Genomic DNA, 144,179 nt, shown 5'->3' on the forward strand with positions numbered 1-144,179 from the left:
TACAAGATTTCTCAAGACTGACTCCCATCTTATGGAACTCTCTGCCTCGCTCCACAAGAATCTCCCCTAGTTTTAAAAGCTTCAAGTGCTCCCTGAAGACTCTGCTATTCAGGGATGCATACAACCTACACTAATCTTCCTATCTCCACTGCTATCCCCTAAAACCCCATAGCATGTAAGCCTATGAGCCCAGCTGTTTGTAGTTCACCTTCTTAAGTGCTGACTACAACAGTGCAACTCTCGGCAGGACCCTCTCTCCCCATTTGATCCTTGTAATCGTTTTTTATATACCAACCAAGTTCAAATGGCGCTGCGGAACCTGTTGGCACTCTACAAATACCTGATAATAAATAATAATAATTTTAAATTAAGACATAAACAGTATGAAGGGAACAACAAATAAAGCAGGCTACTAGCTAGGAAACTTCATCGTAATCAAACTAGGTCACATATCCTGCATTTAAAAAATGCAGAACATGAAACAGTATTTACAACAGAAAAAATAGCAGAAAAATTTTGCAAATATTATGAGAAACTATATAACTTAGATGAAACCCCAGCTAAGAACATAACTACATTTTTAGATGAAATTACACTCCCTACACTTAATGACAGTGATAGAGAAAGTTTAAATGAGACATTTAGTCTAGAAGAAGTCCAAAATATTATCAAACATCTGCCCATCAGAATATTATAAAAAATATAGTGACATTATTGCCCCATTCCTCACGAATGTATTTAACTCCATCACTGAAGCTAAGCCATTTTTACCAGAATCTTTAAAAGCACACATAGTAGTATGACTAAAGCCAGGCAACTGAACAGACAGGTTGGAAAATTATAGACTCATATCATTATTAAACAGTGATGTAAATATCTATGCCAAACCTTTGACCATTAGACTTAACCTTTTCTTACTAAAAAATATCAATAAAGTCATCATACAAAAGGATTTATAGTTAGTAGAGAGGCAATAAATAATACAACAAGAGCAATCCACTTAATTGATTATGTTCATACACATAATATACCAGCAGTTCTAATCCCCACAAAGTGTTTGACCTCGTCCATTGAAGATTCCTGCGTGGTGTCCTGGAAAGTTTTGGAATGGGGAAGGAGTTTGTTGCTAAGATATTTTCATTGTATCAGTTTCCCACTGCACAGATAAGAATTAACAGATCTCTCTCCCACTCATTCTACATTTCTAATGGTATGAGGCAGGCATGCCCCTTATCCCCTTTGTTATTTGCTTGTGCAATTGAAACTTTAACAAGTAGAATATGTATTGAACCACTAATTTCGGGTATCCATATAGCAAATTCGGAATACAAAATAATGTTATATGCAGACGATATGTTTTTTACACTGACAAAACCAAGTAGTTCCATACCACCTATAATCAATATATTCGAGAAATTTCATTCTGCAGCTAACTTTCTAATAAATCAAAATGTCATAAATTCTTAATATCACTGTACCTCAAGATGACCTACAACTCCTTAGACAAATAAATCCATTTAAATGGCAGAACAAGACACTAAAATACTTAGGGATAAACTTAACCCCAAAAACACAGGACTTGTTTATTACCCCCTCCAATGGCAAATAACAACAGATCTCTCATCCAGGAGATCTTTAAACACCCCATGGATAGGTAAAATGAATATTTTTAAAATGAACATCCTGCCCTGACTTTTTAATGCATATCCCCTTGCCATCTAACTATATACAATCCTTATTTGGGATAAATAACATGCTAGAATTAATAAAGCCATTATGTGCTTGCCAATTCCCTCAGGGGGTTTAGGTGTCCCAGACCTCTTAAAATATAGGCAACTTATTTTTATGCAAAGAATAATGGATTGGTTTGTTAACCTCAAAAATAAATCATGGGTTAAAATAGAGCATTATATTGCTGGGGTTATGCACTTGGGCTCCTGGTGTTGGATTCTCAACTGAGGGACACGAGGAGAAGCCACCAACAACTTATTTATATGTGAAATATTCCAAGTATGGGACAGAGTTTTGCTGAGACATCTCCATATATCCTCCAGATACTCACCTCTCACACCTTTTATCAACAATGGGGAATTTTCCCCAGGCACGGCTCAATTAAAACAACAAATAAAATATACACATAGAACACTAATGATCTATCCCATTGGGTGTGAAGAACACCTGTACACTATCGCTAATCTAATAGATAAAGGCTATGTTATTTGTTCTAACTGGATTCTGTATCACCAATGTATATTGTACATATTGACGCACTCTGATAGAATAAATATTCTCAGACCTCTTAAAAACTTTGAGAAAATGTGTATAGCATCAAAACCCATAAAAAACACTGTCTCTCGTTGAACAACACACTGCTCCAACAGCTGACCCCAGAATATTTACCATACTATGCTTGACAGGTGGATAGGTGAGTTGAAAGTTGATATATCATATATAGATGCCCAAAAAATATTTTATAATATTGCAAAATCTTGCATTTCGGCTAGAATAGTAGAACTCAATTTTAAAATATTGCAACGGTGGTATTTAACCAGTTATCCAGTAAGACTTCACAAACTTTATAAAACTCAAAATGACAATTGCTGGAGATGTGAGAACACCCAAGGCACAATGTCACATATATGGTGGTCCTGTCCAAAGATTGTACCCATATGGGAACTGGTAGTCAGGGAGTCATCAAAAGTATTAGAAATCCCACTATCCTTAGATCCCTGCTGGTGGTTAATCCACAATACACCCAACAGATTTACAAGACCACAAACATTTTTTTAAATATATTAATAGCTTAAAGTCGTTGTTAGCTCTGAGGTGGAAGTCATCTGAGATTCCAAATGAGGCACAAAAAATGGCATTTTGAAGGGCATTGCCCTAAATTAAACCGCTCTTAAAACCTTAAAAAACACTAAGTCCCCCCTCTAACAGTAAAAACCCCCAACACCCAAAATAAAAAAAACTAACACTAAAAAATCCATTGACCCTATAGGGGCATTTGTATGGGCATTGCCCTTGAAATGGCATTCATCTCTTTTACTGCCCTTAAAAGGACATTCAGCTCTTTTAAGAGTGCCCAATAAATCCCTCTCATAAGTCAATTGAATAACACTTCTCAAGCAGGAGAGAATAGAACAAGAGGCCTTCTGACTTCTCTGTTTACCAGAAAAGACAACAAAAAGAACAGATTGATGAAAATCTTTTGTAGCCTGTAACTTCAAAGCACGCACAACATCCAGATTGTGTAACAAACACTTCTTTTTAGAGGAATGAGTAGGACAAAATAAAGGAACAGCAATTTCTAGGTTATTATTGCGTTCCAAAACCACCTTAGGTAAAAATCATAATTTAGTACGGAGAACCACCTTATCCGCATGAAGAATTAGAAAAGGAGAATCACACCATAGAGCCGAAAGCTCAGAAATTCTACGGGCAGAAGGAATTGCCAGCAGAAACAAAACCTTCCAGGACAATAACTTAATATCAACAGAATGCATAGGATCAAATGGAGCCTGCTGCAGAACTTTGAGAACCAGATTAATACTCCAAGGAGGAGAAATTGAGCTAATCACAGGCCTGATTCTAACCAAAGCCTGGACAAAAGATTTGACATCTGGCCAAATTGCCAGATGCTTCTGCAGAAGTATCGACAGAATCGAAATCTGACCGTTTAGGATACTGACTGATAAACACTTCTCCAGGCCCTCCTGAAGAAAGGACAGAATACGGGCAATTCTCACCTGACTCCAAGAAAAAACCCTACATCCACACCAATGAAGGTATTTACACCATACCTTATAATAAATCTTGCGAGTAACAGGCTTACGAGCCTGAATCATTGTCTTAATAACATTCACAGAAAAACCTCATCTGGACAAGACTAAGTGTTCAATCTCCAAGCAGTCAGCTTCAGAGAGACTAAGTTCAGATGGAGAAAAGGACCCTGAAGTCGAAGATCCTTCCTCAGATGAAATTTCCACGGGGGAAATGATGACATCTTCACTAGGTCTGCAAACCAAGTTCTGTGAGGCCACGCTAGAGCTATTAGAATCATCAAAGCCTTCTCCTGTTTGATACTGGCTATCACACGAGGAAGGAGGGCAACCAGAGGAAGCAAATAAATTAGAACGATATCCCATGGCACTGCCAGGGTGTCTACCAGAGCTGCTTGAGGAGATCTTGATCTTGCTCCGTATCCTGGAAGCTTGGCTTATTGTCTAGGTAAGGAGCCACCGCAATCCATAGAGATCTGGTCACAGACAAAAGAACCCATAGAACCTTCATAAAGATTTGAGGAGCAGTGACGAGGCTGAAAGGCAGGGCTACAAATTGCAAATGATGATCCAAAAAAGTGAACCTCAGGAACTTGAAATGTTCACTGTGGATAGGAACATGAAGATATGCGTCCTTTAGGTCTATAGTGGTCATAAACTGACCCTCCTGATCTAGAGGGAGAATAGAACAAATAGTCTCCATTTTGAAGGACGGTACCTTGAGAAATTTGTTGAGAGACTTTAAGGGGCCGATTTATCATTGCTTCAATCTCGACGCATTCACTGGAGTCAATACACTTGCCAGACATCGCTGCCATGAATCTACATACAACGGCCTTATTTATTTAACTTCTGTAAAAAACACGAACTTGTATTACATGCGTTAAACATGGTGAAAATAGATTTAGCCCAAAAAAGGAAGTTAGCTATATTATGTAATGCATTCATTTAATTTGTATCCCTATATCTACCAGTACACCAAATTTGGAGCAATATTTCACACCAAATTTGGAGCAATAATATTGTCCCCTAGCTTTATAATGAGAGACAAAGATGTAACATAATCCATAAGTAGTAATGTATTTATTTTACTTTTATCCCTATATCTACTTGTGCACCAAATTTGGAGCAATGCTTTGCACCAAATTTGGAGCAATAATATAACATCTCCCTAATTTACTATTATTATCTAATATGCTTTATTGTCTTGCAGCATCGAACATAACCTTTCTGTGTTTTCAGACTCCCATTGATTTCTATGGCATTTGCGGCCTCAAGGGTGGAGGTTTGAACAATAGGTACGCTGCGTCGGAATAGACGCGAGCGTACCTGTCGAATGTTTGATAAATTGGCAAGAGGGTCAAATAGAGTTAAATGTGACAGTGGATAATCAGTATTCCACTCGAATAACACAAGCATCGATCTGTGTCGGATTGATATCGTGGGAGCATATATAAGGTCACACATTTCAACATTTGATGATCTTTATTAACTATGGCGGATCAACTTTGCATGAGATTTCAGTATATTATCAGTTGAAGCATTGATAAATCGGCCCCAATGTCTAGAATGGGTCAAAAAGTTCCCTCCTTTTTGGGAACTATAAAAAGATTTGAATAAAATCCCTGACCCTGTTCTGCTAGAGGAACTGGGATAATCACTCCCAGAGAGGACAAATCCCTTACGCAGTTTAAGAAGGCCTCTCTCTTTACCTGGTTTACAGATAATCTTGATAATCGGAATCTGTCCCTGGGGGGAAAGGACTTGAATCCTATCCTATAACCCTGAGAAACTACATCCACTGCCCACGGATCTGGAACATTGTGAATCCAAGCCTGCTGAAAAAAGGAAAGCCTGCCCCCTATCTGATCCAGAACTGGATCGGGGTTGGCCCCTTCATGCTGACATAGCCTCAGAGGAAAGCTTTCTGGATTGCTTACCCTTGTTCCAGGGCTGGCTAACTCTCCAAGAAGTCTTGGCTTGCTAAATTCCGATTGGCTGATAGAATTCTATCAGCCAATCGGAATTAAGGTAGAACAAATCCTATTGGCTGAGGAATCAGCTAATAGGATTGAGCTTGCATTCTATTGGCTGATCCAATCAGCCAATAGAATGCCAGCTCAATCCTATTGGCTGATTGGATCAGCCAATAGGATTTTTTTCTACCTTAATTCCGATTGGCTGATAGAATTCTATCAGCCAATCGGAATTGAAGGGACGCCATCTTGAATGACGTCATTTAAAGGAACCTTCATTCTACAGTTGTACGTTGTTTGAAGAGGATGCTCCGCATCGGATGGCTTGAAGATGGACCCGCTCCGCGCCGAATGGATGAAGATAGAAGATGCCATCTGGATGAAGACTTCTGCCCATCTGGAGGACCACTTCTGCCCAGCTTCGTTGAGGACTTCGGCACGGTTGGGTGAAGACTTCTCAAGGTAGGGTGATCTTCAAGGGGTTAGTGTTAGGTTTTATTAAGGGGGGATTGGGTGGGTTTTAGAGTAGGGTTGGGTGTGTGGGTGGTGGGTTTAATGTTGGGGGGGTATTGTATTTTTTTACAGGTAAAAGAGCTGTAAAAAAAAACTTTTAAGGGCTATTTGTAATTTAGTATATAGTAGGGATTTGTATTATTTTGGGGGGCTTTTTAATTTTTTTAGGGGGATTAGATTAGGTGTAATTAGTTTAAAAAAATTGTAATTATTTTATTATTTTCTGTAATTTAGTGTTTTTTTTTTTTCGTACTTTAGTTTATTTTATTTAATTAATTATAGTTAATTTAGGGAATTCATTTAATTATAGTGTAGTGTTAGGTGTAATTGTAACTTAGGTTAGGATTTATTTTACAGGTAATTTTGTATTTATTTTAGCTAGGTAGTTATTAAATATTAAATTAATAGCTAGGTAATTATTAAATATTAAATTAATATCTATTTAATAACTATTGTACCTAGTTAAAATAAATACAAAGTTGCCTGTAAAATAAAAATAAACCCTAAGCTAGCTACAATGTAACTATTAGTTATATTGTAGCTTGCTTAGGGTTTATTTTATAGGTAAGTATTTAGTTTTAAATAGGAATTATTTAGTTAATGATAGTAATATATATTTAGATTTATTTAAATTATATTTAAGTTAGGGAGGGTTAGGGTTAATAATATTATTATAGTGGCGGCGATGTTGGGGGCGGCAGATTAGGGGTTTATAATTGTAGGTAGGTGGTGGCGACATTGGGGGTGGCAGATTAGGGGTTAATAAATATAATGTTGGTGTTGGCGATGTTGGGGGCAGCAGATTAGGGGTTCATAAGTATAATGTAGATGGCAGCGGTGTCCTGAGCGGCAGATTAGTGGTTAATAATATAATGTAGGTGTCGGTGATGTTGGGGGAGGCAGACTAGGGGTTAATAAATGTAAGATTAGGGGTGTTTAGACTCGGGGTTCATGTTAGGGTGTTAGGTGTAGACATAAATGTATTTCCCCATAGAAATCAATGGGGCTGCGTTAGGAGCTGAACGCTGTTTTTTTGCAGGTGTTGGGTTTTTTTCAGCCGGTTCTGCCCCATTGATTCGTATGGGGAAATCGTGCATGAGCACGTTTAGCCAGCTCACCGCTACCGTAAGCAACACTGGTATTGAGGTGAGATGTGGAGCTATATTTTGCTCTCCGCTCACTTTTCTGCGGCTAACGCCGGGTTTGATAAAACCTGTAATACCAGCATTGTTTGTAGGTGAGCGGTGACTGAAAACTGCTCATTAGTACCGCACAGCTTTACCGACAAAACTCGTAATCTACCCGATTGTTTTTTATTGGAATCCTCTGATTCAGCTAAGACCAAAGATGTATATATTTTGTATTATTGTTGATCAAATTAAGGTCTTTATCGACAGCTATGTCTAAAATTATGCAACGAGGTAGCTCTCATTTGGTATAGCAAAACTGTCCAATTTCTCAATATGACCCACAAAACTATTTATAGGTATTGAACTAGGTCACTGGCTTTCAAACCTGTCCTCAAGCAGGCCAGATTTTTAAGAGAACTTTGTGTGAGAGCAGGTAAAATAACAATGTTTAATAATGTATCCTATGCTCCAGTTAACATATTTTCAAACTACTACTGCAGTCATATGATTTTTGGTAATAAGAAGGCTACTAATTGCAGTTGCAACCACATTTCTGTAATTCCAGATGACTGAGTTAATCAGTTAGCTGTTATAGGTAATATTTGATTAGTGTAGGGATTGCCCTCCCACCTTCTTGATCCCCCACACAGCTCTCCCCCATCTCACTGGTTACCACCATCTTCCACAATCTTAGGTACTGGCAGCCAGTCTACAAATATGCAGTTTAGGGTTTTTTTTTGTATTTTATTTTCTGTAGTTTAGGCATCCCTTCTCACCCTCCCAACTCCCTGATACCTCCCAAATAGCTCTCTTCCCTCACCCTTACCACTGCACCACAATCTTTGTTACTGACAGTCTGCCATGATGTTATTGGGGGGCCTCATCCTCCAAGTAATTAAGCATTTCTTTTTCTGTAGTGTAAGGACCCACCTCCCCCTCCAACAGTTCACCCTTACTGTAGTGTAGGGACCGATCTTCCACCTCTCCCCTCCCAAGATAATTTCTGTAGTGTAGGGACTCACCTCTCCCTTGCCCATCCTGCGATTGAATGCCCTCCAGCCTCCTTCTGTCCCTCCCACACCACTGCAACAATTCAGACAGTGAGACTTAATTTGTCTTTGATAAAGTCTGCACATGTTAGCAGATTAAACGTGCCGGGTCACGGCGAAACATGTCAGGAATGATAGGGAAATGGTGAGGAGTCCTAGGAGCTCCTGTGTTTTTAGGCAAGCCTTAAGCTGCATATAAATTACTGTAGTCAATACTGTTAATAATATAGTTACAGGTGGTCTGTTTCCACCATCACAACAATTTACCTTTAAGCCTCCAGTAATAAGAAGAGAGCAAGTACTGTTGACAATTGTAACTAAAACGTTTAGCATTTGCAAAACATACTGTATTTTTAGTTGTAAACTGACAAGCTACCCTTTAAAAACGAAACTGTTATGCTCAGAGCGAGCGTAAGAGAAGGGAAACTAATCTACTCACTGTTTGCACTTCTTTTGTTAATAGGCAATGACCTTTCTAACCATAATTTTGTAGAATCGTGTCAGGCAACAATTATTTAATGTGTACCAGTAAACAATCTGCCGACATTGCAGATTTGAAAAGAGAGAAACAGTAGTTGCATTTAGAAGCTACAAATAACGTTACACTTTTAGAGTGAGAGGAGTGACGTTAACACTGACAAGCCGATTGCTTAGCCAGTCTATTACATGGACCAATCACCCTCTACACTCTCTACTTAGTGTGCGAGGAGCAGTGTTAACACGTACAAACAATTATTTAGCTACTATCTGAACACTGAATAAGTAGCGTCTCTCTCCAGAATTAAAAACAAGATAATTCAGCTACTGTTAAAATCGGTAGGAGAATCATACAAACAATATTGGAAGTGCCTAGTACAGATTGTGGGTCATAAAAGATAGAAATAACAAAACACCGCTAAACTTTAAACAAACTTTGAATCATAAAGTGTATGCAAATAATTTCAATATTGAATAGTGTGTCTATTAACAAATCTATCTGATAACCAGAATTTTAGGGTGTACAAGTTACATAGAATTACATCTAATAACATTATCAGATAAGGGGACAGATAACTATCAATCTATATTCTATCTATCTTTTACCTCAGGCCACGTACTACATTGTTACCTTTTAACTTAAAGTGTGGAATTGGAAAGTATATAACAAATCTACCATCGTAATAATTAATATAAATTACGTATGGAATAGACAACCTAAATAAAATTTTCCAGACAACCTAAATAAAATTTTCCAAACAGTCACTAGATGAGCTACCACTTCTAACAATACTGGAAAGTTACAAAGAGGTTGGGAACAAGTGAAGCAGAACCACACAATACTCAATTTATATGTATCTACTACCTTATGCAGCCTAAGTGTGTTTTTAATTTCAAATCCTATTTTAATAAATATTATTAAAAGTTATATTTTAATTTAAATTCACTAGCATATGTCTATATCTTGTAACCCAGTTATTTACATATAGTATTCAACATTCACAAGCCTAGAGTGCTATAATATGTATTCTTTTGTGAGCAAGTCTCTTCTTGCTACAAGTGGTAAAGAAAGTGTTAGGCTTTTTGTCCCCATTGGAGATCCATAGCGTTTCCCATCTGTTCATAATTGAAATTTGTGATATCTGAACTAAGAGACTGTTCTGTGGATCCAATAGAGGGATGCCAATCTTACACAGAGCCAGAGGATCTGTAGGAGAGATGAACAATCATACTGTCTTTGGGATATTTTTTTGGTTTTACCTTGGATCACATCTGCATTGTGTATTCATGTGTTTTAGCTTTGTATTGGATCATGTCTGAAGACTCGCCAGAAACACGGGCCTTCAAGCTCCTTTAGAAGCTTGATAAATCGGCCCCTATGGGGCCGATTTATCAATGCTTCAACTGATAATACACTGGAATCTCACGTCAAATTAGAAGCAAAGTTTATCTGCCGTAGTTAACAAAGAGTCAAGATCGTCAAATGTTGAAATGTGTGATGTAATATACGCTCCTGCGATATCAGTCTGACGCAGATCGATGCTTGTGTTATTCAAGCAGAATACTGATCATCCGTCATCACATTCAACTCTATTTGATCCTCTTGACAATTTATCAAACATTCAACAGGTCTATTCCTACACAGTGTACCTATCGTTCAAACCGCCACCCTTGAGTCCGTGAATGCCATAGAAATCAATGGGAGTCTGAAAACACAGAAAGGTTATGTTTGATGCTGCAAGACAATGAAGCATATTAGATAATAAAAGTGAATTAGGGAGATGTTACCCTACTTATGGATTATGTTACATCTTTGTCTCTCATTACAAAGCTAGGGGACAATATTATTGCTCCAAATTTGGTGCACTAGTAGATATAGGGATAAAAATGAAATAAATACATAACATAATATAGCCAACTTCCTTTTGTTGGATAAATCTATTTGCACCATGTTTAAGGCATGTCATGCAAGTCCCACTCTCCACTTTGCACCAAATTTGATACAGCACTTTTTGCACCAAATTTGATGCAATACTCAAACTCCTAAACAACCCACAAACTGGTAAAGTTTTCCACAACTTCTTATTGGTAAATGCATAATCACGTGATTAATTAAATCAGCAAATCTGATTGAAATATATATTTTCTACTATCACTAACTAATGATAATGGCTCTATACTTGAGTCATTGATCACTCATCAGAACTTGTAAGTGCCATTTGTTACATTGTGTATTATACTTTGAAAGTATGTGTATGTGAAATTAGTATTAAAGATAAACATTGATGATGACATTAGGCCACACAGTGTAATATTTCTGACAATGATTTTAATAATTGAATGATGTTTGATTCAATATAATCTTAAACTGATAGCTCAAAGGGATAGTCTACCTAACATTAAACTGTCATGAATCAGATACAGCAGAAATAAAAATTATCTTTTGACTGTCATGCTATTGTGAGTGTTTTTCTTCCTTCTCTTGAATTTCATTTTCATTAAGAAATGTCATCTTAAATGCCAGTCCATTTTTTAACACCTGTGTAGTGGTGGTGTTTCAAACTAGACTGCAATCAGGAAGGGTTACACAGATGCAGAGAGAAAACTGGCCCAGCTCTTAAAATATCAATTTATTGCAAATAAATACATATGATATCCTGATTACATGTTATATTCACAATTATTCTTGCTCAGAATAATTATATATTTACACTATATACATATAGGGGGGTAGTTATTAAGCCGTCAACCTCAAATACGCTGGAATTCCGCAGCGTATTTGTGGTGAGGCTAATTCGCCTTAGTTATCAAGCCCTAGATACTGGCAAAAGTAGAATTTTGTGACGTAAGCTTTGATCCGCCGGACTCAGTCCAACACAGATCGATTCTTATGTCACTCCAGATGTTCCGCACACAATCTGACTACTTTTGCTAGTTATCAAAAAACTAGCAGGTACGCTCGGCACTTTTCCGGCCCCGCGTATTTGGTTTTCAAACCGCCGCCCTGGAGGCGGCGGATCCCATAGGAATCAATGGGAGTCTGACCATAGCGAAAGTTCATGTTCGCTGCTGCCAGACATCCCATTGATTGCTATGGGAGATGTCTGCACCTAACACCCTAACATATACCCCGAGTCTAAACACCCCTAATCTGCCCCCCTGCACCGCTGCAACTTAATAAAGTTATTACCCCCTAAACCGCCGCTCCCGGACCCCGCCGCAACTATAATATATGTATTAACCCTTAAACCGCCACTCACAAAGCCCACCGCCACTCTTAACCCCTAAATCGCTGCTCCCGGAGCCCACCGCAAGCTATAATAAATATGTTAACCCCTAAACTGCCACTCCCGGTACCCGCCGCAACTATAATATATGTATTAACCCCTAAACCGCCACTCCCAGACCCCGCCGCCACCTACATGATACCTATTAACCCCTATCCTGCCCCCCTATACCGTCGCCACCTATAATAAAGTTATTAACCCCTATCCTGCCGATCCCGGACCTCGCCGCAACTAAATAAATAGTTTAACCCCTAAACCTATCCTAATCCTATTTAAAACTAAATACTTACCTTTAAAATAAACCCTAATATAGCTACAATATAAATAATAATTATATTGTAGCTATCTTAGGATTTATATTTATTTTACAGGTAACTTTCAATTTATTTTAACTAGGTACAATAGCTATTAAATAGTTATTAACTATTTAATAGCTACCTAGCTAAAATAAAGAGAAATTAACCTGTAAAATAAATCGTAATCTAAGTTACAATTACACCTAACACTACACTATACTTTAATAAATTATTTCTATTTAAAACTAAATACTTACCTGTAAAATAAACCCTAAGATAGCTACAATATAATTAATAATTACATTGTAGCTATTTTAGGATTTATATTTATTTTACAGGTAACTTTGTATTTATTTTAGCTAGTTAGAATAGTTATTTAATAGTTATTAACTATTCAATCCGATTGGCTGATCGGAACAGCCAATAGAATGCGAGCTCAATCTGATTGGCTGATTGGATCAGCCAATCGGATTGAACTTGATTCTGATTGGCTGATTCCAAGGTAGGAAGATCTTCAGGGGCTTAGTGTTAGGTTTATTTAAGGGGGGGTTTGGGTTAGATTAGGGGTATGTGGGTGGTGGGTTGTAATGTTGGGGGGGGGGTATTGTATGTTTTTTTTTTACAGGCAAAAGAGCTGAATTCTTTGGGGCATGCCCCGCAAAGGGCCCTGTTCAGGGCTGGTAAGGTAAAAGAGCTTTGAACTTTAGTAATTTAGAATAGGGTAGGGCATTTTATTATTTTGGGGGTCTTTGTTATTTTATTAGGGGGCTTAGAGTAGGTGTAATTAGTTTAACATTGTTGTAATATTTTTTTAATGTTTGTAAATATTTTTTTATTTTTTGTAACTTAGTTCTTTTTTATTTTTTGTACTTTAGTTAGTTTATTTCATTGTATTTATTTGTAGGAATTGTATTTAATTTATTTATTGATAGTGTAGTGTTAGGTTTAATTGTAGATAATTATAGGTATTTTATTTAATTAATTTATTGATAGTGTAGTGTTAGGTTTAATTGTAACTTAGGTTAGGATTTAATTTACAGGTAACTTTGTAATTATTTTAACTATTTAGCTATTAAATAGTTATTAACTATTTAATAGCTATTTTACCTAGTTAAAATAAATACAAAGTTACCTGTAAAATAAATATAAATCCTAAAATAGCTATAATATAAATATAATTTATATTGTAGCTATATTAGGATTTATTTTACAGGTATTTAGTTTTAAATAGGAATAATTTATTTAAGAAGAGTTAATTAATTTTGTTAGATTAAAATTATATTTAATTTAGGGGGGTGTTAGTGTTAGGGTTAGACTTAGCTTTAGGGGTTAATACTATTTATTATAGGGTTATTGAGGCGGGAGTGAGGCGGATTAGGGGTTAATAAGTGTAGGCAGGTGGAGGCGACGTTGAGGTGGGCAGATTAGGAGTTAATAAATATAATATAGGGGTCGGCGGTGTTAGGGGCAGCAGATTAGGGGTACATAAGTATAACGTAGGTGGCGGTCGGCAGATTAGGGGTTAATTATTGTAGGTAGCTGGCGGCGATGTTGTGGGGGGCAGATTAGGGGTTAATAAATATAATATAGGGGTCGGCGGTGTTAGGGGCAGCAGATTAGGGGTACATAAGTATAACGTAGGTGGCGGTCGGCAGATTAGGGGTTAAAAAAATTTAATCGAGTGGCGGCGATATGGGGGGACCTCGGTTTAGGGGTACATAGGTAGTTTATGGGTGTTAGTGTACTTTAGAGCACAGTAGTTAAGAGCTTTATAAACCGGCGTTAGCCCAGAAAGCTCTTAACTACTGACTTTTTTCTGCGGCTGGAGTTTTGTCGTTAGACATGACTCTAAATACCGGAGTTAGAAAGATCCCATTGAAAAGATAGGATACGCAATTGACGTAAGGGGATCTGCGGTATGGAAAAGTCGCGGCTGGAAAGTAAGCGTTAGACCCTTTCCTGACTGACTCCAAATACCGGCGGTAGCCTAAAACCAGCGTTAGGAGCCTCTAACGCTGGTTTTCACGGCTACCGCCAAACTCTAAATCTAGGCCTAAGATAGCTACAATATAATTATTATTTATATTGTAGCTATATTAGGGTTTATTTTAAAGGTAAGTATTTAGTTTTAAATAGGATTAACTTAGTTAATAAGAGAAATATTATTTAGATTTATTTAATTAATATTTAAGTTAGGGGGGTGTTAGGGTTAGGTTTAGGAGTTAATAATTTTATTACAGTGGCGGCGGTGTAGTGGGTGGCAGGATAGGGGTTAATAAATGTATTATAGGTGGCGACGGTGTAGGGGGGGCAGATTAGGGGTTAATAAGTTTAATATAGGTTGCGGCGGGGTCCGGGGCGGTGGTTTAGGGGTTGAACTATTTATTTAGTTGCGGCGAGGTCCGGGATCAGCAGGTTAGGGGTTAATAACTTTATTATAGAGGGCGGCGGTATAGGGGGGGCAGGATAGGGGTTACTAGGTATAATGTAGGTGGCAGCAGTGTCCTGGAACGGCGGTTTAGGGGTTAATACATTTATAAGAGTTGTGGCGGGGTCTAGGAGCGGCGGTTTAGGGGTTAATAACTTTCTTGAGTTGCGGGGGGCTCCGGGGGCACCGGTATAGGGGGTAGAATAGTGTAGTTTAGTGTGGATGTTTAGTGACAGGCTAGCAATAAAGCTGTAAAAAAGCCGAAGAGCAGCGAGATCGGATGAGTGATAACTATCACAATCCGCTGCTCATCGCCCCGTACTTGGTGCACGGCTTTTTGACAACTTTTTTGATAATTTAGGCGAAATTTTGCAGGTCCGCTGCGGCGATGGTAGGCGAGCTTAGGCGGGCGTATTGAACCGGTGAAGGCAGGTAAAGTAGACGGATTGATAACTACCCCTCATAGGCCTAGATTTGGAGTTTGGCGTTAGCCGTGAAAACCAGCGTTAGAGGCCCCTAACGCTGGTTTCTTACGGACTCTGGTATTTAGAGTTCAGTTACCGACACTCAAAAAACACCTAACGCTCAAATTTCTACCGACACCTCAGAACCAGTAGTAAACATATACCGACAAAAAAAACATCCACGAATCACAAAACAAATATTACACAAAGTACACTTACACTCATACAAACACTACACTATATTTATTTTTAATATTTAATAATTTTTCATCAAAATACAAAGGATTAAAGTTGCGAGATCTCGGGTGTTAGAAAAAAAACAACACAAATCCATTTTCCCATGGACTTACATTGACACACGGGAAAAGACCCTCATATACCTACATCTAACTAATAACATTATCACAAACATACACTCATCGATGCATACAAACAATATACACCACATGACATACCCAAAATATTTATTTATCAGAAAAAGAACACAATTTAGTTACTTTTTCACACAAGCTCATGACGTCACTCACTTTACGAGGAAAACCAGTCTTAGAAAAAAAAAATGACCAATTTTTAGAGCCTCCATTGACTTCTATTGGGAAGACGTGCTCGTGCACGCAAAACCCTCATTTCCCTAACGCACGCAAATAGCGTAGACAGAAAAACTCCAAATACCAGCGCTAGAAAAGACATGATTTCATGCGTTAGACCCAGCTATGATAAATAGATCAAGAAATGACTATTTCCCTATGGTGGATTTATGGATTTTACTGTTTGAATATTCACAACACCATTAAATTGTTTCAGACTTTTATATTACATCAACTACAAATCAACATCACTAGTAACAACATTTTATTTTTAAAAATATTACATTTAAACGGACACAAAAATAATGTCAACTTTTCAGGATTCACAAACACTACACAATGGGAAACAATTCTCATTTACCTTTATTATTGCATTTCAGTTATTCAACTCATATGCTTGCAGCAACAGCATATCTACATAGGCTTAACACATGATCAGTCATGGATGCACATACATTACTTTTAACATTCACTCATACATGTGCATTCAAATGATTGGGGAAAAACACATTACATTCTCTATAGGAATCACAAAACAGAACATATGGATTTTACTGTACTTTTAACATCATGATTCCATCACAATAAACCATTAGGAATTACGTACAACAAGAACATCAGTACACCAGATTACAGATGTCACTTTATGGGAAGGAACAACAATGCCAGACCGCTATATAGAAGTCAGCATATGTGGGACACAATCACAATATATACGTACATGTACATAACACGCATCACCCATCACGCAACCACAAAGCACACATTTAGATTTTATTCAGCACACAATAACAATGTAGTCAAATACAACAACACAATGAGGATTTCAGAACTACATAGGCAGGTTAATAATATCATGACGTCATTAGAAGATTCAACCATACACATCACAGATTCACGACTGTACCGCCCCTTTCGGAACTTTAACACTCAATACTACAATACAACATATACGTAAAGAACAGTTTGGAACAGCATTATTAGGGCGATTTCAATGGGACAATTAATAAATATTGTCAGAATGCAAATCACTTATATATATAATACTACAGATGACAGCCGGAAGTTATTCAGCATTAGTGCCATTTGAAAGGGACGCATACAATATTGACAGCTCGGCAATCACTTATATATACAATACTACAGATGACAGCCGGAAGTTATTCAGCATTAGTGCCATTTGAAAGGGACGCATACAATATTGACAGCTCCGCAATCACTTATATATACAATACTACAGATGGCAGACGGGAAGTTATTCAGTATTAGTGCGATTTTAAAGGGACGTGTACAATATTGACAGCTTGGCAATCACTTATATATACAATACTACAGATGACAGCCGGAAGTTAGTCAGTATTAGTGCGATTTTAATGGGACGCATACAATATTGACAGCTCGGCAATCACTTATATATACAGTACTACAGATGAAAGCCGGAAGTTATTCAGTATTAGTGCCATTTGAATGGGACGCATACAATATTGACATCTCGGCAATCACTTATATATACAATACTACAGATGGCAGACGGGAAGTTCTGAATTCTTATTGCGATTTTAAAGGGACGCATACAATATTGACTGCTCGGCAATCACTTATATATACAATACTACTGATGACAGACGGGAAGTTCGGAATGATTATTGCGATTTTAAAGGGACGCATACAATATTGACAGCTCGGCAATCACTTATATATACAATACTACAGATGGCAGATGTTACTTTATCGTTTACAAACAATGTTGCAGCAACATTGATTGATCCCATTCGATGCACATTATACACAACTATGCACTTTCATTCATGTTAGCCTGGACGTGTGCTTGTTACTATAAGATCGCGTTTAAGAAATATTGATTAGGCATATGAACAAACATTACAAACATGCACTGTATGTGTGATATTTTACACTTTCACATTGAGATTCATTGTTACAAAATAACATTTCAGCAAACAACAAATAAACGCCCACTGTGAAAGCATTCGCGCTGTTTTGAAAGATGGATGACGATGACATGGTAGACGCTGCTGGTGCTGCTATTGGCGAACTAGCTGTTGGTCGAATCAGGCAGCCTCTACAGCTCAGACTGAGACGAAGGGGTCGTCTGGTTCGAGGTCCTCGTGTCTACAGGGTGAGACCCACCTTGGAAAACATGAGCGACTTTGAGGTTTATGATAAGTATCGGCTCAATCGCGAACAGCTCATTGGCCTTTACGATCTTCTTAAACCTCATTTGGAGCCACGTATAAGAATAAGGACTGCTGTTCCCGCCATGAGTAAGATGCTAAGCTGTCTATACGTCCTGGCCTCCGGGAGTTTTCAATCCGGAGAACTGTACATGCATGGCCTGGCTCAAGGTACATTCTCTGTGGTGTTTGATAACTTTCTGGACGCCATGGTACGTATCAGTAAGCAATACATAGGATTCCCACAGAATGATGGTGATTGGAGGCGCCTGAAGCGGGAATTCTTTGATATTGCTCAATTGCCCAATGTCTTGGGAGCCATAGATTGTACCCACATTGCGCTGCGTGCTCCAATTGATGACTCGCCCTTCAGAAATCGCAAACATTTTCATAGCCTCAACGTGCAGTATGTTTGTGACGCACAGATGAGGATTATGCATGTGTGTGCAAATTTTGGAGGGGCTTGTCATGATGCCCGCATCCTCTCTCTGTCGTCCGTGGAGACCGTTTGAGGAAAGACAAATGCCCCCTGGTTATCTTGTTGGTGAGTATTTGTGCACAACATGGTTAATTAGTTTGACAATTGCCACTGTATTTTTAAAATGTTAGCGTAATGTTCAGCTATAGGATGCAATTTAACCATATATTTTCCCCCCGCTAATGTCTACTTTTAGTTCAATGCAGATATGTAGCATGTCTTACCTTAAATGCTCAGATAGAGAATGTAATGTAACCATGTAGTTAGCATTTTACACAAGGCTTGATTTAGGAGAAATACGCATATGTAGCATGTCTTAGCTGAAATGGGAAGATATTAGCTAATGCAATTTAACCATGTCATTGTCTCTTTCCGCTAATGTCTTTTAGTTCAATGCAGATATGTAGCATGTCTTACCTTAAATGCTCAGATAGAGAATGCAATGTAACCATGTAGTTTGCATTTTACACAAGGTTTGGTTTATGAGAAATATGCATATGTAGCATGTCTTAGCTGAAATGGGAAGATATTAGCGAATGCAATTTAACCATGTCATTGTCTCTTTCCGCTAATGTCTTTTAGTTCAATGCAGATATATAGCATGTCTTACCTTAAATGCTCAGATAGAGAATGCAATGTAACCATGTAGTTTGCATTTTACACAAGGTTTGGTTTATGAGAAATATGCATATGTAGCATGTCTTAGCTGAAATGGGAAGATATTAGCGAATGCAATTTAACCATGTCATTGTCTCTTTCCGCTAATGTCTTTTAGTTCAATGCAGATATGTAGCATGTCTTACCTTAAATGCTCAGATAGAGAATGCAATGTAACCATGTAGTTTGCATTTTACACAAGGTTTGGTTTAGGAGAAATATGCATATGTAGCATGTCTTAGCTGAAATGGGAAGATATTAGCGAATGCAATTTAACCATGTCATTGTCTCTTTCCGCTAATGTCTTTTAGTTCAATGCAGATATGTAGCATGTCTTACCTTAAATGCTCAGAGAATGCAACGTAACCATGTAGTTTGCATTTTACACAAGGCTTGATTTAGGAGAAATACGCATATGTAGCATGTCTTAGGTGAAATGGGAAGATATTATCTAATGCAATTTAACCATGTAATTGTCTCTTTCCGCTAATGTCTTTTAGTTCAATGCAGATATGTAGCATGTCTTACCTTAAATGCTCAGATAGAGAATGTAATGTAACCATGTAGTTAGCATTTTACACAAGGCTTGATTTAGGAGAAATACGCATATGTAGCATGTCTTAGCTGAAATGGGAAGATATTAGCTAATGCAATTTAACCATGTCATTGTCTCTTTCCGCTAATGTCTTTTAGTTCAATGCAGATATGTAGCATGTCTTAACTTAAATGCTCAGATAGAGAATGCAATGTAACCATGTAGTTTGCATTTTACACAAGGTTTGAATATATAGAAATACGCATATGTAGCATGTCTTAGATGAAATGGGAAGATAGAGAATAATATTGAACTAGATTTTTTAAATTTAAAATAAACATTTGTTACTGGATTATCGTGTACAAACCTTTTTATTGTACTACAAATACTATTTTGAGGATTCTGTTAGAATTATGTTCTGTTCATAATTTATAGGTGATTCTGGGTACATGAGCCGGCCTTGGCTCATTACCCCCTTGCGTAGCCCGACTGATGTGTCTGAGAAGCGCTACAATAGGGCTCATAAGAGAACCAGGGCGGTGGTTGAACGGATGTTCGGGCTCCTGAAGATGAGGTTCAGGTGCCTGGACAGGTCGGGAGGAGCCCTCCAGTACAACCCAAAGAAGGTGGCTAAGATCGTTGTAGCCTGTAGCGTCCTGCATAATATTGCACAGCGGGCTGGGATGCTGCAGGCCGTCCGGCCGGACAGAAACCTCCTCAGAGATGAGGAGGATGATCCTGTTCTAGAGGGGCCATTCTGGGACGAGGGGCTCAATGTCAGAGCAGACATCATCAACCCCAACTTTAGACGGTAAAGAATAGAAGTTAGACTGGAGTATTATCAATAGATGTGAACTCTAGGGAAATGACAAGTAGAGAATTGTGCAAACATGTTAGGATTGTTCATCAAATGCTAAAAATGTGTTTCATTTATTAATATAGGTGATGCTCTGGGCATTGGGTCCTGTAGCGAGTCTTTGCCACCTGGTTTTTAAAGAGGACATCAGCTGGTAAGTATAAATGTCTGGACTGTTGCTGTCATGAATTGTACACAAATACATCATATGGCATACATTTTATAAACTAGTATTTAGTTTACACATTACTTAAAATGTAAATACTCAGAAAGGGATCCTCTAGCATGACTATGGTTCAATGTCACACATTAGAGGTTTGTTCTGCTCAATATGACTCATCTTCACACTTGATAGAACATAACACAAGATGCTACACAGTAAGCTAGTGACAGAAATTTCTTATGAAATGGGGGGTGGGAGAGGGCTACAGAAATGATTCACACACTTGTAGTAATTTTGATTAAACCTTTTATGCCATTAGGGAGCTGACTTAATCTAAAGACTGAAAGGGAAGAATTAGAAGCCTGACAGTGAAGATTGCCCAGACTGACAGTGGAAAAAGCCAAGATTGAAATTGAAGTATACCAATGGGATCATGTCTGGCATTATCTTTCAAATCTGCTGACCTTGAAAACCATACAAAGACATGTTCACATGGTAAGTGCCAACTATTTGATAGAATAAGGCTGTTGAGGCATCCTATTGGAGACACTTAGATGATTTTCAAATTTTTAGATAGGATTTCACAGTCCTCTATTTTTGAAATGATGAATAAGACACCTATTGAAGATCAACTGTTTACCCCTGAATTGACTTTCAAAGACCATGCATTATCCAGGTTGTTGTACCAATGCATGCTAGTTAAGAATCACAGGAAGAATGTTGAATATTAGTAGCCTACATACATTAGTCATATTTAGATCTTAATTAGATATTTAGGGATCACAATCAGACACCTAGATGATTTTCTAATTTTTAGATGGGATTTCCCAGTCCTCTATTTTTGAAATGATGAATAAGACACCTATTGAAGATCAACTGTTTACCCCTGAATTGACTTTCAAAGACCATGCATTATCCAGGTTGGTGTACCAATGCATGCTAGTTAAGAATCACAGGAAGAATGTTGAATATTAGTAGCTTACATACATTAGTCATATTTAGTTCTTAATTAGATATTTAGGGATCACAATCAGACACTTAGATGATTTTCTAATTTTTAGATGGGATTTCACAGTCCTCTATTTTTGAAATGATGAATAAGACACCTATTGAAGATCAACTGTTTACCCCTGAATTGACTTTCAAAGACCATGCATTATCCAGGTTGGTGTACCAATGCATGCTAGTTAAGAATCACAGGAAGAATGTTGATTATTGGTAGCTTACATACATTAGTCATACTTATTTCATCATTAGATATTTAGGGATCACAATCAGAAAAAGGAATACATATTATAGTTGATATAGAGGTATTTGAATGGACATGAAATATGACATTTATGTTCAACATATATATTATTGAAATGTGATATACATTATTATGTATAATTAGAAAATCAGATATTTTAATTTATTTTTTATTACACAATATAATGTTTTTTGTTTTTTTTAATTTAATTAATAAATATCTTTAAAAAATGTTGAACAAAGTTAGAGCATAGACACAAGATGATTGTAAATGTATTTTATGAATCTTTGACTATGTGTGTATTAACTTTGTTAAAATTTTGTTTTTTAATTTCAGATTGGCATCTGATGACTTCCAGGAATATTTTTTTGTTTTTGGTTCAGAAACTATTAATTTTTTAAATGGTAATAATAAACATTTTATTATTAAATACACTCTTTGGAACAGATTATAATAAATATCCATATAATCTGTTAATAAAAAACAATTTGACTCCCATGACTGGTAGTTGTCTATTTGACAAGCACATGCATAAGATCAAATAATGCATTAATTGTAGAAAATCCACTGATTCCGAGAATATTACATTAAACTATCTTTTTTAACATTCATTGGGGAGTGAGATCCATCGATGCTTTTCTTTTGAAATTCTTAGATGTTAAAATAATTTTGGATATGTAGTAAATTTCTCATAAATTATTTGTTTTCACTTTTAAGAAGGGGAAGTGGTTCAATTACATTAAAGTGACAGTGTTGTTGAATGTAAAATTAATTTTATAAGATCTTGTATCTTCCTTAGGTATCTCAAAACATTATTTGCTAAATTATTTTAATTTTTACATTTAGAAATGGTAGGTCATTTAACTTGATATTTTTCACAAGCTAGTTATTGGATGCCAGGTTAATCGATTTGATTTTCTAGTGGAGTCATTTAACTATAGTTATTAATATTATATAGTTTTTAAAATCTTACCTCTTGGGTTAGACATCACATATCTATATATAATTTTCATTCCCCTTTAGTTTATTTTGACAATGTTAAATCAACATTACAAATGTTTTTGTCCTTAAAGGGACATTCACAAAGTATATTGTGTATTGATTTTTAAATAATTCATAAAAGAATTTAAACATATTTAGAAAGTACTATATAATTACATTCAGTCTTTAAATATACTTTGAAAAAAAACATCAATGCACATATCTTAGTCAATTACATAAGGTATCTATGTGCAACCAACAATCAGCATCAAAATAGCCTATGTAGATATGTATTTAATCCAAAAATATATATAATTACAATCTAATGATTGAATACCAAAACATATTAAGTTGTTCAAATATTATAATCTTATCCAAAATGCATACATAACATATAGCTTAATGTCCCTCTAAGCTGAAGACTCCGAAATACCTCCTTTACAATATATATTTCAGTCAGTGTGTAAAACAATCCAGAAGTTAATCTAAATTTGATTTACTCATATGTTATACTAATTTATCAAAAGGAAGGTGCCTAGGTTTCTGATATTTCAAGCATTATTGTGAAATGTTTATTTAAAGGGACATGAACTCAAAATATACTTAAAGGGAGACAGTTAAAAAATTAATGATTTATACATTCTGAATGAGTATTCTATTTTAAGCAACTTTAAAAATTGTCTCATATTATGAATGCTCCTTGTGATGTTGCTATCATTACTTTAAAAATAAGGCATTAAATAGATAATTTATTTGCTTCAGTACTCTGGACAGAACTTGGTTTTTTGTGGTGGATTAATTTATCCAACAATCATCAAGGACAACCCAGGTTTTTTGCAACAATTGTCCGTAATCTCAAATATCATTATTGATTTGCAAAGAAAGATAACAAGATAATTGTTAACATTTGAGAATCGGATTAAATTATAAAGTTGATTAACATTTCATGCTCAATCTGAATCACCAACGCTAAATTTGTTTGGACAGTCCCTTTAAGAGATTTAAATAGTGTATTTACTTCTCTTCCTATCTTGACATACTTTGCTTGAAAAGCATATCGAGATAGGCTCAGTAGATAAAGATTGGTGGATGCACAGAGATGCCTTATGTGATTGTCTCAACCATGTGCATTTAAATTTCTTCTGTTTGTTTGTAATGTCTATTTAAAAATAAAGACGCCATTGCACAATAACATATATGAGCACTTCAGACAAATACAAGCTCGAGGTTTATTTACTAATAACAAACAAACCTGTAGTTTAACATTTATAAACAGATTATCCAAGTTACTGACATTATAACCTGAATTTGAACATTCAGAAATATTGCGTGGGAAACGCATCTTGAAACACCAGATTAGCATCTTTAAACATTAGAGTCTAATGTCACGCAATAGCACACAATCAATGTGCATTATGAAATACATTAAATATAGCAATATCAATACTTCACAATAAGTCAATAAATGGATTTTATGAACAATAAAGACATACAATATTAAATGTGTATTTGTATTAAAGAAACAGACCATTATTAAACCGAGAAATGTCTACAATATTTAATAATGTGACAGTATTAGATTTTAAAGAGAATTTAATCATTAATATTTAACGGATCACGGATATTAAATCTGCGTCACACATATCCGCATGACAGGCCCATGAGTTACTAATAAGTCTACATGAAAAATGAAGTAACAGCACCACCATGAGGTATGTGTAAGGAAGTTAATAAGATATGAAACATTAAGGAATGGCCAATCAGAGTTCATCACACAAACACAACTTGAGTCAGGATGGTCTCACAGACATTCTAAAAATATTTCAAACTTTTATCCAATCAGATGTACAGATAACTTGTCCCATGGTGCATCTCATGTTCACTTCACCATATAAAAGTCCATTACACGTTGCCATCTTTGTCAGTTCTCTAATGCCTGCAGGCACTATATCTGATTTTTTATAAAAAAAAGATCTACAACCCAGCAGGCATGTCAGCTCCCAGGTTCACCAAGGAGGAGAGCGCTGCACTGGTCCACGCCGTCAAGGACTTTTATCCCCAGCTGTTTGGGAACAAGAGGAGGTTGACAGATGCGCATGTTAAGAAGGCCCTCTGGGAGTCTATCACCAATGCGGTTAGATTGGTGTGTGACGTCCAGAGGACCCAGGATCAGATCATGAGGAGATTCGGAGATATGAGGTTGCGGTTAACAAAAAAAGTCAACCTCATAAGGGACTGGGTACAAGCCCGTAAAAGAGGTGGCAAAAGAGAGGCCCCGCGGAAACTGTACCTACTCCCTTATGAGGTGACTTTATGCGAGCTCCTCAATCTCCGGGTCCCCAATAGATTTAGATCCTCGCCATCCTCGGCCTCCTCTTCTTCCCTCCCAGCTGCGGGATCTGAAAGTCCTGACGCGGGGGCCAGGGCAGCTGCTTCTCCGTCCGGTGGCCTGGGAGGAGATGGAGAATCTGAACCAGGTAATTATCCAACTTCATATAATATCTTAATATTTGATTTTTTAACAAAAAATGTGTATATAGTCAGATACTAAACCTATACAGATCTCACAACATACACTACATATGATGTTTAGATATCTGATTTTAGATTAGTGACACATGAAATAGGAATGATGTGTCTTGCGCTCTACAGAATATGCGTCACAGAGCGAAAATGGAATTTCGCATACACGTTAACATGGGTTTGCTGTAAGTGGCATTGCTTTATACAGGTTGGTCAAATGACGGATGCGTAATTCCGCATGGAATCATTGCGCAATGATCGCGAAAATGGAATTTCGCATACACGTTAACATGGGTTTGCTGTAAGTGGCATTGCTTTACACATGTTGGTCAAATGACGGATGCGTAATTCCGCTTTGAATCATTGCGCAATGATCGCGAAAATGGAATTGCGCATACACGTTAACATGGGTTTGCTGTAAGTGGCATTGCTTTATACATGTTGGTCAAATGACGGATGCGTAATTCCGCTTTGAATCATTGCGCAATGATCGCAAAAATGGAATTTCGCATACACGTTAACATGGGTTTGCTGTTAGTGGCATTGCTTTACACATGTTGGTCAAATGACGGATGCGTAATTCCGCATGGAATCATTGCACAATGATCGTGAAAATAGAATTGCGCATACACGTTAACATGGGTTTGCTGTAAGTGGCATTGCTTTATACATGTTGGTCAAAATGAAATGTGAATTATTATATATGTGAAGAATACAGTATTCTTATTTTCAATATTATACATAATAAAAAAAGAAGAATCCAAATAAATTATAACATATGCCCATCAATTGATGAGAATGAAATAACACCAAAAAATAATTAAAGCTACAGTAAACAGCACAACTGATTGAAAATAAGAGTACAGGATATATTTATCATGAATTGAATTGAGGAAACAATTAACTCATGGGACTACCAAAGGATTAATAGTTTTAAATTGATTTGCTAATAATGTAAAGATTTTAAACATGGCATGATTTGTATTAATGATATCCAATCCTCATTTAATATATTACAGATATGGATGTTGCTGCTGGATCCTTAAGGCAGGGCTTGTCACAGTATGGTATGTCTCATTTTAATTGACATTTGTCTTAGAAACATGGACAGAACATTACATACTAAATCCACATTGTTCAATATTTATATGTAATGTCCCTTTAATAGATGAAAATTAAATAATTCTTCGGATATCCTTAAATAACATATTAGATTTGAATTGCATGCTCAATCCCATTCATTACATCAACATATGGAGTAGAGAATTCATTAACACCAACATTGTCAAATCAATATAATTTTATATTAAAGGGATACTGAGCTAAAATTATTAATGTTGTCATTCAGATAGAGTATGCAATATTTATAAACATTTAAATATAATACTATAATCATATGTGAAATATTCTATTGCTAAATGTATTTTAAAATCAAGAATGTACGTTTATCTGCATCTCAATTTTGGTTGACCAACCTGGGTTTTTATTGATGATTGGTGGATACCTTCAACAAACAATATTTATTGAATCCAATATTGCTTATCTGCCTTTAAGATTAAAATGTAGCAACATTCAAATTATAATAGGAGTCAATGTTAAATCATTTTGAACAGTTTGAACAGTGAAATCAATGATTTAAATAAATCATGTCAGTGTCCCTTTAATAAACAATAGATTCATTTATCTTTACATTCTTTGGATTAAACAATATTGATATATAATTCACATATTCACTGTTGGAGTTACTTTATAGATATCAGCATACTCTAACAGCACCATGATTACATATTTGTACTAATCAATTTGGTTTTGTATTGTGATAAATATGTGTTGTGTCTTAAACAAGATTACTGTACATTGCACAAATGGCTCGATGTGCCACATGTCTTTGTTTATATTTGTCAACAGCTGTTCTTCAAAATGTGGTTTGTGTGTATTCTTTTAAGAACATTGATCAATGGGTATATTTAGATATGCAATAGCATCGTATGAGATGAGTTTGATGTCTAATATAGTCAGAAATTAAACATATGTTCAATACATAATTTTTAACAGAATCCCCTTGATTCAATCAAGCATTTTTTGGTTTAATGACTGCTCTATTCTTCACATTTTCAAGTTGATTAATCTTAAAATTCGATACAGATGTGATTTAGTGATATCCCAAATGTGTTTACTAATATATATCTATATCATTCATAGAGAGAGTTGGTGTGGGGAGCCCACAGGAATCCAGCAGTGACACAGAGCCGCCTTTGCGGTCTCCTGGTAAGTCCATTGACTCATTTATATGTCATTGAAGGTGTATTGGTAATCAATATTATGAGCATGATTCTGATGAAGCAGAACATTTGAAACAAACATATAATTTTCTCTTCTGATTATATATTAATTTTCTTTGAATATTGAAAGATTAATAATTAAAACTGTATTAGTCTACACATTTGTTATTCAGAAGATGTATAGCATATGTTTGTTTCCATGTTCATTTTTGACAACAGTCATCAAGTGATACACACATGAGAAATCTTAAATGTTCTATGTACTATGCTTTTGTGATTTTTAAATTAATACAAACAATACATCGAAAATCTGAATCATTGAGAATAACAAATCTAATGTAATTTGTATGCTCCATCAAAATGATGTAAATCATAACTTTGGGTGTGTATATCTTTAATGCAACATTGATGTGTGTCTTTGAACAACAGTAACATATGTTATAATATCTGAGCTTAACGTGTACACAACATGTTATGTTTTACAGAGATTGATTTAACATGTGTGACGGAGGAGGAAGAGGCTGCCTTGGAGTCTGATGGTATGTGAAATATATCTATCATGTTTCCAACATGTTGCTTTATTGGAAATCATTTTATTGAAGACATTCAAAGTCTACAGCTTTTGCACTTTAAAAAGGAATATTATTTGTCTGTTCAAATACACTACTGCCCCCTTTCTATATCAGGCAGCATGAAAATATTAATTTTTTTAAAAATTTATAATTCATGCCATCATTATGTCACATGCATATTCCAGGCCAAAACACAATAATAATGTTATAATTGTACAGACAGTAATTGATATTCATCTGAGTGCCTATATGCATACCATATCCTCATTTCATAATTGTTTACAAATTCAAACACACTTCGAAGTATATTGAAAACATAATCAATTTGAAATGCGTTGATTTGATTTCATGATGTATGAGATGTTAATATATTTGTTTTTTTTCAGATGGATCCGCCACTTCTGGTCATCTGGTTTCCGCCCCTGCCCAGTCCCCTGACCAGTCACAGACCCCTGCCCATGCCCAGACCCCTGCCCATGCCCAGACCACTGCCCAGGCCCAGAACCCTGCCCATGCCCAGACCACTGCCCAGGCCCAGACCCCTGCCCAGGCCCAGACCACTGCCCAGGCCCAGACTCCTGCCCATGCCCAGACCCCTGCCGGCCCTTCCCATTTGTCATTTCCTGTCCCTCCCAAAAAACGCCCCTACACCCCCTTCGCCGCTCTCCCTGTATTATGGCCCGTACAGCTGTCCAGACCCCAACTCACCACTCCCCAGCTGTACGGCCTACCCCGGAGCAGCAGCTCATCCCTCCCCAAGCCAATCCCATCCCTCCCCAACACAATCCCATCCCTCCCCCCTGTCTCAACCTTCATTGTCCTGGGTGTCGGATTGTCCTTCCCAGGCACAGCTGTAAGTATCATTCAAAATCAACATTATAAGATACTTAAAGGTACACTGAAGGTAAATATTTTCTATTGTGATTCAAATAGAGCATGCAATGTTAATCAAATTTATAATTTACTACTCTTATGAATTATTCTTCATTCTCTTGCTATCTTTATTGAAACAAAGAAATGCCTAGAATTAATTTTAAATAGAAAATAATTGTGGACATCATTTCTTTATTGTTGGATGAATGTATCCATCAACCAGCAGGGACAAACAAAGTTGATAAACAAATATGGCCTGCCCTAAAAACCGACATTCTTGCATTCAAAATCTAGCTAGAGAATTCTAACATTTAAAGAATATGTGTAATTTTTTCATATTTGTAATGTCATGCTCTATCTGAATCAGTCAATTAAATATTTAGGTTCAGTGTCCCTTTAATTTGATATCACTACATATACCAATCGCCACTACTTGGATCCAACAATTTATGTACAAATGTTGATACATTATCTCTTGTCTAACCCAGTGGGAATGTAATTTCTTCAGGTTGCTATGTTTACACAGCTTGTCCTCAACGCCAAAATGTTTAAGGATAGGTGTGCCTACCACAGTATAATTAAAATATTTAAATTGCTAATGTAAGTACAATGTAAATCCTTTAACAAGATTTTATACACTCAAGCTGTATAAGTGGATCGTCTAAAACCAATTAAAGGGGACAACATGTTTGAGTAAACTGTCCCTTTAATGATTTTGGTCTGTCTGTATAACATATTTCATGTGTAAAGAATCAATTTAAACTAATTGATGTAAAGAATGATTTGTCTTTATGATGACAATGTATCTTTGCTTATTGTTTCGTCTGTTGTGTAATTATCCTTAATATTTAATTTATTCTTTATTTTAGGCTGTGACTCAGCATGGCTCATGCTAGAAGGTATAGCACGAGTAGAGCAGGCCGTGTTGAGGAACGCAGCTGTCCTGAGAGGGATGAACGACACCATGCAGGCCCAGCTCTGGGTTCAGGACTTAAATCTGCGTGAAATCATGCGATTAACTTCAAGGCCTGAATCTGGAGCTGGACATGCACAGGATGATGAAGAGGATGACCAGTAAGTGGAGGATCTGGAGATGCTCCAAGGTCGCAGATAAGAATCCACTGTCCACATGTTGATGTTTTTTTTATTGTTGTCATTTGGCCTTTTTCAAAGTTTATTGTTGTGCCTGTTGCACTCTTTTACCTTGTCATATGTCTCCAATGGGGCTATGCTGGCACTTGGTAACTCTCTTCATGGACTGTGATGCACTCTGTTACCTTGTCATATGTCTCCAATGGGGCTATGGTGGCCCTTGGCAACTCTCTTCATGGACTGTGATGCACTCTGTTACCTTGTCATATGTCTCCAATGGGGCTATGCTGGCCCTTGGTAACTCTCTTCATGGACTGTGATGCACTCTGTTACCTTGTCATATGTCTCCAATGGGGCTATGGTGGCCCTTGGCAACTCTCTTCATGGACTGTGATGCACTCTGTTACCTTGTCATATGTCTCCAATGGGGCTATGGTGGCCCTTGGAAACTCTCTTCATGGACTGTGATGCACTCTGTTACCTTGTCATATGTCTCCAATGGGGCTATGGTGGCCCTTGGCAACTCTCTTCATGGACTGTGATGCACTCTGTTACCTTGTCATATGTCTCCAATGGGGCTATGGTGGCCCTTGGCAACTCTCTTCATGGACTGTGATGCACTCTGTTACCTTGTCATATGTCTCCAATGGGGCTATGGTGGCCCTTGGCAACTCTCTTCATGGACTGTGATGCACTCTGTTACCTTGTCATATGTCTCCAATGGGGCTATGGTGGCCCTTGGCAACTCTCTTCATGGACTGTGATGCACTCTGTTACCTTGTCATATGTCTCCAATGGGGCTATGGTGGTCCTTGGCAACTCTCTTCATGGACTGTGATGCACTCTGTTACCTTGTCATATGTCTCCAATGGGGCTATGGTGGCCCTTGGCAACTCTCTTCATGGACTGTGATGCACTCTGTTACCTTGTCATATGTCTCCAATGGGGCTATGCTGGCCCTTGGTAACTCTCTTCATGGACTGTGATGCACTCTGTTACCTTGTCATATGTCTCCAATGGGGCTATGGTGGCCCTTGGCAACTCTCTTCATGGACTGTGATGCACTCTGTTACCTTGTCATATGGCTCAAATATTCCTTATTTTTACAAGATTATTTCTAAACGTTGTTGATGTTTTCTTACATACTAATAAAAGACATGTCATTGCACGATTCCTTGTCCTCATTCTTCATGTTATTTTTTGAAAGCTCTAGTTTATCTTGTTGATCCTTAAAGGGACCTATCAATAATAATTATTTTTCAAAAATCATATATGTAAGACAATTGTAAATGACTTTAAGATTAACATCTCCAATGTAATCTTATTATTTGTCTTTATATAATTTTCTCTTAGCTTTATCATTGCATGATTATGATTAGCATAGTAATTGTTTTATATATGTATATATAGATTGTTATTTGTGTATATATGTATATTTCAATTTTCACATCCATGTGTGTATTTAGAATCTCTGCATGAATTGATGCACCTTTAACAAATGATCTGAGGATTGATACAATGATATAATCCCTGTAAAGTGTTCATTTTATTGAAATAGTATTGTCTATGTGTATCCTCTTTTTAAAAAGAAAATAATGTCCCTTTAAGTGATCGTGAGCACAATTGTTAATGAATGTATTTCCATTTCTAAAGCGTTTTTGTCCTTTTTACATGAACAAGGACATATAATCTTATTAATAAACAATCTTATTGTAATGTTGACAGCACATGTATTTCATTTTCAATTCTATCTTATTGTAAAAGTGTAACCAAATAAATCTCTGTGTGTAATGCAAATATTTTAGATGATGAATATTTTTTAACAAATATGTTAACAAAATACTTCTCCTCCCATATATGGCTATAGGTAGGCTGACCATATTTAAACTTGAATAAATGACATGTTTAATCAATCCATGTATAATTATTGTTATTCCAAAACAATCAAAACATATCTTAAAACATCAATGGCATATGTATTTCTCATGTGTATCTTTTAAATGTTAAAGATATACACCATAGCTATAGTTCAAGGGACAGTCAAGTCCGAAAAGATGATTCATGATTTTGTGACATTCCTAGATAGCAATCTAGACACATACTAGTTCCTAAAATATAAATACGTTTCTTAGTGATATGCCAAGCTGTCAACTGAGTCCTTGTATTGGCTGCGGTTTTTCAGCGATCTCGGATGCGCCATGTTGCTTAAGACGTCACCTGCCAGGCTGTCCAATGATTCCTTGTATTGACTGACGTTCTTACTTGATCAAGAATGTGCCTTTTATTGGATGGCGTTTTGACGCGATCAAGGATGCGCCTTTTTTTTTGGGGCGTTCTTACGTGATCAAGAATGTGCCTTTTATTGGATGGCATTCTTACGTGATCAAGGAAGCGCCATGTTAAGACGTCACATGCAAAGGTAAAAAAACGTCTGATTGGATTACGTAGTCCCGCAATATTTGTTTGTGCACGTTAAACACGTTTGTGACTGCAGCCAATTTTAAAAACCTTGCGAATATGTATTATTTGCATCATGTTACATTGTTGACCCGTAGCTGATAAAGACCACCACATTCTCTTTTGCTGGATGTCTGGTTGAATAAACGAACGAAAGCAAAATGTTTTCATGCATATGATATTTCGAGGCAAGTGCAAATCTCTATAGTCCATGTTGTTTAATATGTTTGTCAACAATATGTTCCTTTTTCAGAAAAATGACTGTTGTGTTTAATGTTAAAGATATCTAATTAATAAATATGCGCTATTGTGTTAGAATAAAGTAATCAATATGCATTTAGCTTTATCATATGCTAAATATATGATGCCGACTTCTTCTAAATGTAATTTCGTTGTATATTTTATTAAAGGTTCATTAGACACTCACATTATAAATGAAATCTTTTAATTTGGTCTCTAGTTAGATAGTCCATTGTTTAACAAATACACGTTTCATTTTGCTTCTGTTCAAATAAAATGTAATTAATTAATAGACTCCTCGCCAAGCCTCTAAGTTTCATGTGAGTACCATATCCAGATTTCTCCTGTTTTGTGTATGATGGTGTATTGTCTTGTTTTACGGTGTAATGGGGGTTCATCTATATTTTCAATAGAGCTAACCCGATTTTCTTTGAAAGTGTTTGAAGCTTTGTAATATTGATATCAGTATATGTTAATCTTGTTGTTTGTAGTAGTGTCTATTGCATACAGTTCTGTTAAAAATATAGTATACTGTCCCTTTAATGCAAATGTTGATTTTTGTATCATGTATGAGTTCCACATTGGTTAATCTTCAAATATATTATTGTTAGCATATTTTCACCCCCCACTCCTAAAAGGACTTTAAACCATATTCATTGTTAAAACAAATGTCTTTCTAAAAAAAAATTAACACAATAATGTCTCTTTAAGAAAATAGACTTTATTTAACACGTCAATATAAATCTGATTTCAATATTTATTGTTTGAACAAGTACATGTAGATATACCAACAAGCTTCAAATATATGTTAGCATATGTAATTTTGTTAAAGGGACAGTTTAGAAAACAAATAATGTTTTGCATTATTCTAAAAGTCAATTTTGTAATATCAATGATATCAAATGTTTCTCACCAATTAATCATTTGTCTGTGTTTATTTAAATTTGCTAGCTAAACCTATGAGGTTCGTGTGCTCATTTCTTCGAGCTTGAAGAGTGCATGTAATCATTATGCAATTTTACAACTAGAGGGCATTTGGATAGCATTTGTATATGTAAAACCTTGTGCTCATACAGCATATTATTTACCATGTATTGATCATTGATATCTAAAATGTTGTTATGTCAGAACAACAAATAAGTGTTAATTTTTCATAGTCATAGATACAAGGGTAAGCACATAAGTCACACGTATTTCTCCATGTTTTGTTGTTTCCAACTTGATAATGCGTAATACAGTGTTTTCTTTGTAATCAATAATTTTCTGACTGTCCCTTTAAGCTGTGTTATTGGCATTCAAACAGTAATATGCCATCATGGATAATTGTAATGGTAATTTTGTTTGCGATTCGGGAAACAGTTTGGACATCACATCACAGAAACAAATCAATATCATGAACAAGGATAGGTATGTGATGATGTGGTTTTCACACACTTATAACCCACACTCTGCAAACAATCTGCCTCCATGGACCCGGTCCCATAGAAGTAGATTATATACAGAGTGTGGTCCACAAGTGTATGAAAACCACATCATCACATACCTATCCATTACACATTAAATAAAAAAAACATTAAAGATGAAAATAAATACTTCCTTCCTCTTCCTTCCCCTCTTCCCACGGGGCTGAGGCTCTGGGAGGGGCAACTGCTGACTCCGAAGAGTTCTCCTTGGAAATGTTGTGGGAACAGTGGAAGGAAGAGTACTGGGACGACCAAGGTGAGGAGGAGAAGATGGCTGAGAAGGAGAAGATGGCTGAGGAGGAGAAGATGGCTGAAGAGGAGAAGATGGCTGAAGAGGAGGAGATGGCTGAAGAGGAGGAGATGGCTGAAGAGGAGTAGATGGGCCTGCAGGAGGAGATGGGCCAGCAGCAGGAGGCCCAGCAGCAAGAGGCCCAGCAGCAGGAGGCCCAGCAGCAGAAGGCGGACCAGGAGGCAGACCAGCATGCGCCTCCCGGAAAAAATTGAACATCTCTTGGTGCAGATTAATGATTCTGTTTTGGCCTTGTTCGATTCTATTAAGTATGTTTATTATTTGGTTTTGGCCTTCAATTATTTGATTTTGTCCATCAATAATTCGAGTTCGGCCTTCGATATTTTGTATCCGGGAGTTACGCATCTGGTCTATGTAGTCCAGTAGAACCCGCACCTCCACTATTTCCTCTTGTTGTGCTTGGCGGGGTACCCGTGCACGGCGGGGTGCCCATGCACGGCGGTGTGCGGGTCCTTGAGGGTCCTCTGGTTCCGCGGGCTCCTCCTCTGCTTCCGGGGCCTCTTCATCAGCTTCCGTGCGCTCTTCGTCACGGGGGGCCTCTTCCCTCCGAAGTGGAAATTCCTCCCCACCACTCTCATCCCGGGGAGATGGATGAGGCTGTGTTTCTTGTGCTGCCTCCTCCCCAGACTCTGTATATTAGAAAAAAGAAAAAAAAAAGTATATATTAGCATATTTGCAAATCAAGCTTTAAATGACTTATCTTACGATACAATTACAAATGCAGAATCATTAATCCACTTTGAAATCTAACAATCAATACGATTTCCGCATTTTCTAAACCGTGTTTGTGATATCTCTGGTCAATCTGAATGTTTTTGCGTTTGTTTTCAGTCTGTTTAAATGCACACCTAACCTATAGCCTAGATACTGATGTAACCGCAAAGTAATTGTGAATGCGTGTAAACGTTATAGCATTAATCTGATCCTTAAAGGGACATGAAACCCAATGTTTTATCTTTCATGATTTAGAAGCATACATTTATAATCAACTTTCTAATGTACTTTTCTTATCTAATTAGCTTCATTCTCTGGATATTCTTTGCTGAAAAGCATATCTAAATATGCTTATAAGATGCTGATTGTTAGCTGAATATAGCTGCCTCCTGTGATTGTTTCACCGTGTGCATGGCTATTTCTTCATTAAAATATATCTCAAGAATGATTCAAATTAGGTAATATAAGTACATTTGAATGTTTTGTCAAATTGTATTCGCTACCTCAATCATGAAAGTAAAGGTTTGCGTATAGTGTCCCTTGAAATACATTCGTATGTGAATTTATTGTTCAATGAGCTTACCGTCAGATGAGAGTGGCAGGTTCCAGGTATCAATTCCTCCGATACCGACTATATCCACCTCGGAGATGCTGGGCCGCAACATTTCCTCCCATCGGCAGTACTCTATTTCCAGGGCAGGTCCGCCACCGGTTCCTGCGGCATGTCGGGCCTCCAGGCTTAACTTTTTCTTGAGATCCATCTTACAGTCCCGGTAGCGATGTTTTATCGAATCCAGATCTCTGTTCCGGCCACCCACTGCATTGACTGCATTTCTTATCTCATTCCAGAGCCTCCTCTTGTCAGTCGGGGTAGTCTTCTGGTGCTGCAGCCTCCTATACCTGGCCATATAGGCCTCTACAAGGGCCTCCTTCTCCTCCATCGAAAACCTCGCCTCCCTAGTCGCCTTGGCCTTCCCCTGTGACGATGCCCTCTGTTTCCCGGACTGTGAAGCCCTACTCTGTCCGCCACTGGGCCCAGCCACTTGTTCATCTTGAACCAAGTGGCTGGGTCCACCCACCGCTTCCACCCCCGCTTCCTGCCCCCCTTCCTGCCCCCCTTCCTGCCCTGTTCCTCTCCCCCTCCCTCTCCTCCCCCCTCTACCTCTCCCCTGCCTGGTCTCCATCTGTTCCCTAAACTAAACCCCAAATAATCAAACAAAAAGTGAGTGTGATGAAATGAAAGGGGGTCAAAATAAAGAACTAAAAAGACAAAAAAAGTGCTGAAAGTGTGAGAGGGATGTAAAAAAACAAAGAGGGTAAGGAGTATTTAAATAAACCAAAAGAAGAAGAAGACTAAAAGGAGGATATGTAAACTAAATGTAACTAGGGGATGGGTATGGGATGGGTATGGGGTATGGGATAAGAGTAAATGGGATGAAAGGGAATGGGACTACAGGGAATGGGGTATGGAGTGTAGTATGAGGGGGTAGGGGGTATGGAGTGTATGTAGTGTTATTGATAAGTGTATGTATGTATTGAATGTGTTTGTGTGTAAATGTGTTACGTGTACAGAAAAATCACTCGCTCGCTAACTCACACTACTACTAATTCTCACTAACACACTACTACTAATTCTCACTAACAAACACTCCCACTAACTCTCACTAACTACCACTAACTCACGCTCCCACTAACAACTCTCACTAACAACTCCCACTCCCACTAACTCACTCACGCTCCCACTAACAGACTCTCTCCCACTCCCACTAACTCCCACTAACTCACTCACGATAACAACTGACTCTCTCACGCTAATACTAACTCACTCACAATAATGCACCAACTCTCTAATCTTAAACCTCCAATCTCCAAAGACCCACCAGCAACACAGTCAAAGAAGCCCTGCTTGTGTGGTGCTTATATACCCTGTGTAAATGTTTAATGATGTACCAATTTCTGTTGTAAATTGTGTTCAGGTGTGCTTTATTAGCAATTAATATTAGTGCAATGTGTATTAGTTGTGTGAATTTGCGCATGCTCATTTTGAGTTAGTATTTGTGGAATGTGTAGAATGCGATGATGTCATAGTGGTCGTTTTCTCTAACATTGTCCAATAGTATTCTTTTTAAATGTGAATTTGCGATGGTGTGTTATTAGTGAAGTGTTGTATATGTATGTTTGTCCTAATATATAGTGATATTGAATGCGGTTATTTTTCTAGTGTATGTATATATTTTTTATTCCTTGTTGTTATTTTGCGAATTTCCGCATCTTAAAGTATATGCGTATTCCCCGTATTAAATTTTATTAAAAATCCCCCCGTTTGTGAATGTGTAATGCTTGTGTGCTTTGTTGATTGATTGTTGTGACATTTGCGGAGTGTTATTGTTGTGCATGATGTGGTATGCGTCATATGACCGAGCTGTGCGTATTATCGCGAGATCGAGTGTTAGGTGAAAAAAGCTATTTTTTTGCTTTTCCATTGATCTCTATGGGAGACTGTCTAACGTGGGCAGAATTCCGCGTGTGACATACACGCGTTAGGAGCATCGTTAGATGGTCTTTTTTGTACTCTAAATACCGGAGTCAAACAATGCCGTGCGTTAGATATAAAACACGCGTGGCGTTAGCAACCCATCTACCGCCGAACTCCAAATCTAGCCGATAGTGTTATAAATAAACAGAAATATGAAAGATAACATTATTTAGAAAAAAAAAAAGAATTTAGGGACATGTAAATATGTTTGCAAAAGATATCTGACATAACACACATCTATTTACAAGTATGTGCAAAGATATATGTACAAATTCTAGCATTAATAATCATTTTAAAAAAAAAAGTAAAAACATGAGATAGGCATATCATGATTTCTAGAAATACAAATACACAATAATTTATGTGAAAATATATATCAGATTTTTTGTATAACAAATAAAAAAAGTAACTTTCTTTGAGATATTATTGTTTGTTCAGATATAAATGTAGCTATTTCTTGGACATTAACAGATGCAAATTAAAAGATTAGCTTTAGAAAAATGTGCTTGTTCATGGACAGTAATGAAATGGTATAAACAGTTTTATGCTCATTGCGCTGTACTTGATGCGCATGTTTTTGACAGGCTTTTTAATAAATAAAGCCGTTGTATGTAGATTCGTGGCAGCGATGTCTGGCTATATCTGGCAAGCGCATTGACTCCAGCGAATGCGTTGAGATTGACGCAATGATATATCGGCCCCTATGTGCCATGTTTCTACAACTGCCTTTCACTTTGTTTGTCCCTTGATACTGCCATTTTCTTTGGCAGACTTGTTCTCTGACCTTTTTTTTTGTAACTCTGACTGAAGGTTATCAGCCTAGATCTTAGATTTACAGTAGCTTGACCTGGATGCAATCTTCGGTGTGTGATACAACCCCTAATGCTTCACCAGCAGTTTCAAGATAAACAGTATCGCACAGAAATAGAATGACTGGTAAATTTTCTAAGTAGCATACTTGCTAGGGGTCACAAAGAAGACATTGCATTTAACCTTCACAGATATTCTGTGATCCCTGATCCAGGGAATTGACAGCAGTAAAACATTATTTCTGTTTTTTTGTAGTAGCTGTCATAACTAGGAATACAGTGTTTAGCAAAAAGCCTGAAGTCATTGCCTGAGCTGGCAGAGAATATAAAAGCCTATTTAAAAAAAAAAAAATCTTTGATAAAGGTATTCATTTATTCTATATACAAAAAGAGAGAAGCACTCAACCTGGGAACAGATAATAGCATAATAGCTTATTCTATGGCTAGTTACCACACTAGGAGCAGCCTCTTTTTGCTCAACATGTGCCTTTCACAAGAACTTTCCTTTAGTATTTCAGTCTGTTCTTGACTAAACAGTGCAGTTAAGTCCCGGAATACCAGGCAATCCCTCTCTGAATGAGTGAAATGCTCAAAACCCTAGACATAAGTTTCAGTCAAGTGTGGGCATCGTCAGTGAGGTGCAGCCATATCCATGTATATTGGTATAAACAATGGCCCTTCCAATTCCCTATATCATTCCTTAAAGGGATATTAACGTTATATATGTATACAGGCAGAAATCCTGAAATTCAGAATTCAAAAATCCAGAATTATTCAGAAGTCCAGACTTTTTCATTTTTGTAAACAAATGTATTAAAAACAAATTTTCAAACAAAATCATCATATATATAGAGAGATATTTATTTAAGAATAAATAGAACATATTATTCTATGTGAAGAACATTGGAATGTGAAATATTCATATTTTATGTCGGGTTTAGCGCACTTGAATAAATGCAATCAGGTTAGCGCGTGATTATGGCTTTGTTTTGCACTTTGCACACTCAATTGAAGTCTATTGGAGAAAACATTAACGCAGTCATGAAAGTTGAAGTTTAACGTCTACTACTACTAACTATGAACAAAAACCCTTTATCTAGCAAAAGTAACGCGCAAACAGGAGCGTATAATAGCGCTCTGCTAGTATTCTAGGCCTTTTGTACTTATTAATAAATAGAACATATTCTGCTATGTGAAGAACATTGGAATGTAAAATATTAATATTTTCATGTCGGGTAAGGGTGCAAGTAGGGTGTTAAAGCTTACTTCTAGTGGAGTTAACTCATGAGCGGGACCATTAAATACTCTCCACTTGTAATCTGCCCCTATATTTTTAAAGGGACATAATACCTGTTTTTTTTTTCTTTTTTGATTCAGATAGAGGATACAATTTTAAACAACTTTCCAATGTACTCATTTTATCTAATTTGCTTCATTCTCTTGGTATCATTTGTTGAAAAGCATACATAGATAGGCTTAGGAGCCTTGGAGCTAGCTGCTAAATTATGGCTGCACATAAATGCATCTTGTGATTGACATATTGATGGGTTAAACTAGCTCCCAGTAGTGCATTGCTACTCTTTCAATAAAGGATAACAAGAAAATGAAGCAAAATTTATAATAGAAGTAAATTGGAAAGTTGTTTACAAATCTATGCTCTGTCTGAAACGTGAAATAAAAATGTGGGCTTTCTAATCTTCTAACTAAATAGATAAAAGTTCAAGTTTTATACATAGCACTCCAGCCCCTCTTGATGTATTTACACAAAGTTGGGATCTACAAATGCTAAGGTTTCCACAAGTAATTTTACAAGTGCCACCAGCTTATCATTAGGTAAGTAAACTGTAATAATTTAGGTACTGTATGTTAAAAAGAGAAATTGTAGATAATAATTCAACATTGACCCAAATGCACAGACCTCTAATGTGGTGAAGAGTGAAGGCTTTTGAATATAAAATCAAGTGTATAGCTCATCATTCTTTCAAAATGGCAATGTTTCAATTTTCCTTTATGGTTTTAATATTACAAGCATAGTCTAGCATGTTATGAGGCAATAAATAGAATAAATTCACTAGGGCTAATAAAAGTAATCTTTCTAATTTGATGTGCAGTGGTCTATTTGCCACATTCCTCAGAGGTTTCACATTAGTTATACACTAACAACTAACAGCATAGTGTAAATAAAATAAAGAAACAAGGAGTTAAAATTAAATTGCATTGTAGCTTAGTATAAGCACAGATAATTGAGTGGGAGTCTGATAAATATCTCTTGAAATCTTGAATCAACTGATAGATCAGGAGTCTATTTTTTAAATGCTTAGGCCTAGATTACAAGTGGAGCATACAAATTGTAGCTTTTTGGTGCGCTAACATCGCTAGAGTGCAATCTATTGGTCTTCCAATGTTACTTTCATTTTACAAGATGAAAGTAAAATGTGAGTGTTCAAAAGCCTAAGGGGCCGATTTATCACGGCCCGAATGGGGCCGTAAACCCCTGTTTCCGCACGATCCTTCAGGCTCGCCAGAAACAGGAGTTAAAAAGCAGTGGTCTTAAGACCGCTGCTCCTTAACTCATACACCACCTCTGAGGCGGTAGACATAAATCCGCCCGATCGTATACGATCAGGTTGATTGACACCCCCTGCTAGGGGCCGATTGGCCATGAATCAGCAAGGGCAGGCATTGCACAAGCAGTTCACCAAAACTGCTTGTGCAATGTTAAATGCTGACAGCGTATGCTGTCGGCATTCAGCAATGTTGGGCGAACATGGTCCGCTACAGCGGATTATGTCCGTCCGACAAATGATAAATCGGCCCCTTAGGCTTAACATCTGGAGGTTTGATTGGATGGCCTTGCTAAATCCTTCAACTAGATATCCATTTATCTTGCTCTCTATCTATTTATCTATCTTTCTTTCTTTCTATCTATCTACCTATCTATGTAATGTTATCGATGTAAGGGCAACCTCACTATCCATTGAAAGTAGAGGGTACACTAAAAAAAATAAATCTATTTAATTGTAATACCTCTATTCTTAGAGTAGGGTTGTGATATAGATAGCACCCCCTGAGCTATTGAAAGCGCTCCACTTGTAATCTTGGTCTTAATATATACATTGTTCTAGGTTTGCTTGTGAAAAAATGACCAAGGGGTATATTTATTAAAGTGCGGAGGGACATGATATGATGTAGCGTATCATGTCTGCCGCACATCGATAAATACCGACAGCATATGCTGTCGGATTTTAATATTGCATCAGCAGTTCTTGTGAACTGCTGGTGCAATGCCGTCCCCTGCAGATTGGCCACTAGCAGGAGGTGTCAATCAACCCGATCGTATGCGATCGTGTTGATTTCTGTCTGCCGCCTTAGAGCAGGTGGACAGGTAGCTCCATACAGAGCTTGATAAATTGACCCCCAAGGGTTCATTTAGTGGTCTGGGCTTCTTTACATATATGCAAAGTTTTAGCCATCCTTAAAAAATATTCACCATTTAAAATTCAGTGCAAAGATCAGTAGGTGACAAAAACTGGTCATTTTATGTCATCATATAAAATATATTCATTTATACAAAAAGTGCATTGTAATAATCCAGATATGATGACAGAAATATATATATATATAAAAATCTCATATAAGGTAGAAAATAAGATAAGAAAAGAAAAAGACAGAAATATTACAGGATTCCTTAGCCAGCGCTATCCATCTAAAACTATATCCAGCACTATCCATCTTCCACATATTTAGAGGTATCCAATCACAGCAAAAACAAAGATATGGAATACATGATGTTACACACAAAATACAAATTTATTAACTGCAAATGTCTAAAAAAAGACAAACAAATATATCCCACCTTAAACTAACTAAAAACATATACCAATGGCCATGGTAGAGGAAGATATGCAATAATAAAGACGTCTTATAGTGTTAATTAAGAGAGAAATTAATATATACACTGATACGCTGTGAAGAAGCTGCATTGGAACTTCCTAGCAGCGAAACACGTGTTGCATGTTTGGATATGACTCGGAATGGACCACACGAGTACAACCAAAGTTTGTTGCCATAATTGACCCTGGAGGAAGCTACGTTTAGCTCAGACGGCACTAACATGTTTAATGTAGCTCTGTTTTTAAAATGCAATTTGATTGGTGCTGTGTACCAAACATTTTAATTAGGTACATTTCTTTCAGGCAGAACATTTTCTTATGGAACATTATCTTATGGAATTTCAGGCAGAACATAAATCTCATGGATAAGGGGGCGGAGCTAGCTATAGAAGCGACAGGACATTTCATTCTAGCAATTTATACTGAAGGCATAATGGATTTGATGCATAGCTGGGAAGAGAATATACAGAAGCTAATCAGCAGCCATTTTAAGGAGCTGGTGAAGACAACAATCCTGGCAGTGGCATCTGTATGCAATAGTGAGTTCATCGATGATGCCCAGCAACACTTACAGAAACAGAGTGCTCTGCAGGAACCGCTCACGAATGCAAAGTGCTCCGACAGCAGGAGGCTTATATCCCCAAAAGAAGCCAGAAGGGCATATGAATGGCCTCATTATGTTAACACCACAAGAATCTATTACGGACTAGAGACCAACGCACGTTATTTCTGTGACCCACCTAACAGAGCCATGCAGAGCTCCAATGTTATTGCTCCGGTTTGTCGACACTGACCTGAACAAAGAGCCTTTAAAACTATCTGAATAAGTTGCGGAACTGAAACCTAGGTCATTTCAGTATCATGTAGCACCGATCTTTGGGACTGACAAAGCTGGCTTACCAGCGATTAAATTTGATTCAGGGGCCAGGCCGGAGCTTCCATCAGTTAGAGTGCTGCCTCTGGGCCCCGGCAGTTCTGGAGTAGGTATCTGTGGCACTAGGGGAAAGCTTAAAACACACTAATAATATGGCCCTTTAAATAAAACTAATTTATATATGGGAAATGTAAAAGGCTTGAGAAAGGCTGTTGAAAGCCGAAACGCGTTGCTCCTAAAATTGATCACTCTAGCGATCCATAGTTAGAGCGTGGATCACAGCTGTCTAACCAAACTGAATTACCAAAACCGCCGGTTTTGGTAACTCAGAGGAGACGAGTATCACTAAGCGTGAGACGCTCCCCATCAGCCATTGAGGAATAAGCATAGACACCTTCCGGTGTAAGTAAATTTGGACACCTTTGTGTATTGAAACTTTTCTGCTGGTGACAAGTTGTTTTCTTCTTGTCTTTACTTTAGGAAGCCATTCCCGTCTAAATACAATTTGGAGACTTTGGTGTTGTTATAGGCAGGTAGCATGAGCAAATTGTTTTAAGGAGCGCTATTGTATGTTACACATTTGCTACACATTTCCTGAAGCTCCAAACACCTACCGGCACCGTATATCTGTCGATACACATTTGATGGTTGTATTCATGTTTGCATTTATGTTTTTATATGTTTGAATTTATGTTTTTATATTTATGAATTGATGTATGTATTCATTTTATATTGCAGCAATTTTTAACCTTTTATTATTGTGCTGATGATTCTGTATATGCAGTTTTTTACAGAGTCATTTATTTTAATTGTGTATTATTTCATCTGAATATATTAAAAACGTACCTATACTATATTAGCCATAGTATTGTCCCTTCTGAACATATTATTCAGTTGGCGTTCTATATTTTACATTTTATATACATTTTCACATTTTCAATATATAAATTAGTTTTATTTAAACAGACATATTATTAGTGGGTTTTAAGCTTTCCCCTAGCGCCACAGATACCTGATGGTTCAGGTTCCTTTTTAGGAATCAAAGCTGTCTAATACTATCTAGACATTTTTACTATTGGGTTTGGAGAAAGCCCATTTATTTCCTGTCGGTTTTACCTACTATATGTGCTAGAGCAGTCCAATTTTTTGTCTTGTTTCTATTTACCCTATTTTAGCCTGTTTATTCTCTCTTTAGTTCACCTTAGGTTGTTGTTGATATGTCCAGTTGTATGGTAATCATTCTGAGTTAATATGTTTCATTGTAATGTAAGTTTGCTTCTTATATCCTATACATCCTTATCAAAGGATTTTCAATGCTAATCCTGTATAGCTGGTGTACATAGCTCTTAGTTAACCCATTCCCCCAAGCTCTCCTCCATGGCACATTTAAAAGATTACTTCTTAGTAGTAGAGCTAGCATTGCATTATACCCCTATATCTATAATGCCTGCTGTTTGCTATAATATAATTAGTCTGGCAATGCAGACCTATGTATATAAGTTTATATATATAAGCACAATATATATCCTGTAACTATAGATATCCCATCCTGTAGTTTCTGAAGTGTGATAGTATGTTTAGTACAGCTATTTTTTACTGTTTGTTAAGCTTAGCATACATTTTATTAACCTATACTACTATAGCAAACCATTCTCTCTGATTATTTTATCCCCATGCTTTGCTGTCCGCGGCCGAGACAGCATGGCCTCCCTTACTAAATTGCTAAGATATGATCTGGACCAATACATAATTTATTATATCACCACTATGGGGCATATTTATCAAGCTCCGTATTGATGCCTTGTGTTTCTGGCAATCTAAAGATCGCTGCTCCATAACCTGTCCTCCTGCTCTGAGGCATGTCCCCTCGCACAATGATAATTCGGCCCCTATGTATTTTATTTCTGAGGACAGAAGCCAAGAGTTAAGCGATCCTACTTTACTTTAGTCATTAGTTTATATTACCTACCCATTATTTCACAAACAGTTCCCCTTGAATGCATATCCCGGATCCTAGGCTCCTACGGTAGAAAATTTTGTGTAGAGGCAACTATCTCAACATTGCCTATACTTCCCCCTGAGATTAGAGCTAGATTCTAAAGCTAGGAACTTATAACAGCTTGGGAATATGTTTTAAGTTCCCCAAAGGTTTTCCTTGTACTTTTTTTTTAATTTTAGTAGAAAACTACAATGCCATAATCTATGAATCTTTTTTAATATAACCTTTTCATACCACCCTGCATTCTGGAACTCAACAAACAATCAGAGGTTAGTTTTAGGTATATTATATACTCTCTATCTTTCATACATAAGTGTTTTGTTTGAAAGCTACTCAACATAGTGAGTACAATAGCGTGATCAACTGAACACTGCACTAGAGGGCTTGTTATTTTTATTTTATTGACCCCTAATAGATAGATTGTTCAGTACCTTATTTATTGGGCTGTATAGCTTATGGAACTCAAGGTCAGCCTTGTGATCTCCTATAATTAAGTCATATTTGTTTTATGCTGTACAATATATCCTTATTTCAGCCCTATACAGCTTTTATACACTTATAGAACATAACTCATCTGGCTGCTTCCCCCCACTTATTGTGTTCGGGTATTTTCTGATCTTACCCGGAGACATGTAGAGCGGTCTATCTCGCAATTACAGTATTTAATACATCCACCTATCTATTCCACCTCCCACCTGCTCAAGAATCACTGGTTTCCTTTGTTAATATTTCCATAGGTCTAATGGACATTGATAACTGGAAAGATACCACTGAAGCTGCGATAACAACAAAACATTTTATTCTTACTTGGTTACTATATATTCTTGTTTAATGTTTGTTACGATAACATATAGTTGTAAATTGTACTACAAGCTATGCTAGTCTTTTTTTTACTAGTCTACACTTTAATATGAAAGATCCAAAAGTGACCGTTAGTCTCACTAGCTCTCCTCCTTTAAAGGGACACTGAACCCAAATTTTTTCTTTTGTGATTCAGATAGAGCATGCAATTTTAAGCAACTTTCTAATTTACTCCAATTATCAATTTTTCTTCGTTCACATGCTATCTTTATTTATAAAAAGAAGGCATCTAAGCTTCTTTTTTGGTTTAGACCTCTGGACAGCACTTTTTTATTGGTGAATGAATTTATCCACCAATCAGCAAGAATAACCCAGGTTATTCACCAAAAATCGGCTGGCATCTAAACTTACATTCTTGCAATTTAAATAAAGATACCAAGAGAATGAAGAAAATTTGATAATAGGAGTAAATTAGAAAGTTGCTTAAAATTGCATGCTCTATATGAATCACAAAAGAAAAAAATTGGGTTCAGTGTCCCTTTAAATCAAATTTACCTCTTCTTCTGGGTGCATGAGAGGCCCAATGTAATATTGAAATAATTTATAATGTATGTAAAATGAGGTTCCAATACTACATAGTTCTAAATCTCCTAGATCCTGACGTATTTACACTTTCAGATTTCACATGCCATATTTTTTGAAAACTGGAATCCATCGGCTAGATTTGGAGTTTTGTCAGTAACGACCCGAAAAACTAACGCCGGCTTTTTTCTGGCCGCACCATAAAAATAACTCTGGTATTGAGAGTCCACATAAAGGCTGCGTTAGGCTCCAAAAAAGGAGCGTAGAGCATTTTTAACGCAGCTTCAACTCTTGATACCAGAGTTGCTTACGGACGCGGCCAGCCTCAAAAACGTGCTCGTGCACGATTCCCCCATAGGAAACAATGGGGCTGTTTGAGCTGAAAAAAAACCTAACACCTGCAAAAAAGCCGCGTTCAGCTCTTAACGCAGCCCCATTGTTTGCTATGCGGTAACCCTTCCTACGTCTGCACTTAACACTCTAACATGTACCCCGAGTCTAAACACCCCTAACCTTACACTTATTAACCCCTATTCTGCCGCCCCCGCTATCGCTGACCCCTGCATATTATTATTAACCCCTAACCTGCCGCTCCGTAAACCGCCGCTACTTACATTATACCTATGTACCCCTAATCTGCTGCCCTAACATCGCCGACCCCTATATTATATTTATTAACCCCTAATCTGCCCCCCACAACGTCGCCTCCACCTGCCTACACTTATTAACCCCTAATCTGCCGACCGGACCTGAGCACTACTATAATAAAGTTATTAACCCCTAATCCGCCTCACTAACCCTATCATAAATAGTATTAACCCCTAATCTGCCCTCCCTAACATCGCCGACACCTAACTTCAAACATTAACCCCTAATCTGCCGACTGGAGCTCACTGCTATTCTAATAAATGTATTAACCCCTAAAGCTAAGTCTAACCCTAACACTAACACCCCCCTAAGTTAAATATAATTTAAATCTAACGAAATTAATTAACTCTTATTAAATAAATTATTCCTATTTAAAGCTAAATACTTACCTGTAAAATAAACCCTAATATAGCTACAATATAAATTATAATTATATTATAGCTATTTTAGGATTTATATTTATTTTACAGGTAACTTTGTATTTATTTTAACCAGGTACAATAGCTATTAAATAGTTAAGAACTATTTAATAGCTAAAATAGTTAAAATAATTACAAATTTACCTGTAAAAGAAATCCTAACCTAAGTTACAAATAAACCTAACACTAGACTATCAATAAATTAATTAAATAAACTACCTACAATTACCTACAATTAACCTAACACTACACTATCAATAAATTAATTAAATACAATTGCTACAAATAAATACAATTAAATAAACTAGCTAAAGTACAAAAAATAAAAAAGAACTAAGTTACAAAAAATAAAAAAATATTTACAAACATAAGAAAAATATTACAACAATTTTAAACTAATTACACCTACTCTAAGCCCCCTAATAAAATAACAAAGCCCCCAAAATAAAAAAATGCCCTACCCTATTCTAAATTACTAAAGTTCAAAGCTCTTTTACCTTACCAGCCCTGAACAGGGCCCTTTGCGGGGCATGCCCCAAGAAATACAGCTCTTTTGCCTGTAAAAAAAAACATACAATACCCAAGCCCCCCAACATTACAACCCACCACCCACATACCCCTAATCTAACCCAAACCCCCCTTAAATAAACCTAACACTAAGCCCCTGAAGATCATCCTACCTTGTCTTCACCATACCAGGTTCACCGATCGGTCCAGAAGAGCTCCTCCGATGTCCTGATCCAAGCCCAAGCGGGGGGCTGAAGAGGTCCATGATCCGGCTGAAGTCTTCATCCAAGCGGGGCAGAAGAGGTCTTCCATCCGATTGAAGTCTTCATCCAAGCGGCATCCATCCGGAGCGAAGCGGCAGCATCCTGAAGACCTCCACCGCGGAACATCCATCCTGGCCGACGACTGAACGACAAATGACGGTTCCTTTAAATGACGTCATCCAAGATGGCGTCCCTCGAATTCCGATTGGCTGATAGGATTCTATCAGCCAATCGGAATTAAGGTAGGAATATTCTGATTGGCTGATGGAATCAGCCAATCAGAATCAAGTTCAATCCAATTGGCTGATCCGATCAGCCAATCAGATTGAGCTTGCATTCTATTGGCTGTTCCGATCAGGCTTGGGCTTGGATCAGGACATCGGAGGAGCTCTTCTGGACCGATCGGTGAACCTGGTATGGTGAAGACAAGGTAGGATGATCTTCAGGGGCTTAGTGTTAGGTTTATTTAAGGGGGGTTTGGGTTAGATTAGGGGTATGTGTGTGGTGGGTTGTAATGTTGGGGGGCTTGGGTGTTGTATGTTTTTTTTTACAGGCAAAAGAGCTGTATTTCTTGGGGCATGCCCCGCAAAGGGCCCTGTTCAGGGCTGGTAAGGTAAAAGAGCTTTGAACTTTAGTAATTTAGAATAGGGTAGGGCATTTTTTTATTTTGGGGGGCTTTGTTATTTTATTAGGGGGCTTAGAGTAGGTGTAATTAGTTTAAAATTGTTGTAATATTTTTCTTATGTTTGTAAATATTTTTTTATTTTTTGTAACTTAGTTCTTTTTTATTTTTTGTACTTTAGCTAGTTTATTTAATTGTATTTATTTGTAGCAATTGTATTTAATTAATTTATTGATAGTGTAGTGTTAGGTTAATTGTAGGTAATTGTAGGTAGTTTATTTAATTAATTTATTGATAGTCTAGTGTTAGGTTTATTTGTAACTTAGGTTAGGATTTCTTTTACAGGTAAATTTGTAATTATTTTAACTATTTTAGCTATTAAATAGTTCTTAACTATTTAATAGCTATTGTACCTGGTTAAAATAAATACAAAGTTACCTGTAAAATAAATATAAATCCTAAAATAGCTATAATATAATTATAATTTATATTGTAGCTATATTAGGGTTTATTTTACAGGTAAGTATTTAGCTTTAAATAGGAATAATTTATTTAATAAGAGTTAATTAATTTCGTTAGATTTAAATTATATTTAACTTAGGGGGGTGTTAGTATTAGGGTTAGACTTAGCTTTAGGGGTTAATACATTTATTAGAATAGCGGCGAGATTCGGTCGGCAGATTAGGGGTTAATAATTGAAGTTAGGTGTCGGCGATGTTAGGGAGGGCAGATTAGGGGTTAATACTATTTATGATAGGGTTAGTGAGGCGGATTAGGGGTTAATAACTTTATTATAGTAGCGCTCAGGTCCGGTCGGCAGATTAGGGGTTAATAAGTGTAGGCAGGTGGAGGCGACGTTGAGGGGGGCAGATTAGGGGTTAATAAATATAATATAGGGGTCGGCGGTGTTAGGGGCAGCAGATTAGGGGTACATAAGTATAACGTAGGTGGCGGTCGGCAGATTAGGGGTTAAAAAATTTTTTTCGAGTGGCGGCGATGTGGGGGGACCTCGGTTTAGGGGTACATAGGTAGTTTATGGGTGTTGGTGTACTTTAGAGTACAGTAGTTAAGAGCTTTAGAAACCGGCGTTAGCCCAGAAAGCTCTTAACTACTGACTTTTTTCCTGCGGCTGGAGTTTTGTCGTTAGATGTCTAACGCTCACTTCAGAAACGACTCTAAATACCGGAGTTAGAAAAATCCCATTGAAAAGATAGGATACGCAATTTACGTAAGGGGATCTGCGGTATGGAAATGTCGCGGCTGAAAAGTGAGCGTTAGACCCTATCTTGAGTGACTCCAAATACAGGCGGTAGCCTAAAACCAGCGTTAGGAGCCTCTAACGCTGGTTTTCACGGCTACCGCCAAACTCTAAATCTAGGCCCATGTAACTTAACATAAACCAATGTAACTGTATTTGTTATGTCCTGTTACCCATCATTTTTTGTTATGGTGTCACTTACCATTGTATTTGCTGACAACTTTAATACAAAAATAAATAAAAATGATGTAGATGAATAATAATAATAAAAAAAAATCTTATAGCTAATGGCATGAAATGCTAAAGATGTTAAGGAAGATTAGCATGCAAAACTCAATCTATCACAATCATTTTTCTGTTTCAGTGTTAGGGGTGGTAGTGGACCTTATAATTAGGGTGTGCTAACAGAGGCCGCAATCCGATATACGGCGCAGGTTTCGGCGCCGCCCGTAGTTTCAGCTCACAACTCGAGCTATCTTATATATGGCGCCGTCAGATGCTAAAGTGCCGTAAGTCTGACAAACCAGCGATGTCCAGAAATCTGCGTAAGTACAAATATCTGGAGTCGCCAGTGACTTACGGCACTTTAGAAACTGCCGCTGCATAAAAAACCTGACTAAGTTATTAAATCACCCGTACTGTCTAACACGCCTCCCAAACATAGCCCGACACATATACCCCTCTATCCACAATCCCCCCTCTCACTCCTAACAATAAATATATTAACCCCTAAACCGCCGCTCCCGGACCCCGCCGCCAGCTACATTATCTATATTACCCCCTAATATGAGCCCCCTACACCGCCGCTACCTACATTAAATGTTTTACCCCCTAATGTGAGCTCCCTACCCTGCCGCCACCTACATTAAATATGTTACCCCCTAATATTATCCCCCTACACCGCCGCCACCTATTTAAACTATATTAACCCCTAATATGATCCCCCTACACTACCGCCACCTATTTAAACTATGTTACCCCCCTAATATGATCCCCCTACACCGCTGCCACCTATTTAAACTATGTTACCCCTAATATGATCCCCCTACACCGCCGCCACCTATTTGAACTATATTAACCCCTAATATGATCCCCCTACACCGCCGCCACCTATATTAAAATTATTAACCCCTAATCTAATCCCCCTTACATCGCCGCCACCTATATTAAAATTATTAACCCCTAATCTAATCCCCCTATACCGCCGCAACCTATAATAAATTAATTAACCCCTAATCTAATCCCCCTATACTGCCGCCACCTATATTAAATTAATTAACCCCTAATCTAATCCACCTATACCGCCGCCACCTATATTATATTAATTAACCATAAAATACTAAAATTTCCCTACCACTTAACCTAAATCTAACCCTACAAATAGCCCTGAAAAGGGCTTTTTGCGTGGCATTGCCCAAAAGTAACCAGCTCTATTGCCAGCCCTTAAAAGGGCTTTTGTGGGGCATTGCCCCAAAGTAATCAGCTCTTTTGCCTGTAATCTAAATCCCCCTATACCGCCGCCACCTATAATAAATGTATTACCCCCTAATCTAATCCCCCTACACCGCCGCCACCTATATTAAATATATCAACCCCTAATCTGAACCCCCTACACCGCCGCCACCTATATTAACTATATTAACCTTAATTATATTAGGGTTAATATAGTTAATATAGTTATTATATTATACATATTAACTATATTAACCCTATCTAACTCTAACACCCCTAACTTAATTATTATTAAAATAAATCTAAATAATATTAATAATATTAACTAAATTATTCCTATTTAAAACTAAATACTTACCTATAAAATAAACCCTAAGAGAGCTACAATATAATTAATAATTACATTGTAGCTATTTTAGGGTTTATATTTATTTTACAGGTAACTTGGTATTTATTTTAAATAGGTACAATAGCTATTAAATAGCTATTTAATAGCTACCTAGTTAAAATAATTACCAATTTACCTGTAAAAAAAATCCTAACCAAAGTTACAAATACACCTACACTATCAATAAATTAAATTAAATAAACTACAAATATCTAAACTAAAATACAATTAAATACACTAAACTAAATTACAAAAAAAACAAAACACTAAATTACAAAAAATTAAAAAAGATTACAAGAATTTTAAGCTAATTACACCTATTCTAAGCCCCCTAATAAAATAACAAACCCCCCAAAATAAAAAAATCCCTACCCTAATCTAAATTACAAAAGTAAACAGCTCTATTACCAGCCCTTATAAGGGCCTTTTGTGGGGCATTGCCCCAAAGTAATGAGCTCTTTTGCCTGTAAAAAAAACAACAACCCCCCCATTACAACCCACATAACCCTACTCTAACCCACCCAACCCCCCCTTAAAAAACCTAAGTCTAACCCCCAAGTGCTCCTTACTTGTCCTGAAGACCGGCGGAGAAGGTCCTGTTCCAGGCGGAGAAGTCTTCTTTCAGGTGGCGACCTCTTCTTCTTCCAGGATCCAGCCAGCGCAGAGCGGAGGAGTTGAAGACCGATGACTGCAGAGCTGAAGATCGTCCATCTGGAACTGAAGACCGGCGATGCTGGAACTGAAGATCGGTGACACTGAAACTGAAGACCTCTGGAACTGAAGCCCGGAGCCAGAGCGTGGAGGATCCTCTTCATACGATCGCCGCCGTACACTGAATAGGAATTCAAGATACGCGACTAAAAATGGTGTCCCTTGAATTCCTATTGGCTGATTTGAGCCTTCAAATTCAAATCAGCCAATCGGATGCAAGCTATTTTAATCCTATTGGCTGATTTGAATAGCCAATTGAATAAGAGCTACTGTAATTCTATTGGCTGTTCTAATCAGCCAATAGAATTACAGTAGCTCTTATTCTATTGGCTATTCAAATCAGCCAATAGAATTAAAGTAGCTCGCATCCGATTGGCTGATTTTAATTTAGAGTAGGGGTATGTGGGTGGTGGGTTGTAATGGGGGGGTTGTTGTTTTTTTTACAGGCAAAATAACTGATTACTTTGGGGCAATGCCCCACAAAAGGCCCTTTTAAGGGCTGGTAATAGAGCTGTTTACTTTTGTAATTTAGATTAGGGTAGGGAAATTTTTTTATTTTGGGGGGCCTTGTTATTTTATTAGGGGGCTTAGAATAGGTGTAATTAGCTTAAAATTCTTGTAATCTTTTTTTATTTTTTGTAATTTAGTGTTTGTTTTTTTGTCATTTAGTTTAGTGTATTTAATTGTATTTTAGTTTAGATATTTGTAGTTTATTTAATTTATTGATAGTGTAGGTGTATTTGTAACTTAGGTTAGGATTTATTTTACAGGTAAATTGGTAATTATTTTAACTAGGTAGCTATTAAATAGTTATTAACTATTTAATAGCTATTGTACCAAGTTAAAATAAATACCGAGTTACCTGTAAAATAAATATAAACCCTAAAATAGCTACAATGTAATTATAAATTATATTGTAGCTATCTTAGGGTTTATTTTATAGGTAAGTATTTAGTTTTAAATAGGAATAATTTAGTTAATATTATTAATATTATTTAGATTTATTTAATAATAATTAAGTTAGGGGTGTTAGAGTTAGGTAGGGTTAATATAGTTAATATATATAATATAATAACCATATTAACTATATTAACCCTAATATAATTAGGGTTAATATAGTTAATATAGGTGGCGGCGGTATAGGGGGATTAGATTAGGGGTTAATAATTTTAATATAGGTGGCGGCGGTGTAGGGGGATTAGATTAGGGGGTAATAATTTTAATATAGGTGGCGGCGGTGTAGGGGGATTAAATTAGGGGGTAATACATTTATTATAGGTGGCGGCGGTGTAGGGGGATTTAGATTACAGGCAAAAGAGCTGATTACTTTGTGACAATGCCCCACAAAAGCCCTTTTAAGGGCTGGTAAAAGAGCTGGTTACTTTGGGGCAATGCCCCGCAAAAAGCCCTTTTAAGGGCTGGCAATAGAGCTGGTTACTTTGGGGCAATGCCACGCAAAAAGCCCTTTTTAGGGCTATTTGTAGAGTTAGACTTAGGTTTAGTGGTAGGGAAATTTTTGTATTTTAGGGGTTAATTAATTTAATATAGGTGGTGGCGGTGTAGGGGGCTTACATTAGGGGTTAATATAGTTTAAATAGGTGGCAGCGGTGTAGGGGGATCATATTAGGGGTTAATAATTTTAATACAGGTGGCGGCGGTGTAGGGGGCTCACATTAGGGGTTAATATAGTTTAATATAGGTGGCGGCGGTGTAGGGGGATTAGATTAGGGGGTAATATAGTTAAAATAGGTTGTGGCGTTGTAGGGGGCGTTGTAGGGGGCTCACATTAGGGGGTAATAATTTTAATATAGATGGCGGCGGTGTAGGGGGATTACATTAGGGGTTAATAATTTTAATGTAGGTGGCGACGGTGTAGGGGGCTCACATTAGGGGGTTAGACATTTAATGTAGGTGGCGGCGGGGTCCGGGAGTGGCGGTTTAGGGGTTAAACACTTTATTAGGGATTGCGGCGGGGGATCGCGGTTGACAGGTAGACATTGCGCATGCGTTAGGTGTTAGGTTTTATTTTGCAGCTAGTTTAGGGAGTTACGCCTGCAATTTGTGGCAAGGTGAAAATGGAGTAAGATTTCTCCATTTTCGCCACGTAAGTCCTTACGCTGTATATTGGATACCAAACTGTGCTGGTTTGGTATACCTGTCTATGGGCCAAAAAACTACGGCCGAAGGCAGAAATATACGAGTGTAACTTCTATGTTATGCCGTATATGTGATACCAAACCAGCGCAAAATTTGGCGTCGCCAGCTTTTGCGGGCGACGCTGCATATCGGATCGGGGTCAAAGGTGACCTAAAAGTTAAATATCAAGTAGACATGTGTGATTTAATTCGTTCCGAATCCAAATTCGGACGAATTTGTTAAATTCGCAGATTCGGATCGATTTGAATTTCCGAATTACGGTAGTACCGAATCTACCAAATAAATCCGAATTAGTTCGGATTTATTCAGTAAATTCGGATGGCCATGGATTACACTAGTATTGTACAGTATATTAGGTTATATCACTCTGCTATGGGTTACACCTAATATACAGTACATATACTAGTCTAATACACAGCACATCCCACCTAACACATACCGAACCGAATCGAACCTAATCCAGCCGAATTTATTTGAATCCGAATGACTCCGAAACGAATCCGAAACAGATTCATTCAAATTTTTCCGAATTCGAATCGATCCGAACCAAAATTCGAAAAAATATGAATCGATCCGAATCAAACCAAAGCGAATTTTTCAACCATGCACAAGTCTAATATCAAGGATGGCCAGTGGCAATTGTGGTCCTTTACTACACAGTCCTGCTTTATTTAAATATCTTTTTTTTTAATTATTATTATTGTTGTTTTAACACCTGTCTATATTATTGTTGTTTTTAATGCCTTTGCTATTTTTCTGTTCTGATTTTACCACCAAGCAGCCACCTATCATATGTTCACTCTAGAGAACTAGCTTTGTCCCCTGTTGTTCTGATGATACAGGCTACTGTTTTTTTCAGGTCACATGGTTTAATGTGAAGAGCTAAATAGTTCTCAGACAGCCAGATTACGAGTTTTGAGTTATGGTTGGCTCGCTAATAACTTGTACGTTATTTTCACCGCTCATCTTTCATAGCGCTGCTATTACAGGTTTCCAAAAAAATGTATTGTGTGGGCGATATGGTTGCGTTGGTACCTCACCCAAATACAAGTGGTGTTTTGACGTGCTTGTGCACGATTTCCCCATAGGCATCATAGGCACCCATTGATTTTTATGGGGGGAAAAAATGTATGTTTAAACCTAACACCCTAACTTAAACCCTGAGTCTAAACACCCCTAATCTGCCACCCCCGACATCGCCGACACCTACATTACACTTATTAACCCCTAATCTGCTGCCCCAATGTCGCCGTCACCTACCTACACTTATTAACCCCTAATCTGCCGCCCCATTGTCGCTGCCACCACTATGCTAAAGTTATTAACACCTAAACTAACTAACACTAAATAAACATATTAACCCCTAAACCTAACCCTAAGTCTAACCATAACCCTACCGTAACCCCAACCCTAACACCCCCTAACTTTAACATAATTAAAATAATTCTAAATAAAACTTACTATTAATAACTTAATAATTCCTATTTAAAAATAGATACTTACTTACCTGTAAAATAAACCCTAAGCTAGCTACAATATAACTATTAGTTATATTGTACTTAGCTTAGGTGTTATTTTTATTTCACAGGTAAGTTTGCAATTAATTTTAACTAGGTAGACTAGTTAGTAAATAGTTATGAACTATTTAATAACTACCTAGTTAAAATAAATACAAATTTACCTGTAAAATAAAACCTAACTTGAGTTACACTAACACCTAACATTACAATAAATTAAATAGATTAAATTAAAACAAAATTACAAATTAACACTAAATTACCCAAAATAAAAAAAAGAAATAATCAAAAATAAAAACGAATTACTCCTAATCTAATAGCCCTATCAAAATATAAAAGCCCCCCAAAATAAAAAAACCCTAGCCTACACTAAACTGCCAATGGCCCTTAAAAGGGCCTTTTGCGGGGCATTGCCCAAAAGTAATCAGCTCTTTTACCTGTAAAAAAAAATACAAACTACCCCCCAACAGTAAAACCCACCACCCACACAACCAAACCCCCCAAATAAAACCCTATCTAAATAAACCTAAGCTCCCCATTGCCCTGAAAAGGGCATTTGGGTGGGAATTGCCCTTAAAAGGGCATTTAGCTCTTTTACATTGCCCAAAACCCTAGGCTAAAAATAAAACCTACCCAATAAACCTTTAAAAAAAACACTAACTCCCGATGTTCCATTTACAGTTTTTGAAGACCGGACATCCATCCTCATCCAGGCGGCAGAAGTCCTCATTGAGCCGGCAGAGGGTTTTCATCCAAGCGGGCAGAAGTCCTCCTCGAAGCCGGCAGAAGTCTTCATCCAAGCGGGCAGAAGTCTTCATCCAGACGGCATCTTCTATCTTCATCCATCCGGCGTGGAGCAGTTCCATCTTCAAGACGTCTGACGCGGAACGTCCTCTTCTTACGATGGTTGCTGAAGAATGAAGTTTCGCTTTAAATGATGTAATTCAATATGGCGTCCGTTACATTCTGATTGGCTGATAGAATTCTATCAGCCAATAGGAATAAAGGGGGGAAAATCCTATTGTCTGTTGCAATCAGCCAATAAGATTGAGCTTTCATCTTATTGGCTGATCCAATCAGCCAATAGGATTGAGCTTGCATTCTATTGGCTATTCCAATCAGCCAATAAAATGTGAGCTCCATCCTATTGGCTGATTGCAAGAGCCAATAGGATTTCCCCCCCCCCCCTTAATTCCTATTGGCTGATAGAATTCTATCAGCCAATCGGAATGTAAGGGACGCCATCTTGGATGATGTCATTTAAAGGGAATCTTCATTCTTCAGCAACCATCGTAAGAAGAGGATGCTCCGCGCTGGATGTCTTGAAGATGGACCTGCTCCGCGCCGGATGGATGAAGATAGTAGATGCCACCTGGATGAAGACTTCTGCCCACTTGGATGAAGACTTCTGCCGTCTTCGAGGAGGACTTCTGCCCACTTGGATGAAGACTTCTGCCGGCTTCGATAAGGACTTCTGCCGTCTAGATGAGGATGGATGTCCAGTCTTCAAAAACTGTAAGTGGATTGTTGGGGGTTAGTGTTAGGTTTTTTAAGGGTTTATTTGGTGGGTTTTATTTTTAGCCTAGGGTTTTGGGCAATGTAAAAGAGCTAAATGCCCTTTTAAGGGCAATGCCCACCCAAATGCCCTTTTTAGGGCAATGGGGAGCTTAGGTTTATTTAGATAGGGTTTTATTTGGGGGTTTGGTTGTGTGGGTGGTGGGTTTTACTGTTGGGGGGTGTTTGTATTTTTTTTTACAGGTAAAAGAGCTGATTTCTTTGGGGCAATGCCCCGCAAAAGGCCCTTTTAAGGGCCATGGGCAATTTAGTGTAGGCTAGGGGTTTTTTTATTTTGGGGGGGCTTTTTTATTTTGATATGGCTATTAGATTAGGAGTAATTTATTTTTATTTTTGATAATTTCTTTTTTGATTTTGTGTAATTTAGTGTTTATTTTTTTGTAATTTAGACAATTGTATTTTGTTAATTTAATTTATTTAATTTATTGTAATGTTAGGTGTTAGTGTAACTCAGGTTATGTTTTATTTTATAGGTAAATTTGTATTTATTTTAACTAGGTAGTTATTAAATAGTTAATAACTATTTACTAACTAGTCTACCTAGTTAAAATAAATACAAACTTACCTGTGAAATAAAAATAACACCTAAGCTAACTACAATGTAACTATTAGTTATATTGTAGCTGGCTTGGGGTTTATTTTACAGGTAATTATGAATTTAGTTTTAAATAGGAATTATTTAGGTAATAACAGTAGGTTTTATTTTATATTTAAGTTAGGGGGTATTAGGGTTAGGGTTATGTTAGGGTTAGGTTTAGGGGTTAATAGGTTTATTGAAGCGGCAGAGTGGGCGGACGGCACATTAGGGGTTAATTATATTTAAATTGTGTTTTTTATTTGGGAGGGCGGCGGTTTAGGGGTTAATATTTTTATTTTTTTTTCAAGATAATTTTTATTTTATTGAGGTTTGTAAAGAATACATCAAAAGGAGAAAAAGGAAATGAAAAATATTACAGTTCACAATGACATCAGGTCAAACAAACAGACACTAAAGTCTATACTGGATACAGATCTAAATATTAAATGACAAGTTAACAAATCATCAAGTAAAAAGTACAATTAGGCTTACTGCGGAAAATCTATTCATAGGATACTGATAGACACAATAACTCAACTAACTAAAATTCAACCTGCTGAATAGACATATTGAGTAAGATATCAACACATTCATATCAACTGTAAATGAAAGAGCCATATTCGGCATGTATATCAGCAAATATATATATTTTAGGAACCTCTTTATTTTATTTTTTGTGCGGTAAGCATATTATAGAATCCTCTTATAGGGCTGAAGGCCACTCTTGGGCCCAGAAACTCTTATGCTGAATAAGAGAGGACTATTAGATTCTGAAATGGCCCCTTTTGGGCCTTTATTTATAGGAATGAACTTCTAATTAACATGGAGTTTATATGAAATCCTTAGCTAAGGCTACTTTATGTATACCTGGAGGGACAGTTCTGGGATCTTAAACCTTCTTTAATGTAGGTGAGGCCATAAATGACCCCTTTCGTCTTTATACATATATACAAATAAGTACTCCTCCACTCCCCTCTAGTGGAGAAGTCCTGCAACTGTATGTCATATTTATGCTAACTCTATTATGTGTTAAGCTGCAGCAGTGAATAACATATGACGACCTGCATTTTCAGTGGATCCCAATATATCTATAGAATAGACTGGACATGTAAATGTGTACGATAAATACAGAGAGAAAAACAGAACCCCTCATCAGACTAGAAGGTATTCACTAGCATTAATAAACTAATGTCAGAGTCCCATAATGAGATCAGAGTGCAACAAGTCTTAGGGAACAATGACAGTTACATAACATGAACTTGCTGCATGTGAACATCCTAACCCACTCCAGATCTCCTCTGAGGCTCAGCTAGTGTCATATAATTGTCCTTCTGGGGTGGGTGGCAGCTATAAACAGAGCAAATTGACATACTTATCACCCTCTGATGCATCTCAACATGTAGCTGCAGCCTGTCTGGGAGTAGAGGTACTGGCAGGATTAAACGTGGAATCCAGGACCTGTTAGCCGCAACAGCGGGTACAGGAGTGATCAGTTCTTGTAATGCAGCATAGTGCGGCTGAAAAGCGCTGCGTGGCGTGTATCTGCCTCCCCACTCGCTGCAAAGGTGTCCAGCGTCGCAACGAGATCTCCTCTCCGAGTCAGTCACTTGACAGTTTAATAGATCAGGTAGGGAATCCAGATGAGTCTCCACTGGATCCATGATAGATCTCTTTTTACCACCTGGAGCAGGAGCCTCCGATGTGCATCCGGACCCCAATAGACCCACCACAGGGGTCTCATCTCCATATATATATACGCTCCTGCTGTCCGGTGCTCAGGTACTGCAAGCATGTAGGGTAAATGTGACTCCTGGTCCACTGGTATCGGTAGGGCCTCAGCAACATACTCTGTATCAGATTTTGTCCCATAGGCATGCTGGATTGTGTTGAGTATCTCCTCCTCCATGCGAGTTAGATGTGTTGTTAGTAGCTCTTCAAGCGCATGTAGTATTTGCTTCTCCATGGTTGCTAAGTGAAAGTTATACAGCATATACAGCTGTTAATCCTAGATTCATAGGAATATGAGGAGGGCGAAATGAAGGCCTAGGTCACTAAAGGACCTCCGCTACGCACTTCATCAATTAAGGTGTTCCGGGCTGAAATATCTTTCTTAAAAGTAGTGTGATCAACTCAGTAAATCTAGGACTTCCCTCTAATGCCGAGAAGTGCCCAAGATCACCAATCTTCTGAGTAATAAATAGCAGATTTATTTACTCTATTGCTCAGCCATGAAAAATAGCAGCCATCACTGCTGCCAGTTAGACACGCCCCCCCCCCCAGGGGTTAATAATTTTATTATATTAGCTCTGCGGAATCTGTTGGCGCTCTACAAATAACCGATAATAATAAAAATAATAATTATAGTGGCAACGATGTCGGGGAGCGGCAGAATAGGGATTAATACACTTTTTAAGTGGCAGCAATGTCCGGAGCAGCAGATAAGGGGTTAATAATTTTATTTTATTATTTGCGATGCGGGAGGGCTTCGGTTTAGGGGTTAATAGGTAGTTTATTGGACAGCCAAAGAACTGAGTAAAGCACTATACATACTTATGCAAAACTCTGACTAGCAAACCCAGAGATGTTGTAGTAATTTTTGAGGGAATGAGGTGCTGCAGCGATGATTAAAGGTGTTGTGGCAACCCTAGCAACCCACATAACCTAAATGCAAGTGCTGTTCTAGTACTTATATTAACTCATGAATTTCAACAGGTGCGATGGAATTTTGCTGTGTTATACAATTGAATGCTTATAATAATAATAACAACAAGGCCTAAATGTTGTTGGCCGATAACCAGATCTTTAGTTTGCTGAAATAACTTTCTCAATTGCCTTCCCTAGACATCAACAGCTACTCTGCAACAGGCAACAATCAAGTTGAATATAGATAGATGAATTTTATGTATTTATGAATGGTTTTAATACTATACTTTTTATTGTAGGAAATATTCCATCTAGATGATTAGTTTACAAATGCAGTTTACACACTAAGCGGAATTTGAATTGGACCAGAACCAATATTAATTATTGTAAGGTTTAATGTGACAGTCTAGTCAAAATTAAACTTTCATGATTTAGTCAGGGCATGCAATTTTAATTGAAATACATTTTTATTGTAATTCAGACACAAGTTACAGATTGTTTTGCTCATAAGTATATAATGCACCCTTCCTTCCCCAATGTCTCTGACAGCTCAAGTCGAGCTATCTCTTCTCTTTTTCCGGGGTGAAACACACAGTTCAAAGAATTCTTTACTTGAACACAAGTTTCTATTTTAAGATAGTCCAGAAGTTCTGCATTTCTCTGCGTCTGAATATATAACAGAAGATCATGTAGCATGATGATAGGTGGGAGAGAAAATCTCGGAACCTTCATCTCCTCCTTTCCTTTACTATTTTATATTTCTTAAAACAATAGTGAATAATCTAACCATATTATTCATAAAAACAAACAGATAACTAAATTCAACTTGCCTGTTGTCAGGATAGGTAAAGTCCAGAGTTAGACCCAAATGCTAGAATGAGGTTAATAACACCCTAGCACAGTGAGTATATACCAGGACCTGACCCTGCGACAGCTGTAGTATAATATACTCACAGTAATAGACTGGAAGATGACACAGCAGGGTCAGGAGAAGAAACTTTGTGTAGAAAGGGTTAACCAATAGAGTAATCAGGCAGGCAATGTCCAGCAACGTGTAATCAGGCAGGTAAGGGTTAACCAATAGAATAGTCAGGCAAGCAATATCCAGTAACGTGTAATCAGGCAGATAGGAGTTAACCAATAGAGTAGTCAGGTAAGCAATGTCCAGCAACGTATTATCAGGCAAGTACGGGTTAACCAATAGAGTAGTCAGGTAAGCAATGTCCAGCAACGTGTAATCAGGCAGGTAAGAGTTAACCAATAGAGTAGTTAGGTAAGCAGTGTCCAGCAATGTGTTATCAGGCAGGTAGGGGTTAACCAATAGAGTAGTCAGGTAAGCAGTGTCCAGCAACGTGTTATCAGGCAGGTAGTGGTTAACCAATAGAGTAGTCAGGTAAGCAGTGTCCAGCAACGTGTTATCAGGCAGGTAGGGGTTAACCAATAGAGTAGTCAGGTAAGCAGTGTCCTGCAACGTGTTATCAGGCAGGTAGGGGTTAACCAATAGAGTAGTCAGGTAAGCAGTGTCCAGCAACGTGTTATCAGGCAGGTAGGGGTTAACCAATAGAGTAGTCAGGTAAGCAGTGTCCAGCAACGATATCAGGCAGGTAGGGGTTTCGAATAAGCAGGCACAAATTCAGGAATCACAAGAATAAATTTGTACTCACATAGCCCACGAGTAACAACAAACAGGCACCGATGAGAGGAGACGCCGGAATAAGAAGGCCTCCTGACGTCATCGGAAGAGCCGACAGGAACAGGGTTGCTAAGCAACCAATGAAAGCTCTACCGCGCTGAGACAGAGGAAGCGATCAGCAGCTGAGCGATCGCGACAGTGCCCCCTCCTCAAGGACCCCTCCGGGGAACACGAACAGGCTTTGAAGGATTCTGGGCGTGGAACTGTTTGATCAAAGCAGAGGCACGGACATGAGAAGCAGGTTCCCAAGAACGTTCAGTGATGGGATATCCCTTCCAATGGACCAAATAGTACAGACGGTTACCCCTTAATCTGGAATCAAGAATTTGACTGATCTCAAATTCCGAAGTGCCATCCACAAGGAACGGAGAGGGAACTCTACATTTGGTGGAAAACCGTTTAGAGACTGCTGGTTTAAGAAGAGACACGTGAAAGACAGGGTGAATCTTCAAGTTGTCTGGTAAAGCCACCCTGTAGGCAGTAGAACATACCTTGGAAACAATCCTGAATGGTCCAATGTATTTGGGACCCAATTTAGCACAGGGTTGTTTGAGTCGGATGAATCTGGTGGAAATCCAAACCTTGTCTCCAGTCCGAAAAGAGGCCGCCTTCCGGCGTCTGCGATCAGCAAATCGTTTATACTTTTGAGTAGAGAGAAGAAGGATTTCCCGAATCTTCTTCCAGTGTTTACAGAGACTTCTCACTGTACGATCTGCTCCAGGAACTCCAGAACCTCCCGAAGACATAGGAAAAGTTCTAGGTTCGAATCCATAGGCTGCCTTGAAAGGAGAAGTCTGTAAAGAAGAGTTGAAGTGGGAATTGTAAGCAAGTTCTGCTAAAGGAAGAAGCTGCGACCAATTGGAGTGCTGATGATTAACATAGTGCCTGAGATAGGACTCAAGAGACTGATTTACCCGCTCAGTTTGACCGTTGGACTGAGGATGATGCGCAGTAGAAAGAGATATGGTAACTCCAAACTGTTTGCACAGAGATTTCCAAAATCTTGAGACAAATTGAACTCCACGATCAGAAACGATGTCCAAGGGAAATCCATGTAATCTGGTGATATGGAGTATAAACAATTCAGCAAGTTTCTGGGCCGATGGTAATCCAGTTAAAGGAACAAAATGAGCTGCTTTGGAAATCCTGTCTACCACAACCCATATGGTCTTGTTTCCGGCTGAATTAGGAAGATCTGTAATAAAGTCCATGGAAACATGAGACCAGGGATAGTACGGAACAGGCAGAGGTTGTAAGAGCCCAAGAGGTAATGATGAAGATTGTTTGTTTGAGGTACAGGAAGTACAAGCTGCAACATAATCCTTGACATCTTTGCCCATGGAAGGCCACCAGACATGTTGTTTGAGTCTCCACAAAGTATTACGTACTCCTGGATGTCCAGACAGAACATTATCATGAGCCCAACGAAGAAGTTTTAGGCGGAATTCAGTAGGTACAAATAAAATCCCAGGAGATATGTTATAAGATGAAGGAACAGAAGCTTGAGCGGACTGTAACGCTTGTAAAGGAAACGTAGATAACTGAGCCAGAACTTTAGCAGGGCGAAGAATGGGTTCAGAATCCAGAAATGTAGAATCAGAAGCCAGAAATTGTCTAGATAAAGCGTCTGCTTTCGTATTCTTAGAGCCAGGAATATAAGAGAGGACAAAATTAAATCTGGAGAAGAACAGAGCCCATCGGGCTTGACGTGAGTTGAGGCGTTTGGCAGTATGAAGATACAGAAGATTTTTATGATCTGTGAGTATAAGAAACGGTTGAACAGTGCCTTCAAGCAGATGTCTCCATTCTTCCAAAGCCATTTTAATAGCTAACAGTTCTTTGTTTCCAACGTCATAATTCAGTTCGGAAGTATTGAACTTCTTGGAGAAAAATCCCACAGGAAGAATCTTGCTAGAAACAGGATTTCGCTGAGATAGTACTGCCCCAGCAGCAATCAGAGAAGCATCCACTTCAAGAATGAATTGAAGAGTCGGAACAGGATGGCAAAGAATGGGAGCTGAAGTAAATGCAGACTTTAGAGATTCAAATGCCTGTACAGCTTGATCAGACCAATGCTTGCAATCCTGACCCTTTTTAGTAAGAGCGGTAAGGGGTGCCGAGATGTTAGCAAAGTCCTTTATGAACTTACGATAGTAATTGGCAAACCCCAGGAACCTTTGAAGAGATTTTAAGGAAGTAGGTCTAGGCCAGTCTAGGATAGCCGACAGTTTGTCAGAATCCATCTTGAATCCAGACGGAGAAATAATGTAACCCAAGAAAGGAATAGATTCTTGATGAAAAGAACACTTTTCAAGCTTGGCAAAAAGAAAATTCTCACGTAATCTCTGGAGTACTAATGTAACATGATGAATGTGATCCTGTACAGTCCGGGAATAAATCAGAATATCATCAAGATAGATAATAATGAATTGATTAAGATAGTCTCTGAATATTTCATTAACGAAATGTTGGAAAACTGCAGGGGCATTGCATAACCCAAAAGGCATAACTAAATATTCGTAGTGTCCAAACCTAGTCTTGAAGGCAGTTTTCCACTCGTCCCCTTTACGAATTCTGACCAAATTATATGCCCCACGAAGATCCAATTTGGTAAAGATGGAAGCACCCTGGAGACGATCAAATAATTCGGGAATGAGAGGGAGTGGATAACAATTCTTGATTGTAATTTGATTCAGAGCTCGATAATCAATGCAAGGACGAAGACCTCCATCTTTCTTTTCCACAAAGAAGAAACCTGCCCCTACTGGAGAAGAAGAAGGGCGGATAAAACCTCGGGCCAAATTATCCTTGATATATTCCTCAAGTGAAACATTTTCTTGACGAGAAAGTGGGTAAGTTTTACCCTTAGGTAGAGGTGCTCCTGGTAATAAGTCAATGGGACAATCAAAGGTCCGGTGAGGAGGTAATACTTCAGCATCTTTTTTGGAAAAGACATCACAAAAAGAATGATATTGTTCAGGCAAAGAATCAGGAACGTCCAAGACTGCCACAACAGTACTGGAAGTTTTGGGAGCATTCCGTAGACACTGTGTGAAACAAGAAGATCCCCAAGCAACAAGCTCTCCTTTAGACCAGGAAAAAACTGGATCATGTAGTTGAAGCCAAGGAAGTCCCAAAATGAGGGGAAACTGTGGGGAAGAGATGATGTCAAAACAAATGGTTTCGGAATGAAGTACTCCTACAGACATGAGAAGAGGAATGGTAGAATATCGAATGAAACCAGAACCTAAAGGTTGACCACTGACAGTAGTGACTTTAATTATTTGGCTCTTGGAAAGCAAAGGAATACGAAGAGCATTGACAAACTCTGAATCCATAAACATTCCTGCAGCTCCAGAGTCGATGAGTGCTTGAGCCTGAAATTTGATGTTGCCTAAGCGGACAGTAACCGGAACAAACAGCTTGGGATTGAGGGAAGAAAAAGAACTTTGGCTTAACTCAGCCCCTCTTCCTGGAGTTAAGCACTGGCTTTTACTGAATGAGTTGGACAATCTTTTAACATATGCCCCTTAATACCGCAGTAAAGACATAGTCCCAGATTACGCCTTCTGAGACGTTCAGCTTCGGATCATTTAATAGCACCAACAACCATGGGTTCACTTGACTCAGAGATAGAAGTATTTGGAGTAGGAAGTTTTGGAGTATGAGGCATAGGACGAAAGGAAGATCTGATAAAGGATCTTCTATTATGGTCACGTTCATGGAGACGCTCAGAGTAACGAGCATCAAGCTTGATACATAGGTTGATAAGATCTTCTAGAGAATCGGGAAGATCCCTATAAACCAATTCGTCTTTCAAACGATCACAAAGACCTTTACGAAATGCTGCACGCAGTGCCCCATGATTCCACATAGTTTCAGCAGCTAAAGTCCGGAATTCTATAGCGTATTGTGCTACAGAAAGAGATCCTTGTCTTAAATCTAAAAGTCCTGCTTCAGCCGCCGCTGATCTACCAGGTTTATCAAACACAGAAGAAAATATAGATACAAAAGTGTCAAAATCCTGGAGCAAAGGATCATCCTTTTCCAACAGTGGAGAAACCCAAGCCAGGGCTTTACCCTTCATAAGAGAAATTAAAAAGGTGATCTTGGAGGAAGAGGAAACAAACATCTGAGGATTATTTCTGAAGTGAAGGCGGCACTCATTAAGAAATCCTCGACAGTCTTCAGGATTGCCGTCATATTTATCCGGTAGTGGAATTCTAGGAATAAAGTGTTCTGCAAGTTGTGGCGGATTAAACGCAGGGTTAGAGCTGGCCGCAGGAACAACAGGTGTTGCCAAGGCTTGAGAAGGAGGAGAAAGGTTATGCAAAAGAGCAGTTATTTGATCCAATTTAGAATCCAGGGATTGCAGGTGTGCAGAGTGGGTTCCAAGAAGCTGTCCCTGTAAAGCCACTGCTCTGGATAACTCACCAGGGTCCATTATATGGCCTGTTTGTAATGTCAGGATAGGTAAAGTCCAGAGTTAGACCCAAATGCTAGAATGAGGTTAATAACACCCTAGCACAGTGAGTATATACCAGGACCTGACCCTGCGACAGCTGTAGTATAATATACTCACAGTAATAGACTGGAAGATGACACAGCAGGGTCAGGAGAAGAAACTTTGTGTAGAAAGGGTTAACCAATAGAGTAATCAGGCAGGCAATGTCCAGCAACGTGTAATCAGGCAGGTAAGGGTTAACCAATAGAATAGTCAGGCAAGCAATATCCAGTAACGTGTAATCAGGCAGATAGGAGTTAACCAATAGAGTAGTCAGGTAAGCAATGTCCAGCAACGTATTATCAGGCAAGTACGGGTTAACCAATAGAGTAGTCAGGTAAGCAATGTCCAGCAACGTGTAATCAGGCAGGTAAGGGTTAACCAATAGAGTAGTTAGGTAAGCAGTGTCCAGCAACGTGTTATCAGGCAGGTAGGGGTTAACCAATAGAGTAGTCAGGTAAGCAGTGTCCAGCAACGTGTTATCAGGCAGGTAGGGGTTAACCAATAGAGTAGTCAGGTAAGCAGTGTCCAGCAACATGTTATCAGGCAGGTAGGGGTTAACCAATAGAGTAGTCAGGTAAGCAGTGTCCAGCAACGTGTTATCAGGCAGGTAGGGGTTAACCAATAGAGTAGTCAGGTAAGCAGTGTCCAGCAACGTGTTATCAGGCAGGTAGGGGTTAACCAATAGAGTAGTCAGGTAAGCAGTGTCCAGCAACGATATCAGGCAGGTAGGGGTTTCGAATAAGCAGGCACAAATTCAGGAATCACAAGAATAAATTTGTACTCAGTAAATCCAGGACTTCCCTCTAATGCCGAGAAGTGCCCAAGATCACCAATCTTCTGAGTAATAAATAGCAGATTTATTTACTCTATTGCTCAGCCATGAAAAATAGCAGCCATCACTGCTGCCAGTTAGACATGCCCCCCCCCCCAGGGGTTAATAATTTTATTATATTAGCTCTGCGGAATCTGTTGGTGCTCTACAAATAACCGATAATAATAAAAATAATAATTATAGTGGCAACGATGTCGGGGAGCGGCAGAATAGGGGTTAATACACTTTTTAAGTGGCAGCAATGTCCGGAGCAAAAAAGTGCTAGTGTATAATTAGTGCGCCAACGGTCTGAAAATCTACTGTCTGTATGACAGTGAGACACAATCACAGTGTTAAAAATCTAAATATATAACTATACGATACAAATCGTTATAGAAAAATACCCCAATCAAATTATATTGGGATACAAATGAGTTATTAAGAAACAAATAAATTCTTCTTAGATAGTATTAGTGATAACGTAATATAGTGGTGTCTTTGCAGCAAACACCCCAAAATATTAAGGTGATAAAACTGCAAGGCACTGTAAATAATAAACACAGCAATGTGGTAGAATTATAAAATAATATAGTGAAAAAGTCCCAATGACCAGAGTTCAAAGTGTTACATATATGATGGGCGTAATGTCCAAATCACAGTAGGCAGGCTCTTCTCCAAAAGATCCCTGTTGGTGACCCAGGGGTGGATACTATATAGAAAAAAAGATAAAAGAAGGCGCCAACATAGTGCGGTTACCAATGGGATGGAACACGCTTAGTAAATAATACCAGATACTCACAGGATGAAAGACACTTGAGAAGTGTCACAGGTGCCTCCTGGACTCTCAGAGTTGTCCAGCTGACTCCCACTCCACTGTGGTGGTAAGGTTCCGCTTGTCTCTATCGATTAGGATGGCTCCGCTGGTGGTTGTGGCTCCCAGCCAGTATTCCAATAGGACTCTCTTGCGGTTTCCCCAAATCCAGCTATCCAGTTAAAATCCGTGCTCTCCGGTGAGAGATGAAACAGCAAGGATAAAAGTGGTTTGTGACGGTGGTAACAAACTACAATATTGCCATTAAAGATATCAGAAAAAGAAAGTTCGTGGCTGCAGTAATAAAATAAAAAAAAGACTTTATTTACACAACGTTTCTCGGTCTGTACGTGACCGTTTCCTCAGGTGCATAAGTGTATAATAAAACACATAAAAACCACGACCTTATATCAGTAGTACAGCGTCTCCAAATGCATACTGCGCATGTACGTGGGTGTGTCCCCATACTGGGAGTTCCATTGGCGTTAACTAACCAATGAGGTGCTTGTAATCACACACCTCCATAATTACGAGTGTAATGGGGAATTACTCAGTGTAATTTTAACAAATAGCCCACACAGTCCAAAAGCCGCAACGGGCTATGACAATCAATAAATCTAATGAATAGATACAGTACAAGAAAAAATATTCTATAAAAAAATATATACATGTATATAAAAATATATATAAAAACATATCAATAAAATGTGTAAGTATACAAACTACCAGATCGGGCACACCCACTCGCTATGTATACAAACATACTATTACTAACGTTCATGAAGTCATTAACTCTTCATAAAATTAGTTCACATACAGATGGTTAATTCCATATATATAGGAGAGATCTTACATGTAAAATGCAAACTATGAATATTGTATCCTATATGTAAAAAATATATATAAAATACGCCTCTCCCCAAAGTTACGATTGATTCCATAATTTGGTAAAAAATGACAGTATTAGATAAATCCATATTAGTCAACGTAATCAGAGAGAAAATTTCTTAACCATAGACAGAGTGATTAAAAAAACTTAGCTAGGGTGAATGAAAAGGATTTAGAACCAAATCCAACCTGACAGTCTAATTGTAGGGACTTGTAATAACTGTGTTAGCTTATTAGTAGACATTAATCATGATGTTTCTATAGGGTACCTAGACTAAAACTAATTATACTTATTTGGAGGTGCATAACGTGACATTCATAAAAATAGTAACGATATATTGTATATCAAAATACATTAAATTTTATAACCACATATACATGTTGAAGCTAGCAGGGGTCAGGAACCGAGCCCTACAAATCTAAATAAAAATACTAATTAAAATGACCTCGGATTAAGATACTGTGTGTTAGGGTTTGCTATATGTGGACTGTAGTGTGATCACTTGATGATGTTCATTGTTCCTCATAATAGAGTGCTTATAATTATAGTAAAATTGTTTAACTAAAATATACCTTATGTATTAGATGAAAAAGGTCAAATTAAAGCTAGATAGTAATCTCACATCGATGATGGTGGATATAAACAATAAGGTTATAATGTGTCTAGCAGTATAATAATCTCAGTGTGGGGCCTATATAACAGGGGTGGGTATTAAAGTCCTATATTGAACTAAATACAGAGTGACTCATAGTGGATCAGTTAGTTGAAGGCCGCCATATCAATATTAGCGTTTAGGCCGCCAGGGGACAGGGTGCGCATCTTCCAGATCCAAAAAGTCTCCCTTTGTCTTAAATACAAATATCTGTTTCTACCCCATTTGGGGTACACTTGTTCTAGAGGGAATATGCTAAACACATTTGATGTATTAGTATGGCATGTATTAGCATGCCTAGGGACACTATGATTGGCAATGTTTTTAATGATATTCCTTAGATGCTCACCCCCCTATTGGAGGTTCTATTAAAGGGAGTGAGAAAGTCAGATTTATAACACAATTCAATAACAACCATAATAAAATTAAAACTATATTAGGCAAACACTGGCACATTTTGACAGGGGACCCTTTGCTGAGGGATAGTATAGGAAATACACCTGTCTGTACTTTTAGACGAGCTCCCACGTTAAAGAATTTACTAGCCCCGAGTAAAATAGTAATGAAGAAAAGATCACTGACGAGTAAATTAAGTAGTACAAGAGGTAATAAGTTCCTAGACAAACCAGGTTTTTTTAAGTGCAATAGAGCTAATTGTGGATTATGTCAATACACAAATAGCAAGAGAACTGAATTTGCATCTTATATTAGTAAGGAAAAATTTCATATTAAAACACACTTCACATGTGATTCGGCCTTTGTAGTTTATTTGTTAGAATGCAGCTGTGGGGTCCAGTACGTGGGAAGGACCTCGAGACCCCTCAAAAAAAGATGGGGTGAGCATCTAAGGAATATCAGTAAAAACATTGCCAATCATAGTGTCCCTAGGCATGCTAATACATGCCATACTAATACATCAAATGTGTTTAGCATATTCCCTCTAGAACAAGTGTACCCCAAATGGGGTAGAAACAGATATTTGTATTTAAGACAAAGGGAGACTTTTTGGATCTGGAAGATGCGCACCCTGTCCCCTGGCGGCCTAAACGCTAATATTGATATGGCGGCCTTCAACTAACTGATCCACTATGAGTCACTCTGTATTTAGTTCAATATAGGACTTTAATACCCACCCCTGTTATATAGGCCCCACACTGAGATTATTATACTGCTAGACACATTATAACCTTATTGTTTATATCCACCATCATCAATGTGAGATTACTATCTAGCTTTAATTTGACCTTTTTCATCTAATACATAAGGTATATGTTAGTTAAACAATTTTACTATAATTATAAGCACTCTATTATGAGGAACAATGAACATCATCAAGTGATCACACTACAGTCCACATATAGCAAACCCTAACACACAGTATCTTAATCCGAGGTCATTTTAATTAGTATTTTTATTTAGATTTGTAGGGCTCGGTTCCTGACCCCTGCTAGCTTCAACATGTATATGTGGTTATAAAATTTAATGTATTTTGATATACAATATATCGTTACTATTTTTATGAATGTCACGTTATGCACCTCCAAATAAGTATAATTAGTTTTAGTCTAGGTACCCTATAGAAACATCATGATTAATGTCTACTAATAAGCTAACACAGTTATTACAAGTCCCTACAATTAGACTGTCAGGTTGGATTTGGTTCTAAATCCTTTTCATTCACCCTAGCTAAGTTTTTTTAATCACTCTGTCTATGGTTAAGAAATGTTCTCTCTGATTACGTTGACTAATATGGATTTATCTAATACTGTCATTTTTTACCAAATTATGGAATCAATCGTAACTTTGGGGAGAGACGTATTTTATATATATTTTTTACATATAGGATACAATATTCATAGTTTGCATTTTACATGTAAGATCTCTCCTATATATATGGAATTAACCATCTGTATGTGAACTAATTTTATGAAGAGTTAATGACTTCATGAACGTTAGTAATAGTATGTTTGTATACATAGCGAGTGGGTGTGCCCGATCTGGTAGTTTGTATACTTACACATTTTATTGATATGTTTTTATATATATTTTTATATACATGTATATATTTTTTTATAGAATATTTTTTCTTGTACTGTATCTATTCATTAGATTTATTGATTGTCATAGCCCGTTGCGGCTTTTGGACTGTGTGGGCTATTTGTTAAAACCACACTGAGTAATTCCCCATTACACTCGTAATTATGGAGGTGTGTGATTACAAGCACCTCATTGGTTAGTTAACGCCAATGGAACTCCCAGTATGGGGACACACCCACGTACATGCGCAGTATGCATTTGGAGACGCTGTACTACTGATATAAGTTCGTGGTTTTTATGTGTTTTATTATACACTTATGCACCTGAGGAAACGGTCATGTACAGACCGAGAAACGTTGTGTAAATAAAGTCTTTTTTTTATTTTATTACTGCAGCCACGAACTTTCTTTTTCTGATATCTTTAATGGCAATATTGTAGTTTGTTACCACCGTCACAAACCACTTTTATCCTTGCTGTTTCATCTCTCACCGGAGAGCACGGATTTTAACTGGATAGCTGGATTTGGGGAAACCGCAAGAGAGTCCTATTGGAATACTGGCTGGGAGCCACAACCACCAGCGGAGCCATCCTAATCGATAGAGACAAGCGGAACCTTACCACCACAGTGGAGTGGGAGTCAGCTGGACAACTCTGAGAGTCCAGGAGGCACCTGTGACACTTCTCAAGTGTCTTTCATCCTGTGAGTATCTGGTATTATTTACTAAGCGTGTTCCATCCCATTGGTAACCGCACTATGCTGGCGCCTTCTTTTATCTTTTTTTCTATATAATGTCCGGAGCAGCAGATAAGGGGTTAATAATTTTATTTTATTATTTGCGATGCGGGAGGGCCTCAGTTTAGGGGTTAATAGGTAGTTTATTGGACAGCCAAAGAACTGAGTAAAGCACTATACATACTTATGCAAAACTCTGACTAGCAAACCCAGAGATGTTGTAGTAATTTTTGAGGGAATGAGGTGCTACAGAGATGATTAAAGGTGTTGTGGCAACCCTAGCAACCCACATAACCTAAATGCAAGTGCTGTTCTAGTACTTATATTAACTCATGAATTTCAACAGGCGCGATGGAATTTTGCTGTGTTATACAATTGAATGCTTATAATAATAATAACAACAAGGCCTAAATGTTGTTGGTCGATAACCAGATCTTTAGTTTGCTGAAATAACTTTCTCAATTGCCTTCCCTAGACATCAACAGCTACTCTGAAACAAGCAACAAAGTTGAATATAGATAGATGAATTTTATGTATTTATGAATGGTTTTAATACTATACTTTTTATTGTAGGAAATATTCCATCTAGATGATTAGTTTACAAATGCAGTTTACACACTAAGCGGAATTTGAATTGGACCAGAACCAATATTAATTATTGTAAGGTTTAATGTGACAGTCTAGTCAAAATTAAACTTTCATGATTTAGTCAGGGCATGCAATTTTAATTGAAATACATTTTTATTGTAATTCAGACACAAGTTACAGATTGTTTTGCTCATAAGTATATAATGCACCCTTCCTTCCCCAATGTCTCTGACAGCTCAAGTCGAGCTATCTCTTCTCTTTTTCCGGGGTGAAACACACAGTTCAAAGAATTCTTTACTTGAACACAAGTTTCTATTTTAAGATAGTCCAGAAGTTCTGCATTTCTCTGTGTCTGAATATATAACAGAAGATCATGTAGCATGATGATATGTGGGAGAGAAAATCTCGGAACCTTCATCTCCTCCTTTCCTTTACTATTTTATATTTCTTAAAACAATAGTGAATAATCTAACCATATTATTCATAACAAAAACAAACAGATAACTAAATTCAACTTGCCTGTTGTCAGGATAGGTAAAGTCCAGAGTTAGACCCAAATGCTAGAATGAGGTTAATAACACCCTAGCACAGTGAGTATATACCAGGCTTGACCCTGCGACAGCTGTAGTATAATATACTCACAGTAATAGACTGGAACACATAGCCCACGAGTAACAACAAACAGGCACCGATGAGAGGAGACGCCGGAAAAAGAAGGCCTCCTGACGTCATCGGAAGAGCCAACAGGAACAGGGTTGCTAAGCAACCAATGAAAGCGCTACCGCGCTGAGACAGAGAAAGCGATCAGCAGCTGAGCGATCGCGACACCTGTCTCATTATTACCTTGTTGCCAGATCCGAGAGAGGAGCCCCAGTCTCTTTCTTCATTGATCAGTACCGTTATATTTTTGTCTTGTCTGTGTGATGTAGTAGGAGAAGCTTCTACCTTAACATCAGATCTTTCCTACATCTATGAAATAGTCTTCCATTTTTTAATTCGTTAGTAACCTTTCATAATCCAGTAGTGCCAGATCTTTAGGAACTGGTCCTGATTGCCTTGAATAGAGGCAGCTGTTTCCGACATATTATACACTGATTGAATCTTCTCCTTCACCTCCCCCCATGAGGGCACTCCCGTCTTCCAATACCTTGCAACACAAATTCTAGTAGCTGTACATAATGTGCGAATAAATGTATTTGTAGCGGCATTAAATACTGGTATATGGTCATTTAAAAGTGCTTGGGACGCCGTTAAGGCGATGTTTTCATTCAACACCGTACTCAACAAATCGGATAGTTTAGACCAGATGTGTTGGACCTGAGGGCAGTCCCACCACATATGGATATATGTCCCCATTTCCGCACAACCTCTATAACAGTTTTTACTGCCGTGTGGGGTGTAATGAGATATAATTATAGGGGTGAGATATCACCTAAAGGTTGTCTTTATACAATTTTCTTTGAAGTCTGCGCAAACTAGACCTTTACTAGATGTAGCAAAAATCTCTTCCCACTCCTCCTTTGAATATTCCTTATTAATATCTAATTCCCATTTACCAATTAAAGGTGTTTTGGAGGTATTTTTAGCCTTTTGTAATGTTAGGTAGATATGAGAGATCAGTTTTTTTCTTCTTAGATTTGTGCAGCTGAAGCACTCTAGCACTGTTGGGTTTTGTCTTTTGTATTATGCAATGTATTTTACAATGGCAGAGGTTACTTGAAGATATAGAAACCATTGTAGTTTATCAGGCCTTATTGTCTCTTGTATATGGTCAAATGTAGCTATCTTCCCGTTTTGTAAGAAATCCGTGACTCTATATAGACCCTTATTCTCCCATTTCTCGATCTGGGCCCAAAAATCTGTACTCAAGACGGTTTTGATCGGTCTCACCGTCGAATTTGGTGGAATCAGCTGCAAAGACTTGGTCAGTGCAGTCCAATTTTGCATAATTTCTATAGTGACCAACGAAGCAGGAGAGTCCCTAATGGATTGACCTCTCCGTTCCTATAGTATATCGTCTGGTTGTCTATAGGCAGCAATCGCCGTCTCTATTCCCACCCACACTATATCTTTGGGGTTTTTGCTCATTAGTGTTGTCTGTGCTAACCTGGACGCTTGGTAATAGTCTATCAAGTTTGGGACACCTACCCCGCCCAATTTCCTATGTTGCTGTAAAATATGGGAGGCTATCTTGGCTATTTTGTTACCCCTTGGAAAGCGCACCAGATCTGTTTGTAACTTACTCAGTTCTAACATGGGGATCTTGATTGGCAAGGCTCGAAAAAGGTATAGTAGCTTTGGGAGTATATTAATTTTTATAGCCGACAGACGGCCATACCAGGAGAAGCCCCCTGTCTTCCATTTCCCCAGGTCTTTTCTGATGGCCTTAAATAAGGGGACATAATTCAATCTGTATAGCTCCTTAATGTTGTTCAGCAATTTTATTCCTAAATATTTAATCGCCTCCTTTGCCCACGAAAATTCAAAATTGGTTTCTATTACCTTTTTAGTGTGGTGTGGGAGAGCAATGGCTAGAGCTTCGCATTTTTCTAAATTTACTTTGTACCCTGAGATATTAGAGTAGTCTTGCAAAATCTGGTATAAGTTAGGGAGGGACACTAGTGGCTTGGTCAATGTGAGGAGAACGTTGTCTGCGAACAGGGACAATTTAAACTCGGTATGTGTGATCTGGACACCGTGAATATCTGGGGAGAGGCGTATTTTTGCCGCCAATGACTCTATACAAAGCGTGAATAAAAGTGGGGACAAGGGACATCCCTGTCTAGTTCCATTTAGTATATCTATGGGTCTCGATTGGTATCCTGCTGCTCTAATCGTAATCGTAGCCATAGGGTGAGAGTAAATACTTCTAATGGCCTGAACAAATCGCCCATGGAAGCCCATTTTAACCAACACGTCTAACAGAAAGTCCCAGTCTATTCTATTGAACGCCTTCTCCGCGTCCAAAGATAGGACCAGAGAAGGTGTTCCTGTTTAAGTAAGATAATCGACCAAAGAGATTGTGCGTCTAGTATTGTCTGGGGCTTCTCGCCCCACGATAAACCCAACCTGATCTGGGTGAACCAGAGACGGCAAATGTTTTTGAAGTCTGTTAGCCAGAATCTTGGTAAAGATTTTAATGTCCTGATTAATCAGGGAGTTGGGCCTATAGCTTTGGAATAATTTTGGGTTTCTCCCTGTTTTGGGAATCACCACTATTTTAGCTTGTAGAATTTCTCGAGGGATTTCCTTTCCTTGTAGAATATTATTGCAAAATTTTACCAAATGTGGGACTAAGTGTGATTTTAAAAGCTGATAATATTCCCCAGGAAACCCATCTGGGCCGCTGCCTTCTCTAATTTGAGTTCTTTAATGGCGTTTAGCACCTCTCCGGTCGAGATCTCATAATTTATTTCTTCACTGGCCTTCCCATCTAAGGGTTTATTTTTTATTTTATTTCCAAGGCATTCCACAATTGCTGTTAAAGAAAACACGTTACAGAGCTCTCCATGCAAAAAATATAGTATAAATACAGGGAATGTAGGCACAACCAGTTAGTAAAACAACAGAGTAACCAATATACATAATGCCATATAAAGAGCTAATATAAACATGCCCCTGAAAGTCTAAGCCTCCCCTCTGAGTCAAAGGGCCACTCTTGGGCCCCTGGTTAAGTAAACATTTGCTGCAATGGGAGGCTGCCAGAGAAAAGACCACTTATATCTAATTATAACCTCAAGTTTTAGATTTTATGTTTTTAATGTAATAATTGGAAGTTTAAAATATTGATAATGCCATAACTGTAGATCTAAAATGCTAAGACATAAAGATAATAGGCTCAAACATCTGCCATTAAAATGAAGGGTAATTAAAGTCAAAAACAAAACTAGGAGGTCCCTCTAACCATAAAAGAGAAGAGGAAAGGTAGTCTAATGGTAACTCAGAGTACTGTAATTGCTCAGAAGACACATAGAGGCCATTTTAAGTATATAGTAGTGCATGGGATAGGAATTATGTAGTAAATCTGGGGTTGAAATATGTTGTGCCTATTATACTATATTCTATCCTTCAGACAATGCTATAAATGCAACATAGTTCAGTAAGTTGCATATTGGCTATGTGGCTAGGATAAAGAGGATTATAGTAATGCGCAAGTAATAATAAGAAGTTAGGAGTTTATTAAACAAAGTAGTGCACCAGAGAATACCATAGGCCATACGGATAATATTAGTTTAACTATATTTACTTAAAAAATTAACTAAAATCCGACTATGTGATAACCAATCAAACCAAGTGTTATACTAGCAGGTAGGTTAAACTAATCATGCTATTGATTCAAGCCTTGTGTGTGAAAGCCTCTGCTAAGTTATTTTGCTCTGTTGGTACGAGTAACATTCACTAGTGGTTCAACAAGCAAAATGAGTCAGTTTCTGTAATCTACCCCCACCTTCACCAACGCAGGAGCAGGACCAGCCTGCATTGAAAGTGCGACAGTATAAATAGAGGAGCATTATCACAGTTCAAATGCAAAGTGACCACAATACGTAATAAACTACAACAATGTTGTGTAAGGCAAAATTGACTGCTCTTAACATTAGGCTGCAGGTTTCAAGCTTGTCGGCATAAATGTATCGCTAAAGAAGAAAAACATAATAAACAGTTTATAGTGTAAGGTAAATGTCCACTCATTTGTACACAGCAGCTGATGTCTAGAAAGCTGGACATTACGTCCGAAAAGGGAAGTGGCCAAGTGCGCAGTCCGCTGATAGTGGCAAAAGTACATAACCTGTTTAATGGTATAACCCAACAGCCAGCCTCCAAATATCCACGGCCACAGTAAACATTAGAAACGATAACACAATACTTGCCTCTAAGCAACCTCATAGACTCGAGTGCAGACTAATTTTGTCGTTGCGTCCAAGGGTGGAGAACCACCCGGATCCCACTTAGGGAACTGTAAGGCTGGATGAATGGTCTTAAAGAACCCTGGCACTGCTATAAGGAAGCTCACGGCCTCTAGGCGCCTATCTCTGTGGTTAGATTTTACCTCTGGGAGGGCTTGCATAGTATGAGTTGTAGTCTCCAGGTTCCCAGATGAGACTTGCTGGCTTGTTTCAGGTGCATAATCAGTGGTTTGGGAGAAAGCCGTGTTGTCCACCACCTCAGATTTTGTGCTCTTCCTTGGTCTCTCATCTCTGTGAGGCACAGTCTCTGCATCTCGGCATATCAGGTTTTCCTCAGCAGTGCTATTGTCGGGTAATGAACGTCGGGGCCCCAATACGTCACCACCCAGAAGTCCCCCCCCATCCCCCCCATCTAAGGGTTTTAATGCAGCGCTATCTAGAAAGTTTGTCATTAACTTCTTTGTTTGAGGGTTATGGTTTATTTTTTCCCCGTCATAAAGGTGGGCGTAGTATAGGGCAAAGCTATCAGCTATCTCTTGGGGATTTGAGGTGATCGTCCCATCTAATCTTTGTAAAGAAGGTATAGCAAAAGATCTGGTGTGCTCCCTCAGTTTGTGGGCCAAATATTTGTCAGGTTTATTAGAGTAAAGAAAATATTGGGTTTTTAGTCTATGGGCTGCTCTTATGGAAGCTCTATTCATAACCGTAGCTAGCTCTAGTCTTTTACTTTGTTATTATGAGAAGATGTCTGGGGACAAGGTCTGCTGGTGTTGTTTGGTGAGAGCATCAATCTGTCGCTGCAATGAGTCCGTCAAGGACCTGGTCGCTTTAGTTAAAGCAGCTTTCACTTTAATGAGTAGACCTCTAATGTATGGCTTATGTGCCACCCAGATAGTAGTAGGGTTAATGGTTGTTCCCGTATTTAAGTCCCAATACTCCGAAAGAGCCTTCAAAATATAATCTTTTGTGTTTGGGTTTTTGAGTACATATGGATCATAATTCCAGGTGCGTGTGGTACTAGTTTGTAAAGTCCCCTGAATGTCAGTCTGGATTATAGAGTGGTCTGACCACGCACAAGCATGTATACTGGAAGAGGTTAAATCCGGAATCAATATTTGACTTAAATATATATAATCCAGTTTCGAATATGTTCTATGTGCATGAGAATAATAGGTATAATCATTTGTTTTGCCATATAATATCCCATGAGTCGAGGGTGTTATGTGATGCTAAAATCTCTTTTATCTGTTTTACCACAGAGTTGTGTCTTAATTGTTTTTGTGTTAAAGTTACCCCACCCTTACTGTGTGCATACATTAGTACGTTAAAGTCTCCACCACTGGGTCATTAAGTGAGATATATTTTTAAACAAAGCTGTTTGTTTGTCATTAGGGGCATAAACATTGCAGAGAGTGATATGTTTGTCTTGCTGTCTCTCCCGTATTATTAAAAATCTGCCTTCCGTGTCTTCAATTGTCTCCTCAACCACAAAGTTCAGAGAGTGGGGGGGGCGGAGCCAACTACCTAAATGGCTGGTCGCATGTTATGAGAGCTCTGACTCTAAATTCTAAATTTTGGAGTTAAACCATGATCTACGATATGATAATCCAACATGATTGAATACATCTGCATACCTCCTTCATGAAGCACCTTACTACTTCAACCTAGGCGCCTAAAAACCTAATTTAGCCCCGAATTGAGATTTGCAGTGTGGCCCTGGAGGCACAGTCTAATGGCGTAGCTGCTGAAAACTTGATAACGCTGGGGGTAAGGCTGCTTATCCGAGCTTTATAACTACTACTCTTTACATCTAGCTTGTCGAACCGGCCTGCCAGTACAACCTTAGAGGACTTAGCATCAGTCGTTTTGTTGGCTTTTCTGTAGGACAGAGTACGCAAGGTGCATTTATTCATACAAAATGGCGGAAACGGAGGATTGGGAGCTAATAGCTTTGGGCTATATTGAGGCCACCCACCGGCTCCTAGAGACTCAGCTACCCAAGGTTTTTTCTACAATAGCCTCTATGCATGTTACCTCTACTCTGGCTCACGGACAAGAAATCTGCGGAAAGAGAGACACCATTCAGAGCACAACTACCGATACCTTCAAATCTAAGGCGGAGGCTCCGCTCTACATTACTGAGGCGCTCAGGGAACTTCGAGCTCACAGCTGGAAGAATGCGACACAGCGCACTCTCTGCCTCCCGCTTGCCTTTGAGAGCCTCTGCTCATCCGGGTCTCCCTTATGTCCTGGTGCGGTATCAGAGCTTGCCAGGCGGTATGGCGATGGGATGCAGACGCCTTGCACTTCGGGGGAGACTGACTGCGAGCCCCTGGACATTTGCAGCATTGAATCGATCCGGCTCCATACCGCATACTTTGACCTGCCCGTAGAGGATCCTGCAGCGGAGGGCGCCAGACCTGTACTTGCGACTGGTAAACAACAGCCAGAGGCAAGCTTGCTAACTCTGGACTATGATTGCCCTCAGAGTACCAGACTTATCATTTTGCAGAGAGAGTTTGAGAGGAAAAAGAGCCGCTGTGGAGTTGGCTAAAATGAGGTTGCAAATTTTCTGTATGGGCCGGTATAACCTTCTAGATTCTTGATATGGCTCATAACTTGCATTATGAAGTGTTCTTCGTGTAACAGTTTTGGAGGCACTTACAATAGAACTAAAAGTTTGCTCCAGGTATTGCCCTCTATTCATATTGACTAATTTCGGTGGACACTATATATTGAATGCCCGTCATGGTAGCAAACTAATGTGCATTTTTGTGACACAGGACAGTTTCACTCCTTTTACCATATTTCCACTCTGTCCTTCAGAATTAGTGCCATAGGCTTACCCCTGTAAATATATATGTTGTGTCCCTGAGCATTTTCAGTTACAGACATAGTGTCCAACACACCCTGATTAGTCTTATATTAACTCCCTGTACTGATGTTTTTTTTTGTTTTCTTTACCATGTTTTCTTACAGTACAATCAATGACAAAGGTATGTTTATAACGCCCATTCTCAATTTACTGCTATCTTGTTATATTCAAACCTCACACCGTGTTTCTGTACTTTTTGGATTAAGCAAGCATTGCTCCTTCCCTTATGGATTATACATATTTACAGCTCAATTAGAAATCTGATGCTTCCATTGCATGCAACACAGGGAGGTTGTAATTTTTATTTATACCACCATGGCGCCAGTAAAGCTTTACACTAGAATGTTCTAACCTACGCTGCTACATAGTCTAACTGTTCTTAGCTCAACTCCCTACTATCTTAGCTGGTTACTTTAGGGCTGATGTGGTATAGTGTACGCAGGAGATGCTTACTGTTCTCCCCCTAATCTGCCTGCAAGGCTTAGCATATGCTATCGTATCCTGTATGTTTCTCTGAGCTCCTTATGATGAAGTATCTAGGGCCCCCTCGGTCACTTAATAATTTGAAGTCCTACAGTTTGTCATGATGTATTTCCATAGATTAAATGCCTGATAATATTTTTAGTGATGGACACCTGTATATACGCACAACTGTTTGCAATGTTCTATTCTCTTTACCTTGGTGGTACAGGCGTAGCCAGTGGCCGGGGCTGCGCCCCCATAGTTAATGTCTAGAAATATAGGTGTTACATTGTGTTTAATAGCTATATCCCTTTATTGTCATGGTGTTCCCTTAATATCATCGTTTATTTTATTCACAGTGTGGCATTTGCTCCCACAATACTCCAAGATATAGGACCTCCCATTACCTTATTAGCAGCCTTTTATAGATAGGTATGTTTTAAGTTATAATGGTTCTAGCGCTAACTGGATTGTTTTATGGGATGATAAAAAGGATTTTATACTGTGTTATATCATATCTATAAGCTTCTTATTGTTTGCTCTCCTTATGTGATCATTAGATTTCCAATATCTCTCCAATCGATGTATGAGCCTGTTAAGCTCTGATGATCTCCAGATTACTTATCCTAGAGTATATATCTAGGAGTGCTTTAACCATACTATAAATTAAAGCCTTTACTATGCTTTAATCCCAGTTACCTCAGGTAGCACCACCTTCTAGCGCAGGCTGGACCTGCATTTATATCTAGTTGCACAATGCTATATACAGCATCTTGATTAAGCTCCATAAATTAAGTTAGCTCTTTGAATATAGTACTTGAGGCCCTCCGGACCAGGCATACCATTAGCCCAATATTTATTTAGAGCATAAGGTGTTTACCACGCTTCAAATAACCACCTCCCCCCCCCCCCGCCACTATCTTATAATGTACCTCCTAGGAAAGGAGGTCTCTCTATGCGGTCTTTCTAACCAGTACCGCAACCTACCTCAACTATTTTCTATATCTCTATGTGTAGCTTCACTCTACCTTAAAATTGAATCTATTTCTCCTACCTAGTCAAGCGAAACTGTTAAGCTTCACTTACAAATTGAGTTACAAGTTTTAAGTTTAGTATTCTTAATTTCATCACACTACTTATATATTACAAACACTTGTTTTGCTGTGTTATAAAAAATAAAATAAAATAAGGAAGACACATGAAGACCATTCGCTATTTACATTTCTTTCATGTAATTAGCAAGAGTCCATGAGCTAGTGACGTATGGGATATACATTCCTACCAGGAGGGGCAAAGTTTCCCAAACCTTAAAATGCCTATAAATACACCCCTCACCACACCCACAATTCAGTTTTACAAACTTTGCCTCCTATGGAGGTGGTGAAGTAAGTTTGTGCTAGATTCTACGTTGATATGCGCTCCACAGCAAGTTGGAGCCCGGTTTTCCTCTCAGTGTGCAGTGAATGTCAGAGGGATGTGAGGAGAGTATTGCCTATTTGAATGCAGTGATCTCCTTCTACGGGGTCTATTTCATAGGTTCTCTGTTATCGGTCGTAGAGATTCATCTCTTACCTCCCTTTTCAGATCGACGATATACTCTTATTTATATACCATTACCTCTGCTGATTCTCGTTTCAGTACTGGTTTGGCTTTCTACAAACATGTAGATGAGTGTCCTGGGGTAAGTAAATCTTATTTTCTGTGACACTCTAAGCTATGGTTGGGCACTTTGTTTATAAAGTTCTAAATATATGTATTCAAACATTTATTTGCCTTGACTCAGAATGTTCAACATTCCTTATTTTCCAGACAGTCAGTTTCATATTTGGGATAATGCATTTGAATTAATCATTTTTTCTTACCTTCAAAAATTTGACTCTTTTTTCCCTGTGGGCTGTTAGGCTCGCGGGGGCTGAAAATGCTTCATTTTATTGCGTCATTTTTGGCGCGGACTTTTTTGGCGCAAAAAATCTTTTCCGTTTCCGGCGTCATACGTGTCGCCGGAAGTTGCGTCATTTTTTGACGTTATTTTGCGCCAAAAATGTCGGCGTTCCGGATGTGGCGTCATTTTTGGCGCCAAAAGCATTTAGGCGCCAAATAATGTGGGCGTCTTATTTGGCGCTAAAAAAATATGGGCGTCGCTTTTGTCTCCACATTATTTAAGTCTCATTTTTCATTGCTTCTGGTTGCTAGAAACTTGTTCTTTGGCATTCTTTCCCATTCCTGAAACTGTCATTTAAGGAATTTGATCAATTTTGCTTTATATGTTGTTTTTTCTATTACATATTGCAAGATGTTCCACGTTGCAACTGAGTCAGAAGATACTTCAGGAAAATCACTGCCCGGTGCTGGTGCTACCAAGCTAAGTGTATCTGCTATAATTTTTGGTATCTGTTTCTCCAGCTGTTGTTTGTATTGCATGTCATGACAAACTTATTAATGCAGATAAAATTTCCTTTAGTACTGTTACATTACCTGTTGCTGTTCCGTCAACATCTAATTTTCAGAGTGTTCCTGATAAACATAAGAGATTTTATTTTTTAATCCATTAAGAAGGCTATGTCTGTTATTTCTCCTTCTAGTTTACATAAAAGTCTTTTAAAACTTCTCTTTTTTCAGATGAATTTTTAAATGAACATCATCATTCTGATACTGATAATGGTTCTTCTGGTTCAGAGGTTTCTGTCTCAGAGGTTGATGCTGATAAATCTTTGTATTTGTTCAAGATGGAATTTATTCGTTCTTTATTTAAAGAAGTATTAAATGCATTAGAAATAGAGGATTCTGGTCCTCTTGATACTAAATCTAAACGTTTAAATAAGGTTTTTAAATCTCCTGTAGTTATTCCAGAAGTGTTTAATCTCCATGATGCTATTTCTGAAGTAATTTCCAGGGAATGGAATAATTTGGGTAATTCTTTTACTCCTTCTAAACGTTTAAGCAATTATATCCTGTGCCATCTGACAGATTAGAGTTTTTTGGGACAAAATCCCTAAGGTTATGGGGCTGTCTCTACTCCTGCTAAATGTACTACTATTCCTACGGCAGATAGTACTTCATTTTAGGATCCTTTAGATAGGAAAATTGAATCCTTTCTAAGAAAAGCTTACTTATGTTCAGGTAATCTTCTTAGACCTGCTATATTTTTTGCGGATGTTGCTGCAGCTTCAACTTTTTGGTTAGAAGCTTTAGCGCAACAAGTAACAGATCATAATTTTTATAGCATTATTATTATTCTATAACATGCTAATAATTTTATTGGTGATACCATCTTTTGATATCATTAGAGTTGATGTCAGGTATATGTCTCTAGCTATTTTAGCTAGAAAAGCTTTATGGATTAAACTTGGAATGCTGATATGTCTTCTAAGTCAACTTTGCTTTCCCTTTCTTCCAGGGTAATAAATTATTATCTCAACTGTTTCTGGAAGGAAGGGAACTTTTTTACCAAAGGATAAAAAATCTAAAGGTAAATTTAGGTCTAATAATCATTTTCGTTCCTTTCCTCACAACAAGGAACAAAAGCCTGATCCTTCATCCTCAGGAGCGGTATCAGTTTGGAAACTATTTCCAGTTTGGAATATATCCAAGCCTTATAGAAACCTATAGCCAGCTCCTAAGTACCCATGAAGGTGCGACCCTTATTCCAGCTCAGCTGGTATGGGGCAGATTACGTTTTCTTCAAAGAAATTTGGATCAATTCCGTTCTCAATCTCTGGTTTCATAACATTGTTTCAGAAAGGTACAGAATTGGCTTCAGGTTAAGGCCTCCTGCTAAGAGATTTTTTTCTTTCCCGTGTCCCAGTTAACACAGTAAAGGCTCAGCATTTCTGAAATGTGTTTCAGATCTAGAGTTGGCTGGAGTAATTATGCCAGTTCCAGTTCTGGAACAGGGGCTGGGGTTTTATTTTATCTCTTCATTGTACCAAAGAAGGTCAATTCCTTCAGACCAGTTCCGGATCTATCAATATTGAATCGTTATGTAAGGATACCAACATTCAAGATGGTTACTGTAGGACTATCCTGCCTTTTGTTTAGCAAGGGCATTATATGTCTACAATAGATTTACAGGATGTGTATCTGCATATTCCGATTCATCCAGATCACTTTTAGTGTCTGAGATTCTCTTTTTAGACAAGCATTACCAGTTTTGTGGCTCTTCCGTTTGGCCTAGCCTCAGTTCCAAGAATTATTTTCAAAGGTTCTCGGTGCCCTTCTTTCTGTAATCAGAGAACAGGGTTTTGGTATTTCCTTATTTGGACGATATCTTGGTACTTGCTCAGTCTTCTCATTTTTGAAGAATCTCATACGAATCGACTTGTGTTGTTTCTTCAAGTTCATGGTTGGAGGATCAATTTACCAATCAGTTCATTGATTCCTCAGACAAGGGTAACCTTTTTAGGTTTCTAGATAGATTCAGTGTCTATGACTCTGTCCTTGTCAGACAAGAGAAGTTTAACATTGATATCAGCTTGTCAAAACCTTCAGTCACAATCATTCCCTTTGGTAGCCTTATGCATGGAAATTTTAGGTCTTAGGACTGCCGCATCAGATGCGATCTCCTTTGCTCGTTTTCACATGCGACCTCTTCAGCTCTGTATGCTGAACCAATGGTGCAGGGATTACTCAAAGATATCTCAATTAATATCTTTAAATCGATTATACGACACTCTCTGACATGGTGGACAGATCACCATCGTTTAGTTCAGGGGGCTTCTTTGTTCTTCCGACCTGGACTATAATCTCAACAGATGCAAGTCTTACAGGTTGGGGAGCTGTGTGGGGGTATCTGACGGCACAAGGGGTTTGGGAATCTCAGGAGGTGAGATTTCCGATCAATATTTTGGAACTCCGTGCAATTTTCAGAGCTCTTCAGTCTTGGCCTCTTCTGAAGAGAGAGTTGTTCATTTGTTTTCAGATAGACAATGTCACAACTGTGGCATACATCAATCATCAAGGAGGGACTCACAGTCCTCTGGCTATGAAAGAAGTATCTCGAATTTTGGTTTGGGCGGATTCCAGCTCCTGTCTAATCTCTGCGGTTCATATCCCAGGTATGGACAATTGGAAAGCGGATTATCTCAGTCGCCAAACGTTGCACCTGGGCGAATGGTCTTCACCCAGAGGTATTTCCTCAGATTGTTCAAATGTGGGAACTCCCAGAAATAGATCTGATGGCTTCTCATCTAAACAAGAAACTTCCCTGGTATCTGTCCGGATCCCGGAATCCTCGGGCGGAGGCAGTGGATGCATTATCTCTTCTTACAAGTGTCATCCTGCCTATATCTTTCCGCCTCTAGTTCTTCTTCCAATATTCTAAAGGAATGCTCGTTTGTCCTGCTGGTAGCTCCAGCATGGCCTCACAGGTTTTGGTATGCGGATCTTGTCCGGATGGCCTCTTGCCAGCTGTGGACTCTTCCGTTAAGACCAGTCTTTCTGTCTCAAGGTTCTTTTTTCCATCAGGATCTCAAAACCTTAATTTTAAGGTATGGAGTTTGAACGCTTGATTCTTGGTCAAAGAGGTTTCTCTGACTCTGTGATTGATACTATGTGACAGGCTCGTAAATCTGTATCTAGAGAGATATATGATAGAGTCTGGAAGACTTATATTTCTTCAGGATGGTTTAGATAAAGGTTTGTCCGCAAGTTCCTTGAAAGACAAATCTCTGCTCTTTCTGTTCTTTTTCACAGAAGGATTGCTAATCTTCCTGATATTCATTGTTTTGTACAACCTTTGGTTCGTATAAAACCTGTCATTAAGTCAATTTCTCCTCCTTGGAGTTTGAATTTGGTTCTGGGGGCTCTTCAAGCTCCTCCTTTTGAACCCATGCATTCTTTGGTCGTTATATTACTTTCTTGGAAAGTTTTGTTTCTTTTGGCCATCTCTTCTGCCAGAAGAGTTTCTGAATTATCTACTCTTTTTTGTGAGTCTCCTTTTCTGATTTTGCATCAGGATAAGGCGGTGCTGCGAACTTCTTTTGAATTTTTTACCTAAGGTTGTGAATTCTAACAACATTAGTAGAGAAATTGTGGTTCCTTCATTATGTCCTGATCCTATGAATTCTAAGGAGAAATCATTGCATTCTTTGGATGCTGTTAGAGCTTTGTAATATTATGTTGAAGCTACTAAGTCTTTCCGAAAGACTTCTAGTCTATTTGTCATCTTTTCCGGTTCTAGAAAAGACCAGAAAGCTTCTGCCATTTCTTTGGCATCTTGGTTGAAATCTTTATTTCATCATGCCTATGTTGAGTCGGGTAACACTCCGCCTCAAAGGATTACAGCTCATTCTACTAGGTCAGTTTCTACTTCCTGGGCGTTTAGGAATGAAGCTTCGGTTGATCAGATTTGCAAAGCAGCAACTTGGTCCTCTTTGCATACTTTTACTAAATTCTACCATTTTAATGTGTTTTCTTCTTCTGAAGCAGTTTTTTGGTAGAAACATACTTCAGGCAGTGGTTTCAGTTTGAATCTTCTGCTTATGTTTTTTCATTAAAATTTTATTCTGGGTGTGGATTATTTTCAGCAGGAATTGGCTGTCTTTATTTTATCCCTCCCTCTCTAGTGACTCTTGTGTGGAAAGATCCACATCTTGGGTAATCATTATCCCATACGTCACTAGCTCATGGACTCTTGCTAATTACATGAAAGAAAACATAATTTATGTAAGAACTTACCTGATAAATTCATTTCTTTCATATTAGCAAGAGTCCATGAGGCCCGCCCTTTTTTGTGGTGGTTTTGAATTTTTTGTATAAAGCACAATTATTCCAATTCCTTATTTTATATGCTTTCGCACTTTTTTCTTATCACCCCACTTCTTGGCTATTCGTTAAACTGAATTGTGGGTGTGGTGAGGGGTGTATTTATAGGCATTTTAAGGTTTGGGAAACTTTGCCCCTCCTGGTAGGAATGTATATCCCATACGTCACTAGCTCATGGACTCTTGCTAATATGAAAGAAATGAATTTATCAGGTAAGTTCTTACATAAATTATGTTATTGTGAATTATATGCCATAACTATTGTTTACACTTGACTTACTCTGAGAATTTTGAATACATTTCATTGGCAAGTTTGTGTATTATAAACATTCCTACAGATCTAGCTTATGTATAATTTTACATCCCTGTATATTCTCATGTTTATATGGCTTCGTGATAACATGCATGTAACCTTATTGCTTTTTCTTTGTCTTCAATAAAAAGAATATTTAAAAAAAAAAAAAAAAAAGTTCAGAGAGTGATGCAATAAAATCGAAACCCCTCTCTTTTTTTTTTTATCTGTGGTGGAGTGGAAGTGTTGAGTAAATTGCTTTGTCCAATACCTTGGAATTACCTCTCTAGTAAAATGTGTCTCCTGCAAGAAAATAATATTGGCCTTCAACCTAGTGTATTGACATAAGGCCGTCCTTCGTTTATGGTCAGTGTTAAGGCCTCTAACATTATGTGATATCAGTCTGAGGTTGTTAGTCATTACTTACAAGACTTTGTGTGGGGTCTCTCCCTCTCGGAACAACCATCCGTCTAAGCATTGTGGTTACCTTACGAAGTTGCTTTACATATTTTCCAGCATAAACAGTGGAGCGGGAACAAACATAGTAGTACAATGAAATAAAAACAACAACAAAGAAAAACTTTCATTAAACAAAAACATTTTTAACAACCTGTTAAAGCTAATAATTCTAAAAGCACCTTATGGTGTAACTGCTATTAAATTAACTATAAGTATTCTTGCAACTGGCATTTTATGGATTAGCATCCCTTCACTTCTTGTAAGGGAGTTTTACACTTTGCACCGGCCCAAATGGCCCAGTAAACTACTCTCATTAGGGGTCAATCCTTAAATGTCTCTTGATATTGTTATAGATATATCTTCATCAGTATTCCCCTCTGTGAGGCTAAAACCTCCTTTTCTTTAACCAAAAGTAGTAGAGTAGGAGAAGGTCAGCTTTTGTCTAACTACTTACTAGACCTTTAGACCATAAAGGTGTGGAGTAACATCATGATCCTTTTCCTTCATAGCACCATCATAACTGGAACCCGCTGTAAAATAAAAGAGTTAACATGAAGGGGTTATCACATTTTAGCCTTTTTTCTTTGCCACTTTGGTCAACCGTTGTTTCTGATGTGAAGTTGTTCCTGTACTTTGTTGTAGTCTGTCTTCTGATGATGACAACTGCGGTATGTCTGGGGGGTCCAGTTGAAGCTTACAACATGCCTCCGGGATTTCCGTTACCTCCCGTAAGCTTATTGTTCTTCCATCATGTAAAATATGCAGCCCAAACGGGAAGCCCCAATGATATTTTATTTGATGTTTCCTTAGAAGCATAGTTAAGGGCTTCAGGTGACTTCTTCTTTGGAGTGTTCTGACGCATAAGTCCTGGTAGAACTGTATGACTGTTCCTTGAAACTTAAACGTTGGGTGTTTACTTGCTGCTAGAAGTATGGCTTCCTTGTCTGGGAATCGAGACATCTTGATGATGACGTCTCTTGGAGGTGCATCATCTTTAGGCTTGACACGTAATGCTCTATGTGCCCTCTCCAATTGATATTTCCCATCCTCTACCTCTCCAGTTATAGCCTGAAACAACTGATGTAAATAGATAGGTAGTTCAGTAGGGGAGACAGATTCAGGTACTCCCTTCAGACGCAAGTTGCATTTGCGGCTCCTATTCTCTAGGTCCTCCAATTTGTCTTGTCTTCCAAGGTAGCCACTCTTGTACCCAGCTCCAGGATGCAATGTTTTATGTCTGTCAAACTGTTGGTCACAGTGTTCTGCAGCATATCAAATTTTTCCCACATTTTTTTCTAAGTTCATGTTAATGTCCTGTTTGGAGACTAGAGCTTTGAGATCGGCTTTAGTAAATGGTATAGAGTCACCCTCAATTATCTGGGAGTCAGTTTCTGAGTCGACCTCTTCCTCTATTGCAGTATTCTGGGATTCTTGCATTTTATCCCCTCTCACAGGTTTAAAAAACAGAGTAGAAGCTGGAGGTTTGGGCACTTGAGGGGGTTTGTTCTGTTTTCTGGCTGACATAAATGAGACTTGTTGATGAGTATAATGCCCCTTGCTTTGGAGAGGTTTAACTCTTGCCCAGGTTACTCTTATTATTAATGTGTTTCAGCTATAGGGAAGGTTATGGGAATGGCTCCAGAACCAACACAAGAATGGATTAGGTTCTGTAATTTGTGGTCGTGGGACCCCTGTGTGCGCCTCAACTGAATGCAGCCACTATGGTGCTTAAATTTTTTTAAATCTTGCTGGGAGATAGATTGCAAACAAAATCCCACTTGTTAACCCCTACAGTGCTGTATTGCTACCGTGCAGCTGGGCCTTCAGTAGGTTCGGTCAGCTATGTCATTAAACTGCTTAACGGAGCATTAGTGGTGCATATCTTTTCCTCCTCCTTTCGCTTAGGAGCTTTTTATCCCGTATTATGCTTGCATCGGTTATTACGTTAAGAGTGCCAACTTAGTTTTATCAGTGTTCATCTCTTTAAAGCCCTCATGCTATCCTTAGTGCTCGGCATATAGTCTCACACTTATTGGTCAAGGTGCTGTTATTATTTCAATGGTCAGCTCGGTTTTGCCTTAGGTGTTTCCCTGTGCAATACCATTTACTTATCTTACTGCTAGTAGGCTCATTCTCCCAGCTCCGTAGGCCGCACTCGTGTCCACGCTGCTCTATCCTGGCTCCTCTGGGTAGTAAACTGTTCCATGTGTCAGATGTGAGCACAGCGCTCTCAAGGTTGCCAGATTGCGCCCTGAGTCTCAATCTATTCATTTTTTACTGTGCCCACTTGGATGCCTGTCTCGCCTTTTGTCTGCGTCGCATAGCCAAGATGGCGGGTGGCTCTGTGTAGCCGAATCTGTGTCTATGGCTAAAGTTCAACTTACAGCTTCGATCTTGTCAAATATGCGTTTTTTGGGGGGTCACCCCTTCCCCATGGTCCTCGATCAGGGTAGTGTATGGCTCTTACTGCGTTATTTGCCAGATTGTTTAGCAGTGTTGCACGGAGCTCATGAATCACTCCTCCATCTTCTTACTGCTCCAGGCTCCGCCCCCAGGGCATACAGTTTTAAAGGGACACTGAACTCAAATTTTTTCTTTCGTGATTCAGATTGAGCAGGCAATTTTAAGCAACTTTCCAATTTACTCATATTATCAAATTTTCTTCAATCTCTTGGTATCTTTATTTGAAAATCATGAATGTAAGTTTAGATGCTGGCCCATTTTTGGTGAAAAATGTGGGTTGTTCTTGCTGAGTGATGGATAATTTCAACAACCAATAAACAAGTGCTGCCCAGGGTCTGAACCCAAAAAATTGCTTAGATGTCTTCTTTTTCAAATAAAAATAGCAAGCGAACGAAGAGAAATTGATAATAGGAGTTAATTAGAAAGTTGCTTAAAAAATTGCGTGCTCTATCTAAACCACAAAAGAAACATTTTGGGTTTAAACAACTTTCTTCTTCACTTTTATCAACAAATTTGCTTTCTTCTCTTTGTATTCTTTGTTGAAATCTAAACTGAGGTAGGTTAATTTCTAAGCCCTTGAATACTACCTCTTATCTCAGTGCATGTTGACAGTTTTTTACAGTTAAACACTGCTAGTTCATGTGTTTCATATAGATCACATTGTGCTCATTCACGTGGAGCTATAACAGTGTTGCAAAACTGGGGGATGGGTAATAAAGGGATTGCCTATCTTTTTAAACAATAATAATTTTGGTGTAGACTGTCTGTTTAACCCTTTCAATATATGTGCACTTACCTACCTATTGAATAATAATAATACATAAAACATTAATGCATACAGAATAATTGATGATCTGTTTCTTTAAGGGCATACATGTCAGGTAGTAATTACTGGAGACCAAATATATGTGTTAAATTGCATCACTAGCAGAGGCTTGGCCTGATAATGGTTGTTGACTGCAGTCTGAGATGTTAAGGATCGGCTTTGTTTCAGCTTTATAGCGACTCTTAATAATGACAGAAAGGATATCCACTGATACAATCTTATTGTTTAAGTGCACTTTGAAACTGTTGAAAATTTGGATTTCTGTATACATATATACTATCACATGCTGTATTAAAGGGACAGTCAACACCAGAATTTTTGTTGTTTAACAATATAGATAATCCCTTTATTACCCATTCCCCAGTTTTGCATAACCAACACTGTTATATTAATACACTTTTTACCTCTGTGATTACCTTGTATCTAAGCCTCTTCTGACAGCCCCCTGATCAAATGACATGTTATTTATTATCTTTTGACTTTCATTTTAGCCAATTAGTTTAGTGCCTACGACAAGCCACGGGCGTGATCACAATGTTATCTATATGGCTCACATGAACTAGCTCTTCCCTGTTGTGAAAAGCAAATAAAAAAGCATGTGATAAGAGGCGGCCTGCAAGGGCTCAGAAATTATCATATGAGCCTTCCTAGGTTTAGTTTTTAACTGAGAATTCAAAGAGAACAAAGTAAAATTGGTGATGAAAGCAAATTGGAAAGTTATTTAAACATGCCCTATTTGAAACATTAATATTTTATTTTTACTTGACTGTCCCTTTAAGTGTATTTTCACTTTTCACTATTTCACAATAACTGATATTTTATATTATATATCACAGTTTGCTAATTAATTTCTGGGCATACATTCTCATTTAGTTTTATATAATAAATGGGATCATTTCTGAAGATTTAAAAAGGTTTCATTCAAGCTATGAAAGCTTTTTATCCTCTTGGGCATCGAAGTCCTTAGGATAAACTATCCATAGTGATTGACCATTAGTGTGGTCCCCAGCTATGTTAAATTTTGAAGAAATTGCTTTTATTCCCAAGAGGATGGCAGACATATAGAAAATTCAACTCGACACTGGAGATTTGCTGGTAGCTGCAGTCTCAAATGATTTAGATTGTTGAACTAAAATTGCCTGAGGTTCAAACTTGATTTAGAGCAAATTACCACTCTTCCTCCATAACACCATTCTCTTAAGCAGAGAAATTCTAAATAATTGGCTTTTTATTAAAGCTTCTAAAATGGCTTGAATTTGTTTTATTACACACTCTAAATCTGGTTATTGAATAAGCTTAGTTATAACAGCTGTTTTATTATTTATTGACCCAACATTAAAGTGAATGTCAATTTTGATGCTAAAGTGCCCGGTTTTTAAAAATTAGGTTAAAAACTGGGGCACTTTTAATTCATCAAAATTTACATTTCACTCCTGTTGAGAAAAAAAACTTACCTTTTAATCTTCACAGCAGCTCCAGCTTCTTCCTCCCGTCGCAAAGCCTCTTCCTGGGTCTAAAATGAGGAATCAGGCTTCCTCCAATCACAGCATTGAATCAGACACTGATTCCCCCGGGGGGGAAGCCATGATTGGAGGATGACCTATCCATCATTTCTGACATCAGAAATGGCTTGCAAGGACAGGAGGAAGCTGGAGCTGCTGTGAAGATTAAAAGGTTAGTTTTTTTTTCTCAACAGGAGTGAAATATAAATTTTGATGAATTAAAGTGCCCCTGTTTTTAATCGAATTTTTAAAAAGCGGGAACTTTAGCATCAAAATTGACATTTACTTTAAACAGCACAATCTGATTAAAAAAAAAAAAGGTATAATGCTTTGGTCTGTACATATAGTGCATGATTTTAAGAATTGGAAGTTACCACACCAACCCTCACTTAATTATCTAAAAGTAGAAGGACTAAAACTGGAAGTCAAGGTGAGTGGCAACTTGTCTCCAATAGAAAGTCATGAAGCTCTCTGGAAAAAAAAATCTCTTAGAGGAGAGCAAACATAACAGGCAGTACCCTCTGATAATAATTTATTTTTCTTAAAGCATATACAAATCATATTGTGGTGTTTTTAGTTTACTTTAAGATGCATTCTCTTCCTAGTTTTTTATAAATGTATTGTACCTTTCCTATTAAGAGACAACCTTGCCAGCATGCCTTTGTTCTTGCAAGGATAAAATGTTAATATAATACAATGAGATCTGTGAGAGAACTTCAGTCTCATGTAAGAAACAATATAATATAGGTAGTTCCAAGAATACACTACAGTATAACAAATGAAATTTCTCTGCAAAATTCTTTGAACTCCTCTTCAATTATAAATGTATCAAAACACTAAAATAAATTCTATATAGAAAAAAAAGAAATGCTATAGGATTCACATTTACACCAGAAGCTACCTTGGGGGAAGGCTCAAGTAGAAACTAGGTATTCCAGTTTGCTCTGCATTTGCATAGCTCTTCAATCACTTTGCCCCAACTGCATAGAGCAGTTCAGGGATGCGAAGCATATATACTTGAACAAAAAAGCATACAATGCCAAGGAGACAAGTATACCAACACTTGCTACATTCCCCTAATAATAATGAAGCATTTAAAATTAAGATTGAAAAAACTTTTGGCTAGATTACGAGTCTTGCGTTAGCCTTAAAAAGCAGCGTTGAGAGGTCCCAACGCTGCTTTTTAACGCCCGCTGGTATTACGAGTCTTGAAATGACAGGCTCACCGCTCACTTTTTTGGTCAGACTAGAAAATACAGCAAATCCACTTACCTCAATTGCGTATCCTATATTTTCAATGGGACTTGCATAATGCCGGTATTACGAGTCTGACAAAAAGAGAGCGGTAGAGCCTCTCCTGTCAAGACTGATACCGCTTTTAAAAGTCAGTAGTTAAAAGTTTTATGGGCTAACGCCATAGTATAAAACTCTTAACTAAAGTGCTAAAAAGTACACTAACACCCATAAACTACCTATTAACCCCCAAACCGAGCCCCCCCCCCACATCGCAAACACTAAAAAATATTTTTTAACCCCTAATCTGCCGAACCGGACATCGCCGCCACTATAAAAATGATATTAACCCCGAAACTGCCACCCTCCTGCATTGCAAACACTAGTTAAATTTTATTAACCCCTAATCTGCTATCCTGAACATCGCCGACACCTACCTACATTTATTAACCCCTAATCTGCTGCCCCCAACGACGCCACAACTATATTAAATGCATTAACCCCTAAATCTAAGTCTAACCCTAAACACCCCCTAACTTAAATATAATTTAAATATATCTAAATAAAATTACTACAATTCACTAAATTATTCCTATTTAAAACTAAATACTTACCTATTCTAACTAGGTAGAATAGTTATTAAATAGTTATTAACTATTTAATAGCTACCTAGTTAAAATAAATTCAAATTTACCTGTAAAATAAATCCTAACCTAAGTTACAATTACACCTAACACTACACTATAATTAAATTAATTACCTAAACTAAATACAATTAAATACAATTTAAAAAAATTACCTAAAGTCCAAAAAAAACAAACACTAAATTACAGAAAATAATAAAATAATTAAAAGTTTTGTTAAACTAATTACACCTAATCTAATCACCCTAATAAAATAAAAAAGCCCCCCAAAATAATAAAAAGCCCTACCCTATACTAAATTACAAATAGCCCTTAAAAGGGCCTTTTGCGGGGCATTGCCCCAAAGTAATCAGCTCTTTTACCTGTAAAAAAAAGTACATCAGCCAATAGGATTTTTTCTACCTTAATTCCGCTTGGCTGATAGAATTCTATCAGCCAATCGGAATTCAAGGGACGCCATCTTGGATGACATCATTTAAAGGAACCTTCATTCTTCAGTTGGACTTCGTTTGAAGAGGATACTCTGCGTCGGATGTCTTGAAGATGGAACCGCTCCGGGCCGGATGGATGAAGATAGAAGATGCCGCCTGGATGAAGACTTCTGCCCATCTGGAGGACCTCTTCTTCCCAGCTTGGATGAAGACTTCTGCCCATCTGGAGGACCACTTCGCCCGGCTTCATTGAGGACTTCGGCCCGGTTGGGTGAAGACTTCTCAAGGTAGGGTGATCTTCAAGGGGTTAGTGTTAGGTTTTATTAAGGGGGTATTGGGTGGGTTTTAGAGTAGGGTTGGGTGTGTGGGTGGTGGGTTTTAAAGTTGGGGGGTATTGTACTTTTTTTTACAGGTAAAAGGGCTGATTACTTTGGGACAATGCCCCGAAAAAGGCCCTTTAAAGGGCTATTTGTAATTTAGTATAGGGTAGGGCTTTTTATTATTTTGGGGGGCTTTTTTATTTTATTAGGGGGATTAGATTAGGTGTAATTAGGTGTTATTATAGTGTAGTGTTAGGTGTAATTGCAACTTAGTTTAGGATTTATTTTACAGATACATTTGAATTTATTTTAACTAGGTAACTATTAAATAGTTAATAACTATTTAATAACTATTCTACCTAGTTAAAATAAATACAAACTTGCCTGTAAAATAAAAATAAACCCTAAGATAGATACAATGTAACTATTAGTTATATTGTAGCTAGCTTAAGGTTTATTTTATAAGTAAGTATTTAGTTTTAAATAGGAATTATTTAGTTAATTATAGGAATATTTATTTAGATATATTTAAATTATATTTAAGTTAGGGGGGTTAGGGTTAGACTTAGGTTTAGGGGTTAATAACTTTATTATAGTGGTGGCGACGTTGGGGGCGGCAGATTAGGGGTTAATAAATGTAGCTAGGTTGCGGTGACATTGGGGGCTGCAGATTATGGGTTAATAAATATAATGTAGGGTTCGGCGATGTTGGGGGCAGCAGATTAGGGGTTAATAAGTATAATGTAGGTGGCGGCGGTGTCCGGAGCGGCAGATTAGAGGTTAATAATATAATGCAGGTGTCGGCGATGTCGGGGCGGCAGATTAGGGGTTAATAAGTGTAAAATTAGGGGTGTTTAGACTCTGGGTTCATGTTAGGGTGTTAGGTGTAGACATAAAATGTGTTTCCCCATAGGTATCAATGGGGCTGCTGAACGCTGCTTTTTTGCAGGTGTTAGGTTTTTTTTTTCAGCCGGCTGTCCCCCATTGATTCCTATGGGGATATCGTGCACGAGCACGTTTTAGCAGCTCACCGCTACCGTAAGCAGCGCTGGTATTGAGGTGAGATGTGGAGCAAAATTTTGCTATCCGCTCACTTTTCTGCGGCCAACGCCGGATTTCTAAAAACCCGTAATACAAGCGCTATCTGTAGGTGATCGGTGAGCTTAAACTGCTCGTTAGCACTGCACCCCTGTTAACGCAAAACTCGTAATCTAGGTGCAATTTTTTTTTAGAACATGCAATTTTAAACACCTTTCCAATTTAATTCTAATATCAAATTGTATTAGTTTTCTTGTTATTCTTTTTCTTGTTATTCTTTGTTGAACAGCAAGAAGTAACTTCAGGAGTGTTCATGTGTCTGCAGCACTATATGGAAGCAGTTTTGCAATAATGTTATACATTGACAAGAGCACTAGATGGCAGCACTATTTCCTGTAATTTAGTGGTCCAGACATGTCCATGCTACCTAAATAGATGTCTCTTAAACAAAGAATAAAATGAGAATGAAGCAAATTTGATAATAGAGGTAAATCAAAAACTTATTCTTAAATTATATTATACTAGTTGATAAGCCTGCCCAGAGTGTAGTCTATGTGTTAAAAATGCAACCCCCAACTACAAAAAAATAAAAAAGTAAAAATACAGAAAAAAATAAACAAAGCTATCCAAAATAATACAATGAAACCTAAACTAATACCACTATAAAAAATAAAAAATCCCCCCAAAATAAAAACACCCCCTAATCTAATACTAAGCTACCAATAGCCCTTAAAAGGGATTTTTGTAGGGCATTGACCTAAAGAAATCAGCCCTTTTACATTAAAAATAAACAAAGTCCCCCCCTAAAAGTAAAGCCCCCACCACCAAACCCCCTAAAATAAAAAAAACTAACACTAATAAACCTAAATTACCCATTTCCCCTAAAGGGGCATTTGTATGGGCATTGCCCTTAAAGGGCATTCAGCTCTTTTTCAGTGCCCTTAAAAGGGCATTCAGCTCTTTTTGAAATTGCCCAATGAACCTTAATCTAAAAGAACAACCCCCAAATAAAAAAAAACTAACACTAAAGCCCCAAATAGGTAATCATGGTTTCAGAAGTCCGGCAGAGAAGGTTTTCTTCCAGGCGGGTCCATAATCTTCATCCACAGCGAAGGCGGCACAGAGCAGAGGTTCAGAGCGGTCTTCCCAGATGTGGCGATCCTCGGAGGTGGTCATCTGGCGGCATTGATGGTTTTCAGCAGCGGTGGTGGTCCTCGGCAGCATGGAGGCTCCTCTTCATCCGATGTCCGTTGTATACTGAATATTGAATGCAAGGTACCGCAATCAATTTGGGGTACCTTGCATTCCTATTGGCTTAATTTTAAAAAACCGCTAATAGGATTAGAGCTACTGATATCCTATTGGCTGTTCAAATAAGCCAATAAGATTTCAGTAGCTCTCATCCTATTGACTGGTTTTGAAAATTTCAGCCAATAGGAATGCAAGGTACCCCAATAAATATAGGGTACCTTGAATTCAATCTTCAGTGTGCGGCGGATGATCACATGAAGAGGAACTTCCACGCCTTCGCCGAGGACCGCCACCACTGAGGAGCGCCTTTGTCGAGGATCGCCACATCTGGGTAGACTGCTCCAGACCTCCGCTCCGCGCCGCATTCGCTGTGGATGATGATGATGGACCCACCTGGAAGATCTTCTCCGCCGGACTTCTGAAACCGTGAGTACCTATTTGGGGCTTTAGTGTTAGTTTTTTTTTAATTTCTTTGTTTTGTTTTTTTAGATCAGGGTTTTTTGGGCAATTTGCAAAAGAGCTGAATGTCCTCTTAAGGGCAGTGAAAAAGAGCTGAATGCCCTTTTAAGGGCAATGCCCATACAAATGCCCCTTTAGGGGCAATGGGTAGTTTAGGTTTATTAGTGTTATTTTTTTTTATTTTGTGGGGTTTGGTGGGTGGGGGGTTTTACTGTTAGGGGAGACTGTTTATTTTTAATGTAAAATAGCTGATTTCTTTAGGGCAATGCCCTACAAAAAGCCCATTTTAGGGCAATTGGTAGTTTATTCATAGATTAGGGGGTGTTTTTATTTTGGGGGGCTTTATATTTTCATAGGGATTAGGTTTATTTATTTTTATTTTGGATAGTGTTATTTATTATTTTTTGTAATGTTAGCCATTTTTATTTTCTGTAATTTTAAATTAATGTATTGTAATTGTTTTTTTTTTAATTTTAATTGTAATGTAGTAATTTCTTTTAATGTGATTAAGGGGTTAATTTAGGGGCTGTTAGGTTAGGGGGGGCTTAGTCATTACATTAGTTTTTTGCGTTTGTGAGGGTTGGCGATTTAGGAGTTAATAGCTAAATTAGGTTTAATGCATTGTGAGGAGTTGGCATATTAGGGGTTAATAGATGTATTAGGTAGTTTCCAATGTTGTGGTTGGCGGATTTAGGGGATAATATTTTAATTGGATATTTTATTTTTGGGTTTTTTCTTAATATTTCATGCGGGCGGTTAGTTTATTTTTTTATTAACAGTTCGTATGGGCGGTTCGTTTTTTAAAAAAAATACTTATTGCAGACGGTTAGGTTTTTTTTTTTATACTTATTACAGGCGGTTATTTTTTTTTTTTTGTAATGCTCCATTTGCCTTCGCTGCATCCATCGCTGGATTCCGAAAATGCGATGGATTCTTTCACCACCCTGCCATTATTGGAATCCACCTGGATGCAGCTTTGCTGTATCCAGGTGAATTATTTTGGCTGCTCGCTGCCAACATTCCTTTGATGATGCGTGCGCAACTGCCGACAGCGAAGGACGCTTTACAAACGCGATTATAGTATAGATATCTGAATCATGAAACATTTTCATGTCCCTTTAAGTCTGTATAAGTCACTAAGCACCATATACAGAGACTGCAAATTTCCACTGCTAAAGAAAAAAATAGTTAAAGAAGAATCTTTGGCCTGTATTGCTTCATACTGTATTCTATGGAAAGAGTTAACTAAATCTCATTACAATACAGGATGCGCATACTCTCTATTACTCACTTGTATTATCCCTTTCACCTCTGTTTCCTTCTCACAGATATTTTTTCCTTTAATGCTGTATGCTGTAGAAAACTGGGTTCTATGGCCTCAATCATTCCTCGCTTATAACACAATTGCAATTGAAACATGGTATGTAATTCGAAAGCATTTCTGTGTAGCTCAAACAGCTTTCAGTAAAAAATAAGTGCAAAAGGCCAGATCTTTGAACACCTGCTGAATCTCCTTGGGGATTACCTTGTTTTGACCTGAGAAGATTAATAATTTCCATGTGTTGTTTGCATTTTACAGAATGAACTCATTTTTTCTCTGTTTGATGTACACAACAGCCTTTAGCCAAGTTTACAGCCCTGTCTTCTTATACTCTTCAGTAAATATCTTTTTGAAGCTAAACTCTAGCTTTACCCATCATAAAAAGCTGTAATATGATGGTTTTTAAAATAATAGAAAAAAACAAAACATTTTTATATAGTTAAAGGAACATTTAAAGGGACATAATACTCAAATGCTGAAGTATTTGAAAGTGATGCAGCATAGTTGTAAACAGCTGATAATAAAATATCACATGACCATCTCTATGTACAAAAAAGGGAGATATTTGACCTCAACACTGCATATGAACAAATCACTCTATGGCCTAGATTATGAGTGGATCGCTATCGTTAGCACGAGGCGCGTAAACGTGATCGCGATTTACAAGTGGCACGCTGTTTAAATTACCGCTCTCTATATTTTCTATGGGTAGTGTTGGGCGGCAATGTGCGCTTGTATTACAAGTTAAAATTAAATGCAATATTATTTACCGCTCAAACTTTTTAAAAACGGACACGCAATCTAAAAAATATGATCACCAGTAGTCATTTCCAGAGGAAAAGAACTCCAACATCAGGAGCAATTGCAACATGTTCTATGTTGGGATGACAATATGTAAATTGAGAATAAGACTCATGGAACACTTAAAGGGATAATAAAGTCAAAATTAATCTTTCATGATTCAGATATAACCTGCAATTTTAAGCAACTTTCTAATTGACTCCTATTTTCAAATGTTTTTCATTCTCTTGGTATCTTCATTTTAAAAAGCTTAAATTTACGTTTAGAAGCCGGCCCATTTTTGGTTCAGCACCTGGGTAGTGCTTGCTGATTGGTTGGCTACATTTAGACACCAATCAGCAAATTATAAAGTTGCTTAAAATTGCATGCTCTATCTGAATCATGACATTTTATTTTTGAATAGACTATTCCTTTAAGGAATATAAAAAATGTGGCAAAAGATAAGGGGGATGATAAAACCTTGTACAGTGTAGCCTCTCATTTCCTAACATATCATAATTCTAACAAAGAAGAACTACAATTCTGATGAATTCAGAAAGTCAGTCTGGGAATAATAGCAGGAGAGCTTGAAACTGCTCTCTTCAAAGCTGAAAGCAGATGGATTTATCTATTGAATTTGGTACAGACATATGGACTGAATGAACAAAATAACTATTTTGTGTTTCTATAAGATAACAACTCATAAGTAGCTTATATGGATGGAAACACTCATACCCAAGGAGATAAGGATCCTAGTTTCAATATTAAATAGAGAACAAACTAAAAATGAGTTTTTAACAACAATTTTTACCAGTCGTACAATATGCTAAATGTAGTTCTATATTCACTGTGTTCAACTTATGCATAATGAAATCAAATTAAAGAGAGGGGTGTGGATGTACATACACACGCACACACACACACACACATATATATATATATATATATATATATATATATACATACACTATGTACAGTATGTATGTGCGTATGCATGTGTACTGTGTATATATAATTTCTTACAAGTCAAATAGACATGCACCTATAATTCACAGTGATCCAAATGACTGATCTCATGTGGCCATTAGAAGGAAACCTATCACACAATATTAAATAGTTTATTCAATAAATTGTTCTGTACACATATGATTTTTATCTCACCTATTGGTACTTAGGACACTTATGTTACACTTATTGCCCAAATTATTTTTTTGTTCTATTTCAACCACTTCATATTTATTTCACATGTAACACTATTTATTTATTTAAAAATGCACTAGTTCATGCACCATATGACTATCACACAACATGGAATTCATATTTCTTTCCAATGGCATGGAGAGTCTACAAATCCATTCTAATTACTAGTGGGAATTCAACTCCTGGCCAGTAGTAGGAGGCAAAGAACACCCCAGCAGAGCTGTTAAGTATCATTCCCATTACCCAGTCCATTCTTTGCCTTTATCATCGGGAGGATGTGCAAAGATGGTGTCTGAAGATATTAAATCCTTTAATGGGTACTTTTCCCTGCAAGCAAGCATTGGGGCTATGCTGTGTCCATGTAATTCTCTTTAGTAAGAGTAATAGTGGCTTTTGGCAGTTAGAAGACAGCAAGATAGTCCTTGCTTACCTTTCAACACTTATGCTACCCCTTTATAGAAAACCAGGGTTGGTTACTCTGTTTTTCTTTGTCTACAGGTCCCTGTCAGAGGTCTGCTGAGTCTGTCAAACCTGAATTTAGTTTTAGTGAGAAGTATGAAGACTTCTAACTGTAAGTCCCTGTACCCTCTGCCCCCATGGCTTGTGGTCTAATTGAGGCGTAATAGGGGTAAGGGATTTTTATTCATTTGCTGGGTACCCTCCAGTGAGGGTGGGCAATGAGGGATGGTATAATATTGGCCACAGCTTATTTAACTTCCAGTGAAGTTTTTTAACAGACTGGGCTTGGTTACTCCCTCCCTGGGGCGACGGTTTTTCATCTCCTTACATAATTGATCTGAGATAACCGCACGCTATTGTTAAGTAGAGTGACAGTCATGATCCCTCTCAGGTAGGGTTTTTCTAAATTTTTTTATGTGGACCTTTCCTTCCTTATTAGTGGAAAATAGAGTCTGTGTATCTCTAGAAGGGGTTTTAGGGGTACTCCTTATGTTGGTCAATCTTTTAAATTTGCCTTACTTGTAGAGCTCTTATCGGCGTGTGAGTTATGCAGCCGATGCTCTACTAACTACCAAATTTGGATAATATGTTCTACAGACTTAGCGATTGCTTTCTAAGTCTAAGGGTATGTAACTTTACTGTATGACGGCCTATTAGTTACGCATCTAGAATTAGATTTTGGTGCCATTCGTCATTCCCCTCTGTGGCGTAACTCAGCTGTATTTAATACAGGGTGGCATAGCAGGCCGAAGTTTAGAAGTAAGCTTTGTTAGCTCTCCTGCTACCATATACTCTCATGGTGTATAAGGACTTTACATGCAAGTTTTTCTATATGCTTGATGAGATGCGCCTTTTTCTGTTTGAGATGACGACGTCATTTATTCCGCATGACAGTTAGAATATAGTCATGGTGGCTGTGTTATTTGATCACTTTTTTAATACAATCCACATTTATCTTTTCTCCTTGCAACGGTTGCCTGGTCTCTTGACTCCCAGTAGGATATGGTTTCTTGGTTAATTAGCTTCGTAGTGAGATTGGCTTTGTAGAAGTTATTTTCACTACAATGTTTTTCCCCTCTGTGTTATAGGTTTGGGGAAAATGTTTTACTCTGCGATGTGTCTAGAGGGCATTGTCATTTCATGCTAGTGTGCAGGGAAAAGACATTGCTTAGATTTTTAAAATAATTTCCTTTATCTGAAACTTCTTATGTATATGATTTTATATAAGAATCCAGATGGAAATTCAAGGGACAGACTGAGGGCTATCTGAACTTCAGTTTGTCCTCATTTATAATTTGAGTATTAAAATATTGCAAAGCTGCATGAGGGTGTTCACTGTTATCTTTTTTTGTCAGGTGTTCCTGAACTCTTATGGTATTGCCGCCATCTGGTGGCAACTCTGTAAATGATCATCACATTTAATTTTTTTATGTGTATTCATTTTATATTATACCTCTTCATTTAGGAGATTAATGCGCTGTGGGTGGCAGGTAGAATCTTTACTGTCTATGTACATTCTAAGCACTATTATTATTTTATAGTACATATATTAATACTTACTGTGTTAGCCTGTCTGGTATAGGGCTTCCAGGTATTAATCTCCCTCATATTGAAGGGATTGTTTTTTAAGTCCTTTGCACATATATTCTATTTTATATGTAAAGATATATGTTTTAATGTATCATAATCTACCTCATTTTGAGTTTATAATTGCTGAATCTGTGACATGGAGCTATCTCTACTTTAGCCAAGAGAACTAATATACCTATTGAGGATAGCTCTTCTATTAAAGATCCCATGGTTAAGAAGCTGAAAGCTTACTTAAAACAAAAATGTACATTCATCAGGGGTTACATTGGAAATCTGTTGTAAGTATTGCTATGCTTGCAGGTGCAGAATCTTATTGGTGTGATGCCTTGTCTGACCTAATTTCAGAAAAAAACTACTGTAGAGGAGATCCAGGATAGGATCAAGGCTCTAAAGCTGGCTAATGCTTTTATCTGTGAGGCCAGCATGCAGGTGGTTAGACTGGGAGCCAAGATTTTCAGCCTGGTAGTTCTAGCTCGCAGAGCTCTGTGGTTAAATTCTTGGTCTGCAGATGTAACATCCCATTCCATACTTCTGTCTTTACCCTTTAAGGGAAAGACTTTATTTGGTCCTGGTCATTTCAGAGATTACTGGTGGAAAGGGATCTTTCCTACCTCAGGACAAGAAGAATAGACCTAGGGATTGCCAGACTTCTAATTTCTGTTCCTTTTGTAACTTCAAGGGATAAACCCCTTCCTCTTCCAAGCCAGAGCAACCCAGGACCTCATGGAGATCCAGTCAGTCTTGGAATAAGGGAACCAAGTCAGCATGAAGGAGCCACCCCCAATCCAGTCTTGGATCAATTGGGGGGGACAGGATTTCCTTTTTTCAGCAGGCTTGGATCTGTGATTTTCCAGATCCTTGGGCTGTGGAAATAGTATCCCAGGGATACAGAATAGGATTCAAGTATTGCCTTCCCAGGGGCAGGTTTATCCTGTCAAGGTTATCTGCAAACCAGGTAAAGAGAGCGGCCAGTTCCTGTAGAGGAACAGGGTCAAGGATTCTATTCAAATATTTTTGTGGTTCCCCAAAAAAGAGGGAACTTTCCGTCCCATCTTAGAACTAAAGTGTCTCAACAAATTCCTCAAAGTTCCGTCCTTCAAAATGGAAACTATTCATTCCATTCTTCCCTTGGTTCAGGAGGGTCAGTTATTATTATTATTATTATTATTATACTTTATTTATTAAGCGCTAACATATTCCGCAGCGCTGTCCATGGATACAATTCATTTAAATAAAACAATACAAGACTTGTAAGATACAGGACAAAATTTACAAACACATACAGGAGGGATTGAGGGCCCTATTCCCGTGGGAACTTACAATCAGTTCATGACCACCATAGACCTGAAGCACGTGTATCTTCATGTTCCTATTCAAAGGGAACATCACAAATTCCTACGGTTTGCCTTTCTAGACAAACACTTCCAGTTTCTTGCCCTTCCCTTTGGTCTGGCTATGGCTCCTCAAATCTTCACAAAGGTTCTAGGAGCCCTTTTGGCGGTGGTCAGATCTAAGGGGATAGAGGTGGTGCCTTACCTGGACATCATCCTGGTTCAGGCGCCATCTTTTCAGTTAGCAAAATCTCATACAGAGATGTTGTTGTCTATTCTACATTCCCACGGGTGGAAAGTGAATCTGGAGAAGAGTTCTCTGGTACCAGACACCAGAATTTTTTTCTTAGGAACAATTATAAACTCTCTGTCTATGATGATTTTTCTGACGGATGTCATAAAATCCAAACTTCTGACCTTCTTGCCTTTCTCTTCAGTCATCTATCCATCCATCAGTAGCTCAGTGTATGGAAGTAATTGGTCTGATGGTTTCTTCCATGGACATCATTCCTTTTGCTTGCTTCCATCTGAGACTCCTACAGTTATGCATGCTCAGACAATGGAATGGAGACCATTTGGATCTCTCGCAGAGGATATCTCTGGATCCAATAACAAGAGATTCTCTTGCTTGGTGGATTTCACAGGACCATCTGTTTCAGGGTACATGATTCCTGAGACTATCCTGGGTAATTGTGACCACGGACGCCAGCCTGTCAGGTTTGGGGTTCCTTAAGAGCTTAGGGTCTGTGGACTCGGGAGGAATCTTCTCTCCCCATAAACATTCTAGAGTTGAGAGCAATCTTCAATGCCTTAACATCCTGGCCTCAACTAGCCTTGATCCGATTTATCAGATTACAAGCGGACAACTCTACCTCTGTGGCATACATCAACCACCAGGGAGAAACTCGGAGTTTGTTAGCCATGAAGTGAGTGACTCGCATTCTCCAGTGGGTGGAGTCTCACAGTCGTCTCCTCTCTGCCATCCACATCCCAGGGGTGGCCAAGGATAACCCTCAGGTGGGGTGTTCCAGAGTTGGATCTGATGGCGTCACATCTAAATGCCAAGCTTCCAAGGTACGGTTCAAGATCAAAAGATCCACAAGCCGCTCTGATCGACACTCTGGCACTGCCTTGGAATTTAAGTCTTGCTTACCTGTTCCCTCCATTTGCTCTCCTTCCTCGAGTCATAGTTTGTATCAAGCAGGAGAGGGCATCTGTGTTTCTAATAGCCCCTGCCTGGCCTCGCAAGATCTGGTTTGCAGATCTGGTGAAGATGTCATCTCTTCCCCATTGGAGGTTGCCTTTGAGGATGGACCTTCTACTTCAGGGTTCCTTTCTCCATCCAAATCTAGATTCTCTGAAGTGGACTGCTTGAAGATTGAATGCCTAGTTTTGACTAGGCGTGGTTTTTCGGAGAAGGTCATTGGTACCATGCTTCAAGCTCGTAAACCTGTTACTCGTAAGATTTGCCATAAGGTAGGGCGTAAATACCTTTATTGGTATGAATCGAAAGGTTTGTCTTGGAGTAGGGTGAGGGTTCCTCAAATTTTGTCTTTTCTGCAGGAGGGTCTGGAGAAATGATTATCAGTTAGCACTCTGAAGGGTCAGATTTCTGCACTGTCTATTTTTTTGCACAAGCGTCTGGCAGATCTACCAGATGTTCAATCCTTTGTGCAGGCCTTGGTCAGAATCAGGCCTGTGTTTAAACCTGTTGCTCCACCTTGGAGTCTTAATCTTGTTCTTATAAGTTCTGCAGCAGGCTCCATTTGAGCCTATGCATTCAGTTGATATTAAGTTGTTATCTTTGAAAGTTTTGTTTCTCCTTGCTATTTCTTCTGCTTACAGAGTCTCCGAGCTTTCGGCTATGCATTGTGATTCCCCTTACCTTATTTTTCATGTGGATAAGGCGGTTCTTCATACTAAGTTGGGGTTTTATGCCAAGGTAGTATCGCATCGCAATATCAATCAGGAAATTGTTGTTTCTTCTTTTTTTTCCCATTTCTTCTTCTCAGAAGGAATTCCTGTTGCATAACCTGGATGTTGTGTGTGCTCTAAAGTTTTACCTTCAAGCCATGTTCATTGTTTTCTCTGGTAAGCATAAGGCCCAGAAGGCCACTTCTACTACCCTTTCTCTATGATTGAGAAGTGTTATCAGGCTAGCTTATGAGACAGCTGGACAGCAGCCTCCTGAGAGAATTATAGCTCATTCCACTAGGTCTGTCTCTTATTCCTGGGCTTTCAAAAATGAAGCTTCTGTGGAACAAAACTGCAAGGCGGCCACTTGGTCCTCATTGCATACCTTTTCCAAATTCTACAAATTTGTTACTTTTGCCTCGGCTAAAGCTTCATTTGGGGAAAAAATTTCTTCAAGTGGTGGTGCTTTTCTGTTTAGGTCTGCCTATCTTGTTCTCCCGCCTTTCCATTCTGTGTCCATTAGCTTGGGTATTGGTTCCCACTAGTAATTAGAATGGATTTGTGGACTCTCCATGCCATTTGGAAAGAAAACAAAATGTATGCTTACCTGATAAATGTCTTTCTTTCCTGGCATGGAGAGTCCATGACCCGCCCTCAATCATTTTAAGATGGCAGTTTTTGTGTATAAACCTCAGGCACCTCTATACCCTTGTGTCATCTTCTATTTCCATTTTACTTTGGCCGAATGACTGGGGATTATGGGTAATGGGAGTAACACTTAACAGCTCTGCTGGGGTGTTCTTTTCCTCCTCCTGCTGGTCAGGAGTTGAATGCCCACTAGTAATTAGAATGGATTTGTGGACTCTCCATGCCAGGAAAGAAAGAAATTTATCAGTTAAGCATAAATTTAGTTTTTTCATTATATACCTATCATTTGAGTGACAGAATCATCATGCAACTGGAAGAAGACTAAGTCAGAACTTTCCATTATGCGGGTATATATCCCCAAACAAGCGGCGTCCACTGCCTTTTATAAAGCACAGAGGGGCGAAATGCATCATTGGGTGTTGGGAGCATATTGGGGCTCCGTTTTTTAACTAAGAGTAACAGTATTTGAAACATATAATACTTAGATAGATACCGCATGTGAGTCATGCACTAATAGATTATCTTTCTGCCAACTGCTCATTACGGCTAACAATATGGTGACTAGTAGAAGCCTATTATATTGATAAAATGGGGATTAGATGTTGAAGTATATGGACACACATTATATAGCAGTTAATTCAACCAATACTCTATGATAATCCACAGAGAAAAGTGATAAGGGTTATTTAAAACATTCATGAATTACCATAGATAATACCACTAACCGGTACAGTCCTATTCTAAATATTTATAGAACTTGGTTCACACAGGTAGTTTGCTAAATTGGATACACCAATATTGCTTAATGTCGCATATTTAAAAGTTACATAATTGCTGAATTGTCTGCTTTACATGTCTATAATTACAACACACATTTGCGAACCAAACATCATTGTGTGACAACATTGTAGAACAGAGAATCTTTAAAAGTAGCAAATAGGTTATTTAAAATATGTTCACAAAGTGTTGTATGGAATATTATTGATTGACACGGCTATGATTTAGTGTCTATCTGATCTATAGCTATAACAGACTACTATTTCCAGTTTCCCAGGTGGAAGCACATCTATACTGTGCAATGCTGAATATTTATTAAAATGACCAATCTGACACGTGTATAAGCACAACATAAACTTGATTCTGTGACTTGATTGTTGGATAATAAAGAATTACCCTCACATAATAGCCCCACTATATGGGACCAGGGAACATTATTCTTGAAGACTATTGATTAATATACAGGGAGTGCAGAATTATTAGGCAAGTTGTATTTTTGAGGATTAATTTTATTATTGAACAACAACCATGTTCTCAATGAACCCAAAAAACTCATTAATATCAAAGCTGAATAGTTTTGGAAGTAGTTTTTAGTTTGTTTTTAGTTATAGCTATTTTAGGGGGATATCTGTGTGTGCAGGTGACTATTACTGTGCATAATTATTAGGCAACTTAACAAAAAACAAATATATACCCATTTCAATTATTTATTTTTACTAGTGAAACCAATATAACATCTCAACATTCACAAATATACATTTCTGACATTCAAAAACAAAACAAATCAGTGACCAATATAGCCACCTTTCTTTGCAAGGACACTCAAAAGCCTGCCATCCATGGATTCTGTCAGTGTTTTGATCTGTTCACCATCAACATTGCGTGCAGCAGCAACCACAGCCTCCCAGACACTATTCAGAGAGGTGTACTGTTTTCCCTCCTTGTAAATCTTACATTTGATGATGGACCACAGGTTCTCAATGGGGATCAGATCAGGTGAACAAGGAGGCCATGTCATTAGATTTTCTTCTTTTATACCTTTTCTTGCCAGCCACGCTGTGGAGTACTTGGACGCGTGTGATGGAGCATTGTCCTGCATGAAAATCATGTTTTTCTTGAATGATGCAGACTTCTTCCTGTACCACTGCTTGAAGAATGTGTCTTCCAGAAACTGGCAGTAGGACTGGGAGTTGAGCTTGACTCCATCCTCAACCCGAAAAGGCCCCACAAGCTCATCTTTGATGATACCAGCCCAAACCAGTACTCCACCTCCACCTTGCTGGCGTCTGAGTCGGACTGGAGCTCTCTGCCCTTTACCAATCCAGCCACGGGCCCATCCATCTGGCCCATCAAGACTCACTCTCATTTCATCAGTCCATAAAACCTTAGAAAAATCAGTCTTGAGATGTTTCTTGGCCCAGTCTTGACGTTTCAGCTTGTGTGTCTTGTTCAGTGGTGGTCGTCTTTCAGCCTTTCTTACCTTGGCCATGTCTCTGAGTATTGCACACCTTGTGCTTTTGGACACTCCAGTGATGTTGCAGCTCTGAAATATGGCCAAACTGGTGGCAAGTGGCATCTTGGAAGCTACACGCTTGACTTTTCTCAGTTCATGGGCAGTTATTTTGCGCCTTGGTTTTTCCACACGCTTCTTGCGACCCTGTTGACTATTTTGAATGAAACGCTTGATTGTTCGATGATCATTCTTCAGAAGCTTTGCAATTTTAAGAGTGCTGCATCCCTCTGCAAGATAACTCACTATTTTTTACTTTTCTGAGCCTGTCAAGTCCTTCTTTTGACCCATTTTGCCAAAGGAAAGGAAGTTGCCTAATAATTATGCACACCTGATATAGGGTGTTGATGTCATTAGACCACACCCCTTCTCATTACAGAGATGCACATCACCTAATATGCTTAATTGGTAGTAGGCTTTCAAGCCTATACAGCTTGGAGTAAGACAACATGCATAAAGAGGATGATGTGGTCAAAATACTCATTTGCCTAATAATTCTGCACTCCCTGTAGATATCAATATCTTTTGCTCACTTGAAGTCAAGTGAGTCAAACATAACACCCAGTTTAACCTTTTATATTTAACATAAACGTTGCTACTCTCCAGCACGATTGATTCTATAGTAACTCAAATCATCTTATTTTATTGTCCAGCTTATACCGAGAATGCACAATTCTTACCAGAAATATTTGGTTATATAATCTAAGTAACTCCCATTTTTCTTGTGGTTTATATTTATTTATAATCCTAGACCATAATTGATTATTTTTCAACCACAGGATTTGATTGAATCTTATACTATTTTCTCTAATTTTAACTTTGTTACTTCCCATTTTTTTTCTAGTTGTTAATAAAAGCTATGTTTTACTGTTACCAGTTTAAATCTGCCTAATTTAGTCTGGGCACAGAGTGCTAATATTGCATGCTTTTCTTTCTTTTTCCACAAATAAATGTGTTTCATACACAATGCAAAGCACCAGCCTCCATCACAAATAACTAGAGATAATAAACTCAACTAGCTTTAAGATTTATACACAAATTGGGGGATTGCCTCTTTATAGTGCCAATGTTTATTTGTTTTTTACTTTTCAAAGAATTTGTCTGGAGGAAACAGTTGCGTTGCACTAAACTACACTATTAACCCCTAAACTGCCACCCCACATCGCAAACTACTGCTTTACACTATTAACCCCTAAACTGCCACCCCAACCCCACATTGGAAAGTAAACTTCTATTTTACACTATTAACCCCTAGACCGCCACCCCCATACTGCAAAGTAACTTTCTACATTATTAACCCCTAAGCTGCCACACACACAAACGCAAAGTAAACTTTTACACTATTAAGCCCTAAACTGCCACCCCCACGCAAAGTAACCCACTATTATCTAAACCTCATAACCTAACTTACCTGAAAAAAACTAACTACTCTCACCTTAAAAAAAAACTACCATTACTTCAAAATAAAAAACCTACCATTACAAAAATAACAAACAAATTACCAAAAATAAAAAAAGTTATACCTATTCTAAAACCCCACTAAAAAAAACCCACCCTAAAATAAAAAAAAATGTATTCTAACTCTGAATTTTGGATGTGAGGTACCCCTTTTATATAAGGGTACAATTGCATTCCTATTGGCTGATTTGAATTTGAACATGAAAATCAGACAATAGAAATTCAAGGGTTCCCCTATATAAAAGGGGGACCTTGCATTCAAAATTCTGTGTGCAGCTGGTGACTGCATGAAGAGGACCTCTGTGTTGAAGATCTGAAGATGGATGAAGACTGTCACTGCAATGAAGATAAGAAGATGAACCGCCACCAGATGAAGATGGAGTGCTGCTGCCCGGATTAATCTTTGCTGAGTACCATTTTTGAGGATTAGAGTTAGGGTGGTTTTTAGTTGTTGTTTTTTAAGATTAGGGATTTTCATTTATTTTTTTTATAGGCAGCAAAAGAGCTAAATGCTCTTTAAGGGAAATGCCCAGCCAAATACCCTTTTCAGAGCACTTTTTAGAGTAGATTTTTTTTTTTAAGATAGATTTTTTTTTTGGGGGGGGGGCGGGAGGTTAATATTAGAAGGTTAAAGCCATATGCGCTAAAGCCAAAGAAGGTGTATTAAAAATACTTGAAATAGCATTGTTTTTCACTCTAAAGAAAATGTTATTTTTAATTATATATATATATATATATATATATATATATATATATATATATATATATATATATATATATATATAAAAGGTATAGGACAAGACAGGCGCCAGGGGTACACTTCGTGTAATACGTTCAAATAAATGACAAGTAATAGACAGTGGGAAAATCCACGCTCACCTGGTTAAACCTCAAGATATGAGGTATTTTCTGGCATTAGTGTTAGTATGCTCTCACTCCTCGCGGTCCTTCTGAAATTCCACTGTTCCTTAGGAGTTCCTGGGTCTCTGGAGTGTCCCCAGTGTGTCCTCAATTATAGGGACAATATGGAATATGGGGGTGGGAGAGAGTGTGTACTATTTTATCTGTATCAAAATATACACTACTAACACCATACAGGTAAAACCAGGTATTTTAATCACACAAATATATATATACATATAAAACATTAACAATAACAGGCATAAAAGACCATTTCAGTCCGTAAATAACAAGAGGAAATTCCTTCCAGCAATAGGCTATAGAGCCGTAGTCAGACCGAGCAATTTGTTCCAGCAATCTGGACTGCAGGCCGGGCTGGCTAATGTGCTCTAATATATAAGTATCCAGTTATGGAGCAATAAAGGACAGTAGTAGATCCGCTATATTCTCTTAAGATATACAGCAGTCCAATCCTTATGCAGCTCCGTGTGAGTTAGTGTGCACTGCGTGCTGTACCGTTGCGTATGGCGGGGGGCGGAGCCTAACGCGTTTCGTAACCAATGGGTTACTTCATCAGAGGTGTGGGCCGCCCCCCAACCTTGGTCTATATATGCGTCTGGCTGAGGTAGTTTAACCTCCTTGAAGCCCCTCTATCGCCATTTTGTTTGTGGGCAAATTAATTTTCTTAGTGGGCGAATAAATATTCCTTATCATCTTGCACATTTGGATCTATGTACACTATTTGAAAGTTTAACATAAATAACCTAACAATAGCACCAATATTTTGTTAAAACATAGCAGGTTATCTAAGCCTTAGAAGTCACAAGTTTTATCACATGCTTGTATCGAATAAATAACAGGATCAGTCTTGAACTGTGTGAAGCAGTTATTCAACTAATACAATTGATTACATTGGCTATTGTATTGCACTCACTAATAGCGATTTACTGACATGTAGGTTAGTGCAAAGTTAGTACAGTCTTAGATCTGACTAATACTATGTGATTATAAGATATAGAATAACCCTAAAACAACCTATGACAAATTAGATAGTGACATAAGGGAAAGAATGAGCAAACTCGAGAGAGATCTAAAACTAAAGAAAAAGAAAAAATTAGAACGAGACATCCAAAGAAAAGCTAGTGAACAAACAGGAAACATTGAAGTTGAAACCGATGTACCATTTACACCCATTACACCTGGAGGCAACGACACACCAAATACACCACTTCTAACAACCAATAACACTTGTCATTCTTTATATAACGATACAATTCGGAATAATCATACAAAAGAGAATAAAAGATCGGGTTTAAGAACTCCAAAACCATCGAATATTAGATTCGAATTTCCACCTAGGAAACAGACCCCTAGACAAAACAGATATGAACACCCTAACAGAGATAATTCACATCTAAATACACATTATAAACAAGATATGTACAGAAATGAGGGATATAGTGGACAGATACCACATTATTCCTCTAGAGGTAACAACCACTACAGAAGAGGGAGAAGAGACTACAACTATACCTCCTATAACTCTAATAGAGGCAACCACAACTCACATATGATGAGGAATTATTACCATGAGAGTAATGACTCATGGAATAAGACAAATTCACCCAGGGATCAATACACATATGACAATTTCAGAAATAGAAATAATCATAACAATCAGGATTTTCACGACAGACACGTGACAGACAGACCAAGAAACACAGAGACACAGAGAGAAGGAAGGGAGACACAATATACACCCCTAGAGTGGAGACAACCACAAACAAATATAGAAGGGAGAAGGGGAAAAATACAAATGGAAGAAGAAGAGGATGTAGAGGTGGAAGAACATCTAAGCTTAAAAAGACGCAGGGAAATGAGATAAAGGAAGAAACTATAAAAATCTTCAATCTCTCTAAACATATACTGAGTCTAGAGGAAACTAACCTACTAAAAAGAGGTCTATCCTTTGCACCAACACAGAAACCGAACCCATTTGATCTATTTATTGATATAAATAAATTTATCCGCAAACTCACACTGGTAAGACACTTTGAGAAAGAAAAGAAATCACAGAAACTAGACAGCCTGACACAGACAGATATGGAAACATTAGAAGCCCTAATGGACTTAGATAATGAAAGTGGGAATAACTACCCCTCTCAGTTAGAATTCAACAATGATTTGAGTACAAATAGAGACTCTGAAACAATAGAGGAATTAAGAATAACCAATAGTGGCTTACGACCAAAGTCTATATTCTTTCCAGTTCAATCACAGGGAAAGTACATAAGCCAGTTCAAAGATAGGGTCATTGAAGAATGTATGGATCTGTGTAACAACTATAAGATCCATAATCACAATCTAAGTATGAAAGAAAAAAATGTTTTAAAAACACTAACGGATAATAATCAAGTCATAATTCGTGAGGCTGATAAGGGAGGAGGGATTGTGATCTTGGATAGGATAGATTATCTGGAGGAAGCAATACGCCAGCTGTCAGATACAAATACATATATAGTACTGAGAGGTGATCCCACCTCTGCATTTACAAGATCATATATGGAACACATAAACTGTGGTTATCAAAATAGAGTACTCTCGGAAAGAGAGAGGAAATATTTAGCCAACGAGGAACCAAAGATGGCAATTTTCTACTATCTGCCAAAAATCCACAAGAGTCTAGAGAAGCCTCCCGGCAGACCAATCATCTTGGGAATAGACTCTCTCACATCGAGACTCTCTGAATATGTGGATTTATACCTCAGACCCATGGTTATAGACTTAAAGTCATACCTGAGAGATACCCCTCACCTTCTACAAATCATAGAGGGTATAGAGTGGAAACCCACATATAAATGGGCCACCTTGGATGTAACGGCGCTGTACACATCGATCCCACATGAATGTGGGATTGAGGCGATCAAAAGATCACTTAACACCGCTAATCATATCGCCCAAATCCAGAGAAACTTTATATTGGAATCTATCAGATATATCCTACAAAATAACTATTTTAAATTTGAAGGAAAATTTTATCTACAACGTACAGGAACTGCAATGGGCACTAAATTCGCGCCCAATTTTGCAAACCTGTACATGGGAATATTTGAGAAGGACATGGTCTATGAGGATGCAGGGTTCAAAAACAAGAATGTAATATTCTGGCATCGGTTCATAGATGACATTCTAGTCATTTGGGATGGTGAAGTGGAGGAATGGAATACATATGTACAAGAGTTAAACACAAATTGTATGAACCTCACCTTCACCCAAAGACTAGAAGAGTCCTCTATTGACTTTCTGGATGTCACCCTATATATCTCCAATGGTAATATATGCAGTAAGCTATACAGAAAATCCACTGATACAAATGGCTATTTAGACGCTAGAAGCAGCCACCACCCGAAATGGATAGAAAATATCCCTTTCGGGCAATTTCAGAGATTAAAACGTAACTGTACAGATACCAACAACTTTGAAATAGAGGCTAAACTACTGAAAGACAAGTTTATAGAGAAACACTATCCTATAAAGACCATTCAGGGAGCATATGAGAAAGCAACGAAATTGGATAGACAAACACTGATAAAAGGGAAAAATGCACGTAAAGAAAATTCAGCAACAAATAACACTGAGCCTAAAAGAGATACCAGAATAAATTTTGTAACAACATTTAATGAGGGTCATTGGAGAATTAAAAATATACTACAGAAAAACTGGTCAATACTGAAAAATGACCCCATACTGAAAGACACTATAGGCAACAAACCGAATGTTACATATAAGAAAAACAAAAATTTGAAAAATTTTCTAGCACCAAGTGATACACAAAAAGTGAAAAAAGGTAAAGGTCAGATGCTGGACTTACAAGGCTTTTACAAATGCTCTAGAAAAAATTGTGTTTGTTGTGCCCATAGACACAGGGATAAAAAGTACAATAAGTACATTGACAGCGGAATAAAGGGAGACAATTACCCAATCAAAGGATTACTTAACTGCAAATCAGATCATGTGGTTTACATGTTAGAATGTAATTGCAGTAACCCTAAAAGGTACATTGGGCGCACGACGCGGGGTCTTAAAATTCGCTGCCTAGAACACATGAAGAATATTGAGGCTGGAATTCTTAAGAACCCGCTAATAAACCACTTCTCTCAGGTTCATGGAAAAAATAAAAATGTTTTTTTCATTAAAGCAATAGATCACATAATTCCAGGTAAAAGAGGAGGTAGTAGACTCTTAGAGCTACGCAAAAGAGAGACGTTTTGGATTCACAAACTTGAAACCCTAGAACCTAAAGGGTTAAATAGAGATATTGACCTGGCAGCCTTTCTATAAAATCCAAAACACTCTGTACCAACTCTTTAAAAATTATTCTGCTATATGCACTTTTAATGACACCTACACAAAAATGAGGTCTCATGAGAAAATAAACTGTGTTCCCCCTTTTTAACAATAATATTAATTTAAAAATTGTTTTAATATATTTTTAAATCTATTTAAGGACAAGATTTTTAAAGGTTGTTTTAGGGTTATTCTATATCTTATAATCACATAGTATTAGTCAGATCTAAGACTGTACTAACTTTGCACTAACCTACATGTCAGTAAATCGCTATTAGTGAGTGCAATACAATAGCCAATGTAATCAATTGTATTAGTTGAATAACTGCTTCACACAGTTCAAGACTGATCCTGTTATTTATTCGATACAAGCATGTGATAAAACTTGTGACTTCTAAGGCTTAGATAACCTGCTATGTTTTAACAAAATATTGGTGCTATTGTTAGGTTATTTATGTTAAACTTTCAAATAGTGTACATAGATCCAAATGTGCAAGATGATAAGGAATATTTATTCGCCCACTAAGAAAATTAATTTGCCCACAAACAAAATGGCGATAGAGGGGCTTCAAGGAGGTTAAACTACCTCAGCCAGACGCATATATAGACCAAGGTTGGGGGGCGGCCCACACCTCTGATGAAGTAACCCATTGGTTGCGAAACGCGTTAGGCTCCGCCCCCCGCCATACGCAACGGTACAGCACGCAGTGCACACTAACTCACACGGAGCTGCATAAGGATTGGACTGCTGTATATCTTAAGAGAATATAGCGGATCTACTACTGTCCTTTATTGCTCCATAACTGGATACTTATATATTAGAGCACATTAGCCAGCCCGGCCTGCAGTCCAGATTGCTGGAACAAATTGCTCGGTCTGACTACGGCTCTATAGCCTATTGCTGGAAGGAATTTCCTCTTGTTATTTACGGACTGAAATGGTCTTTTATGCCTGTTATTGTTAATGTTTTATATGTATATATATTTGTGTGATTAAAATACCTGGTTTTACCTGTATGGTGTTAGTAGTGTATATTTTGATACAGATAAAATAGTACACACTCTCTCCCACCCCCATATTCCATATTGTCCCTATAATTGAGGACACACTGGGGACACTCCAGAGACCCAGGAACTCCTAAGGAACAGTGGAATTTCAGAAGGACCGCGAGGAGTGAGAGCATACTAACACTAATGCCAGAAAATACCTCATATCTTGAGGTTTAACCAGGTGAGCGTGGATTTTCCCACTGTCTATTACTTGTCATTTATTTGAACGTATTACACGAAGTGTGCCCCTGGCGCCTGTCTTGTCCTATACCTTTCAGATTTTTTCAAGAGGAACCTCGCCCTGCGGGGGATCATTCTTCTTTCTAAAGACGAGCTGCCTAACAACTTACAGCACACTGGAACTAGCCCTGTGGATTTTAATGAACATTAAATCTCCATAGACTTACCACATCTGAACTATGAGACTGTTTGCTGCATAAACTGCAAGTGTCTAATATAAATACATATATATATATATATATATATATATATATATATACTAGGTAGTGGATGGGAATATATATTTAGACAAACAGCACACTCATACACTTCTAGCGCTGATTATTTTCTCTTTTCTAATACTTTTTGGGTATCACTGTGGGACATTAGTGACCTATACAGTGTACCATGTCATCAGCAACAGAAGAAACATCTATGTGTAATTTTGGGGTTTATTTTGATCCTGATAGTAAAAAAAGGACTCTATCTGTAGATTTACAAGGAGAGACTAATACTAGCAGTGTACAGAAGCCAGTAAATCCTAGAGAACGTTTTAAACAAGTGGAGAAATTAAGCAGGATCCAGATAAAAAACTGGTGTGACATAATAGGACTGGAAACCTATTTAAAAGCAGGTGTTATACCCAAAGGTCTTATGTTGAGCAAAACAGCTATATTTAATAGCACAGATATTGAACTTATTACAGAATGGGAAACAGTTTTAGAAGAAAGTTCAGTTAAACTGATGAGAATTATTATCAGATTTAGAGAAGCAAATCTAGATAAGGTTACTGTGGAGTTACAGAAATTGAGAACTTTATTACTACCATTCAAAGGAGATACACACTATGACAAATTAGATAGTGACATAAGGGAAAGAATGAGCAAACTCGAGAGAGATCTAAAACTAAAGAAAAAGAAAAAATTAGAACGAGACATCCAAAGAAAAGCTAGTGAACAAACAGGAAACATTGAAGTTGAAACCGATGTACCATTTACACCCATTACACCTGGAGGCAACGACACACCAAATACACCACTTCTAACAACCAATAACACTTGTCATTCTTTATATAACGATACAATTCGGAATAATCATACAAAAGAGAATAAAAGATCGGGTTTAAGAACTCCAAAACCATCGAATATTAGATTCGAATTTCCACCTAGGAAACAGACCCCTAGACAAAACAGATATGAACACCCTAACAGAGATAATTCACATCTAAATACACATTATAAACAAGATATGTACAGAAATGAGGGATATAGTGGACAGATACCACTTTATTCCTCTAGAGGTAACAACCACTACAGAAGAGGGAGAAGAGACTACAACTATACCTCCTATAACTCTAATAGAGGCAACCACAACTCACACATGATGAGGAATTATTACCATGAGAGTAATGACTCATGGAATAAGACAAATTCACCCAGGGATCAATACACATATGACAATTTCAGAAATAGAAATAATCATAACAATCAAGATTTTCACGACAGACACGTGACAGACAGACCAAGAAACACAGAGACACAGAGAGAAGGAAGGGAGACACAATATACACCCCTAGAGTGGAGACAACCACAAACAAATATAGAAGGGAGAAGGGGAAAAAGACAAATGGAAGAAGAAGAGGATGTAGAGGTGGAAGAACATCTAAGCTTAAAAAGACTCAGGGAAATGAGATAAAGGAAGAAACTATAAAAATCTTCAATCTCTCTAAACATATACTGAGTCTAGAGGAAACTAACCTACTAAAAAGAGGTCTATCCTTTGCACCAACACAGAAACCGAACCCATTTGATCTATTTATTGATATAAATACATTTATCCGCAAACTCACACTGGTAAGACACTTTGAGAAAGAAAAGAAATCACAGAAACTAGACAGCCTGACACAGACAGATATGGAAACATTAGAAGCCCTAATGGACTTAGATAATGAAAGTGGGAATAACTACCCCTCTCAGTTAGAATTCAACAATGATTTGAGTACAAATAGAGACTCTGAAACAATAGAGGAATTAAGAATAACCAATAGTGGCTTACGACCAAAGTCTATATTCTTTCCAGTTCAATCACAGGGAAAGTACATAAGCCAGTTCAAAGATAGGGTCATTGAAGAATGTATGGATCTGTGTAACAACTATAAGATCCATAATCACAATCTAAGTATGAAAGAAAAAAATGTTTTAAAAACACTAACAGATAATAATCAAGTCATAATTCGTGAGGCTGATAAGGGAGGAGGGATTGTGATCTTGGATAGGATAGATTATCTGGAGGAAGCAATACGCCAGCTGTCAGATACAAATACATATATAGTACTGAGAGGTGATCCCACCTCTGCATTTACAAGATCATATATGGAACACATAAACTGTGGTTATCAAAATAGAGTACTCTCGGAAAGAGAGAGGAAATATTTAGCCAACGAGGAACCAAAGATGGCAATTTTCTACTATCTGCCAAAAATCCACAAGAGTCTAGAGAAGCCTCCCGGCAGACCAATCATCTCGGGAATAGACTCTCTCACATCGAGACTCTCTGAATATGTGGATTTATACCTCAGACCCATGGTTATAGACTTAAAGTCATACCTGAGAGATACCCCTCACCTTCTACAAATCATAGAGGGTATAGAGTGGAAACCCACATATAAATGGGCCACCTTGGATGTAACGGCGCTGTACACATCGATCCCACATGAATGTGGGATTGAGGCGATCAAAAGATCACTTAACACCGCTAATCATATCGCCCAAATCCAGAGAAACTTTATATTGGAATCTATCAGATATATCCTACAAAATAACTATTTTAAATTTGAAGGAAAATTTTATCTACAACGTACAGGAACTGCAATGGGCACTAAATTTGCGCCCAATTTTGCAAACCTGTACATGGGAATATTTGAGGAGGACATGGTCTATGAGGATGCAGGGTTCAAAAACAAGAATGTAATATTCTGGCATCGGTTCATAGACGACATTCTAGTCATTTGGGATGGTGAAGTGGAGGAATGGAATACATATGTACAAGAGTTAAACACAAATTGTATGAACCTCACCTTCACCCAAAGACTAGAAGAGTCCTCTATTGACTTTCTGGATGTCACCCTATATATCTCCAATGGTAATATATGCAGTAAGCTATACAGAAAATCCACTGATACAAATGGCTATTTAGACGCTAGAAGCAGCCACCACCCGAAATGGATAGAAAATATCCCTTTCGGGCAATTTCAGAGATTAAAACGTAACTGTACAGATACCAACAACTTTGAAATAGAGGCTAAACTACTGAAAGACAAGTTTATAGAGAAACACTATCCTATAAAGACCATTCAGGGAGCATATGAGAAAGCAACGAAATTGGATAGACAAACACTGATAAAAGGGAAAAATGCACGTAAAGAAAATTCAGCAACAAATAACACTGAGCCTAAAAGAGATACCAGAATAAATTTTGTAACAACATTTAATGAGGGTCATTGGAGAATTAAAAATATACTACAGAAAAACTGGTCAATACTGAAAAATGACCCCATACTGAAAGACACTATAGGCAACAAACCGAATGTTACATATAAGAAAAACAAAAATTTGAAAAATTTTCTAGCACCAAGTGATACACAAAAAGTGAAAAAAGGTAAAGGTCAGATGCTGGACTTACAAGGCTTTTACAAATGCTCTAGAAAAAATTGTGTTTGTTGTGCCCATAGACACAGGGATAAAAAGTACAATAAGTACATTGACAGCGGAATAAAGGGAGACAATTACCCAATCAAAGGATTACTTAACTGCAAATCAGATCATGTGGTTTACATGTTAGAATGTAATTGCAGTAACCCTAAAAGGTACATTGGGCGCACGACGCGGGGTCTTAAAATTCGCTGCCTAGAACACATGAAGAATATTGAGGCTGGAATTCTTAAGAACCCGCTAATAAACCACTTCTCTCAGGTTCATGGAAAAAATAAAAATGATTTTTTCATTAAAGCAATAGATCACATAATTCCAGGTAAAAGAGGAGGTAGTAGACTCTTAGAGCTACGCAAAAGAGAGACGTTTTGGATTCACAAACTTGAAACCCTAGAACCTAAAGGGTTAAATAGAGATATTGACCTGGCAGCCTTTCTATAAAATCCAAAACACTCTGTACCAACTCTTTAAAAATTATTCTGCTATATGCACTTTTAATGACACCTACACAAAAATGAGGTCTCATGAGAAAATAAACTGTGTTCCCCCTTTTTAACAATAATATTAATTTAAAAATTGTTTTAATATATTTTTAAATCTATTTAAGGACAAGATTTTTAAAGGTTGTTTTAGGGTTATTCTATATCTTATAATCACATAGTATTAGTCAGATCTAAGACTGTACTAACTTTGCACTAACCTACATGTCAGTAAATCGCTATTAGTGAGTGCAATACAATAGCCAATGTAATCAATTGTATTAGTTGAATAACTGCTTCACACAGTTCAAGACTGATCCTGTTATTTATTCGATACAAGCATGTGATAAAACTTGTGACTTCTAGGGCTTAGATAACCTGCTATGTTTTAACAAAATATTGGTGCTATTGTTAGGTTATTTATGTTAAACTTTCAAATAGTGTACATAGATCCAAATGTGCAAGATGATAAGGAATATTTATTCGCCCACTAAGAAAATTAATTTGCCCACAAACAAAATGGCGATAGAGGGGCTTCAAGGAGGTTAAACTACCTCAGCCAGACGCATATATAGACCAAGGTTGGGGGGCGGCCCACACCTCTAATGAAGTAACCCATTGGTTACGAAACGCATTAGGCTCCGCCCCCCGCCATACGCAACGGTACAGCACGCAGTGCACACTAACTCACACGGAGCTGCATAAGGATTGGACTGCTGTATATCTTAAGAGAATATAGCGGATCTACTACTGTCCTTTATTGCTCCATAACTGGATACTTATATATTAGAGCACATTAGCCAGCCCGGCCTGCAGTCCAGATTGCTGGAACAAATTGCTCGGTCTGACTACGGCTCTATAGCCTATTGCTGGAAGGAATTTCCTCTTGTTATTTACGGACTGAAATGGTCTTTTATGCCTGTTATTGTTAATGTTTTATATGTATATATATTTGTGTGATTAAAATACCTGGTTTTACCTGTATGGTGTTAGTAGTGTATATTTTGATACAGATAAAATAGTACACACTCTCTCCCACCCCCATATTCCATATTGTCCCTATAATTGAGGACACACTGGGGACACTCCAGAGACCCAGGAACTCCTAAGGAACAGTGGAATTTCAGAAGGACCGCGAGGAGTGAGAGCATACTAACACTAATGCCAGAAAATACCTCATATCTTGAGGTTTAACCAGGTGAGCGTGGATTTTCCCACTGTCTATTACTTGTCATTTATTTGAACGTATTACACGAAATGTGCCCCTGGCGCCTGTCTTGTCCTATACCTTTCAGATTTTTTCAAGAGGAACCTCACCCTGCGGGGGATCATTCTTCTTTCTAAAGACGAGCTGCCTAACAACTTACAGCACACTGGAACTAGCCCTGTGGATTTTAATGAACATTAAATCTCCATAGACTTACCACATCTGAACTATGAGACTGTTTGCTGCATAAACTGCAAGTGTCTAATATAAATACATATATATATATATTCTAGGTAGTGGATGGGAATATATATTTAGACAAACAGCACACTCATACACTTCTAGCGCTGATTATTTTCTCTTTTCTAATATATATATATATATATATATATATATATATATATATATATATATATATATATATATATATATATATATATATATGTTATATACAGGTGAAACTCGAAAAATTAGAATATCGTGCAAAATTTTATTTATTTCACTTAATGCAACTTAAAAGGTGAAACTAATATATGAGATAGACTCATTATATGCAAAGCAAGATAGTTCAAGCCGTGATTTGTCATAATTGTGATGATTATGGCTTACAGCTCATGAAAACCCCAAATCCACAATCTCAGAAAATTAGAATATTGTGAAAAGGTACAATATTCTAGGCTCAAAGTGTCCCACTCTAATCAGCTAATTGAGCCGTAACACCTGCAAAGGGTTCCTGAGCCTTTAAATGGTCTCTCATTCTGGTTCAGTAGGAATCACAATCATGGGAAAGACTGCTGACCTGACAGTTGTGCAGAAAACCATCATTGACACCCTCCATAAGTAGGGAAAGCCTCAAAAGGTAATTGCAAAAGAAGTTGGATGTTCCCAAAGTGCTGTATCAAAGCACATTAATAGAAAGTTATGTGGAAGGGAAAAGTATGGAAGAAAAAGGTGCACAAGCAGCAGGGATGACCGCAGCCTGGAGAGGATTGTCAGGAAAAGGCCATTCAAAAGTGTTGGGGACTTTCACAATGAGTGGACTGAGGCTGGAGTCAGTGCATCAAGAGTCACCACACACAGACGGATCCTGGACATGGGCTTCAAATGTCGTATTCCTTTTGTCAAGCCACTCCTGAACAACAAACAACGTCAGAAGCGTCTTACCTGGGCTAAAGAAAAACAGACCCGGTCTGTTGCTCAGTGGTCCAAAGTCCTCTTTTCTGATGAGAGCAAATTTTGCATCTCATTTGGAAACCAAGGACCCAGAGTATGGAGGAAGAATGGAGAGGCACACACTGCAAGATGCTTAAAGTCCAGTGTGAAGTTTCCACAGTCTGTATTGATTTGGGGAGCCATGTCATCTGCTGGTGTTGGTCCACTGTGCTTCATTAAGTCCAGGGTCAACGCAGCCATCTACCAGTAGATTTTGGAGTACTTCATGCTTCCTTCCACAGACGAGCTCTATGGGGATGCTGACTTCATTTTCCAGCAGGACTTGGCACCTGTCCACACTGCCAAAAACACCAAAACCTGGTTCAATGACTGTGGGATTACTGTGCTTGATTGGCCAGCAAACTCGCCTGACCTGAACCCCATAGAGAATATATGGGGCATTGCCAAGAGAAAGATAAGAGACATGAGACCGAACAATGCAGAAAAGCTGAAGGCTGCTATTGAAGCATCCTGGTCTTCCATAACACCTCAGCCGTGCCACAGGCTGATAGCTAGCATGCCACCCCGCATTGAGGCAGTAATTGCTGCAACAGGGGCCCAAACCAAGTACTGAGTACATACAGTATGCATGCTTATACTTTTCAGAGGTCCAATATTGTTCTATGTACAATCCTTGTTTTATTGATTGCATGTAATATTCTAATTTTCTGATATTGTGGATTTGGGGTTTTCATGAGCTGTAAGCCATAATCATCACAATTATGACAAATCATGGCTTGAACTATCTTGCTTTGCATGTAATGAGTCTATCTCATATATTAGTTTCACCTTTTAAGTTGCATTAGTGAAATAAATTAACTTTTGCACAATATTCAAATTTTTCGGGTTTCACCTGTAAATATATATATATGTCAGCTATGCTATATATTCTCTGGTAATTCTGTTTTACCATGGACTGGTAATACCAGACTACACACTAATCTTAGGGAAGTCTCACTTGTAATCAATGATGTTAAAACTGCTTAAATTGACATGCCAGTTTCAGGTGCTAATTGGTTTATAGGTACTTCCTATTTACTCTCTTAGCATTAGCAGGAAGTGCCTATATGCAAATTAGCATTAGCAAAAATTACACACAAGTCAAGGAGCATAACAGGAAGCAATTATTAGCCAGTTAGCATTAGCAGTATGCTTTTATCAGCCATTGAGCATTAGTATGAAATACACAATTATGCAGTTTCATTAGTTTACATGTAATTCAACCTTTTACTTAATACTTTTTCTTTTTTTATGTCTGACAGAAGATTTCTGAGTACAGTGTCTATTTAAAGGGGCATTAAACACCTTAAGATATTAATATACATTGTTTAATTACATGTAGTAAAGCAACGTTTCAATATACAGTACTTTCATTATTTATTTTGTTCTCCTTTCCTGTCATTTCATTCTGAATATTGTGTGCTTGCCAATTCATGTTTAGCATGGAAGTGCAGACATAGCTATATTCCACACAGTTATTGGTTGCACACTCTAGTAAGCCATTTATAACTAGACATGTGCATTGCGAAAAAATTTGGTTTGGTTCGGATCGATTCGGAATTTTTCGAAATTCGGTTCGGATCGATTCGAATTCGGAAAATTTTGAATCGATTCGTTTCGGATTAATTCCGGATTCATTCGGATTCGAAGAAATTCGGCTGGATTCGGTTCGATTCGGTTTGGTTCGGAAATTCGGAATTTCGGTAAGTGTTAGGTGGGATTAGACTAGTATTATGTACTGTATATTAGGTGTAACCCATAGCAGAGTGATATAACCTAATATACTGTACAATACTAGTATAATCCATGGCCATCCAAATTTACTGAATAAATCCGAAGTAATTCGGATTTATTGACGAAATTCTGCAGCATTTTAATTCGGAAATTCGGTTTGATCCGAATCGCTGAATTTTCCGAATTTTTCGAATTTTAATATTTAAACAACTCATATCATTTTAAAAAATACATGTACAAATTATTCTTGAGATTATCTTTGCTCTGAATATATTATTCAAGCAATGATTTATTTAGTGATTAATGTCCCTTTAATGCTAGAACAAAATTAGCACAACCAGCAACCAATTATATTCACAAAGAAATAAAACTATGTTACTAGACAGTGCAACTTATTATAGTATTATCCTTCTGATCTGTAGAATGGGGGTGCAGCCTCCCAATAAGAGCAAATGGCAAATTTATCAGATCTGATTGACAGATATTGAGGCCTATTTATCAAGCTGTCAACTATGCTGCATTCACCGGCAACAATACGCTTGCCTAACATCGCCTAACATTGCAGCCGCGGACCTGAATACGCTCTCCTTATTTATCAAAAAAGTTGTCAAAAAGCCGCGCACCAAGTATGGGGCGATGAGCAGAAGACTGTTGTTAATTAACAGCCATCGATCTTGCTGCTATTCGGCTTTTTCCCAACTTTATTTCTACCCTGTCACTAAACACCGCCACTATACTAAAATGTTTAACCCCTATTCCGCCGCTCCTGGATCCCACCGCAACTAAATAAAATTATTGACCAATATCCCGCCGCTCCCGGAGCCCAGCGCAACTAAATAAAGTTATTAACGCCTAAACCGCCGCTCCTGGAGCCCACTGCAACTAAATAAAGTTATTAACCCCTTAACCGCTGCTCCCGGAGCCCACCGCAACTCTAATAAAGTTATTAACCCTATCCCCCCGCTCTCGGAGCCCATCGCAACTCTAAAAAAGTTATTAACCCCTATCCCCCCGCTCCCGGAGCCCACCGCAACAAAATAAATGTATTAACCCCTAAACCCCTGGCATCCCTCATCACTACCACTTACTAAACCTATTAACCCCTAAACCGCCAGACACCCACATCGCCATAAACTAAATTCAGCTATTAACCCCTAAACCTGCTAACTTTACATTAAATATTAACTCATCCCCATCTTATAATAAATTTAAACTTACCTGTAGAATTAAAATAAACTATATTAAACTACTAATTAACCTTCACTAACTATTATCCTACAATTACATTAAACTATATTAAACTATCAATTAACCTACCCTAACTATTATACTAAAATTACATTAAACTATATTAAACTATTAAATAATCTACCCTATTATACTAAAATTACATTAAACTAACAATTAAATTAACTATATTATATATTTTAAAACCTAACCCTACTCAAGTTATTTAAATCTACAATAAAAAATTACTAAGTTACAAAAAATAAAAAACACTAAGTTACAAAAAAATAAAAAAACACTAAGTTACAAAAAACAAGCAAACACTAAGTTACACTAAATAAAAAATAAATAATCGAATATTTAAACTAATTACACCTAATCTAATAGCCCTATGAAAATAAAAAAGCCCCCCAAAATAAAAAACCCTAGCCTACAATAAACTACCAATGGCCCTTAAAAGGGCTTTTTGCGGGGCATTGCCCCAAAGAAATCAGCTCTTTTACCTGTAAAAAAAAATACTCCCCACAACAATAAAACCCACCACCCACACAACCAAACCCTCCAAATAAAAACCTATCTAAAAAACCTAAGCTCCCTATTGCCCTGAAAAGGGCATTTGGATAGGCATTGCCCTTAAAAGGGCATTTAGCTCTTTTTCTGCCAAACCCCTAATCTAAAAATAAAACCCACCCAATAAACCCTTAAAAAACCTAACACTAACCCCGAAGATCCACTTACAGTTTTTGAAGACCTGACATCCATCCTCAACAAAGCGGCAGAAGTCCTCAGCAAAGCCAGCAGAAGTCTTCATCCAAGCGGGCCGAAGTCTTCATCCAACCGGGCAGAAGTCTTCATCCATACGGCATCTTCTATCTTCATCCATCCGGTGCGGAGCGGCTCCATCTTCAAGACATCCGGCACGGAGCATCCTCTTCTGACGACGTCTTCTGAACAATGAAGGTTCCTTTAAATGTTGTCATCCAAGATGGTGTCCCTTGAATCAGCCAATAGGATTGAGCTTGCACTCTATTGGCTGATTGGAATAGCCAATAGAATGCAAGCTCAATCCTATTGGCTGATTGGATCAGCCAATAGGATGAAAGCTCAATCCTATTGGCTGATTGCAACAGCCAATAGGATTTTTTCAACCTTAATTCCTATTGGCTGATAGAATTCTATCATCCAATCAGAATTCAAGGGACGCCATCTTGGATGACGTCATTTAAAGGAACCTTCATTGTTCAGAAGACGTCGTCAGAAGAGGATGCTCCACGCCGGATGTCTTGAAGATGGAGCTGCTCCACACCGGATGGATGAAGATAGAAGATGCCGTCTGAATGAAGACTTCTGCCCGGTTGGATGAAGACTTCGGCCCGCTTGGATGAAGACTTCTGCCGGCATCGCTGAGGACTTCTGCCACTTTGTTGAGGATGGATGTTGGGTCTTCAAAAACTGTAAGTGGATCTTTGGGGGTTAGTGTTAGGTTTTTTTTAAGGGTTTATTGGGTGGGTTTTAATTTTAGATTAGAGTTTTGGGCGGAAAAAGAGCTAAATGCCCTTTTCAGGGCAATGCCCATCCAAATGCCCTTTTCAGGGCAATGGGGAGCTTAGGCTTTTTAGATAGGTTTTTATTTGGGGGGGTTGGTTTTGTGGGTGGTGGGTTTTAATGTTGGGGGGTGTTTGTATATTTTTTACAGGTAAAAGAGCTGATTTATTTGGGGCAATGCCCCGCAAAAGGCCTTTTTAAGGGCCATTGGTAGTTTATTGTAGGCTAGGGTTTTTTTTTATTTTGAGCGGCTTTTCTATTTTCATAGGGCTATTAGATTAGGTGTAATTAGTTTAAATATTTGATAATTTATTTTTTATTTTGTGTAACTTAGTGTTTGTTTGTTTTTGTAACAGTGTATTTTATTTTTTGTAATTTAGTGTTTTTTATTTTTTGTAATTTAGTAATTCTTTATTGTAGATTTAAATAACTTAAGTAGGGTTAGGTTTTTAAATATATAATAGTTAATTTAATTGCTAGTTTAATGTAATTTTAGTATAATAGGGCAGATTAATTATTAGTTTAATATAGTTTAATGTAATTTTAGTATAATAGGGTAGGTTAATGAATTGTTTAATATAGTTTAATGTAATTGTAGTATAATAGTTATTGCAGTTTAATTAGTAGTTTAATATAGTTTAATGTAATTCTAAAGGTAAGTTTAAATTTATTATAAGATAGGGATGAGTTAATATTTAATGTAAAGTTAGCGGGTTGTTAGGTTTAGGGGTTAATAGCTGAATTTAATTTATGGCGATGTGGGTGTCTGGTGGTTTAGGGGTTAATAGGTTTAGTAAGTGGTAGTGATGTGGGAGGCCAGGGGTTTAGGAGTTAATATATTTAGTTAGTTGCGGTGGGCTCCGGGAGCGGCAAGATAGGGGTTAATACATTTATTTAGTGGAGATGGGCTCCGGGAGCAGAGGGATAGGGGTTAAGAACTGTATTTAGGTTGCAGCGTTGTCGGGGAGCGGCGGGATAGGGGTTAATATATTTATATGATTCCTATGACTAAGCGCCACCAGGGGGCGCGAAACGCGTCAGGATTGCTGTCCTTGTCTCCTTGCATTGAGATGCACTTTTAACTTTTGTTAAATAAAGATATTTTTACATACAATTTTGCCACTCGAGTGCTCAGATACCTGTTTTCCTGTTAATATATTTATTTGGTTGCGGTGGGCTCGGTGAGTGGCGGGATAAGGGTTAATATATTTATTTAGTTGCGGCAGTGTCAGGGAGTGGAGGGATAGGAGTTAATAACTTTATTTAGGTGGTGGCAATGTCAGGGTGGCAGATTAGGGGTGTTTAGACTCAGGGATTATGATAAGGTGTTAGGTGTAAACTTAACTTTTATTCTACTATAGAAATCAATGGGATATCGGGCAGCATTGAACATAAGCTTTCACTGCTTCCAGACTCCTAATGATTCCTATGGCATCCGCGACCTCCAGGGTTGCGGATTGAAAACCAGGTACGCTGGGCCGGAATAGTGGTGAGTGTACCTGTTAGAAATTTGTTAACTTGCAAAAGGTGTCAAATAGTGCTGAATTTGTATTCGGAACTTGTGTAATGACGTAAGCATCGATCGGTGGATCGTATGTTATGTCACAAATTTCAACTTTTGCCGGTCTGTAGGGTTTGATAACTAGGGCGAATCAGGCTTGCCACAATTACGCTGCGGAATTCCAGCGTATTTGCGGTTGACGGCTTGATAAATAGGCCTCATTGACTAATACTGTATAACTAAATCTATTCTGCTCTAAGGTGTCATGCTCATATAATACAACATTCATTTTCACAACAGGGAATAAAAAAACCTATGAAAAAGATAGAGAAATATTTACAGACTAAAAGGATACAAAATAATAAGAATTGTTGTTTACGTGTGACATTTTTTTTTCAGCTCTGATGACTTCAATGACTGCATAAATACCATGTTAAGGTTTTCCAAAGCTCTCTCATATCTTGAAAACAATATTTAGTTTTCGTGTAATATCTCTAAATGTCACAAGGTGATCTGTAGAAACTCGCTGTAGACAAAAATAAGCTGTTTCTGCCTGTAATCCCTCATAGGACTCAGTTTTTAGTGTACCAATTACCTTATTATGAAGAATCAGAGCACAGTGGCCAATGCTAAGATAGGAAAACCCATTACTAGCCTGGAATTCGATTCCTTCTTTTTGCAAGTGAAAATCCAATCAAATAGTTCAGAGATGAAAGGTTTGCTTGAGCAACTCCCTGTTGTGTTAAATGGAAAAAAAGTCATGTAAAAGCACCATGTGATGCAGCGCTTTAAACCGCTTACAAAACATTCCCTCAAAAATAATATATCTTTTAGTTATAATCAATTATCATGTTTTCTACTTTCAGTCGTTTGTGCATGAAGATGCATGAAATATATACCCTTAAAGATGTATTTTCCCACACTTTCAACGTCTGAAGAAAAAGTATGATATAAACCAGTTCACTGATTTTAAATCTTTAGATTAGAAGATGCTCACAAAAAAATCTTTAGCGTAAAAAAATGTACATTAATTCTAGGAATATATATTAGCAACATTTTCTTATTGCACTATTGCTTGCAAAAGGATTATGGGAGGTATTGCAATAAAATTCAAGTAGTATGGAGTGCTTAAATTGCTAATTTAACTTCAAATGACTATATATTGCATACATTTTTGTTGCTTGAACAGATGCTTTTTAACATTTTAATATATCTTTAGAACCTCTTTTAAGTATATCTATTACTATATATTTACAAGTTTATACAGTACTTAACTGTAATTAACAGTTTTATGAGGAATAAAGATATAAGCTTGGGAGCCCAGAAGAGGACACAGAATGGGGTTCAAATGCCTCCCTGCAATTTTTCATTCAGGCCCAAAAAATTAATGTTTAACTAAAATAAGGTTGATTGAAAATGTTTTAATTCAATTTCCCTTTACTTCTGCTCTAAAATCTTATCTCTGGATTGATTATGGACCTCATTTAATATGTACTATGGGCCCATTTAAAAAAAATAAAACTGTTGAAGTACAATGTTTACAGGCAGGGAACCTGTCAGTCTACACTCACTATAAATCTCAAATGAAATTTAGCAACATTATATTTCAACTACAAATGTTTTACTGAAAATAATCCATGAATAAACTGCAACTATTAAGGATTTCTCTTCTAATCACTCTAAACATACCTGTACATATGACTATTTCCCTTGATTTTTACCACAAGAGGGAAGACATTGATCTAAATAATTTAACCTTTTCACATACATGCAATACATATATTGTAGATTTAGGAGATCTTGGCAGTAACCCCATAAAGCATTAATTTATTCACTGGTGCTTAGTTCAAGGGACTTCCAGAAGACTGCTCCAGGAGAGGTTTTGAGTAAACAATATGAGAAATTTGCCAAAAAAAAACACCTGTCTTGTGATTTACATGCCTCTACCTTGGTTGAGTATCCACTGGTCAAGATGACCCACACTGATTACACATGAGTACCTGCCCTACCCTAACGACGTATAATCATGAGTACTATGAAAAATATGAACACATTTTTAAAAAGTGCTCTATAGACATTAGGCTCTCAAATTGGAGTGTTTGCAAAAAGAGATGGATGTACAACACACTGAGATTATACAGATGGAGGATGAGTTAATGGGCACATTACAAATAGAGGAGGTGAGAAAAATAGCATTTCGAAGCTATGTAAAATAATTGAGGAGCATAAACGTTCACAATATCAGAGAGATGAACAGTACTTCTTGACAGGGAAGGTGTACCAGTGGAACTTAGATTGGAGTGGTATAGATGTAAGAACACTTCCAATTACATGAGACACTGTGGATGCCACTGCATTAAGAATGGTAGTAGCTCCAACCTTTCGGATTTACCTCTAGGGGTAATCAGACACCGACATAATCAAGGTGAAAAACTATGGTCCTAGCGCAGGACGAACTTAAACCAGTGGAAGATATATTGGTAAATATCTCTAGTGCTGACCTTTTGGCTAATCAGACTTATGATTTTTTTCCAGCTGAACAAAGATTTGTACGGTTTCTTTCATAGTCTGAAACTAAAGGCTATGTTCTCAGATACAGGTTTATAAAATGTGGATAATATGAATAGAAATGAACATAAAAATAAAAAAAACAACCTATGTTTACATAATAAAGGTAGATGTTGTGTACATCGCTAACACATGAAAGTGGTATGGGGGCTGTTAAATTTTTTATTAAGATCAAGTGGACAATATAGTTTTACATCTATTAGAGATTATTTTGTATTTGAAGTATTTTCTTTTTTTAAATGATTATATTTGGTGGAAATAAGGTACGATCCTTTGTTCCAACATTGCCCCAATATTTCTAACATTTTTATGAATGTATTTGACTAATAACTTGTTTCGGACAAATCATTCGTAAAAAATATTCTGAAAATGTGTTTTTCAGAATAATCGTTTGATGCACTTTTCAGTATTTGTTTCATTTAAAACTAAACAAATGCTGAATATTCAGTAACATTTACATTTGTTTTCTTTAAAACAAATGTAAATGTTCCTTTACTGCAGGTGAAAAAGTATCACCTTTAGATTTATTCTTGCCAATGGTGCACTGGGGAAGCCACTCTAATACCGACCCTATTTCGCAAAGCCCAGGGATGCACTAATAATAGAATCCCAGATCATGCACTAAAGGGCCTTACCCTTCATTAGAATATACTTCTTTAAATAAGTTTGTGCATTAATTAGGATATTCATTTTGCGAAAACGAAACAAAATGAATATTCATATTTTCATTTTAAATATGCATTTATAACAAAACAAATGTCTACTATTTGAGAAGAAATTTTTTTTGTCATGTTATTTTTACATTATGGCGCCATTTGGTGGTACTATTTTGATAATACTTTTTAAATTTGCTTGGACAACTTTGGAAATCTATTGGATTTTTTTCTGATTTAATAAAAATATTTATAACCATATTAAAAGGACGGCAAAGTTTTAATAATAGGTAATAAAGGGATTATCTATCTTTTTAAACAATATCCTTTTTTGGTGTTTACTGTCTCTTTAAGTTTAAATTAACATTCAGCAAAGAAAGTATTGAATTTCTAGACATTACTGTGCTAAAAGATGGTTATTGCTTGGAACAGGATTTGTTTATTAAAAATAGAGACCGTATTAGCCTTTTATAGTTCAAAATCTCTCATCCCCTAGAACTTTTAAAAGCTCTTCCTCGTAGTCAGCTTCTTAGAGTGTGAACAATTTTGTTGGAGGAGTCTTTAACCAAAATCAGACTTGGGAAATTGGATAAAGATTTATTAATCAGGGTTATCCACTTGCACTGATTAATAAAGAGATACAACATATTTTACAATTACCTGGGGAAAATTAGTTTAAGAGGAAAAGAATATAGTGAAATGTGTAATATTTGTAAAAGAATATAACACTCAAAGTTCTGTTATAAATTAAAACAATGGACAATATTTAAAACATGTAACCCTAATGTCCACAGATTCAGTTACCACCTAGACCTGAAAATAAGAGGAGTGAAAATGTAGTAGATGAATGAATTAAAAGTATAGTAAAGTCCAAATAAACTTTCATGATTCAGATAGGGCATGTCATTTTAAACAACTTTCTCATTTACTTTTATCATCAAATTTGCTTTGTTCTCTTGGAATTCTTAGTTGAAAGCTAAACTTAGTTAGGCTCATATGCTAATTTCTAAGCCCTTGAAGGTTGCCTCTTATCTGAATGCATTTGACAGCTTTTCACAGCTAGAGGGTGTTAGTTCATGTGTTTCATATAGATAACATTATGCTCATGCACATGGAGTTAGCATTAATTGACTGAAATGCAAGTCTGTCAAAAGATCTGAGATAAGGAGGACGTCTGCAGAAGCTTAGATACAAGGTAATTACAGAGGTAAAAAACAAAATTTATATTTACCTGATAAATTTCTTTCTTTTGTGATGTACCGAGTCCACGGATTCATCCTTACTTGTGGGATATTGTCCTTCCTAACAGGAAGTAGCAAAGAGAACACCACAGCAGAGCTGTCTATATAGCTCCCCCTTAACTCCACCCCCAGTCATTCGACCAAAGGCCAAGGAAGAAAAGGAGAAACTATAAGGTGCAGAGGTGACTGAAGTTTTCAATAAAAAATACTATCTATCTTGATAGACAGGGCAGGCCGTGGACTCGGTACATCGCAAAAGAAAGAAATTTATCAGGTAAGCATAAATTTTGTTTTCTTTTGCATGATGTACCAAGTCCACGGATTCATCCTTACTTGTGGGATACCAATACCAAAGCTTTAGGACACGGATGAAGGGAGGGACAAGACAGAAACCTAAATGGAAGGCACCACTGCTTGCAAAACCTTTCTCCCAAAAATAGCCTCCGAAGAAGCAAAAGTATCAAATTTGTAAAATTTTGAAAAGGTATGGAGAGTAGACCAAGTCGCAACCTTACAAATCTGTTCAACAGAAGCATCATTTTTAAAAGCCCATGTGGAAGCTACCGCTCTAGTAGAATGAGCTGCAATCCTTTCAGGAGGCTGCTATCCAGCAGTCTCATAAGCCAAACGTATGATGCTTTTCAGCCAAAAGGAAAGAGAAGTCGCCGTAGCCTTATGACCCCTACGCTTTCCAGAATAGACAACAAACAAAGAAGATGTTTGACGAAAATCTTTGGTTGCCTGTAAATAGAATTTCAAAGCACGAACCACGTCCAAGTTGTGCAACAGACGTTCCTTCTTACAAGAAGGATTAGGACACAGAGAAGGAACAACAATCTCCTGATTGATATTCCTGTCAGTAACAACCTTAGGTAGGAACTAAGGCCTGGTACGCAAAACCACCTTATCAGCATGGAACACAAGATAAGGTGAGTCACATTGCAATGCAGATAGTTCAGAAACTCTTCGAGCTGAAGAAATAGCAACTAGGAATAAAATTTTCCAAGATAAAAGCTTAATATCCATGGAATGCATGGGTTCAAACGGAACCCCCTGAAGAACTCTCAGAACTAAATTTAAACTCCGTGGCGGAGCAACAGATTTAAACACAGGCTTAATTCTAGCTAAAGCCTGACAAAAAGCCAGAACGTCTGGGACATCTGCCAGATGCTTGTGCAACAGAATAGACAGAGCAGATATCTGTCCTTTTAGGGAACTAGCTGACAATCCTTTCTCCAATCCCTCTTGGAGAAAAGACAAAATCCTAGGGTGATTTTACTCCAGGAGTAGCCTTTGGATTCGCACCAAAAAAGATATTTACGCCATATCTTATGATAGATTTTCCTGGTAACAGGCTTTCGAGCCTGAATCAAGGTATCTATGACCGACTCAGAGAAACCCCGCTTTGATAAAATCAAGCGTTCAATCTTCACGCAGTCAGTTGCAGAGAAATTAGATTTGGATGCTGGAATGGACCTTGAATGAGAAGGTCCCGTCTCAGTGGCAGAGTCCATGGTGGCAGAGATGACATGTCCACCAGGTCTGCATACCAAGTCCTGCGTGGCCATGCAGGAGCTATCAAGATCACTGAAGCTCTCTCCTGTTTGATTCTGGCAATCAAACAAGGAAGGAGAGGAAAAGGTGGAAACACATAAGCCAGGTTGAACGACCAGGGTACTGCTACAGCATCTATCAGTACTGCCTGAGGATCCCTTGACCTGGATCCGTAACGAGGAAGTTTGGTGTTCTGATGAGACGCCATCAGATCCAATTCTGGTGTCCCCATAGCCGAACCAGGTGAGCAAACACCTCCGGATGGAGTTCCCACTCCCCCGGATGAAAAGTCTGATGACTTAGAAAATCCACCTCCCAGTTTTCTACTCCTGGGATATAGATTGCCGACAGATGGCAAGAGTGATCCTCTACCCATCGAATTATCCTTGAGAATTCTGTCATCGCGAAGGAACTCTCTGTTCCGCCCTGATGATTGATATAAGCCACAGTCGTGATGTTGACCTACTGAAACCTGATGAATCCGGCCGAAGCCAGCTGAGGCCATGCCTGGAGAGCATTGAATATCGCTCTTAATTCCAGAATATTTATTGGTAGGAGGGCCTCCTCCCGAGTCTACAAACCCTGAGCTTTCAGGGAATTCCAGACTGCACCCCAGCCCAGAAGGCTGGCGTCTGTCATCACTATAACCCAATCTGGCCTGCGGAAACACATTCCCTGGGACAGATGATCCTGTGACAACCACCAAAGAAGAGAGTCTCTGGTCTCTTGATCCAGATTTATCTGAGGAGATAAATCCGCATAATCCCCATTCCACTGATTGAGCATGCATAGTTGCAGTGGTCTGAGATGCAAGTGAGCAAACGGAACTATGTCCATTGCCGCTACCATTAGCCCGATTACCTCCATACACTGAGCCACTGACAGCTGAGGAAAGGAATGAAGAGCTCGGCAGGTGGACAAAATCTTTGATTTCCTGACCTCCGTCAGAAATATTTTCATTTCCACCGAGTCTATCAGAGTCCCTAGAAAGGAAACCTTTGTGAGGGGGGTAAGAGAACTCTTTTTTACGTTCACCTTCCACCCGTGAGATCTTAGAAAAGCCAACACTAAGTCTGTGTGGGACTTGGATAGTTGGAAAGTCGACTCTTGAATAAGAATGTAATCTAGATAAGGGACCACTGCTATGCCCCGTGGCCTTAGAACCACCAGAAGGGACCCTAGCACCTTTGTGAAGATTCGTGGTGCCATGGCCAACCCGAAGGGAAGAGCCACAAACTGATAATGCTTGTCCAGAAAGGTGAACCTGAGGAACTGGTGATGATCTTTGTGGATAGGAATGTGTAGATATGCATCCTTTAAGTCCACGGTAGTCATATATTGACCCTCCTGGATCAATGGTAAGAAAGTCCGAATGGTCTCCATCTTGAAGGATGGGACTCTTAGGAATTGGTTTAGGATCTTGAGATCTAGAATTGGTCTGAAAGTTCCCTCTTTCTTGGGAATCACAAACAGATTGGAGTAGAACCCCTGTCCCTGCTCTGCTTTTGGGACTGGGCAGAACACTCCCATGGTAAAAAGGTCTTCTACACAGCATAAGAACTCCTCTCTTTTTGTCGGGTTTACAGACAATTGAGAAAGATGGAACCTCCCCCTTGGAGGGGAATCCTTGAAATCTAGAAGGTATCCCTGGGTTACAATTTCTACTGCCCAGGAATACTAAATGTCTCTTGCCCAGGCCTGAGCAAAGAGAGAGAGTCTTCCCCCTACTAGATCCGGTTCCGGATCGGGGCTACCCCTTCATGCTGACTTAGTGGCAGCAGCAGGCTTTTTGGCCTGTTTACCCTTGTTCCAAGCCTGATTAGGTCTCCAGGTTGGCTTTGGTTGAGCAAAGTTCCCCTCTTGCTTTGCAGCAGGGGAAGAGAAATTGGGACCACTCTTGAAGTTTTCGAAAGGAACGAAAATTATTTTGTTTGGTCCTTGACTTATTTGACTTATCCTGAGGGAGGGTATGACCCTTCCCTTATGAAATGATCTCTTTCAGTGCAGGCCCCAATAGGGTCTTACCTTTGAAAGGGATGGACAAAAGCTTAGATTTAGATGACACATCAGCTGACCAGGACTTAAGCCATAACGCTCTTTGCGCTAAAATGGCAAAACCTGAATTCTTTGCCGCTAACTTAGCAAGATGAAAAGCGGCATCTGTAATAAAAGAATAAGCCAACTTAATCACCTTAATTCTGTCCAAAATATCATCTAGTGGGGTCTCCATCTGAAGAGCCTCTTCTAGAGCCTCAAACCAAAAAGCAACTGCAGTGGTTACCGGAACAATGCACGCTATAGGTTGAAGAAGAAAACCCTGATGAACAAAATTTTTCTTTAGGAGACCCTATAACTTTTTATCCATAGGATCAATGAAAGCACAACTGTCTTCAATAGGTATAGTTGTACGCTTAGCCAGAGTAGAAATAGCTCCCTCCACCTTAAGGACTGTCTGCCATGAGTCCTTTATGGTATCAGAAATGGGGAACATTTTCTTAAAAACAGGAGGGGGAGAGCGAACGGAATACCTGGTCTATCCCACTCCTTAGTAACAATGTCCAAAATCCTCTTAGGGACCGGAAAAACATCAGTGTAAACAGGAACCTCTAAATATTTGTCCATTTTACACAATTTCTCTGGAACGACAATAGGGTCACAATCATCCAGAGTAGCTAAAACCTCCCTGAGCAATAAACGGAGGTGCTCTAGCTTAAATTTAAATGCCGTCATATCTGAATCTGTCTGAGGGAACATCTTTCCTGAATCAGAAATCTCTCCCTCAGACAGCAAATCCCTCATCCCTACTTCAGAACATTGTAAGGGAATATCGGATACGGCTGCTAAAGCGTCAGAAGGCTCAGCATTTGTTCTTAACCCAGAGCTACTGCGCTTCCCTTGCAACCCTGGCAGTTTAGATAAAACCTCTGTGAGGGTAGTATTCATAACTGAAGCCATATCTTGCAAGGTGAAAGAATTAGACGCACTAGAAGTACTTGGAGTCGCTTGTGCGGGCGTAACTGGTTGTGACACTTGGGGAGAACTATATGGCGAAACCTGATTTCCTTCTGTCTGAGAATCATTTAATGCCAAATTCTTATAAGTCAAAATATGCTGTTTGCAATTTATAGACATATCAGTACAATTGGGACACATTCTTAGAGGGGGTTCCACAATGGCTTTTAAACAAATTGAACAACGAGTGTCATCAGTGTCAGACATGTTTAACAGGCTAGTAATGAAGCAAGCAAGCTTGGAAAACACTTTATTTAATGAAAAAAACACAATTTGCAAAAACGGTACTGTACCTTTAAGAGAAAAAAAAGGCATACACAAACTGCAAAACAGGTTAAAATTGCTTCAAAAATTCCGAAATTTTAACAGTGTACCCACTAAGCTTTAGAAGGATTGCACCACAAGTAAAAAAGCAATAGACCCCCAAATGAAAAAAACGGATTGATAATTGTCTAAAACCGGTTAAAAACCCATAAAGCACCTTGCCACAGCTCTGCTGTGGCCCTACCTGCCCTTAGGAAATTATAATATGGGGTTTAAAGCTTCAATTAGTCCCTCAGAAGACTATCAGGACCTCAGGAGAAGTTGCTTGCTGCTTGTAAATGCGCAACTGAGGCGTGAAAATAGGCCCCGCCCAACTCACTTGATGTTGCTGGGGCCTACACAAAACTAACAAACCCTGCCTGAAAGCCATGTAGGTTATAAACAACCCCAAAGAACCCTCAAGCAAATGTTCCATAAAACAGAAAACGTTACTCCCAGACACAAAAACGTTTGTCCCAAATTCACATAACAAACTGAGTGCCCACAAAAAATTAACCCTTTATGCAAGCTAGTAAAAACCTCTGATAACACTAGGATTACTGCTTACCCTTCCCCTAATGGGGACACTGTCAGCCTTTCTGAGTTAACACAGTCTCTGCAGAAAATATGTCTGAACATACCTCATTGCTGTATAGCAAGAAACCGTTCCTCACACTGAAGTTTTCCTATACTCCTCAGCTTCTGTGGGAACAGCAGTGGACCTTAGTTACAAATGCTAAGATCATCATCCTCTAGGCAGAAATCTTCATCTATGTCCTGCCTGAGAGTAAATAGTATAACACCGGTACCATTTAAAAATAACAAACTCTTGATTGAAGAGAAAATAAAAACTAACAGTTTAACACCTCTTCTCTTTATCCTTCCAGCTTAGAGCCAGCAAAGAGAATGACTGGGGGTGGAGTTAAGGGGGGAGCTATATAGACAGCTCTGCTGTGGTGTTCTCTTTGCTACTTCCTGTTAGGAAGGACAATATCCCACAAGTAAGGATGAATCCGTTCTGGCTTTTTGTCAGGCTTTAGCTAGAATTAAGCCTGTGTTTAAATCTGTTGCTCCGCCACAGAGTTTAAATTTAGTTCTGAGAGTTCTTCAGGGGGTTCCATTTGAACCCATGCATTCCATGGATATTAAGCTTTTATCTTGGAAAATTTTATTCCTAGTTGCTATTTCTTCAGCTCGAAGAGTTTCTGAACTATCTGCATTACAATGTGACTCACCTTATCTTGTGTTCCATGCTGATAAGGTGGTTTTGCGTACCAGGCCTTAGTTCCTACCTAAGGTTGTTACTGACAGGAATATCAATCAGGAGATTGTTGTTCCTTCTCTGTGTCCTAATCCTTCTTGTAAGAAGGAACGTCTGTTGCACAACTTGGACGTGTTTCGTGCTTTGAAATTCTATTTACAGGCAACCAAAGATTTTCGTCAAACATCTTCTTTGTTTATTGTCTATTCTGGAAAGCGTAGGGGTCATAAGGCTACAGCGACTTCTCTTTCCTTTTGGCTGAAAAGCATCATCCGTTTGGCTTATGAGACTGCTGGACAGCAGCCTCCTGAAAGGATTACAGCTCATTCTACTAGAGCGGTAGCTTCCACATGGGCTTTTAAAAATGATGCTTCTGTTGAACAGATTTGTAAGGTTGCGACTTGGTCTTCGTTCCATACCTTTTCCAAATTTTACAAATTTGATACTTTTGCTTCTTCGGAGGCTATTTTTGGAAGAAAGGTTTTGCAAGCAGTGGTGCCTTCCATTTAGGTTTCTGTCTTGTCCCTCCCTTCATCCGTGTCCTAAAGCTTTGGTATTGGTATCCCACAAGTAAGGATGAATCTGTGGACTTGGTACATCATGCAAAAGAAAGTATATTTCTATAACAGTGTTGGTTATGCAAAACCTTTGGAATGCTAAATAAAGGGATTATCTATCTTTTAAAACAATAAAAATGTTGGATGATTGACAGCCCCTGCTAGTGGCCGATAGGGATGGGCGAATGTTTCTAAAAATTCGAAATTTAAAACGAATTTTTATACATTCGTTCATTCGAATCGAATTTCGAATGTTTATATAACATTCTTACATTCTATTTTTTAATTTTCGTTTTCCAATTTTTCAATAAAATTCGAAAATATTCATTAGAATAATAGAATGTTTAGCTATGTATTACATTTTGAAATTCAATTTCAAATGTAATATTCGAATTCGAATGTGACATTCAAAA

This window comes from Bombina bombina, chromosome 6, assembly GCF_027579735.1.
Source record: "Bombina bombina isolate aBomBom1 chromosome 6, aBomBom1.pri, whole genome shotgun sequence".
NCBI lineage: Eukaryota > Metazoa > Chordata > Amphibia > Anura > Bombinatoridae > Bombina > Bombina bombina.